The sequence below is a fragment of the Convolutriloba macropyga genome, chromosome 14 (genome assembly GCF_964194025.1).
Source record: "Convolutriloba macropyga chromosome 14, txConMacr16.3, whole genome shotgun sequence".
In the NCBI taxonomy this organism is placed as follows: domain Eukaryota; kingdom Metazoa; phylum Xenacoelomorpha; order Acoela; family Convolutidae; genus Convolutriloba; species Convolutriloba macropyga.
Genome location: NC_134481.1, coordinates 39,072,923 through 39,187,649, shown reverse-complemented (window position 1 = coordinate 39,187,649; position 114,727 = coordinate 39,072,923). Strand labels below are relative to the sequence as shown.

Sequence of the window (114,727 nt, the reverse complement as noted above, 5' to 3'; positions counted from 1 at the left end):
CGACAAAACTGAATAAAAAGAATTGTTACATTTTTGAAAATTTGATCATAGGTTGCTTTGTAGCTGAACAATTTTTTTTGGTCATTCAATTGTATCTTTATATTTCAGCAGGAAAAGGTGTCAAAATTGTTGTGCATTCAGTTGCGTCCTAAGATTTTAACGTGATAGATCGGCAATTACCTACTATAATTAATCCTGAGGCCCAAAATCATTCAGGTCAGATGTGACTGCGCTATTGTTAAAAATGTCGCATCTGTATATCAAACTAATGCAAAAAGTTCATCGATTTAGGAACAAGATGTTATCCTTCAACTATTAATACGGATGTATTAAAAAGAATCAAGTTTCCACTTAATATTAAAAATTGAACAAAAAATTGTTTTCAAACGACTTAATTGTTTAAATTTTTGTTGGTTTTTGGTTTTCATTTCATCAAATTATATCACGGTCTAAATACAACAATATAAATCCTTAGAATAATACAACAAATCTGTTAGTAAATTAAAAGAGGGGTTGCTTTTTTCCACTTTTCTGTAAAATTTATTGCAAATTCCAAGGAAATTTTGATTTTAAAGACGAGTTGACAAGATTTTATCTTTTGACCGTTATATTATACTTATTTTTTAGATTTTTTATTGGAAATTTCAACAAAATTTACATAGCTGTATACAAATGATAGCATTTCGTTCAAACTAGCACAAATTTAGGATGGGTAAGTTGGGTATCCGTCAGCGAATTCTAGCCGAATGGGTGTTTAATAGAATGAGCAAGTATGAAATTTCTAGCCGAATGCATTTATTTCATTGGCCACAGAATGCGATTGGTTAAATAAAAGTACACTGAATGAAAGAAATGACAAACTAAATTAGCAGTCGTGGCCTTATTATCTGTGATGTGCGGTCGGGTTCACTCGGCCTCTCCAAGGTCGCATTTACTGGGGTTTCGAAGGGGTTTCTACCATAGAGGGATATTTGTTACGCTATGTTATTACAAAAAATCTTTGCTAAGAGTGCTGAGAAATTTGGTATAATAGAACGTTTTAAAAACTGACGAATGAGAATTGGAATTCTTCTGGTTTTTCGTCATTTTTTTCATTCTGCTAGATACCCATTAAACTAGATAACTGTCAGATAACTTTGCATTGTCGTCCTTGCTCTGCTTGAAGTATTTTAAATTTGTAAATGTTTGCAGGAAACTTTTCGCGCGAAAATCTAGGCAGTGGAAAAATTGTAAGTTAAGATGCGTACTGGATAATTAAGAGTTGGTATTGATTATCAAGGGAGTGTTTCAAATTGACGACGTTTCAAAAGGACGACACCAAAATTTTATATCAAATGGACGACATGGATATATGATATGATACAAAAGCTCAATATGCGCTGATAATTTAGTCCTAGTTGACGGACTAGATGTGATGGATTGGGGCGCTCTTCAACGTTCGGTTGTGATAGATTCATATCAAGTCCCACGGGACACTGAGGCGTGGCCATGGCCCGCGAGGAATGGCCAAATGCGGTAAAACATATTCTCCTTCCTTCTTATATATGGATGGTTGTAAGTACATTAAGGTCAAATTGTCCATATTTAGCAATGATTAACAATGAGAATTCATGCATTCGTGGTCCAGTTAAAAAAAAACTCAGTGTCTTCCAGATGATCCACCCGCAATAATCAAGACTTATTAAATTTAATACCTAATGAAGATCAGATATTTTTCTCCAAATGAGGAATATGTAAACTTGATCGTAGAAACCAGAATTCTGTTCCACAGTTGTAGAGTAAAAATTATGAGGGAATTATGAGATGTTGTATTGGATTGTTGGATACAGTCATCACTATCTAATATAGCTCATAATTCTATGTACTAATAATGTGAAGAAATAAGCTAAGCATTAGCGCTTAATGCTCGAGCTATACAGCTAAGCAATTAGCCATCGCGCTCAGCTGAGCTTGTTGTTGTTCGCGGCTGTTCCTCTGCTGCTGGGCTTGAATCGCCAGCCAGTGAATTGTATGCTCGCATAGTTGGAAAAATTACTCCTACTACAAATTAACAGCTTGGCATCAGATAGATTGCATCAGATAGCATTAGTAATGATTGAGTTCTGAATTGCATGTAGCACTGCTACAACTCATCCCACTTTTTAAAAAACTCAACGTTTTTTCAGTTTGTGAATAGGACTTCTTCTCTGATTGATCCAGATTGCCTTATCTTGTTGCATCCATTTGTGGCGTTTTCAATAATAAACGAATATATCTGAGTGATAAATTGAACGTCGCAGTCCGAAGTCAGAATAAAAACTATTGATAGCAACAAAAACAATGCAAGAAAAAAAAAGTCGTAACAGTTAACGAAAGGAAGTTAGTTTCACAATATTAAGGTCGTGAGCAATGCTACAATAAAGACCTAACTCTGGCATTGATCATGAGATAGTTTTTAAACAAAACAGTTTCAATCGTTTGTGCATAAAAAAACAAATGTTATCGATTTCGTTAGGAAGGACGAAAAAAATAACAAAAAATGCAATATGTTTCCAATCTAGGAATAATAGTTCAAATGAGTTAGAAATTGGTGACCAATTTCAAAAGAAATTTAATTTCTATGTTTAAAAATGTTTGCATATTCTGAAGACTCTGTTGGTTTTAAAAATTTTAATGCTGATTCATCTTTTGAGAAAATGTTTGTGAGATAACTCATGGCGTTGCAATAATTTTGCCTGCATGTTTACATTCGATCTGGGATAAATTTGTCCCAATATTTGTTGCAATTTATTGCAATAAATTATATAATGTATTGCAATAAATAGATATAACACAGGGAAATATCTAATATGGGGAATTAACATGAGGACAATCTCATACCCATAAAAATCTAAGCAACCCGGGCCGAGGATTTTCCCCGAGAGTATCGGGGAAAAGAGTGTATAGAGTGTAAAAATAAAAAAAAATACATCCCTATTTCTCCACTTAGCTAACGGTCGAAGAGTGTAATTACAAGAAAAGTTATTTTAAAAATAAAGGTCGAAGGAGGTAGTGAGGATCGATCACCCAAACTTCCCTATGTACAACATGTTTCTTTTGATGTTTGCATTCCCCATTGTGCCAACTGCTACAATAATTAAACGTTTCAATTTGGTTATAATGGTAATTCTACAAGAGTGTAAATTTTTATCAGTCCACCCTAAATTACACTCTTTGCATAGAGTGTAAACAGAGTGGAGAAAAGAGTGTAAATACAGTTTTTTTAAAAAAAATTAAACTTCTACATTCTTTTGCCTGATAAATAGGAGTCGAATTTGCATTACACTCTAATCCCCGCTGATTAGGGGTGGTTTAAGGGTGACAACTCGGCCCGGGAACTGAGGTTTAAAAAAGAAGACAAATGTGGTCTTTAGAAAATTTTTTAAAAGTCAACAAACCTTTTTTGAACTGTGAACGAATCGTATAGTTGTTGACACGTGAAATTAGTATTGAAAGTTCCATAGTCATCCAGATCAGTAGTTTGCTCATCAGCCATTTTCAGCTTCAAATTGCTTTTGTTTATGTAAGGGGCAGGTTGAACATAATACATTTGCAAATTTGAACTATACTGCAAAGACCTGAACTAATTTTTGTAAAATTTAATCTCAGGAAATTTTTCCCTTGCGCCAGGCTGCAAAAATATCTTACCTAATGATTGTAAAAGATTTTTTTTGACGCGAGTAAATTGTAAATTTGAATGAGGCTGGTTATGTTAGTTAACATTATTAACGATTATTATGCTATTATAATAACTATTCCATCGTACTAGATAGTTATCTTTGAATATCTTACAAGAACTTGTAAAAAAATCATGTAAAAAAACTATGTAAAAAAATTGAAAGAAAAATATCTAGCAAAAAGGATTAGTGAAAATCTAAGCTAAATACTAATTATGAGAGAACCCTTATCCTTTTACAATGATTGTTTTGTCTGTTTGATGGTACTGGGCGAGAGATGATGCTGACCTTTGCTTTAATGTTAGTTGACAACAAATTTTGAACAGCTTTTTTTGGTAGAATAAATTTATCTGTTTAGCGTTGATTTTGCCAAAGCAGCACTAATCCATCTTCAAAATTCGTTGAAGTTTCGAGCCAAATCAGATAATTGAATTTCCTTTAGTTGCTAACCACTATCAAACATTTTGAAGTAACAGTGATCAAGTAAAAAATTTTTTCAGGCAATTTTGAAACGAGTTAGCTCTCTTTGAAAAACGTTCTAACTCCCATTGCTCTAAGCTGACATTCCGAAAGTATGTTTACCGGTTACATCCAAACAAATTGCTATAATTTAATCAGACTTGCTTTTGTTTATGTAAGGGGCAGGTTGAACATAATACATTTGCAAATTTGAACTATACTGCAAAGACCTGAACTAATTTTTGTAAAATTTAATCTCAGGAAATTTTTCCCTTGCGCCAGGCTGCAAAAATATTTTACCTAATGATTGTAAAAGATTTTTTTCGACGCGAGTAAATTGTAAATTTGAATGAGGCTGGTTATGTTAGTTAACATTATTAACGATTATTATGCTATTATAATAACTATTCCATCGTACTAGATAGATATCCTGCAATATCTTAAAAGAACTTGTAAAGAAAAAGCATGTAAAAAACTATGTAAAAAAATTGAAAGAAAAATATCTAGCAAAAAGGATTAGTGAAAATCTAAGCTAAATACTAATTATGAGAGAACCCTAATCCTTTTACAATGATTGTTTTGTGTGTTTGATGGTACTGGGCGAGAGATGATGCTGAGCTTTGCTTTAATGTTAGTTGACAACAAATTTTGAAAAGCTATTTTTGGTAGAATAAATTTATCTGTTTAGCGTTGATTTTGCCAAAGCAGCACTAATCCATCTTCAAAATTCGTTGAAGTTTCGAGCCAAATCAGATAATTGAATTTCTTTTAGTTGCTAACCACTATCAAACATTTTGAAGTAACAGTGATCAAGTAAAAAATTTTTTCAGGCAATTTTGAAACGAGTTATCTCTCTTTGAAAAACGTTCTAACTCCCATTGCTCTAAGCTGACATTCCGAAAGTATGTTTGCCGGTTACATCCAAACAAATTGCTATATTTAATCAGACTTATTAAATTTAATACCTAATGAAGATCAGGTGTTTTTCTCCAAATGAGGAATATGTAAACTTGATCGTAGAAACCAGAATTCTGTTCCATAGTTGTAGAGTAAAAATTATGAGGGAATGATGAGATGTTGTATTGGATTGTTGGATACAGTCATCACTATCTAATATAGCTCATAATTCTATGTACTAATAATGTGAAGAAATAAGCTAAGAATTAGCGCTTAATGCTCGAGCTATACAGCTAAGCAATTAGCCATCGCGCTCAGCTGAGCTTGTTGTTGTTCGCGGCTATTCCTCTGCTGCTGGGCTTGAATCGCCAGCCAGTGAATTGTATGCTCGCGTAGTTGGAAAATGTACTCCTACTACAAATTCACAGCTTTGCATCAGATAGATTGCATCAGATAGCATTAGTAATGATTAAGTTTTGAATTGCATGTAGCACTGCTACAACTCATCCCAATTTTTAAAAAACTCAACATTTTTTCAGTTTGTGAATAGGACTTTTTCTCTGATTGATCCAGATTGCCTTGTCTTGTTGCATCCATTTGTGGCGTTTTCAATAATAAACGAATATATCTGAGTAATAAATTAAACGTCGCAGTCCGAAGTCAGAATAAAAAATTATTGATAGCAACAAAAACAATTCAAGAAAAAAAATAGTCGTAACAGTTAACGAAAGGAAGTGAGTTTCATAATCTTAAGGTCGTGAGCAATGCTACCATAAAGACCTAACTCTGGCATTGATCATGAGATAGTTTTTAAACAAAACAGTTTCACTCGTTTGTACATAAAAAACAAATGTTATCGATTTCGTTAGGAAGGAGGAAAAAAATAACAAAAAATGCAATATGTTTCCAATCTAGGAACAATAGTTCAAATGAATTAGAAATTGGTGACCATTTTCAAAAGAAATTTAGTTTTTATGTTTAAAAATGTTTGCATATTCTGAAGACTCTGTTGGTTTTAAAAATTCCAATGCTGATTCATCTTTTGAGAAAATGTTTGTGAGATAACTCATGGCGTTGCAATAATTTTGCCTGCATGGTTACGTTCGATCTGGGATAAATTTGTCCCAATATTTGTTGCGATTTATTGCAATAAATTATATAATGTATTGCAATAAATAGATATAACACGGGGAAATATCTAACATGGGGAAATAACATGAGGACAATCTCATACCCATAAAAATCTAAGCAACCCGGGCCGAGGATTTTCCCCAAAAGTATCGGGGAAAAGAGTGTATAGAGTGTAAAAATAAAAAAAATACATCCCTATTTCTCCACTTAGCTAACGTCGAAGAGTGTAATTACAAGAAATATTATTTTAAAGATAAAGGTCGAAGGAGGTAGTGAGGATCGATCCCCCAAACTCCCTGACATTCCGAAAGTATCTTTACCGGTTACATCCAAACAAATTGCTATAATTTAATCAGAAAAAATAATGGAAACATTGCTTTGTTTTTGAATCAAATAATTATTAATACAATTATAATTATAATATAGTTTTCTGATTTGCAATTTTTTTTGTAATTTTTTGTTTATTTTCAAACTATTGTTTTTCTTTTTTTAGCTCAAAGAAATTACTGAATACCTATATTGACTCTCTGCATAAACGTGCTTGACATGTTAGACAAATTTTCCGAGATTCTCTCGTCTTATTTTTCCAAAAAAAATTATATTTTTCAGTGTCGTAAAAGGTGTGCTTTTCCCATTCTTCTGCAATGATCTTAACACGTACTCAACCATAAAAAACTTTTGTGATCACGAAGTGTTGACTTTAGGCTAAAATTAAAAAAATTTGGTTGGGTATTGACCTCCAGTTGCAATGTGAAGCATTATTTTCTTCGGAACGTTTGAAGAAAGTGGCTATTTGGATATGAGTATTTTTAGTTTTTTTTGTTGTTTTAGTGTGACATTAATTATGTGAAATCGTACCAAGTTAGTATGAAGAAATGTTATCTTGTAAAAGGTTGCAAGTTTCGTAATAATGAGAGCCAATATTTGCTTAATCTTGTAGGTCTAATTACAAGAGTATTAGGGAATGTGAAACCGTACTAAGTTACTACAAGAAATTGTTATCTTGTAAGAACTTGTAAGTTTTGTACTTAAGAGAGCTAATATTTGCGTAATCTTGTAAGTTCTATTATGAGCGTACTAGGGAACTTTATATCGTTCTAAGTTAGTTCGGGACATTGTTATCTTGTAAGATATTGCAAGATTCTTACTAATGAGAGACAAAATTTGCGTAATCTTGTAATTTCTACTGATGAGCAGCGTATTTGGGAATGCGAAAACGTACCACGTTAGTAAGAGAAATTGTTATCTTGTAATGACTTGCAACTTTCTTACTAAAGGAAGTAGGATACTACAATTTCTTGTAAGTTTTGGCAAGAGTCGTACTAAGAACACTTATATTGCAAGTTCATGCAAGAGGCATAATTAGCATGTAGGTTTTGTTTAAGAAACTTGAAAAATTTGTACTAAGGACTCAAAAATCTGCACGTTGACTTGGTAGAATTAGTACAAATTTTGCGATTTAAATATTCCTGAGTGACTGGGTAAACCCGAAAGTGCTGAAAGCTAAAAAATTAGTTTTAAAATCCCATTAGAAAATTTTCTAATATTCCTCACAGTGGATCATGTAACTGGACCCATATTTACAGCCCCCAATTGAAAAATGCGATGAGCAATCGTATCACAGCCCAATGCATTACAAAAGCAAGATTGAATTAACAAAACTTACATGAAAATGTTGCTGTGTAATACAAGACCATGATTCGATATTAGATTGTTAAATATGAGTGCAAAAGGCTTACAGAGAATTTTTTGTTATTTTTGTGACTGAAGAGCACGGGCCACTGAATGTCTCATCCGAAATAAAAGTTATTTTTAAAATTTCACACCAAAAACTTGCGTAGAATAAAAGATAATTTCTAAGTTGAGATATTTTCTGGCTTCCACTTGATAATACACTCAACTGATTTCTCAGAAATTGAACATTTTTAATCAAAAGTAGCAAAAAGTGAATAGTTTTTATATTTTTACATATTTATTTATTGTAGAGACAAAATATATAATTAGATAGAAACAATATGAAAAATCATATTTGATGGGAGAAATAATGAAGATTAAAAAATTTTAAAGAATGAAACCTAATTGTTTCAACTTTTCATTATTTCAAATTTATTCTAGTGATACAAAAAAATTATAAGACAAAAAAAGACAGCATCAGATATTAAATGTATATCTAAATACTGCTTTATGTTATTGAGGTTAAATTATGTGAATAGTTTTATGTGAATAATTATGTGAATAATTTTGATAAAAGTAACAAAAACTAAAAAAAACAAACTTTTTTAAAAATTTCTTTGCCTGTGTAATTTGTAACAGCCTTGAGAAATTGTTCCATGAGAAAATTATACATTACATTTCGCATTGGAATGTTGAAGCTCAGATATTTTTTAGATTTTTGTTTCTTTCTTCCTGACCAATGTGACATTTTTTTTCACTGTGGTTTAATATTTCAATTAATTTTTCAAAGAATATTTCTCAAAGGATACAATAAATTGGCAATGAGCCAAAAATTAATCGTGCCCTTTCTGATTTTTGAAATATTTCTTGATGAAAAATTGGTTCGATAGAAAAATTGGCAAAACTATCTTTTTGGATTGTTGCCTTTGCAAAATTTTAATTCAAAAAAGTATATGCTTATTGATATTAACTGCTCCATTTAGACTTTTTGGATTAATTCTTCCTCCCATTTATTATCTCTAATTTATAATCTCAGGTCTGCACAATAGATGATCTTCTGTTGATAACTATAAAAGTAACTTCTAATGTTGCTATTAACAAAATAAGCGCAAACAGTCTGTTGCCATTGCAATGCAAGTTGAATTCAAACCTCGCTTGCATTTTTGCGCTATAATTAAATTCTTACGAATTGTTAAAATTAAAAGAGGGAATTTTTTTTTTGCTAAATTAATGAATACATTGAGCGCATCTTCACTTGGGTCATTACACTCGATATATAATAAATAACTCATGATGATTGGTCATTTGATATTTTGATCATATAAGTATTTAACTTAGCGTTCACGCTTCTAGATATACATGTTTTTTTTCAGAAAAAAATTTCATTTATCTGCAGTATTGATGCATGCAAAAATTGTCGTAACAAGATCAGTAATTATAATTGGAAGGTCTTATAAAATATCTTGATAATCCTAGATATATTATGTAGGATTATCAAGATAAAGAGTTAAAAAGTATGCATGTAATCATTATTTAAGAATGGGCAGGCAATGTCAAGTTTGAGGTCCAAACCAAAAAAACTCTTTTTTTGTTCAAATAGTTTTATAAATGAGCCATAGAAAACATGCCAAACCTGACAAATCGAGCATTCCGAAATTAAGAGACCAAACACCGGCAATTTCTTATGATTGAAAGTCTTTTGATTCAATAGTTTTTTTTTCATTAATGAAGAATTAGACAATTAATCATGTTTGGATATAATATGAAAGTTTTTATGAACATTGACGAACACGCATGAATTTTAATGATTGGGTTTTTGCTGCTATTCTTGTTTTTGCTAGGGAACCTTAATTTCCTTGTAATAAAATGTAACACTGCAAAAATTTCCTTCTCAATTTTGTGGGCTAAAATGCAGTTTCAGAGCTCGCTGGATAATCGAAAATATGGCAATTAAGCATTATACAACTTATTTTTATTATCAAAACTAAAATGAATTGATTGGATACCAACAATTGAAAAAAAAACGGAATCAAAAATTTGTAATAGGTTCAATATTATAACCAAGGAAGCAGACTGGTAGTTGATTTGACACCTAAACAAAACGATTTAGAAAAAGTGTTTCTTAACTCTGAAGTATGGTAAAGGAAACTACAGTACACAAATTTATATTCATTCAGCCACCTTTAAGAAAAATTTTATTCGACCCTAAACCTAGCTTGCACAAAAGTGCATACAATTTTGGGGTTCACTGCAATATCGAAAGATTTTTGTCAATTTTTTAGATATTTGCAAACTATTTGATCTAAAAAACGCTTTTGCTTTCAGAGAACAAATTGTGTCTCCTGTTAGGAGTGTCTCGTGTCTCGTGTCTCGTTTATACACTGTTTCAATGTTGTGCCCGGGTGGTCGTTTAAGAGCCTTTTTTCAACCGTTATTCCGTTATGATTGCGTAAATGTTGGAAAAATGTTTTTAGAAAATTGACCATGTCGTATGACATGCTTAAAAAATTTTAGATTTGAATCAAGTCAAATTTTTCTGCCTTTCTGTTCTCGTCCCCCCAGGCTTAGATCCCGGACCAAAGCTCGATATGTCCAGACCAAATTGAACGCACGAGAGGGCGTCATGCGCTCAAAACAACACGCAAAAATGTCTGGACATGATCAAATGAAAGTCTGGATATGAACGCAGAAATGGTCTGGGCATCACATAAGCGTGCAACAATCTGGAAATGAGCGTACGAAAACTTGTTCTAGCTAGACATATGTATTCTTATGTATGCACATAGGCAACTTGCGCCTGGGGCGGACAGGACATACCGACTTTTAGTCTGGGACCTCAACCTGGGTGGGTCACCCGCGTTTGAATATACTTATTTGTTGTGTTAGTGTTGTGTTAATATACTTATGAGTTGTTGTGAATTGTTGTTAGTGTTGATCGCATGATACTTGGCATTTCTGACAAGAAAATTTGATTTTTGTTTATTTGAATTGATTCCGAATTACTTTTTACTTTGTGTCAATTTTGTAGTAAAAATAACATTTGGCTCTTGTTTTGGTGTTTTTTATTTGCTTTCAGCGTCTTGGAACATTTACATACGGAGGTCTTCAACTCGGGTCTTCAATCAGCCGTGTTCCTCGTCTGTTCCAGCTGGAACTGTCTGTATTTATAGCTGTGCCTTCTACTGCAACACTCTGCTCATCCCCGGACAACTGTCGATCATGGAAAAAGACTTCAAAAGGAGGAGGAATGACGGTGACTACACTGAGGCGTAGCTTAAACTGTGAAACTGTTGATTTACAGAGTTGTCAGAATTTCGATATGTTCCGCAAATTTCAAAAATAAATTGAGATTTTCCTAAATCAAACACATAAGAGCCAATAGCTGTCAGTGAGATATTATATTATTGTATATAGATTATATAGCTTTACTAATATATATATACTAGATTATATATATATATATATATATATATATATATATATATATATATATATATATATATGTATATATATATATATATATATATATATATATATATATATATATATATATAGGATTATTATATAGATATATAGATTAAATATATAATATTAGGTTAAAGCAAACCATTTAGGGAACTCGATCTTTAATTTTGATGCTCGGTCATGAAAACGCAAAAAGGACCTCAAATGTGGGCAAAGCACATTAATTCGATCGGAACTTAAAGAAAAAATTTGTGGATTGCAAGGAAAGCATGAAATTCTCTCTCTGAAAACATAATATATGATAACGTGTTTTCATTTCGGCAAAAAAATGAGTAGTAGTTGAATTTCGATTGGAAACTTTTCTGGTCTGTAATAATCAGAAAAAAAACAAAAAATTGCAAAATTAGTTTTTAAAACAGACAGTGGAATTATTATGTTTTGGATTGTCAAAAGCCACGAAGAAACCAAACCTTGTCGAAGAGAACAAACCTATTTGGATAATGCGAAGTGTTCAACTATATTGGTAACCAAAATAGATACTTTGGCAACAAAATGTCAAAATAACAAAATTGAGAGATTCGTTTTGCATAATGAAGTTAGCAGAAAACCGTTGAAATGTTTTTTAACCGAAGACTCTTAAGAGATAAGGAAGTAGAACCAGCCTTCTTTTTATTCGTTTCAAACGTCTGTCAGCAGTTTGAGGTATGTTCCTCCAAGAAATTTTAAAAAAAGTGAGCCGAAGAAGCTAGAATTGTTGGATCAAATGAGTCAGCAACCCTCCTCAGGGTTTTTAGGCAAAACAAATAGCACTATTGTTAACAACATTTTCAAATTTAGCAAAATTAACAAAAAATTAAGCAAAAGTTTTTTGAAATGTGATCAAAGACAATGGAGATCATTCCATATTCACGAATATTTGAACCTCGATAACTGCCTTTAAAACGTTTTCTATGTTAACCGAAGCTAGATCCACCTTGGTCTAAAACGTATAAGCACATGGAAAATACTGCAAGGATATTGAAAATTTGTATGGCAAGAAAAAACATTGATGTGTAAAAGACTGCACGATCTTTACATGGACATCAAGAAAAAAAGCTGTCAGCAAAATCATCAAGACACAGTAACAATGACAATGCACAAAGATAAGTTTTTGAAAAAAATAGTGTTTTACAAAAGAAAAAAGATTTTATTTACGGAAAATAGGTGAAAAAGTTCCTCCATTCACATACGCCTGGAAAACGAACTTCAACTTGTTAATGAAATAGTGACAACGAATTGAATATATAAAAACGCAATGGAAACAATCTGTTGCAATTGTAATGCAATTTGAATTCAAACATTGCTAGCATTTTTGTGCTATGATTGAAAGTTAAATTTAAAGCAGGGAATGTTTTAAGATAAAATAATGAATGCATTGAGAGTAGCTTCAGAAGTTGGATCATTATACTGGATATAATTTAAATAGCTCCTGATGATTGGTCATTTGATATTTTGAACATATAATCACTTATCCTAACAGTCTTGCTTCTGAAAAACATGCTAATTTTTTAAACATATCTGATCTGCAGTTTTGATGCATACAAAAAGCGTGGTTACAAGCCCAGCTGTTTTTATTATGGTAGGTCATAAAAAAGTCTTGACAGTCCAAAGAGCGGGGAGTAGAACTAACTGAAGATTAAAGTACAATACAACGGAGGTAAATCGAAAAAAGATAGATAACACTCCGACCTGAACTAATGCTTAGGAGACAAGTCAACCGTATGTAAGTTCAAAATACAACATCAATTGACCGTCTCAAAAGTCAATAAACTATTTAAAGAACTCTAAGGGCCACCAAACGAATTGTTTCTTGTTGCTTTTCATCTTGGTGACCAAAATTGATAACCCAGCTGATTTAAATTGAATTAATACTTTAAATTTCCATTTTGAGCTGCAGACCAACAAAAATTATTTGCTCAAATTGTTGTACAATTGAGCTATAGACGAAATTTGAACAATTTTCCATTTGTTTCAATAAAATTGTCTTCAACACGTTTGTTTTAAACTAATGCGATAGGAAAATTCTCCTAATACTTGCTAAGTTCTGAACAAAAATGGAACTTTGAACAGAAGAAATGACAACTTCCGAATCTAAGAAAAAAAACAAACGGAATCTAAAAGACCAAACATACCGACAATTTCTTCGATTGAAAATCTTTTGAGTAAATAGTTTGTATCATTAATGAGGGATTTGAAGTTTAATTAATTGCGGAAATAAACAGGAAAACTAAACCTTAACGAACACGCATAGATTTTCGAGCTAGAGTAGATTTGTTGCTATTTTTTGTGAAAATTATAATTGTGAAAAAAACCTAAAAATCTTGATTTCCTTGTATTAAATTGCAACATAAAAAGAATTTTTTAATTGATTTTTTGGCGAAGAAGTGCACTTTCAAAGCTATTTAGATAAACCAAGACATGGCAGTTGAGAATTATAAAACTAATTATTATTAAAATTAAAATGAGTTAGTTGGATACCAACATTTGAAGAAATGGAAGCCATAATTTCACAATAATTTCATTACTGCAACCAAAGGATCAAGAGCTGATAGCTGAGTTAACAACTAGGCGAAATGATAGTTGTTAAAACAATTACAGTGCACATATTTTTACAACTTCGACCACATTTAAAAAATTTTATCCAACCCTAAATCTAACTTGCTCAAAACATTTAAACAATTTTGTGGTTCAGGGCAACATTGTTGTCACATTTTTGGATAATTTCAACGTATATGATATAAAGAATGCTTTCTCTTTCAGAGGAAAAATATGCTTCCTGATAACAAAGTTTTGTGTCACAATTATTTAGGGAAAGCCTCATATACGGTTTCAATATTGGAAAATTCAAAAAGCGAAAAAACATTTTCAGATCTTCTGAAAAATCTAAATCTGACCGCCTTTCTTATTCGTAATATTTAAAATTTTACAAACTGCATTGCCCTGCGAAGATGTCCTAACCCAATTGAATTTGGCGTAGAAGTTTGTCCTATCTGATTTAGCAATATTTGGCCAAATAGCGTTGCGTTTGTTTTTGCACTCTGTAATGAAACATATATTCTAAAGTTGTTTCATTGCCCTGATTTGGTTGAGACTTTTGTCAGATTTTTTATGGGAAAGAGTGTAACTCTTTGGTTTTTTGGTGGTATTTTAATCATCGGCAGATCTCATGTTTTCACTTTCTTCTTGAATTCTCAAAGTCATTGGAAACATGCTCCCAGAAGGAGGGCAGGGGTTCAAAATCAGCTTCATTGACGTTTGATCCCATATCTTTGAATCTACATACTTGAAAATTAAAATACTGTAATGGTAGTAACATCAAAGGGGGAGTTGAGGTAGCTCATGATGCCTAAGGCTGGACCAAAAAATGACTAAAAAACTACGGAGAAAAAAACCGTGCGAGGCCGGCGAACGGACGACGAACAAGCCGTTAGCCGTTTTTGCCATGGCAACTCGTACTTCACGGTCTCGTCCAAAGGAAGTTTTCAGGACCCTTCCAAGGGGCCAAAATCCTCTCGGCGCCAAGTCTTTGAGTACCCACACAACATCTCCGATTTTCAAGGGCGACTGGTTGTTGTCTGTCCATTTACGCCTCTTGATTAAAATCGGCAGTTACTCCTTTATCAGAGCTGCCACACGTGGTTCATCAAGAACTGAACGTGCTTCCAGTTCTTGAAACCAGCCGGGTGTTGATCTCCAAAGTTTCCGTATAGGAGGGAAATGTACGGGCGTTGAATGAGGAAATGGTTAGGAGTGAGCGGTTCTTGGTTGTCAGGCTGATCGGCAAATTTGGTCAAGGGTTTGGAGTTCGGGATTACTTCAACTTTACTCATTATTGTCTCAAAGATGTCGAAGGAGAGACGCTTAGATCCTAGAATGATCAATAGTGTCCTCATGGAGCTCCAACATGAGACCCATACAGTGGGTCAAACATCCATGTGGCTTTGACTGCAGCTAGGGCTTTGATTTCTTAGTATCGCTGTACAAAAAACTAGGTCGGCATAATCGGCAGGTGAACCGTCGATATGCAATTAGGAAGTTGTGTGTAGTCCAGTCTAGACATGTTTCGAAATGGACTGCTCGCGTAGTGAGGCATATAAAAATAAGTTCATAGTGTTTCTCAATTTCGCTTTGTATGTCTTCAATATATAAAGGTCCAAGAAAGTCCAGGATATGTGTTAGCGAACGGAAATTTGGTCTCTTCTGTGGGAAAGCGGAATGCGGGAAGAGGGGCCATTATTTTTTGTATATTGTGAGGTTCAAAACGACGACACCAAAACATCAGTATTTTATTATTAGGAGTGCTTTCCGCAGTCCGATGACCTAGTAACATTTTTGTACAAAAGCTTTCACCGGTTTTGTTAATTGATCAGCACAAATTCTGTGAGCATGTTCAAGGTATAGTCCTGAGAATTTTTCTTTTGCGTCTAAGATAATTGGAAATTTTTTGATCTGCAATTCTGTTGGAGCAAATTTGTGACGGCCACTAGATCGTAGTAGTCCATTCTGTTCAATTTTTGGATTCAAGTTTCTCAATCTGCTCTTGGCGTCAAACTTTTTGTCTTCTTTTCAGTGCGTTGATTGTTGAAGAGAAAACATTATTTTGATACAATTTCAGCAGAACATTTTGAGATAAAGAACCATCATCTTTAGTGTATTCACACTTGTTGAAAAGAATCTTCTTAGCTATGTAAATTAGGCTCATGGCAGTTGCAAGGGTTAAAAGTAGCTTAATCCATGCCATGTTGAAAAGCATTCGGGTCTAAAACCGGCTTGATTGATGCTTTTTTATTTCTGATTATGGCACCCACTGTTGAATTCTGTCAGCCATTTCGGGATGATTGCTGATGGCTCAAGGCCACGAGTTCTCTGTTCGGCTGGATTTATATTATTTGGACATAGTTCCACTCATCAGTTTTAGTTTTTTCCAGTCGAGCGGTTTCAGTCTAAAACAACACGACTCTCGCTACAGTTGTAGATCTTTTCAAATTTTTAGGTAATTTTGCTTTGCATCAAGGTGCGGAGGCGTGTATCTAAAACAGCAGCTTGGAGTTCTTATTTTGGTTTAATTGGTGCGAATTTGCAATTTCCATGAAGGAAAGAGGTTTGAAAGCTTTTGTTTTGTTTCTGGGTTTGAATGTAAGCAACTGCTGTCAAGGTAACAGTTGAGGCATCATTAGGACATAAAGCGATTATTTTCTTAACTCGTTGAGGTGTTCGACCCTCTAGGGGTTTCAACATCAGGCGTTGCAATGTAATTATTCAGCACTTTTTGCAAGTTAGAATGTAATTCCGTGGCAAGTGGTTCGTCGCATTTTTTGCCTAGCTTCCCGACTTGTTGCAAAAGCATTTTGATTCTCATTGTTGGCTGTGACACTATTCAGAGGGGATCAAAGATGGTTGACACTAGGCTGAACATTTTCCTTTGTGTATAGTCTCTCGCATTTCGGGGAGATTTTTGTAATGTGTTGCTTAGAAAACAATCAATTTTGGTATTCTTCTTTGACCGAGAATTCTGTTGATCTCTTTCATTTCATCCCGATCTTCTTGCTCAATGAATTGTAGTGCTTAATGTTTGTTTGATACGTGGAGCTTTGTCGTGATACGTGGTACACGTACGGTAATCTGGTGAACTGCTATTTTTTAGCAATCTCTCCATTGGTCCAGAGAAAGCGCAATGCAGGTTGCTCCTCATGCCTTTTTGCTATCTGCACGAGCATGCCTTAATTATCAGAGAGAATGGCAGCTGGGTTTTCACGAAACCTCAGAAGGATTCCTACTAAGTTGTTCGACAAAATTGGTCCTGTGATCAAATTGATGTTGAAAGGCTGGCCTCTAAGCTTGACCGCAACATTCGCTACCCTGCGCACTTTTCCTTGCTTGTTTGGATTCACAACCGGATAATGCGGCGAATACCAAATATTCGCGGTTTATGGCTGCTGCCATTCAACTGGCTTGACATATGTTTTTTTAAGATCTGTTTTGAGAGTTAGTTCATGCAACTCTTTCATTTGGATATCATTACTGAGACGCTTATGAAAAATTTTCAGCTGGCTGACAGCTGCAAAATAATGTTTTTATTTCTCAATGGTTTTTTCCATGGCAGTCCAATTTCGATCCACTCACCATTGAAGATATTTGTATTGTTAAGCATGACAAGGGCTTACATGTCAACGGGATTTGTAGATTTGCTCTCGGGTTGAGTTCCTTCGGCTTCATTTTTCCAGAACTGTTCGAGCAGCATATCGAAGCGCTGATCGTTGGAGCTTTGTCGTGATACGTGGTACACGTACGGTTTCTGCTGGTGTAATAGCTGTTTAGGTTGCTTTTGTATTCTTTCGTACTCTACAGCTGGGGTTTATATATGCTTTGTCTTGACGCGGATTCGCTGATTTTTGGTTAATGGGATGAATTCAATCGGAAGTTTGAAAGCAAAAGTGTTTATTTCCAAAAGCGCACCGATTTGGCCTTTCGCTATTTCTGGAAAGTGAATGTGTGAATATTTAAATGAATCGCAAAGCTGGTTGAGTTCAAACGTTTTAGCGGATGCTACATTTAATCAGGGAGTGCTAAAATTATTTGTTATTTGAAATTTTTAATCCAAATTTTCATAGAGTGCAACTGTCATTGTTTTGAGAAATTGTGACAGTGGCATATCGTGCTCTGTGTTAAGATAATGAAGAGTAGTGGCTTCTTGATCTGCGCAAGGAATAGCAAGGAACTCTGTTGTTTTGCCAAGTATCAAAGTAAATTGGCTTCCTGGATAGCTTAGCGCGTACGTATCGAAAGCTCTCTTACCCTTTAAAAACGATACTGGGATTTTGTTGAAACTGTTTTAAGCATTCTTTTGGTGTAGACTGTATAAGGTTCACGCCAAAATTTTGGTTGACACTGTTTAAATTAGCGCGCTGAATTTGATTCTGATTTTTGTTTGCAAAATACTGTCCATAGCGGCTCTTTTTTTATTTGGAGATGACGCCTGGGTTGCTGCTACTTCTTCGTTCAGATTGCTGTTTGACTGGCTGAAATTTCTGGTTTGCAACAATTGTACTCGTGGAATTGCTGCTCACAAAGGCAGCTGGCGGACGATTCATGATTTTACCAGGGTCTTTCAGCGTTGTGTGGCAGTATCCGCTTGCGTTTTTTTCTTGAGTTTATTTTGCTTCCTGAGTTTATTGATCAAACAATTCGAGCGAAGATTGCTTTTGCTAACAATGTCAAACAGATGGCTTGTGCTGCAGTTTTGATAATGGGACAGGTCGCTAGTATATGCTTTCCTCGACAATTCTCACAAGAACGCTTTGATTGGTTTGCCTTTTTTAGAGGTGGAAGTGGTGAAGCGTTAGTGGGTTTCACAGTACCTTTACTGCTTAATGTCGTTGATTAATTTCGCTTGGTCGGCTGTGCTGAAAAACTTCAACTTTGTATATCTAAGTTTTTAGCGTGATTATCGTTTTTGTTCATGTTCACGGAATTATTAGATAGGTTTCTACGAAGGTTATTTTGCTGGAACTTTTCCCGTTGTATCACATCGTACACATGTGCATGGATTTCTAACCATTTCAGAAACTCAACTAAACTAGCTGGTGTCTCGATTGATGTTACGGTGTGCTCTGTCGATTTGAGGAGGTTGTTATGCGGGAGTTTGTCTATAGTTTTTTTTTTATAAGTGTTAAGGTCTGCAGGTCCGCTGTGTATCCCAGGTATTAGAAAACTTGCATTCAGCCTTCCAAAAACGAAGCTAATGCTACTGAGGTTTTCTTTTTAGAGTCATTAGTTGATTTCCGGATTTCCAAATGGTTTATGAAGGCGTTCACCACTATTGTTTATAGGATAACAAAACTATGCCATGGGTCCGCTTAAAGCTGTGCTGTAATAAAAAGAATAACACGAATTTGCATAAATGACATCTTTTGTTTTGCCAGTAACTGCATTTTGCAAGAAGGTGATACGATGTGTGTCTGTATTACAAGTGTGCTTATGTACGAGGCAAAAGAGTTTATTGATTCATTCGTGGTACTTCAATGGGTTGCCATTAAAGTATTGAATTGTAGGAGAGAGGTGGCAACTTGATTGAGTGTTTACTTAGGGGCTTCGGGCAATATCAAGTTGTGTTTGAGCTCCACGTTAAAGAGTTGATTTCAATTGAAGGGTTATTGAAATTTTCAGTGGCTATTGGATGTAATACGGTGGATATTTGATGTGGCTGTGGAAAATGTGGCTCGGGTTTTTGCTCTACTGAAAGCGGTGGTTCCCATGGAAACATTGAGATTAAAGGAGCAATGGGAACACCATCAGTTATTGTTTTTGAGCAGGCGGTTTGTTGGTCATTGAATGAGTTGAGAGGCTCAATACTAACGGTTATGACCTGTGACTGCGACTGGAATTGAGTAGAGGTTCCAGGTAAAAAAAATTCTCTGTGTTTTTCATTTCTGTCCATTATGCAATTGTACTATGCAAAAGCTGGATTGAGTCATTGTCTTTAGGCAGCTGGTGTTTGGCTGTAATATGATCCACAGCAAAGAACGTTGTATCGCTTCGGCTTCATTTTTCCAGAATTGTTCGAGCAGCATATGGAAGCGCTGATCGTTGGAGCTTTGTCGTGATGCGTGGTACACGTACGGTTTCTGCTGGTGTAATAGCTGTTTAGGTTGCTTTTGTATTCTTTCGTACTCTACAGCTGGGGTTTATATATGCTTTGTCTTGACGCGGATTCGCTGGTTTTTGGTTAATGGGATGAATTCAATCGGAAGTCTGAAAGCAAAAGTGTTTATTTCCAAAAGCGCACCGATTTGGCCTTTCGCTATTTCTGGAAAGTGAATATGTGAATATTTAAATGAATCGCAAAGCTGGTTGAGTTCAAACGTTTTAGCGGATGCTACATTTAATCAGGGAGTGCTAAAATTATTTGTTATTTGAACTTTTTAATCCAAATTTTCATAGAGTGCAACTGTCATTGTTTTGAGAAATTGTGACAGTGGCATATCGTGCTCTGTGTTAAGATAATGAAGAGTAGTGGCTTCTTGATCTGCGCAAGGAAGAGCAAGGAACTCTGTTGTTTTGCCAAGTATGAAAGTAAATTGGCTTCCTGGATAGCTTAGAGCGTACGTATCGAAAGCTCTCTTACCCTTTAAAAACGATACTGGGATTTTGTTGAAACTGTTTTAAGCATTCTTTTGGTGTAGACTGTATAAGGTTCACGCCAAAATTTTGGTTGACACTGTTTAAATTAGCGCGCTGAATTTGATTCTGATTTTTGTTTGCAAAATACTGTCCATAGCGGCTCTTTTTTTATTTGGAGATGACGCCTGGGTTGCTGCTACTTCTTCGTTCAGATTGCTGTTTGACTGGCTGAAATTTCTGGTTTGCAACAATTGTACTCGTGGAATTGCTGCTGACAAAGGCAGCTGGCGGACGCTTCATGATTTTACCAGGGTCTTTCAGCGTTGTGTGGTAGTATCCGCTTGCGTTTGTTTCTTGAGTTTATTTTGCTTCCTGAGTTTATTGATCAAACAATTCGAGCGAAGATTGCTTTTGCTAACAATGTCAAATCGATGGCTTACGCTGCAGTTTTGATAAGGGACAGTTCGCTAGTATTTAATTTCCTCGACGTTTCTCACAAGAACGCTTTGATTGGTTTGCATTTTTTAGAGGTGGAAGTGGTGAATCGTCAGTTGGTTTCACAGTACCTTTACTGCTTAATGTCGTTGATTGATTTCGCTTAGTCGGCTGCGCCGAAAAACTTCAAATTTGTATACCTAAGTTTTTAGCGTGATTATCGTTTTTGTTCATGTTCACGGAATTATTAGATAGGTTTCTATGAAGGTTATTTTGCTGGAACTTTTCCCGGTGTATCACATCGTACACATGTGCATGGATTTCTAACCATTTAAGAAACTCAACTAAAGTAGCTGGTGTCTCGATTGATGTTACGGTGCGCTCTGTCCATTTGAGGAGGTTGTTATGCGGGATTTTTTCTTTAGCTTTTTTCATAAGTGATAAGGTCTGCAGGTCCGCTGTGTATCCCAGGTATTAGAAAACTTGTATTCAGCCTTCCAAAAACGAAGCAACTGCTACTGAGGTTTTCTTTTTAGAGTCATTAGTTGATTTCCGGATTTTCAAAGGGTTTATGAAAGCGTTCACCACTATTGCTTATAGGATCTTAAAACTATGCCATGGGTTCGCTTAAAGCAGTGCTGTAATAAGCAGGATCACAAGAATTTGCATAAATGACATCTTTTCTTTTGCCAGTAACTGCATTTTGCAAGAAGGTGATACGATGTGTGTCTGTATTACAAGTGTGAGGCAAAAGAGTTTATTGATTCATTAGTGGTACTTCAATGGGTTGCCATTAAAGTATTGAATCGTAGGAGAGAGGTGGCAACCTGATTGAGTGTTTACTTGTGGGCTTCGGGCAATATCAAGCGGTGTTTGAGCTCCACGTTAAAGAGTTGATTTCAAATGAAGGGTTATTGAATTTTTCATTGGCTATTGGATGTAATACGGTGGATATTTGATGTGACTGTGGAAAATGTGGCTCGGGTTTTTGCTCTACTGAAAGCGGTGGTTCCTATGGAAACATTGAGATTAAAGGAGCAATGGGAACACCATCAGTTATTGTTTTTGAGCAGGCGGTTTGTTGTTTTCACTGAATGAGTTGAGAGGCTCAATACCAACGGTTATGACTTGTGACTGCGGCTGGAATTGAGTAGAGGTTCCAGGTAAAAAAATTTCTCTGTGTTTTTTTTATTTCTGTCCATTATGCAATTGTACTATACAAAGGCTGGATTGAGTCATTGTCTTTAGGCAGCTGGTGTTTGACTGTAATATGATCCACAGCAAAGAACGTTGTATTGCAGAGTGCAAAACAATCGAGAGTTTTTTCGACGGTCTTGTCAGGTTTCAAAAATTCTTTGTCCAAGATTTTTCTTCTATTTTTTAATTGGCTGTGTTTTTAACGTTAATTGGTCTGAATAAACTTGCTGTGCTCATTCCAATAGTCAGGAAATTCTTGTTGTTGCAATCTAGAAACATTGACAACATTGGTTCAGTTCTGCGGCATTCAGACAAAAACAGGGGTGGTCTCTCCGGTCTCGGTGAGAGGTGTCGTTTTGTTTGAGAATGATGAACTTTCTGGATTTCTCGCCTCCGGAATCTCGTTCAAAGATGATGAGCATCTCCGTGAGATTGAAAACCTGGCAGTTGTATGAGTTTCTGCCCTGACATAGTGGCATCATCATCCTAGTTGAAGATTGGCCGAGAAGTTCATCGTCATCTAAGCGGTCAATTTCGTGTTAGAATTTCTCTAGGCGTGACGTTAAAATATCCCTCCGAAAAAATGCTGGAGTTCAGGTTTCCTTCTAACACGGCACCAAATGTTGTTTTCAGATCGTCAATGGTGGGTTTTGCTTTATTGATGGGCAAGGTGATTGATTTGAAACTCTTTTGCTGATCAAATGGAGATTGCAGGAAGTCCATCTTGCTTTTCAAACTCAGCGCTGCGAATCCGGATTTGTTTAAAGTGTACTGACAAGTCTGACTGTTTTTGCCTTGTCATCCCGCTCTTGTTAATTTTTTTATGCACTAATAGGTAAAAAACTGCTTTGAAAAAGAAGCGACGCAAATTTCAAAATTGAAAAACAATGTTTATTGCCCTTTGAGGCTAATCAGCCTCAGTTTTTTGATGTTGAAAACTACGATGCAATTTTTTTGCTAAATCTGGCTAACTTTCTATGTTTAGAAAAGAGAAGAGTAACTATTTGCGGGGGTTTGTTTCCTTATTTCAATCAAAACGACCAAACAATTGCTAAGCTTGAGAAAATCAAAATGTTCTCCTCAGTAGATTAAATATACGGCCTTTGAATTGTTTTTGTTACAAAATTCTATAAGGAAACACTACTTTTTTAGAGTAAGGAAAAATGCTTACAGATTGCTACTGCTTAAACCTAGTGTTGAAAAAAAAACAAATAGGTTTTTATAATGCTGTGCGAATAGACAACCTGAATTACAGATAATCAGATAATCAGACAAAACAAATGGTTTTGTGATGAAGCTCATTTGAAATTCTTTCCTTTTAAGTTGAACTGCTTGTTTCTTATTTTCTTTCAAATGTTTTTGAAATCTTCAATTTGACATTTCTTTCCCCTCTAGAAACTGCTGATATTAAATGTTGAAGTTCACCTACAAGGCTAATTACTGACACCAAAATGCTCTCTTCTTCCATCTGGTGACTTCCATCTGGTGACTTCCAAAATGCTCTCTTCTTCCAAAAATGGGCAAAAGGTTTTCTTTCGGCAACTCCTAAGTTCGCGGACAAAAAAAGAGAAACTTGAGTTTTCCAACTTAGAGGAATTATTTGAATGAGCAAATTTAAGTGGGGAATTAGTTCCGAGGTTATTTTTGAGAAAGAGAGAGTTTTAATCCTTCCTTTCTTATTTTTCCTAAGAAATTGTTTTCAGTAAATATTTACCAATTAGCTATTTGCGCGACTACTAAGTTGCATAAATAAAAAATAAAATAGGTGTGATTGTCTAGTTTTTCTTAAAGAAAACTTACTACCCCATTAACTAGGCTCGCGGCTAGTAGTATGCAACTGAGATAAAGGAAAACACAAACCCTTTGAACGTGTTTTTTCGCAGTATTGTTTCAGGAACTTTTCTGTCCGTTCTTCACGGTTTTTCAGAATGAATAAACTAATTGTTTCAAATTTTTTTGTAATGTACCGAGGAGGCTAATTCAATAGGTCTTTTTAAAACTCGATTGATAATTTTAATAAGAAACTAGAAAAATGTGTTTTGATCTCTGTAAATCAGAGATACAATTTTGCCACTTTTCGGTTGCTTCATTGCAGTTTTTTTAAAGGGATTGAAAAATTTATCAGCTTGCTTTCAGACAAACTGAGAGCTTTTTTCAAATTTTTTTTGTTAGCTACTAAAAATTTCCAATATAACGTTAGAAAGATGTTTTTTTTAAAAAATTTTTTGAGTCAAAGAAGCAAGTTTGCAAAATGCAAAATTTAAGTTGCCTCTTTACAAATTTGCAAAATCAAGCAAATGTTTTACAAACTTGTTTTCTTACTAAATGAGTTAGTGCATTCAGTAGTTTTCTGGTTTCTATTGAATGATTTGACAAAACGTTAGGAGAACGTTTTTTTTGAAATTTTTGAGTCAAAGAAGAAAATTTGCCAATAATGAATTGCCTCTTTACTGAAATACCATAATCGATAAATTAGCTATGAAACTTTTTTTAACAAAAAGAGGGCGCCCAATTTCTAGGTTCTATTGGATCTATTAAACGTTTTAAACAAAACGTTAGGAAAACTTTTTTTTTCAAATTTTCTTAGTCAGAGAAGCAATTTTGCCACTTTGAAGTTGCCTCTTTACTAAATTTCAAAGTCGATAAACTAACTCTGATGCTTGCTCTTGAAAAATATGATGCGGTCCAATCAATTGGTTTTCTTGCATCTACTAAATGTTTTAACCAAAACGTTAGGAAAACGTACTTTGAATTTTTTTAGTCAAAGAAGCAACTTTGCCAATATTGAGTTTCTTCTTTACAAAAAACAAAGTCGATAAACTAACTATTTAGCTTGTTTCTAAACAAAATAAGAGGGCCAAATCAATGTGTATTCATGGATCTACTATTTGTTTTAACGAAAACAATCGGAAAACATTTTTTGAATTATTTGTTTCAAAGAAGCAATTTTGCCGATATTGAGTTGACTCTTTACAAAAATGCAAAGCCGATAAACTAACTATGAAGCTTGTTTTCTAAAAAACTGAGGGGCCCAATCAATCGATTTTATAGGATCTAATTTTTGTCTTAATCAAAGCGTTAGAAAAACATTTTTTGAGGCAAAGAAGCAAATTTTCCAACCTTGAGTTGCCTTTTTTACTAAAATGCAAAACCGATAAATTAATTATGAAGCTTTTTTTTTAACAAACAGAGGTCGCCCAATTACTAAGTTTTCTTGGATCTATTAAAAAAGATTGTTTCAGGAAATTTTCAGTCCGTTCTTCACGGTTTTTCAGAACGGATAAAATAATTTTTTCAAATTGTTTTGTAATGTACCGAGGAGGCTAATTCAATAGCTCTTATTAACACTCGATTGATAATTTTATAAAACAAACTAGAAAAATGTGTTTTGATTTCTTTAAGTCAGAGAAGCCATTTTGCCATTTTTCTGTTGCTTCTTTGCAGTTTTGTAATGTGGATGAATAAGTTTTCAGCTTGCTTTCCAACAAACTGAATGCTTTTTTCAAAGCTTTTTCTGTTATCTACTTCATCTTTTTTTGTCATCTTTTTTACAAAAAACAAATAAACTAACTATATTGCTTGTTTCTAAAACAACGGAGTCGGCCAAATCAATGAGTTTTGTTGGATCTACTATTTACTTTAACGAAAACGATAGGAAAAACTTTTTTGAAATTTTGTTTCAAAGAAGCAATTTTGCCAATGTTGACTTTCCCCTCTACAAAAAAATGAACTTGTGATAAATTAGGAATGAAACTTTATTTCCAACCAACTGAGTAAGCCAAGTCAATAGAATTTTTTTTGCATCTACTAAATGTGTTAACCAAAACGTTAGGAAAATATTCTTTGAATTTTTTTATTCAAAGAAGCAAATTTTTCAACATTGATTTGCCTCTTCACGAAAAAGCATATTCGATAAACTAACTATGTAGCTTGTTTCTAAACAAACTAAGAGGGCCATATCAATGTGTATTCTTGGATCTACTATTTGTTTTAACGAGAACAATAGGAAAACATTTTTTGAATTATTTGTTTCAAAGAAGCAAATTTGCCAATAATGAGTTGGCTCTTTACAAAAATGCAACGCCAATAAACTAATTATGATGCTTGTTTTCTAAAAAAAAACTGAGGAAGCCCAATCAATAGAGTTTCGTGCGTCTACCAAATGTTTTAACCAAAACGTTAGAAAAACGTTTTTTGAATTTTTTGAGTCGAAGAAGAAATTTTGCGAATATTGACTTTCCTCTTTACGAAAAGGCAAATTCGATAAACTAACTATGTAGGTTGTTTCTAAACAAACTAAGAGGGCCAAATCAATGTGTATTCTTAGATCTACTATTTGTTTTAACGAAAACAATCGGAAAACATTTTATGAGTTATTTGTTTCAAAGAAGCAATTTTGCCGATATTGAGTTGACTCTTTACAAAAATGCAAAGCCGATAAACTAACTATGAAGCTTGTTTTCTAAAAAACTGAGGAAGCCCAATCAATAGAATTTAGTGCGTCTACCAAATGTTTTAACCGAAACGTTAGAAAAACTTTTTTTTTGAATTTTTTGAGTCGAAGAAGCAAATTTGCCAATATTACCTTCCTCTTTATGAAAAGGCAAATTCGATAAAAATAACTATGTAGCTTGTTTCTAAACAAACTAAGAGGGCCAAATCAATGTGTATTCTTGGATCTACTATTTGTTTTAACGAAAACAATCGGAAAATATGTTTTGAATTATTTGTTTCAAAGAAGCAATTTTGCCGATATTGAGTTGACTCTTTACAAAAATGCAAAGCCGATAAACTAACTATGAAGCTTGTTTTCTAAAAAACTGCGGGGCCCAATCGTTTGACTTTATTGGATCTGCTTTTTGTCTGAACCAAAGCGTTAGGAAAAGATTTTTCGAGTCAAAGAAGAAACTTTTTTAATATTGAATTGCCTCTTTACTAAAATGCAAAGTCGATAAACTAATTATAAAGCTTGTTTTCAAGCAAACTGGAGAAACTCAATCAATGGTTTTTCTTGGATCTACTAATTGGTTTAGCCAAATCGTTAAGAAAACATTTTTTGAGTTTTTTTAGTCAAAGAAGCAATTTTTCCGATATTGAGTTTGCTCTTTACGAAAATGCAAAGCTGATGCCGATAAACTAACTATGAAGCTTGTTTTCTAAAAAAAACTGAGGAAGCCCAATCAATAGAATTTTGTGCGTCTACCAAATGTTTTAACCAAAACGTTAGAAAAGCGTTTTTTAATTTTTTGAGTCGAAGAAGCAAATTTTCCAATATTGACTTTCCTCTTTATGAAAAGGCAAAATCGATAAAAATAACTATGTAGCTTGTTTCTAAACAAACTAAGAGGGCCAAATCAATGTGTGTTCTTGGATCTACTATTTGTTTTAACGAAAACAATCGGAAAACATTTTTTGAATTATTTGTTTCAAAGAAGCAATTTTGCCGATATTGAGTTGACTCTTTACAAAAATGCAAAGCCGATAAACTAACTATGAAGCTTGTTTTCTAAAAAACTGAGGAACCCAATCAATTGACTTTATTGGATCTGCTTTTTGTCTTAACCAAAGCGTTAGGAAAAGATTTTTCGAGTCAAAGAAGCAACTTTTTCAATATTGAATTGCCTCTTTACTAAAATGCAAAGTCGATAAACTAACTATAAAGCTTGTTGTCCAGCAAACTGGAGAAACTCAATCAATGGTTTTACTTGGATCTACGAATTTGGTTTAGCCAAATCGTTAAGAAAACATTTTTTGAGTTTTTTATTCAAAGAAGCAATTTTTCCGATATTGAGTTTGCTCTTTAGTAAAAATGCAAAGCCGATAAACTATCTATGAAGCTTGTTTCCTAACAAACTGAGGGGCCCAGTCAATACGTTTTTTTTTGGATCTACCAATTATTTCAACCAAAAGTTAGCAAAACAGTTTTTGATTTTTTTAAGTCAAAGAAGCAATTTTGCCAATTTTGTGTTGCTTCCTTTTTAAAACGCAAAGTCTATAAATATCTATGAAGATTGTTTTCTGACAAACTGAGTCTTTTTTTAGATTTATTGAAACATTTGAACGTTTTTTGTTTTTTGTCACTTAAAAAAGCACTTTTTCGTTTTTTTAACAAAAATTTTACATGAAGAGTTCAACCAAAAAAAGTCAACCAAAAAAAGTAATTTCGTGTCAATTTTTTTGCAACAAATTCAGAATTATTTTTTCGTGGAGTTTGTGTTTTTTTTTGTTAATTGCTGACCAAAAGTTTCTCACATCTGTTTCATTCATGAACCATCAACAAAAGCTCGTGGAGGGACATTTCTTACGTTTTAAAGATTTTTTATTGCAACAAATTATTCATGTCTCTTGGATACGTCTAACCGGCGAAATGACTTATGAGGTGATGTCTGGAACCAAAAAAATCGGGCCATCTTTCTCGGGTGACGTCAGAAACCCTTGAAAGAATCTACTTGTCTTTAGTGATGTCTGAGACCAAATAAATTGTCTTGGGGGTTTTTCTTGCTGACCCGATCTCCAGCAAGTCCTTCCTGTTCTGTTTCCTCCTTCTTCACTCTGACACTCACTTTCTGACGCCTGAACCCTTTTTGTGAGAGGGAAGCTAAGACTGGCTTGTAGAGGTACTGCACCAGCTCTGGAGATGACCCACAGTGTTGCACTGACTGTCCTGATTGGGGAGGAAGAGGGGTTAACTTGGCACTGTTTTCCTTGTCTTTTGGGGAAGGAGGATGTCGCTCTCTTTGTTTAAAAAAAAATCCGTCTCACAAATTAGAAAATGTTTTCCTAATCATTGACCTGTATCTCCAAAAGTTTGTAAAGAACCATATTTTTTAGACTTGTTTGGTAGCTTTTTTCGAATGCGACTTTTGTCAGATTTTGTATTGACATGTGTGTAACTTTGGTTTTTTGACGGTAGTTTAATCTTTGGCTAATTTCATCTTTTCAATTTCTTTCTTGAATACCTAAGGTTATTGAGAACACACTCCTTTGGAGCGTAATATATTTTTACTCATTTGTCAAGGTTTTTGTCGATTTGAAGTTAACATTTTTTTGGTACTCTAATAATTGGAGATACAACAAGTGTCTTTAATTTTTGAGTTTAGTAGTTTTTTTCATTGTTCCTACTGTAGAAAACTGTGTTGACAGATACTCTTAAATCATGTGTTGATGTGCAGTCAGATACATCTTTCATTCCATATTGCAAACTTTTAACAAAAATTGCGTTTGGTATCCTACTAGCTTTATGCGCAGCTATGGAGTATATTGTGCTTTTTTAAGTGCGAAGGGCTAATTTTATGAAAAAAATATATGAATTGGTACGCAACTTTGTCAATTAAATTGGTTTTCTGAAGTTAAGGACATGATATCCACTCAGCACTAACTTATCACTCACTTCAGACAGGTCGTCAATAAGCTTCAAAACAGCCTAGTCTTGAGATGCCTTGAAGCAGTTTAAACGTACTTGGCCAGAATTTCTCCAAATTAAACAAATTTCCTCTGTTTGACAAAAAAAGGGAATCAAAAACCAACAAAAAACCTAAAGATATAAAGGTCAGTCAAATTTTGAAAGTATTTCAGCCTCGCCTTGGATGTAACATTGAATACACATAGAGATCAAATGTTTCAGCTGGTTTCTGTTCATCGATTTATACTTTTTACGATGTTGGGATCGTTCTTCATCCAAATGTTGAGTAATTTCCCTACCTTTACGACAATGATTTTAGAACTACAGCCCGTTGCGTTATCAGATGGTTTGATGGATCATGACGTGTACTTCTCGATATCTTCTCAAGTTCAACACAAGTTATTATTGATTTAATCTCCTCCAATGGAACTTCATTTTTCAAAACAATGACTAAAAAATTGAAGGTTTCTTTCAAATATTGCTCCCTTACCAATGCAATCTGATTGCGCTCTCTCACAGCACGAATTGAATTGCGTTTTCTCAATCCGCATATAATTCTAACCAAATTATTCATTCTAGCCAAACTCTATCCAAATTATTCATTCTTTACCGTGCCCTACAAAACCTCAGCATATTGAAGAGTCGGTTGTACATACACCTTATAGTAAATCAAAAATTGTGAAAAATTCAGCAGATTTTTCAAGTGATAAACTGAACTTATGAAAATGTTCAACTTTTCAATTAAGTCTTTATCAATAAAAACTCAAAACTCCAAGGAATTCTACCTAAAGTTTTTTAACAGTTTTTGTCATGGATTTAATGTTCAACTAGCCGAAAACGTCGTGTTCGCATTGCTGATAATGTAGGCTTCCGTTCATTTTGAGCGGCATAAGAACTGTGTTATCGGCAAATAGTATAATGACAAGACAATTTGAAAATTGAGTGTTATCAATTATATTCAAAGTGAAAAATGAAATGAAATGAACTGATCCCTGTGGCACCCCAACTCCCACAGTTTTCCGGGATGATAGTTGATTACCTTTTCTAACTCTCTGACTTCTGTTTGATTGAAAGGAAAACAACAGTTCTTGTTCCAGCCCTGTGAAACCCAGATCAGAAGTACTTTGAGCAGGTGTTCACGGTTCACAGTATCAAAAACGTTTCGTAAATCCAAAAATGTAGCTCTTATTGCTGGATTATTCATTTTCCAAGACTTCTGCATTTCAGACGTTAGCATGACTAGAGCGTTGATAGTTGAAATTTTTCTTCTGCAGACGGATTGTTTTTGAGAGAGAACATCTTTTTTGTCAAGAAATCTACCTATTTGAGCAAACTATTTTTTTCAAAAATTTTGGTCATTGCAAGTAGAATTGTTGGATCATTAAATTTTCCCGATTTATGAAGAGGAATAACTGTAGCTTGTTTTCAACCATTCTGGGAACACGCGTTTCCTGATGCAGTCAATAAATAGTACTGTGAGTACCGGAACAAGCGAAAATTCTAATTTTTTAGAACAAAATGATTAACACAATAATGTTCTTGTGAAAACTTGTTCGGAAATTTCCAAATTGTTTTTGACAAACTTGGTTGATTTACAAAGCTTAATACCATTGAGCGTTTTTTTCTATTTGATCTCATTATTTTGTTTTGTTTGTGGAAGTAGGTGTTAACTCTGGTCCAACTGCAGAGAAAAAATTATTGAACAACTCGACAGCGCTCTTGTCGATACCTTAGGTGGATCCGAGGTTCCTTCAACTTCACAAATTGCCTTAAAGAAGCTTTCAGTACTTATTTGCGTTGAAATTATTTCTTTTTTGATAAAAATTGCGTTTTTTCAACTATTTTTTTCAACTTGTTTTTTCTCCGATTGTACTTTAATTTAGTTGATTCAGATTTGCCACGTAGGAAAACTTGTTATAGTCTTTTTCAGTGAAGCTAAGTTTTTAAGTTCGTTATCCACCCAATTTTGTTTGCAGTTGGTTTGTTTGAATACTTTAGTTGGAATAAACTGATTTATTATATATAAAAACAATATAAGCGAGCCCATAAAACATTATAAAATCTGCATTTAAATCGTCATCACCGTTGCGTTCTTGCAGAAATTTGCCTAAAAGCTGATTTAGTTTAAAAACCATATTTGTCAACATTGACGTTTCATTAAGCAGTGTGTTCTAGAGCCTGAGGTCTCCAAGACCTTTTTTGCAAGTCCCAAATTGGTTCACTTTCATAATTCCAATTTATCTTCCACGCTTGAGCTAGAATCATAGCTCGCCCGTCCCCCCATCTAGTCTTCTTTGCGCTGAGTTTTAGTAATGTATACATGGCTCTACGGGCACATCGGAGGGGCGAATTAAAAAATAAAGAAAAAGAAATTTACACTAATTAAGTGACCTTCAAAGACTATAAAAACCTCTAAAAATCACCTACAACACAAACTTTAAATTGATCCTGATTCATTTGATGCTTGGAGTGATCATAGTGAGAGTTTAAAGTTACTATCGCATGGACTACGGACACGCAGTAGAGAAAACTAACTGGCATATGGCATGTGACATCATATCTGTTGCCAAACTTCTGATTTGGGATGTTTATGAGATTTTCAAAAACTCTGGCCCGATTATGGAAACTCAAAGCTTCAAGAAATTTCCATATTTCAGAAACTATTTTTTCTTCAATCTTTTTGAAAGCAGTTTTTATTCCTTTAGAGCCTTTTTCCAATTTATGGTTAGTTTGAAAAACAGAAATATGTGATAATGTTTGAGTAAGAGTTACAAGCTGTTTTTTCTGTTCACATTTTTCATTTTCATTACAAAGAAAAATTAGATTAGGATTAGCTATTATAACTACACCAACCTGAGCACTTGAGAAGTCGGAACTTCCAGGTGAAAACCAGTCTACAGTTTGAGGTTTATGTTGAATCCATGGTTCCATTGTTTCCATGGTTTCTTACATGGTTGATTCAATGTTTTCTTGGAATCTCGCCAAGCTTGCACAGGGCCCTTGGAAATTTTAGTTTCAATTTTTCGCTGATCTGATTCAACTAAAGTTCAAGTTAGGCTCCAGTCGAAGATTGGGAAATTTTCGGTGGACGACTTATGTTCATTTTGAAGGTTGGTGTTCGATTCCGTTAAAGTTTGTAACGCGTTTTATTACAATTGTTCGTAGAGATCTGTCTGTTTTATGTAGAACGAGTAGTTTCAGCGCAGTGGATTTTGGAATTTTATTAAATAAACAAGTGTTTGATAAGCAAATGATATCGTAGTTCGTAAATAATAACGATTTTGCAAACGGGATTTTACAAATGGTTTAAGGTATTAAGTATTTTGGCAGCTCGGCACTGCTTAGTTATTCAACTTTTTTTTTCTGCTGAAAAATCACTTCAATTTTTTCATATTTCTGGTCCTTTTTTTACCTTATTCAATTTTGAGATTTCAACTTTTGTTTTTTAATCATCTATAAATAATTTGTCGAGAGAATTTCTTCTAATTCTTAAGCATCCTTTTTGTTGGTGTTGTCAAGTGTAAATTGTGGACAGAGAAGAAAGTTTTCTAACTCCTCAAACGGAAAGTTGGTTTCAGAACCCAATCTTTGCTCATTGGTTTTACAAAAATGACAACAGTCTATTATTATTTTTTCATCTTTCATCAAGCTGATATAGACTCTTTACGTTCCAAGAGAGTATTTGTTGGTCCTCAATAAAAGTTTTCCGCTACAATTTAAGCGTTTTTAGGAAAAAATATGTGACAGATTTTCTTTAGAAAATGTAACATTTAGGTTAAGAATAAAAGGGGCCAATTGTGTTCCTTTTTGTGAAATAGAGCTAGTTAAAGCTTTAGTTTGATTTCGCTATCATTATTTTTGTCTTGTGTTCTCTGTTTATGCAAATTGCCCCATAGCAACTTAGAGAAGTATCGCCAATTAAAATTTCAGGATCCAAACAGCTTTGGTATTCTAGAACAAGGGCTTCTAAAAACTTTTTAAAATTCACTTTTGGCAAAACTGCTGTTTTTTCAGTTTAACAATTTGATCAAGTTTTTCAAACAAATTGTAAGGTTTCAGTAACAACCAATGAGGCTTAAAGAGGCTCTGAGGTCCTACAGAAAAGACAGTTCCTTCATTCGTTCCCAAAATTATGTAATTTTTTTTAACAGCAACTCTGCACTTTGGTTTCAGAAGAATTTCTCGAATTGCATTATCATTTTCTGTTTAGAAGAAAGCAATCACAAGGGCAATACCAGGAAACAATAGGTTTGTTAGAATAAGAAAACCTTGTGATGCACGCGCTTGAAGCAACTTGATTCTCTTCCAGTTAAAACTGAGCTCAGCTATTAAACGAATCAATTAAAGACCACGTCAGTAATTGAAGTTACTTTAGCGTGACAAACAGATTTTGCTGGCACAATCTATTGAAGCCAAATTGATTTGTTCAATTGTTTTACATTTGAATTTAGTAACTATTATTCGTTCGTGATTAACATACATTATTTGAAACCCAAGCGTCCACTCGAACTATCTCGATATAAGCAAAACAATTTTATTACAGGCAAAATTTTGCATAAGATTCTTCGCAATTGAAATTCAACAAAAAATTTTATCGTTCCAAATTGATTTATTTTGTGATTCTGATAGAAATAAAAGTTCTTATTTTGTTATTCTGAGAGAAAAACAGTGAGATTAATTTTTGGTTATAATAGAGTATCACTTTTTGCAATAGAAATCTACAGAATAATTTAAAGTAAGCTGGAAAACTTTAAAATTCGGACAGATTTTAAACAGGTGAATTGCGCGATATAAACTTTCCTTGTTTTTTACAGGAGAGCAGCAAAAAAATTTGGTCTGCCGACCTGGTCACTGAACAAATATAATGAAGAAAATGCAAAGGGCAACAAAAAAAGAACACCGAACGAATAAACAGCGAAACGCCAGACGTTTCAAGCGAGACATTTCAAACTTAATCAGCAATTTCTGTTCAATAACTGTACATTAACAGCCAGCTCAATCTTAATACAAGTTGAAGTTTCAAGATTTATTGGAAGAAGTTAACACTAAACGAAGTCTTGACTACAAAATAATTAAAAATTAAGATCAAGCTCACTTCAACAGAGCGTTCACTTTCTAGAGCAACAGCAAGTGGTCAAGAAACGAAAGATGTTTTGGAAACATCTTCCGCGGAATAAAGGTATCAAGAACTATTGAAGATATTACATTCGTTATCCAAACAAAGTAACAACTACAATAGGTCCCGTTTTGAATTGAGAAAGCTAGAGCCGGAAATGCAAAAAAAAGAGATCTTATTTGTTTTCGGCGGATACACAAAGATACATTGAAGACTTGACGGTGGTTCAGTTATAGTCTACCAAGTTGGAAAATCTAACTGCCTGCAATTTAAGAGAGGTCTAATGCTCGAATTTGATTCAGCATTACCTTACTGGGCATGTATCGAACGTATAATTTAGCCTCATGACTTTATTTGCTACAAATCTAAGAGAACAAATCCATTTCGAAAACCTGCACAATTGAAATAGCCAATGAGAGGGGAACATGTTTCTCCAGCCAACTTATGATTTCGAAAAAAAATCACATTTTGCACTTGGATTTCGCTAGCCAAACGGTTGTTAAACTCATCTAGGAAAAATGACGTCAACCTAATGTCTTTTCAAGGATCGAGCTTCATACTTCTCATAACAAAGAAAGTATAACTTAGGTCTTTTCATGGGTCCAACAATGGCTTTTTCATAACCAACAAAAGTCGAGTTGAAGTCTTTTCATCGGTCCATCAATAGTCTTCTCATCAGTCTGTTTTTACCCAGTTCGATTTTCTTCCTACTTTTGCTCATACAGAAGGAGAACCAGAGCAAAGTTAAACAGCTTTGATCCAGAGAAGTCCAGCTTAAAAATCAAATGAAAGACTGCCAAAAGACTTGAAAAGTTTGTCACCTCTTAAGATAAACAGTAATGGCAGCTTAAGTATTTTACCACATCACTTGATTGAATGCAATCAGGTAGCTTAAAGATATTGGTCCTATGCCCATTGGTCATGGCAAAATGGTGGCGTTATTCAGATTGTTTTTCCTCTATAGAAAATTTGAGTTTTTTTTAGACAAAAACCATGCTTATTTTCGAGTCTAACTATAGTCTTTTTTCCAAACAATGATTCTAGTCAAATTTTTAGGTTGAGCCAATTTCTTTTGTAAAATTTTGGGGATGAGTTAGAGTCTTTTGTGAAATTTTTGGGTCCAGCTAAAAACTTTCGTGAAAAATCTGAGTCATGCTAATGTCCAGCATGTTTTAAAGTCCAGCTTAAGTATTTGCAAAATTCAAATGAGTCGAGTATGGTTTGTTCATAGTACATTTTGGTCGAGCATTGTTTTTTCATAAGTCTGTACCTAGTTCTGGGTTGTATTGGGGGAATTTCGATTGCTTTAACAACACGCTATGATTGAGGTGTTCGTCTATGGAGGCTGTTGTTAACAATGGTTTGCTATGATTTTAAAGGACATTTTTGACTTGCATATGGTGTTCATCCTTTGATTTTTTCAGCTTCTAATCATTTAATAATATCTGCTTGACTTTTTTACAGTCCGTTCTAATGAGCCCAAACATAACGAACTACATCAGTTCACCCCTTCAAGCCATCATTAAAGCCTTCAGTGCTATTATTGCTGCCCGTGTCATAGAGCGATTGAAAAACATGAATGATTGTTGCCCTTTTTTGAACCGAAAACACTTTACCTGCAAACTCTTGAGGGGAATTTTGAGGATATCGCAGAACAAACTGTAAAATGTAAAATAATGAATAATTTTAATTGCTCCTAGACAAGTTTGCTGACAGCTATTTGGGTTCCATTTGCCTCTTCTCATGTGACTTTCTGCTTGTTAGTTTATTGGTTTCAACAAATACCTTGTTGTTTAGGCTACGCTTCGCGCTAAACAAATCAATTCAAGATCAAACTAAACAGTAATGTTAGAATAGCATGAGAAACGAAATAAAGTGCTACCTGCACTCGGAGCCATATTAATTTGCTAACTTTTGTCATCATTTATATTAGGCATAAGTCATAAATACGTGGTTATTATACACGAAGTGAAACTACCTAAATAACATCAAGTCTTCATCGACACCGTCTCTTAAATTACCAAATCGAATCTGTTGTTAAGAAATTTTGAGCGCAAATGGAGATACCAAAATTGGTATGCATGTTTCGATGACTTTTGAGATTTTTCATACCAATTCAGAGAGCTCGGGATTCCTTTTGCGGTATTTCGAATCCCGAATTTTGAGTATGTTCCAAGAATCTTACGAAATAGTTATCTCTATTTGATCAACAGTTCAGAAGTGACACGTCCAGCAGTATAAATAGCTTGAAAACCATCAAAATGAGCTGGATATTAACAGTTGAAAATCGTTAAATTTGTCTTTCTGAACTTACGTACAGTGAGTATTGAAACACTTTTATTGAGCGTAGAGCAGCCGTCTAAATTGGTCCGCTGACCCGTGCTGTGGAAGGCAAACTGCTGATGAAGAGAGTGCCAAAGGCGCCCATCAAAGAAAACTAAACAAATCATCAACACAAGGCAATTCAAACACAGAATCAGCATCAAATCAGCAGTGAACAGCTTCAGTTGAAAACTCAGCAATACGACAAGGAACTTCAAGACGTAGCGGAAGAAGTTAACTCTAAACGAAGTCTTGGCTACAAATTACTTGGAGATTTGGACCAACCCAACAAACTAAAGGTCCTCTACCAACATTCTGTTCACTTGTTAGAGGACGAAATACCCAAAGAACTGCAGCCTCAACGATTTGCTTGTCACCTACACAAGAGATTTTGTTTAGGAACATCTGAAAGAAATAAGGGAGCACAAAGCGAGTTCGGACTATTATTGTCTTGAATATATAAGCAACAACACGCAAACAAAGAAGAACGCAGAGCAAAGCAACGCAACTCAAGCAAAATAGATTTTGAAAGCAAGTTGTGACTCGAACGGGCACAATTAGAACAGAGGAAGCCAAAGCTGGAGATGCAAATGAAGGCGCTGGAAACAAAACGTAAACTACTGCAAGAAAAGCGTGAGCTAGAGCACAAAGTGAAGAGAACAGCATCAGAGAAAAGTGTCGTCCGTTCCACTCAACCAGCGCTCGAGACCAATAATCCTTCAATTAGTCCCCAGCTTCGGTGTTCTAAAACAAGGGCTTCTAAAGACTATTTAAAATTCACTTTTAGCAACACTGCTGTTTTTTCAATTTAACGCATTCAGTTCTTTTTTCAAACTGCAGAGATGTTTTTTCCGAGTTTTTCAAACACTTTGTAAGTTTTCAGTAACAACCAATGAGGCTTAAAGAGGCTTTAACGTCCTTCAGAGAAGACAGTTCCTTCAATCGTTCCCAAAATTATGTAATTTTTTATTTGACAGCAACTCTGCACTTTGGTTTCAGAAGAATTTCTTGAATTGCATTATCATTTTCTGTTTAGACGAAAGCAATTACAAGCGAAATAACAGGAAACAATAGGTTTGTTAGAATAAGAAAACCTTGTGATGCACGCGCTTGAAGCAACTTGATTCTCTTCCAGTTAAAACTGCGCTTAACTATTAAACGAATCAATTAAAGGCCAAGTCAGTAATTGAAGTTACTTTAGCGTGACAAACAGATTTTGCTGGCACAATCTATTGAAGCCAAATTGATTTGTTCAATTAGTTTTACATTTAATTTTAGTAACTTTTATTCGTTCGTTATTAACATACATTTTTTGAAACCCAAGCTTCCACTCGAACTATCTTGACATAAGCAAAACAATTTTATCACAGCAAAATTTTGCATAAGATTCTTCGCAATTGAAATTCAACAAAAAGTTTTATCGTTCCAAATTGAATTATTTTGTGATTCTGATAGAAATAAAAAGTTCTTATTTTGTTATTCTGAGAGAAAAACAGTGAGATTAGTTTTTGGTTATAATAGAGTATCATTTTTTGCAATAGAAATCTACAGAATAATTTAAAGTAAGCTGCAAAATTTTAAAATTCGGACAGGTTTTAAACAGGTGAATTGCGCGATATAAACTTTCCTTGTTTTTGACAGGAGAGCAGCAAATACATTTGGTCCGCTGACCTGGTCACTGAACAAATATAATGAAGAAAATGCCAAGGGCAACAAAAAAAGAACACCGAACGAATAAACAGCGAAACGCAAGACGTTTCAAGTGAGACATTTCAAACTTATTCAGCAATTTCTGTACAATAACTGTACATTAACAGCCAGCTCAATTCTAATACAAGATGAAATTTCAAGATTTATTGGAAGAAGTTAACACTAAACGAAGTCTTGACTACAAATTAATTGAAAATTAAGATCAAGCTCACCTCAACAGAGCGTTCACTTTCTAGAGGAAGAAACATCCAAGCAGCTGCAGTGTCTTAGCAAACTTCTATTCTTCACAGGAAAAATTTGATCAAGAGCGTCTAAAACATCAAGTGAGTGTAGAGCAAATTTTGACTACCACTTGCTTGCATATATAAGCCACTAGCAATGAGCTCAACCAGCAATGTATGCAGCGCATAGCAACGCAATTCACGCACCTAATAGAAGCGACATTATCAACAGCTATTCAACAGACAACGCAGTTGCTTAAACGGTACAAAAAGGAGCAACAGCAAGTGGTCAAGAAACGAAAGATGTTTTGGAAACATATTCCGCAGAGTAATGGTATGAAGAACTGTTGAAGATATTAGATTCGTTTTCCAAACAAAGTTACGACTACAATAAGTTCCGCTTTGAATGGAGAAAGCTGTAGCCGGAAATGCAAATAGATGGCATGGGTCGAACGTATTATTTGGCCTTATGACTATATTTTCTACAAATACATTTCAAAAACCTGCACAATTGAAGTAGCCAATGACAGGGGAACATGGTTTGCCAGCCAACCTATGATTGCGGAGAAAATGTCACATATTGCACGTGGGTTCTACTGGCCAAACGGTTGTTAAACTCATCTAGGAAAAATGACGTCGACCTAATGTCTTCTCAAAGATCGAGCTTCATACTTCTCATAACAAAGAAAGTATAACTTTTCATGGGTCCAACAATAGCTTTCTCATAACCAACAAAAGTCGAGTTGAAGTCTTTTCATCGGTCCATCAATAGTCTTCTCATCAGTCTGTTTTTACCGAGTTCGATTTTCTTCCTACTTTTGCTCATACAGAAGGAGAACCAGAGCAAAGTTAAACAGCTTTGATCCAGAGAAGTCCAGCTTAAAAATCAAATGAAAGACTGCCAAAAGACTTGAAAAGTTTGTCACCTCTTAAGATAAACAGTAATGGCAGCTTAAGTATTTTACCACATCACTTGATTGAATGCAATCAGGTAGCTTAAAGATATTGGTCCTATGCCCATTGGTCATGGCAAAATGGTGGCGTTATTCAGATTGTTTTTCCTCTATAGAAAATTTGAGTTTTTTTTAGACAAAAACCATGCTTATTTTCGAGTCTAACTATAGTCTTTTTTCCAAACAATGATTCTAGTCAAATTTTTAGGTTGAGCCAATTTCTTTTGTAAAATTTTGGGGATGAGTTAGAATCTTTTGTGAAATTTTTGTGTCCAGCTAAAATCTTTCGTGAAAAATCTCAATCAAGCTTAAGTCCATTATGTCTTAAATCCAGCTTAAGCATTTGCAAAACCCAAATGAGTCGATTATGGTCTGCTCATAGTACATTTTGGTCGAGCATTGTTTTTTCATAAGTCTGTACCTAGTTCTGGGTTGTATTGGGGGAATTTCGATTGCTTTAACAACACGCTATGATTGAGGTGTTTGTCTAAGGAGGCTGTTGTTGACGACGGTGTGCTATGATTTTAAAGGACCTTTGTGACTTGTATATGGTGTACATCCTTTGATTTTTTCAGCTACTAATCATTTAATACTATCTGCATGATTTTTTTACAGTCCGTTCTAATGAGCCCGAAAAAAAAACGAAAAACATCATTTCACCCCTTCAAGCCATCATTAAAGCCTGCAGTTCTCTTATTGCTGCCCCTGTCATAGAGCGATTGAAAAACATAAATGATTGTGGTCCTTTTTTTGAACCGAAAACAGTTTTCCTGCAACCTCTTGAGAAGAATTTTGAGGATATCACAGAAATTGTAAACTTTAAAATAATGAATATTTTTAATTGCTGCTAGACAAGTTTACTGACAGCTATTCGGGTTCCATTTGCCTCTTCTCATGTGACATTCTGCTTGATAGTTTTTTGGTTTCAACAAATACCTTGTTGTTGAAGCTACGCTTTGTTCTAATCAAATCAATTCAAGATCAAACTAAACAGTAATGATAGAATAGCATAAAAACGAAATAAAATGCTACCTGCACTCGGAGCCATATTGATTTGCTAACTTTTGTCATCATTTATCTTATGCTTATGTTATAAATACGTGGTTATTATACATGAAGTGAAACTCAAACTACCTAAATAACATCAAATCTTCATCGACACCTGCTCTTAAGTTACCAAATCGAATCTGTTATTAAGACATTTTGAGCCCAAATGGAGTAAGAGATAACAAAATTGTTGTGCAAATTTCGATGAATTTTGCGATTTTGCATACCAATTCAGAGAGCTCGGGATTCCTTTTGCGGTATTCCGAATCCCAAAATTTGTGTATGTTCCAAAAATCTTACGAAATAGTTATCTCTATTTAATCAACAGTTCAGAAGTGACATGTCCAGCAGTATAAATAGCTTGAAAACTATCAAAATGAGCTGGATGTTAACAGTTGAAAATCGTTAAATTTTTCTTTTTGAACTTACGTACAGTGAGTATTGAAACACTTTTATTGAGCGTAGAGCAGCCGTCCAATTTGGTCCGCTGACCCGTGCTGCGGAAGGCAAACTGCTGATGAAGAGAGTGCCAAAGGCGCCCATCAAAGAAAACTAAACAAATCATCAACACAAGGCAATTCAAACACAGAATCGACATCAAATCAGCAGTGAACAGCTTCAGTTAAAAACTCAGCAATACGACAGGGAACTTCAAGACGTAGCGGGAGAAGTTAACTCTAAACAAAGGCTTGGCTACAAATTACTTGGAGATTTGGACCAACCCAACAAACTAAAGGTCCTCTACCAACATTCTGTTCACTTGTTAGAGGACGAAATACCCAAAAAACTGCAGCTTCAAAGAACTGCAGCCTCAAGGAACTGCTTGTCCCCTACAAAAGAGACTTTGTTAAGGAACATCTTAAAGAAGTAAATTAGCAAGAAGCGAGTTCGGAATATTATTGGCTTTAATATATAAGCAACAACCCGCAACCAAAAAAGAACGCAGAGCAACGCAACGCAACTCAAGCAAAATAGATTTTGAAAGCAAGTTGCTACCTGAACGGGCACAATTAGAACAGAGGAAGCTAGAGTTGGAGATGCAAATGAAGGCGCTGGAAACAAAACGTCAACTACTGAAAGAAAAGCGTGAGCTAGAGCACAAAGTGAAGAGAACAGCATCAGAGAAAAGTTTCGTCCGTTCCCACTCAACCAGCGCTCGAGACCAATAATTCTTCAATTAGACTCCATAGATGGGAAATGCTTAGAGTTGACCGTTAGAATCGACACCTTAACGCCAGATCAAACAGCGGCTCGTTTGGAAGCAACTCACGGAGTAAACAGGCATAGTCACTTCTCACAATGTCGCAGGCCACGCGACCGTTTATCCAATATTGATGACCAAGAAAATTTCCCCAGAGCCAGTCTACGATACAGGAGTTGTTATTCAGGTAGAAGTAACCTACCACAGCCGATGATGAATATCTTTGACAGAAATCTTTTCAAATGGCCGGCGTAATCTAGTATTTTTATTGCTACAGTGAATAAACGCCCAAAAACATACTAAGAGAAGAATGAGTAATCCGAAGACGCTACTGACAGGTAAAGCAAAGTCAGCAATCTCAGGAATAAGATATTTTGGACAGGTGTGTGGTGCTGCATGGATCATTTGCGAGAGAAAATTCGGAAGGCCTCATTTGATCATTGATGCACAGCTGGAGAGTCTTTGCAAGACTAGTCACGTGAAACCTACCAATTCAACACACCTGATCAGTATCTCAGTTTTTGTTTCAAAATTTGTGAATGTGCTCGAAGAGTGGAAGCCGATTGGTGATCTGCAATCAAGCTCGACGCACTGAGCGGAAGTAGACAACTTACCTGATGTTCTCAAAGAAAAGTGTTGATTCTATGTTGAGGATAAAGATGAGGACTGACCTGATCTGATTATTCTTGATAAATGGATATCTAAAATGTCATTCCTGCATGGAGGGTTTTCAGTTTTCAAGAAGGAGCAAAAAGAAGGAGATCGGAGAAGCAGAAATAGAGAAAAATGGCTGTCGAAAATATCAAACTTGAGTGCTAGTTCGAAGGTGAATGAAACGAAGCAGATTCAAACTGTCCGTCAGCAGATGGCACTCACTAAATTTCTGGCTGTCCATTTTTTGGGAACATGAGCATGAATGATCGTTACGCACCACTGAGGAAGCAACGTTTATGAAATGGATGCATATGCAAAAGACATGCAATCAAGGGTTGTAAAATCAATGCGTCTAATATCAATGGATGCATCAAGAAGCACAACTCATTGCCACACTCAGAAAAACAATTGGACGAGGGCGATCACGCAGTCAAAAAAGCACAGTAACAATCAACCAGAGTTACGAAGTTCCAAGCCTTCCTCCATGCTGAACACATAAGTTTTCCTCGAGAGTGGATCAACGTTTTCATCCATCAATCAAAGTGTGCAGGAGAGTTTACATACCCAAAATACCAATGTTACTCTAAAAATAGCTGGCATACACGCAACAAAAGACCTGGCGACAGAAAAAGTTACTCTCAAATGAAGATACATCATTCAAAGTTGAATTCGTTGGAAGCATTTGCACATTAGTCAATCTCAATAGGATACTCAAACTATAGCTGCAACCAGCTGGTACAACGTTTTAATCACTTGAGTGTTTTCTACCCAACAAAAGCTTGATCTCGATGAAATCACTCTTGAAAACGATAGTTACGGGCTACAACGCCCCTTGGTCTACAAGATAGGATGACAAAGTTAACCCTTAACAGTTCTAAGAGAGCTAGAATGGGTAGTCAGTGGATCCATGATGGGCAAAATAAGGGACAATTATGGTTATTTTGGTATCACAGAAGATGTGATAGTGGCTGAGAATATCCAAACTTGGTCGGACAAAGATATCTAAGCTTCCGAAATCAACGTCCTCAAATAGTTAAAGAACAAACTGCGGGCACAAAAGATGATTGAGAGTACTTCGAATTTTTCAGACCAGCCGTAGGGAGTGGTATTGCCTTGGAGTGCATCAGAATCAAACCTACCAAACAACTACAGCTCAGCCTTGGGTCACATTTACCAAATGTAGCAAAATTTACAAAAAGCCCAAACCAGGACTGATTACATCAACAGTCAGTAGATACAGATTTAGAGATAGAAATCGATTCGTAGAGATATTGGTCGAGTCTCAAATGGAAATGTGAGAAATTTTTCAGTACCAGGATCCGAATTACAGTGACAGTCATGGGCATGTTTTTGGCATGGTTTGTGGTGCAGTTAGGGCATGTTTTGTGGTGCTTGCACCAACAACATGCCTTCTCATGATGCTAAAATCAAAAATAAGGCTAGCTGATGAGTAGCATGGCTTCAAAAAAATTAAGTTTAACGTCAGAAATGATGTCGAAAACGCAACTTCTGACAGTGCACGAAGGGCACTACCAGATAACAAACTAATCAGATATCACCAAAAATAAAATCAAGGTTTCAACATTAAAGGACAGAACGTCCCATCAGAGGCAAACACCTGATGTTGGAGTTGGCTAATTTGTCTTTTATTTGTGAAGATTGAGCGAAGGAACTGGAAACGATGGCGTTGCCTGTTCACATATCTAACTATGAGAACGGTGAGAATAGAAAAGGTACCCAACTTGAAAACAAATAATTGTCTCAGTGCAATTATGCCATTTATTGCGCGTAGAAGCAAACCAAAGACAATCATTATAAAACACGGGACAGACTTTTTTGGAGCTAAAAGAGAGTTTGCAGAGTACAATGTGGCGTGGAACTATGAAGGGATTGAGGAACGTCTAGCTCAATGAGGAAGCTGATAGAAGTTCAGCCCACCCGCAGCATCCTACTTTAAACGACTATTGTAACTTTTGGTCAGAAGTTATAAGAAAGCGATGTATGCATTGTCGGAGAACAGATCAGTCATTGTATGGCAAGAGACAACTTACTTGATGTTCTCAAAAACAAGTGTTGATTCTATGTTGAGGATAAAGATGAGGACTGGCCTGATCTGAGTATTCTTTATAATGGGGCATGGAGGGTTTTCAGTTTTCAAGAAAAAGCAAAAGCAAGGAGACGGGAGAAGCAGAAATAGAGACAGACGGTTCTCAAAAATATCGAACTTGGGTGCTAGTTTGAAAGTGAACAGAACAAAGCAGATTCAAACTGATTACTGTCCGTCAGCTGAAGGCACTCTCTAAATTTGTAGCTGATCATTATTCAGAAACAAGAGTATGAATGATCGCTACTGCACCACTGAGGAAGCAACGTTTATGAAATGGATGCTTATGCAAAGGACATGCAATCAAAGATTTTAAAATCAATGCGTGTAATTCCAATGAATGCATCAAGAAGCACAACTTATCGTCACACTCAGAAAACCAAATGGACGAGGGCAATCAAGCAGTCAAAAAAGCGCTGTAACAAATAACCAGAGCCACGAAGCTCCAAGCCTTCTTCCATGCTGAACACATAAGTCTTTCTCGATGGTGGATCAGCGGTCTGATTGATCGATCAAAGTGTGCAAGAGAAGTTACAAACCCAAAATTTTCAGACGAGCCGTAGGGAGTGTCGTGGAGTGCATCAGAACCAAACCTACCAAACAACTACAGCTCATTCTTGGGTCACATTTAATAACAGACGACAAAATTACAAACATCCGAAACCTGAAAAGATTGAATCAACAGTCAATTGATACAGGTTTAGATATAGAAATAGATTCGTAAAGATATTGGACGCGTCTCTAGTGAAAACATGAAAAATTTCTCAAAACCAGGATCTGAATTACAAGTGACAGTTATGGGCATGTTTTTGGCATGGTTTGTGGTGCAGCTAGGGCATGTTTTTTGGTGCTTGCACGCACAACATGCCTTCGCATGATGCTAAAATCAAAAATAAGGCTAGCTGATGAGTAGCATGGCTTCAAAGAAATTAAGTTTGACGTTAGAAGTGATGTCGAAAAATTGCAACTTCTGACAGTGCCCGAAGGTCACTACCAGATAACAAACTAATCAGACATCACCAAAATTACGATCAAGGTTCCAACATTAAAGCACAGAAGGTCCGATCAGAGGCAAACACCTGACGTTCGAGTTGGCTACTTTGTCTTTTAACTGTGATGATTGAGCGAAGGAACTGGAAACGATGGCGTTGCTTGTTCACATATCAAACTATGAGAACTGTGCAAATAGAAAAGGTACCCAACTTGAAAACCTATAGTTGTCTCAGTGCAACTATGCGATTTATTGCGCGTAGAAGCAAACCAAAGACAATCATTATAAAACACGGGACAGACTTTTTTGGAGCTAAAAGAGAGTTTGCAGAGTACAATGCGGCGTGGAACTATGAAGGGATTGATAAACGTCTAGCTTAATGAGGAATCAGATGGAAGTTCAGCCCACCCGCAGTATCCTACTTTAAACGAGTATGGTAACCTTTGGTCAGAAGTCTCAAGAATGCATTGTATGCTTTGTCGGGGAACGGATCAGTCACCGAGGAGGTTTTTTCAACAATGATGTGTAATTTGGAGCAGAGATTGACTTCCATACCGTTGACTCCCGTCAGTTCAAACGTCATTGACTTCACAGCGTTGACCCCCTATCACTTTCTGCTTGTCAACAAAAACGTTTGCCTACACCATCTATCACGCGAAGACGAATTTTTTGATCATCGAGACTTCTTTCGAAAAACTCAGGCCTATACAAAGCTCATATAGGACAGATTTCTTAAAGATTATCTGCCAACGTTAAGTAACCGGCAAAAATGGCAATCTATGGCGAACAAAACCATTAAAGAAGGCAATCTCCTTTGTTTGATCGAGGACAGCAATAAGCAAGGATCTTACAACTTAACTGTTTCACTTATTGTATTACGGAGATCATCGGTGTGACTGACGGTGTGATGCGATCAGCGATAGTTTGAACAAGCTTGGAGTTTTCAAGAGACCAAGAGACCATTAATGAACCTCGCCTCTGTACTAACAAAAAGGTATGTTTTCGCGATGGAAAAGAAGGTTGGTGTTGTTGACGACAAGTTTCAAGTTAGAATAACAAGACAAGCATAAATTTTTGCATCTTGCTATCAAAGTCATATTGATTTGTTTGTCATCATTTATATTAAGCATCCGTTCTTAGTACGTGATTATCATAAATGAATGAAACTCAAATTAGCCGAATAAAAGCAAATTAACATCGATCCCCGCAGGTGATTTACGAATTGAATCTGTCACTACAACAGTTTGAGCTCAAGTGGTGCACGGGATACTGAATTTGTTATGCCAGAGTCGACGAATTTTGCGATTTCTCATACCAATTCAGAAAACACGGGGCGCTTTATGCTGTATCCCGAGACCCGAAATTTGTGTATTCAGAGGATCTCACGACAAAGTTATCTCTATCCAAACAACAATTCAGAATGGAAATGTACAGTAGTATAGAAAGTTTGAAAACAATGAAAATTAGTTGGATGTTAACAGTTGAGACACGTTAAAATTGTTGTAATGAACTGATGAACAGTGCGTATTGAAGAAAAACTCTTCAGCTCTAAATTAGTTGATATGATCTAAGTGATTGTGCCGCTTAACTTATTTTTGTCTTGTTGAAAACAGAACAAATATTGAACTTTTTTTCTGAGAAGCAAATTTTCCCAAGTTATAGAAAGTTTTGAAAAAAATAAAGTCTGTTTTCTTACAGATTCAACAATGCCTAGCACAGATTGATATTGGTGTAACTTGAAGCCAAAAGAGAGTTTTGCTATCATCGAAGTTAGAAAAGCAATACTGATTTTTGGTTACATTTTCAGTAATTTATCCATTTTAACAACCTTTTTCTAATTGTAGCAGGCTAAAAACTTGCATAGTGATATCTAAAATATAGGGCTACACTTTGTAGGATCGGAAAATCTCATTTTCCATTTCCAAGTTGAATTTTTAACAAAAATTCAAGAAAATACGGATTGATTCAGTTTGAATTTTGTGTTATTCTAAATAAAACAAATTTTTGAACAGCAAAACTGAGCATTTAGCCATTTGAATTATTTCAATCAACAGGTTATGCAAGTGTAATCTATAGTATAGCGGAATACACCGCTCACAAAAGTGAATTGCAAAAACATAATATACGACAGATTTGAAACTGCTTAAACAAATTGTGTGGTTTAAAGTTTTCCTTGTCTTTGATAGGAGAACAGCCGTTACACTTTTCGCCCTCGGTAACGAGATGAATTGTTGTAGCCTACAGGCATTAAAATGATATGCAGTGACTCCAGCCCTCTATTGTTGTTTAAGTCAGCAGTTTGCTCAATAGGCTAATGACTCAAAAAACTGCTCTGAAGGACAATTTAAATGTCACAAAAAACAGCAGCATGTGACTGCACCCTCAATTCACTCAATTCAGTTTAAGCCAGCTAAAGATAGTTCAACACTTAAGGAAAAAAGTTAATGTTAAGCGGTTACGAGTGAGAATTCTCTGCAAAAAGAATATATTCCTTATGTAAAAATGAGTGTATTGAATTGTGCAAAACATTAATATCGAAAACCACTAATATTGTAACTCTTTTACTATTAAGATAAACTGAAATTTCTGTTATACGTACAACAGCTCAAACTAACTTATAAGATTTTTCTTTCCTTAAAGTTTAACAACCTGGATAAAATAGCGTGAAACAAATTTTTATATGCAGTTCTTTGTAGAAGCAGTGCCCGTTTATATTCAAAATATGATAAAAAAGATATCTGTAGCAGATTTCGATCACAGTATTAAAAGAGCTGATTTATTGGAACACTGAATATTTTTAATAGTTGCAGCCACTTTTGTTTAAAAAATCAAAATTCAGTCTTAATTGGCAACTGAAGTCACGATAATAGGAATAATCTTTAAAACCTCAACAGTTTTATTTGCAGATAAAATTTAATGTATTTTGACAAAAACAAATTTTTGAGTTGACACAGTCTGACAGAAAACTTACATCAAATTACGGAACCAAAGTTTTTGTCAGATCCTTCAAACTGAACTTGGAACTGAGCAATTTGTCAACAAAATGTTGTCTTTCATCATCTATAAGAAAACGTGAAACAGTGGGCAACATTTCCATCTATTTATCTGATGTTTGGGTAAATTATGGAAAAGTTTTGTAGTGAAAAATTTGACGGAGAAGACTCGGTGCAAGTTTGATTATTCTGATTGGGCCAGAGATCTCTAACTGTTCAGTTTATTCATTGTTTTTGAAAATGAAATCTAGTAAAAGCGTAAAATTACTTAAAAAATATTGTAAACTTAACCAAAAAAGTCATATTATCCACTTTTGATTAAATATTGCGGGATATAATGGACTTCCTGCTGATTTTTTTCGAAAAACAACTACTTGTTAAATGAGTCAGGTTTTCATGAAAGGGGGGAAGCAGTGAACTGGAGGGAAAGGAAAAATCAGTGGGTTTTGTCACTATTAAGCAATTTCAAAAAAATTTCACCGACTCTAAATTGATGCTTTTTAATTAGTAAGTATATAATAGCAATCCATGCTGTTCCTATTTATGTTCCTATCCACCTTTTTAAAGTTCGAGCAGGTTTTTTTTTCATTTATTCGGGAAACCTGTTGTTGCTATTGTAGTCTTTGCTATTTTTTGCAGCCAAATTTTTAAGAAGAACTCTTTTCCACAATTGCCTCGATATCAATAATGTTTCTTTCGATAGGGCTTGCGTATTTTACAGGTGTGTGTTATTTACTGTACGTCTTGTGTTTGGATCTGTTTCTGTCAGAAAGTAAGCAATTTTAAAATTACTTAAATTAATTGCTCTCCAAAGATGCTTTCAATTTTGTGATCTCTTCTCTCTCTCTCAGATTCACTTTGCTCTTTTGACCAATAAAAAGCACTGGAGCGTTTCTTAAAGACGCAAAAATGAAACGCTGTTGTAGTTTTAACGCAAAAACGTCATTCTCTATATTCTATAAATTCTTTTCTTACCAAGGTGTAGCGTGTAATTAATAAATAAAATCTTTTTGCTCGACCGTTCCGAGTGAAAAAGTATCTTTCAAAAAAAACTCCCATCGTATAAATTATTCAACATCAAAATTTTGCTCATGCTTACATTTCGTTGCTTTGAATTATGTTAGAAATGTTCCTATTCTGTCAAAGTTATGATTTATACATTTTTGCAAAAATATTTTGTTATATGCGGCGGTATTTGAGCTGTATAAGTTTAGGTATGAATACAGCAGTGGTAGATTTATTACGGGGACAGAATGAATAGAAAGAAAACAAATATTGGAGAAGATTTCCGTGGATTAGATCAATATTGAATAATTTGTGGATTTCCGCTCGGAGAGGGAATATTTATGGATTACAGCAAACGGATCATTTTCAATCCAGCCCTGAATAAATTAATAGGACTATCCGCCGTCTTTTATCGTTATTGTCTTACCGGTCGGTTATAACTGTCCATTGAGGGCTTATTATTGAGTGAATTATTAATAAGGCTAACTAATATGGTAACGTTTGTCAGTTTACCGCGGGCGGATTTTGTCTGAAGTTTGTTTCTATTGGTCGAAAATTGAACTGACAAACCCAACGAAACAAGGAAAATCCGAAGAATATATTGACATAGATATCGCAAATTTCATCTGTTGATTTTTGTCGAGGATTTCGTTACTGGCACGCTTTGTTCCTTATAACAAATTCTAACCTTAAAAAACAAGAAATTACAATCGTTATATCTGAAAATTTAGAAGTCAACACTTAAAAAATTAATTTTGCTATTTGGTCACGAAAAAGTTTGCAATTTATTTGTTTTTGCGTGTCTTTCTCATTCGAAGATGTGTTGTTTTGAAATACTATTCTTAAAATAGTTTTAGTTACCGTATTAACCTGACGGCTGTTTCTTTGATAATAAATTTTAAGCTTAAATTTACACATCATTTGAAGTGAGTGATATAACATGTTCTAAACATCACAACACTTATAACGGCGTTATTCTAATGGTGAGACATAGAAAAGGAGCGGATATTAGCCATAACCTGTTTTCATCTAGTTAGTAGAACAAGGCTATTATAACTAGCATTTTAACTATTTCTAATAACTACCAATCACATTCGCATATATCCATCCATCCTATCCCCGCTTTCTGCTGGAATTTATCCTTTTATTTAACTGCTTTATCTTCCACTTTCCCCTTTCCAGTTATTCCCCTTTTGCTCGGCCGCTTTGTTCACGCCGAAACAGCCAAGCAGTTGAGTAGCCAGAAGAATAAAAAAGACAGAGCGAAAGGGAGGAAAAAGATGGAAAATAACTAAAAAGGGACTAAATTAAGAATTGGAAAAAATCAGCGAGCAATAATAGCAAAATTTGATATTACAAAAAATAGAAGTTATAACTTATTCATTGGAAACAACGAGAACATCTACTTCAGAATCCTTTCAGTCCAAAAAGAGGAAAATTGTCCCGGGACAAAAGGGGGATTGGGAAAACAAAAAGAATACTTCCACTTTTTCTTAAGGATTTCTTTTCCTGACACGCACTTCATTTTTCCACATTTTCCACGTTTACCTGTGATCAGCTTATTAAACATACTCATAACTACCGATATCTATTCATAACTAGTTATAAATACTGTTCATAACTAGCAGCTTGATTACCTAAAATCACTTTGTTCATGTTCCAAGTTATCTAAAAATGTAAATGGGTTTCTAAGTTGAGTTTACGCTTAAACCTGCTATGTTTGGTTGTATTAAACTAGGTCAGATTTTGTCATTTATTTGTTACTTTTCTTTTATATAGTCGCATAAATTTCGCCCGTAGACTTTCGGTACAAAAAGGCCGCCCCGCTTTCACTCACTATTATTCAATATTATTTTCTGGTGCTTTGAATTTAATAGTTACTGGCATTTTTGGTCAAGCTTTTGGATAAATAAACACTCCAACTTAAAACTTTCCCTCAAACTCTGGTTCAAACTTTACCCGATTTGCAAGAATTCGATCAAAACGGAGCAGATTTTACTTCCTGTAATTCTCAGGACAAATTTTTGAAATTGTGTTCTTGAGGGACGAATTATTAAAGCCGGACATTGGAAAATTGTATATTGGAATTTTGTTCATATCGCGCAAAGCGAAGTTCAAAATAAACCCAAATAGTTACAAAAACAAAGACCGGCTCTTGTTTTGAATTCTGCAAAGTTTTCACAATAAACAAAATTTGCGACCTTAAACTCGATTCAAAATATTTATACTTTCCTTTCTGCGCGCGTAACTTATTAGCGAAACAATAAGTGTACAATTAAAAATTCACAGCAATGTATTCGCTTTAGTCTGTTTTGTTCCTTTAGCTTTCGGAAACCCATTTTTTCAGCTGCGTTTGTAGCTTTAGTACAAATTAGTTTTCGAGTTGAACAAATTCCATTACATTTAGTCTTTCATTAAAACATTCTTAGCAACCTAGATTTTGGAAACCATTGTTATAATAAGGCTTCAATTAAAAACAGTGTTTTGTAGACTATAACGTTGGAATTATGAAATCTTGTTACATTTTTGTGGTTCTTGTTACTGTCCTGGGCTTACTTCGGGTGTCGGAGAGTACTTTTGGATCTGAGCCGAGAGATGTCGAACAAGAAGAATTGTGTCACGCCTTCTGCCAACTCAAATGCATGCGGGTATGTTTTTTCTTACAATTTTGTTGATTAGTTTATTCGAAACCTTATACCCCTCCCTCCCCCTCCCCCACCAGCAATATCAATACAGTCCTAAAATCTTTAAATCCCTGCTCAGTTGCTCACATTGACAGCGTAGTGGGGTGCTATATTCTCCGGGGCGGGGCCGATTATTTTTTGAAAGTTTAAACTAAATGCTAATTTAATTGGACGAATGCATTCTTATAATTAATTTTAAAAATTTTTCAACTGAGCAGTTTTGGGTTTTATGTCGGGAGACGCGATTGTGTTGTTGCTGATTTCATGAATTAAATTAATTAAAGAACTTCAGGTTGTCAATAATTTGAATAAAAATTTGACTTAAAATTTGAATAAGTTAGTCTGAAGTTAAGTTGATATTCAAGTTCATAGCGTCCGAACTTAAAATATGGCCTAGGTTGAAGAACCTCTTAAAACAATGAAGAGATTTATTAAGTATCCTACTTTTCATCTTTCGATGGATATTGTTTCAATTTTTACAGAAGAAACTTGAAAGAAAAAAGTTCAGATATCGTATCGAAAAGGTGTTAAAATTAGGAACTTGAAACAGGTCTATTTGCGTATGAGTGAATTTTAATTGAGTTTTTTTTCAAATATAATGGTTTTTCGTCTTTCTGTCCTGTTTGCGCTCTCTTCTTTAATCGTGCCAGTCAACTTCATAAGTTTTGTTGATCATAAGCTTTACATTATCGAGAAATTGCAGCTGTCTTGTTATTGTTTTGATTAAATTGCATCTTTGACTACCAATCATTAATGTTCACTTTGTTTTTGTTTTTTTTTGTCATTTTCACCCAGATATCATAATTAGCAAAAAAACTTCCGCCTGGTATCTAAATCTAAGGGTTTACAGCATGCGCAACTACTTTGAAAGACACAGGCTCTCTAATTTGCATTTGCAAGTCTGGTGTGCAAACCATTGTACGAAATGATTCTAAGTTCTCAGACTTAGAGTTTCTTATAGCCTATTCTCTTGTTCTTTCTTGTTCCGGAAGGCTTCAACTCTGATCAAGTTATCGTTGAACAAGCAGGTCTACTTATCAAGTTATGTCATTGTTACGCACAATTTAAATTGGGTTGTTCTCTCTCAATGTGAAACAAACCAGAATCGTTTTAATGATGAATTATGTGAACTTTAACTTCTTTTCTCAATTTTTTGAGGTACTTTGCAGTCGTACTTTTCGTACTTCGTTGTACTCTGTTGCAATCAGTGATTCCCTTTCAACGGAAAATATTACTTTGACTTTGGTAATAGGTTACAAAGAGCTGCTTTTCAATAGATCTGACATTCGCTATATTTTTTTTGTTTTTTTTTGCTTTGTTTCGGTTTTTATTATTCTGACTGTTCTTTCTGACTGTAGTGTTTCTCTGGAATGTTGGATTGTTTTCTCTCATTTTTTTCACAATACAAGATATATGTGATGATAGTGCCTCTTTTTGTAATAAAAAAGATAAATTTTTCTTGAAAAAAATTTTAGTAGTTGTCTTTGTCTGACCGATTTCACTTTTCGCCAAGAAAGAGGTGATAAGTTCATCACAACGACATTGATTCCCGGTGCCGTTCTGTCAGAGATTTTCAATTCTAATTGTAGGGTTTACAGAAACTATAGAGGAATCATTTGCACTTTTTGAACCCGCCCCCTTAAGGCAAGGAAGTTAGAACTAACTTAGCCGAAGCTAGCTAAGAAAAGTCCAAACCAGCGGCTCAAAAAAACTGTTCGCCGTTTTAGGTGATTTTGTTATAATATTGGGTCTGAAAAGAAATTCAAAAAAATTTTTTCTAACATGGATCTTAATTTTTGATGAGTTTTGAAAAAAAAAAATTTTGATGGTGATACTGATTTCAATAGTAGCACTCGTATAACTTTAAGTTAAAATCGGTCTGACTTTGTCATGAATTACCCAAGATACCTAATGTTGGTGACGTCTTTTCGTTTATTTATTGTCAAGCACTTCTTAAATCACTCGTAGACTAGTTTGGTTGTTTTTTTTCTCAGCTGCAAAGATTTAATTTGTCTTTCAATAAAATATTTGATCCAGTAATCTTTTTTCCTTGATTTATATAATGGGATCGGATCATAGAGTTGCATAATGGGAGAAATTCATGGTCTTTCTTTGGCTAGTAAAAAAATTTTTCATTGAAACTCCTGATTTGAAACTAATGAACTTTGTTTACAATTTTTCAACAAACTGCTTGTAGCTTTCAGTTTCTTTTTCCCTGAACAAGTTTATGATTTTTCAATGAACTGAAAAAAACTGTTTTAATTCTCCTAAGTAAACTATGAAATGCTATAAACAAATTGTAACTCATAAACACAGGTCTTTCTAATTTGTCAAGTGCTCTCCGATTTTCGGTTGTCGAGACATGAACATACAAGGACCCACTAAATTTTGAATTGACTGTGATGGTATCAAATTATCTTTTGGATTATTTAACGAACTTTGTTTTCAAACTTGACAAGTTCTACAATATTCTTCAATATTTTTTGCGAAGTGTATTTTCATTGATGCTATTTGATTTTTCGATTAGTTTTGAGAATTAAAAAATGATCCAATAAAGAATACTCTCAAAAACATGTAAATTGATAGTTGAAATTATATAACTGAGATTTTGAACGCCAAAGATATGCAAACAAATGTTAAACAAAAATTATATGAGAACTTTAATCATTCGTCTTTTAGTTGAAACTGCAACTGATAAATTCAACTAAAAATATTTTGGATTTTCTCGCAGATTTTCGTTCTCGTTTTTACAAGGAATGGTTTCACCTCGAATATAGTTGTTAATTTTTCTATACGTCCAAATTTTACCTCTCAATTCTACAGTGTTTCATATTATAATTTAGATAGTTCTAATTTCAAGTAGCCGTTCAAACTTGTGAGCATTTTGCGCTAGCATTTAGATTCAATAAAACTTCCAGTCAGGGTAGAATTCAAGTGCTCTTGATTTTTATTGACACATGTTGGTTAATAACTTCATTAACCAAACCCTGTTTATAGATACCTGTAAACTGAATCAGCAATTATGTGGCGTGTGTTCAAAGCTTTTCCCAGTTATAGACAGTTCTAAGACTACGTTTTACCTTAGTAGGCTGACCCATATTCAGAGACAATGAGGCTTTCAATACCCTTTAAAGTTGTCGGAATTCTGGGTATACATTTTACAGGTCTTTTTCCGATAAAAAAAATAAGTAGGTCGAAAATGAATACACTTTATATCGCCTGTTTTTGTGCAAATTTATGTGTCACTTTCATAGGGCTTTTTCCGATAAACTTTTAAAAGGCTTTTGTGTTGTATCCCCGAGCATAGAGTGATTGAATTTTACCAATTAAATTAAATTAGCACCTTTCTATTGTTTACACGTCTCAACAAATCACTGCCGCTATGCATCACTTAATTGGAAACTCCTCAAGGAAAAATTATTTAATCAACTTCGAAAATTCAAAGCACACGTGTCCATTTATTTTGTTCACTCTCAGTTGAGTTTCAAGTCAAATTTTTCACTGATTTATGTCAAGATATTGTTCATGTTTCGTTCATTTTTTCACGACTAAAATGTGTTCGTTTTTCGCGTTTCTAATTTTGTTCAGTTTTTCTGCATTTATTATTTTGTTAGTCGGAATATTGTCTTTTTGTATTTTGCGCTAAATTTCAGATTTATGTCCAGAATTTTTGAACGAGAAACATGCGTATAAATTTGTTCTGCATGTAAAATTTTTACATTTGAGATGTTTCCACAATTGCCATGTAAAATTTATTAATTTTCTGACCTGTAAAAAGTATCTTACTTGTCTTATTTTAGTTTTATTCGCTCGTTTTTCTGCGATGTCTGAGTAGATTTATCATTAAGCAATTATTGACACCGTAATTAGAGCAAAAGTTCATTGATTCAATTTATGAAATGCGGTCGCAAGTATAGGTTGGGCTAAATGTTGTCAGGGTCATGATGCTACAAAACATGACAATTTCTAATTAAAATTTTCCTATTTTCTCAAATGAACAATATGCGATTTCTCTTAACGAGCCTTAAGGGTCCTCAAAATTTATGAAAATGTGATACCAAATCCCATCCAGCCAAAGGGCTCAAAATATCATGGAAGGGCGGTGACTATTTCCCCAGAATTCGGGCTAAATTAGCATAACACAACTCTTTTGTTTTCATTATTATTCCCACAATAGTCTAGTGTCAGGCTAGTTACGCATAGCAAAACGCATCGCTAAATCTGATATGAAAAATACGATAAGAGACAAAATGTGTTTTGCTCTGTCGAGGTGTTAACAGGTACTTTTAACAGGTACCTGTTTTTCCATTCACACTTTGTCTAATTTATTCACGCCTCTCTGCTTCTGAGAGTTTGAACAGATAATCCCTCGTCTGTTTAAAATTCCCGCTATATTCGGGTTAATGTAATAATAAAAAATATTATTTTCGTGGTCTTTGCTAGTTGTAAAACGGGTTAATGGGCCTTAGCTGTGCATTTTTAATTATTTTTACGGGTCTTTAGGGGAAGGAACTTGACTTGTAATGAATCTGTAATTACACCTCTACTCTGTTCCCATAATATATATATTCCTCAATGGAGAAATTTGGGAGAAATCCTTTGATGTAGTATACTAAGGTCTTGTAAACTTGAGAACAACTAAAGAGATGAAAGAAATAAAATAACCTTGATGGAGCAATACTCCTGGTTTTGGCATTAATTTTGGGAAAACAAAATTAATGGGAAGTTGTTAGGAAATGAAATCAGTAACATTAGGGAAGTATGTGAATTTTTTGTAGGCAATATGAATTCCGATTTTCTCAATCGTTTTTCGGACATTTCGATGAATAGGAAATTATTTTTTTTTAAAAAAATTTAAAAATACTTTGTTATTAGTCATACATTTAAAGATGATTTTGAACTTCACTGTCTTCGACACAAGATTACTGTTAATTAATCGCTATGTCTAAAAATGGTTCTCGACTGAATCTGATCATAAGCTTTTCTATCTCTCCCTTTTCCCTCTCCCGTTCTGTTGTTCCGTCTTTTCCTTTAGTTCAGTGCCCCCAGCCAATTTGAGCTCTGTTCTGGACAATAAGCGGGGATTGAGAAATTGATTAACTTTATTTATTGCCTAGCGTACGCTGTAATATCATCCCCACCACCAAATTTCTTCCCCCATAGTAAATTTACATCCCCTCCATCCTAAAACGCACGTGAACGAAATTGCGGTTATCACTATAGTGGTCTTCTATTTTAACCCTGTTTCATAACGAAGCTCCACCTTCATCTAAGCCCTTTGAACCCTTTGCGTCGCTGGGTTATTTGAGCTAGGACGGGTTTAAAGTGTGACTACACCATAATATTAACCAAAGCGAAACCCTAATAAACAGAGCTAACCATAATGTAATATACCCTTCTCTGGGAATAGAATTAATTGAGTTCTTTTTTAAGATTGCTTTTGTCATTTTTATAGTTAAGTTGGGAACATAGTTATTATTTTACTCAATAAAAGTTTTGGGTAAAATAAGTTGACTAACTTAATGAGATTTATCCTGAAAAATTGTAATCGAGCTGCGCAATTGAATAGCAGTTCTTTTCCCTGGTAATTCCAAATTTTTGTAATTTTGTTCAATCTGCAGCAAAATCTTTAGGGAATTTAAAATTTTCCTTGGAGATTTCAAGTTCCCTTTTATCTTATGAGTAACTGATGTATTAAGCATTGTGTTTGTCATAAATGTATTATTGTGTGTCGGAATTAACAAGTCTTATATCGCAAAATCTACAATAGAACTAAGCTTTTGAAAATGGTCCTTCAAAAAGAAAATAAAGCTGTATCAAATCATGACAAATTCTATTGGGAAAAGATTTAATCCAGATTTGGGTGGACAGGAATCCGAGTGGATTTTGAATCTAACGCCCTGTTGATTGTGGGATAATTCAAACAATCCCTTATCATATTCCCGGCTCCTGATAGATAAGTTGCTCTGCACCAAAACAATATGCCAATTATTTTGATTTTGCTAAACTCAAAAGTCAAAGTTATCTGGAGAATAAAGAATGAGCTATGATATTGCATCGAGTTAAAATTTGTCGTTTCTTATGAGAAAAAAATGTGATCAAGCTTTCAACTTTAAACTATTTTTTACAAAACTTTGGGCAATTCTGACACTTATACTATTAAAATTGACTATTGTGGCCTGTTATGTAGATCAAAATTTTTCTAAAATTGAAATACTATAACTTGCTCTTTCACAAAAAAGTTCTCTAGTTTTTTAAAGCTTATCAGTGCAGTTTTTTAAAGCTTATCTAGTTTTTTAAAGCTTATCAGTACCACGTGCATTTTGCCTATTTGTTATAATTCGCCCGGAAAACTTGAGACGCGATGCCTGTTGATGACTTTCGTCATTTAGAGGCATGTTCTTTCTACAAAAAATAGCATATTTCACAATTTTCAACAAAGAAGCAAAAACTGAATTTGCACAGCAATGAGTATATCGAACAAGACAGGGAAGCTAAATGATTGCACTCAGATATCGAACATTTTTGCTTTGATCATCCAATGAATTGAGGAAAGCAGGTAGTAGCGTCAGGAAAACAGAACTTCGGACCATAAAAATTTGGATGCCCTACGAAAAATTCCAAATTTTGTAGCCACTGGCTTCCAAAACGCTTCATCAAGCTCGAAAACTTTTTGAATCACCTTGAGGGCTTACAATGTGAGTTTAGAGTTCATCGATGATGTCTTGTTATCGTGAAGATTGTGTAATTTTGCACTGCAATACTTGATCTAACCAAACTCTGTCATATCAACTAACTCTTGTAGGCAGGAACGTGTACCATAAAGGCCAAACGGCTTGCAATTTAGACGAGCAATTGACCAGGAGGCATTTCATGGCTCTGTATACCTGTTTTGAAATGTTTTGGTTGAGCTAACAGCTGTGTAAAAACACAGAAAATATTGCGTTCAATGAAGCAGAAATTAACTGTTAACGCGGTAAAAATAAAACAAGATTGAAAAAGACATTGCCCGGGTCGCCCATCATACAAATTTCTTTGATTTCATACAGGGTCATATATGATTCCCGGTAATTGTTCAAGGTTGTCTATGATTTGTATGATTTCGTGGTAATCATACAAGTTTCATTAAAAATATAGCTCTAAACAATTGATTTCATACAAGAATCATAAATGATTTTCTTGATTTCATACACTTTCGGCTGGTAAAATAACGCCCAATAGTGTCCTATTCCCGTTAATTGACACAAGGATCATATATGACTTCCTAGGTTCCATGCACAGATCGTACTAGAAAATACGTAATGATTTGTATGACATCATATATTATCCTTGTATGAAACCAAGGAAGCGGCAAACCCCGGTGGTTATACTGCTTTTAATAGTTTAGTTAAAAATTAAGCGTTAAAAATGGAGAAGTCTCGTTTGCTTTTCCGTTAATTACCTCAAGTAGGTTTTCTGCATCGGCCATTCGAACTCTTTTGGTCCTCATCGTCTGCAGATATTTTTAGAACGGCCTTTCTTTGTGCAGCATAGTTTGCCAAACTGGAACACTGGGTAATTTTATTGACGACGTTTTAGCGTGTCATAGCCGAGGCGACAAAATCGTGTAATAGGTTTGCTCTTTATCGGTTTGCTCTGTCTAGAGTTTTCACGGTCTGGACTCTTTTTGTCATGTTGTTTTGCAGTACAACGGAGTTAAACGTAGCTATAGGTTCCTCTGCTGTTCATCTTTGTTTGATAATAATAATAATAATAATAATAATGAGTTTTTCCAAATTCATATCAAGTAATTCACTTAATGATTACACAATTAATTTACAATCAAGAAGTTATATGTATTTGGGGAGAACATCAAATAGGTCAATGGACCTGTCAGAGTGATGTCTCCTCAGGAAAAATTTGAGCTTTATCAGTTTTTGTTCTATCATCGACAACTTCACCATAAAAATGGCTTTTTGTTTAAAATGTGTAGTGAAACGCATGATTAGGAGAAAGAATAATTAAAAAATATTTGGGGTAATATCACACAATAGGCCTTCTTCTCTCGCCCTCAGTCTATTGCAGTCTATTGAAAGCTCCTGAGATTTTGTTCGAAAGACTTTAAAATTTACAGTGCGTGTCACTGATAACAGAAGTTTTCAACCAACTGGTTTTCCAGTAGCGTACAGTTGGTTGAATAAAAAAAATCTCTGTTATACTAATTCAAGGGTCAACCAAATTGGTGATTGCAAGAATTCCTTGTTATGTAATCAGAATTGTTATTGAAAATTTGAGACCTAATTTTGGGGGCCAATAGAGTCTCGATCAGATTAGATCTTCAACTCAACCGATGATAGTTGAGTTTTGCTCAGAGGAAAGCTGACACAAGAGGAGAATTTTTCCCAAGCAATATAAATTTATGTCCCACACAAAGAGTGGAGCTACCAACTTCATTGCGATTCATTAGCTCAAGGAATGCGTTAATTGGTGCAATAAAATAGTTATTGCAACATTTTACAGAAAGTGTTAGTGAGACACAAAATAACTGAAGCTGGTTGTACAATTTTCATTTTACGCCAAATTATGAGCCCTGACTCGTCTCTTGTAATTGTTCAAATGTTCATGCAAATATTACCCAGAGTCTCAATAAATTTAAAGTTCATCGAGGAGGCTTGTGCAATCTATTTGTTTGTTTTACTTGACAAAATATTTTTTTCGCTAATGGTAAAAACGAGTGCCAATCAATTATTTTCTGTCAATCGGTTGACAACCTTTTGATTTCTCACGCCGTGATGGTATATATTTTTCGTTTTTACTTGTTTTAAGTATTTTAATATAAGTTAATACCTCTTTTACCAAAAAGATCTGTTATGAGAGCATAGCTAATGATTGAACAACCTTTAAAAGAGCACCCCTAGTTAAGTAATCCATCTTAAACCCAGCAGGATTTCAACTTTTACTTAGTACAAACAGCGTGACATTTGGTAAGTGCATTGTTCTTTTTCAAGACAAGTTATAGCCTGAAGAAACGTCGGAATTGTTTCTTTTGTTTTCACCTTTTGTCATTCTGCTTTTGTTCTTTTTCAAAGCAATTCGATCTATCTCTGAGACATACAATTAAACTGCTTAAAACACGAAAAACATTTTCAGTGGTTCGAACTATAAACAACAGAATTTTTCATAAGTTATAGTACTAATTAGGCCAGAGTTAATTGGTGCGAAAGATCTCCAAAGTTTATTCTTTGCAGTTCGTTGGTGCAAAATCTAAATGGAAGCTTAACTTATTATTTTAAACAGATTAATTCAATTATAAATTTTCCCAAAGGTAAATAATGCTAATTAAAACCGTCTGTTTTTGCAGCTGTTCACCATTTAAGTATTTTTCACCATTTAATTCACAGTTAAGCGTGTTCTAAGTCGGTAAACTTTGTATTCACACATACGTGAAAAATTGATTGATCATGCTCATTTAGTGAAGCGTATAATTAATTGAAAATTATCATAAAACATTCGTGGCCACAATTGTGATCAAAAATATTCACTTTTAATTAGTTTCATGCGACCACAGACTTTAATGAGTCAATATTTTTCACGCAAATTTTGGTGAACGTTCAGAATTTTCCAAATTTTGAGTTTTTAAAAGTCTGAAAGAGAAATCTTCATATAACTTTTTTGACTATTATTTTGTAAGAATTCAGAAAAAGCTGGGGTTAGTTTAGTGATCTGAGCTAAGAAAAAGTCAACGACCGAAAGCAAAATCTGTTGACTATATTGACTTCAAGTTTGATCTTAATACTTTTCCTGATAAAACGGTCAGTTGAGTTAATCTGCGTGTAACTTATTTGAAATTTTGTGGATTATTTCAGATCCGCAAAATATTGAGAACACAATTTTAAGATTTAAACTTTAAAGATAGATATTTTGTTCTCTCGTGTCCAAGTTCAAAGAATTAACTTTGGTAATATTTTGCTGTGTGAGGCCTTTTCTTTCAATAAATGTCTAAATAAAGTTATTAAAGTATTTGCGTGTAGTTATTAAAAGATCGCAGTATGGATTAAACGTGAGCGTAGTTTTCTGATATTATTATACTAGAATTATCTGGTGGCAAAATATGCTCCTCTGAATTCATCTGTGTCGGCAAGATTTCAGTCATTTTTTGGATTTTAGAACAATCGTTCCGCTCATTTCTTTATTTTTTTTACCAAACTCTTCTAATCGCTTAAACCAGTCAGCTAATTCAACTAAATATATCCGGCTTTGTGAATGTCATTAACCTATTTAACCCATTCCTCTTTTTTACAATGAATCATAGGATTAAAATGTGTAACAATGGAAACAGTTACAATCTGTTTTTGAAATCTAATCTGTTGAAAATTGAAGAAATGCTGACCCTTAAGACCGCCCTATCAATGCGGATCGATAATTTTCAACGCGCTAGTGATAAAACTCAATAACACTTGGGGCGGCGAGTTGACGCATCGCTAATGCGTTCGATCTCTTCAGATTAGCTAGATTGATTAATTCTAATATTGTAGATTGTATATATAAGAGCTGTTGATATTGTGTGTAATGTATAAAACGTTGAGGCGATTAAACTTGACAGGCCTTAAATTTTTGGTCTTTTACTAGAGTTATAATAATGGCGTGCAAGATGCTGGTCACTTAATTCAAATGATAGTTCTGCAAAAAATATTATATAACACTTTTTTTGTAGAGAAGATGAATTAATTGATCTTCAATTTTGTGCACTTTTTTTTTCAATTTTGTGCACTTTTTTAAATGAGATATTGTAAAATCAAGATGAGGCCAATAATATGGCAGCTTGACTATTTTTCACTTTTTCTCAAACAAGAATCATTTTTGAAATGTTTGAAGATCTTGTTTGAATTTCGCTAGTTCAATATTCTTTGACTTATTAGAAGTTGACGTACATGGCAAATATGCTTTGCGATATTTTGTTCCGTTCCAGCGACATCGATGTCAAGTTTTGGCTTTTTATCATCATTAGACAGGATTTTGGACAGGAATGGAACGAATGAGTTTTCAACTCTGGACCTGTTTTCCGCTTGTATTGTTTTTATAAGTATAAAATTATTTTAAATGCAAAATCATTTTAAAAAATGGCCAAATGAGGCAGCTAAAGTGGAACTGAGCTTGGCTGACTTTGTATTTTAGGCAAAATTTATCTTTGATTACTAAATATTTGCCATTTTTACATGGATTCAAAAATTATTAATATACGCAATGCAAAATTGACGAAAAGCTTTTTACTAACCGGTTTGTTAGAAAAAAACCTTACTTCACAATTTTTGAAACAGTGGAATATTTTTGGTTTCTATTTCAAATTAAATTTTAGTGGGAAGTAAAATTTCGACTTCAACTGTGTGACGTTGACCTACGAGTTAAAATTTTGTTTGCTCTCTCACGTCTCCATTCATAACCAGAGCTAGTAATAAGTAGTAATTAGATTAGAACGAGCCTGATTGTATTGGACTGTGCGTTCATCTGTTCGTGTCATTGGTGGGCGTGGTGAAAATTCACATGTGCAAAGTAACCGCTTTATGTAAAGAGCCCCCCCCCCCCCTCTCCAACCCACCCCCTTCGGATGTTGTCTCTGTTTTATCCGGGGCGTGGCTTCCTCAATTTGGAACACATTTGTTATTCCTTAATTCCATTTTGTCAGAAAGCAGTGCTGATGTAAATACATTGTAAGCCGGACTGCTACACCCTTTAAAACTGATCAACAATCTTACAGTACAAGATAAGATTAGACGGACAATTTTCCTTAGCCTGGATAGAATCATACCGGATAGAATCTCGAATTGAATGAGTCATGAAAATTTCGATCGACCAAGATCGTTAAATTAAAATATTTCAAAAATAACTCAGACTAAGTGTTTCTACTCAAAGTGACCTAAAAATGAGGGCTTGATTGTTCATAGCAGATAGTCAATGAGCTGAGAAAAAAGTGCTTAAAGTCACTAAATTTAACAGACGGGATTAGGAAATTATAATTTTCATTTTTGACCTGAATTACAAATTAAAAGTCTGATCAAGACAATTACTACCGCAAAATTGTCTTCATTTTTTCTAAAATGTGAATGAAGTTTCTCAATTTTGCGCTTTTAGCTTTCTTTTATGTCGGAGCTCTCTATATTATGTGGTATTGTTTTAAGAAGAATAAAAGAAAGGATAATTTATACCGGGAGGGGGGTAGCTAAGTGCATTATATAGAGATAGGATGAGCTAGATTTGAAAAGGTGAAATTTTGAAGGAAAGAGGGAAGATAACAAAATGTGCTTTTGACAGCTCAAAAGTTATCCCTGGGCTAAATTCACTTCAACTAGGGGTACATTTGTCCCTTTCTGCTCCGACTAGCATCTTCAACTTTCCCCCTCCTCTGTCATCCCCCCGGGATTTTCCTTGTTTTCTATTCAATTCCCTGTTTTCCTTTCAATTAGTCAAGACGCCACGTCTAAAAAGACACCAAATCTGTGCTTATGGTTATATGTGAAATTGTGTCCAAAGCTAAAGACATACTCAAAAAATTTTCCAATTTTAAAACCGGATTCGCGCCTTGAAATTATGGATCAATTTTGCATTAATCCCACTGAAATTTTTCCTACCGCCTGGTCAAGTTTTTCAATTTTGCAGGAATTTTCTTATTTTTTATGAACCTCCCAGAAACAGGTGCGCTGATTAAGAACAATCGTTGTCAATTTAAAATTCGTCTAGAACATGGCTTGAATTTGATCGATAAAAACCGTCAACTTGAAAAAATTTGTTGTTTCATTGTTGTTCAATTTAAGCATTCTTTTAATGTTTAAATACAAGAGAGTTTTAAATTTGTTCAGTAAAGCTGTTCGCTTGTTCAACAAGCTTTTACTCTCACCTTTTGATTAGGCGAATATTGCTTCAAAAACCAATCGACCTGTTTGCGACGTGAATTAAAAAAGTCGATCACGGCGGTTTAATTAGAAAGAACAAAGAAACACAAGCGGGGGAGAAAACAGGAAAAAGTAATTTCGTTCATAACCGGAGCGAACAATTGAATAAATAATTCACAACATATTTGATATTATTGTTTTGTGTTTTCAACACTGTTGCTATTATCCCCATGTTTTCTATCAAGCATAGCGTGCTGGGTTTTTAATCATGGCGCTCACGAGGTCACCCCGGGTATAAATAAAACTCAAGATTACTATATCGATATTGATATGGCTCAACTGAAATTTGATTACATTTTCACTGTTTAGAACGCAACTCAATACAGTATACACGCGTGATTGCTTTGGGAATAAGCTAACAGGAGAAATGAACTGGGGTGAATTTTTGCATACAAGTTGGGTGAAAAAGTACCTGCCGGCTAAATTTGATCACAGCCAGGGTTTGTCTGGGCAAAAAAGTCTATTTATGCTTCCTCAAGTTGCACGTGATCTTTATTCCAGTTCACAATTTTTTCCACATTAGTTATAAATAAAGCATGAAATTGATGACTATTTATTGTGTATGTTTATTTGTAATGCGCAATCAAGTATTGAGTTTAATCGAAACTCAATTTTGTGCAAGATGAGAAATACCCAAAGATTCTTATGACGTTTTGACCAAAACATGTTAATAGCGTCACCCCCAAGAACGCAAATATTTTTGGCTATGACAGGAGTAAAATGTTCTGGAAAAGTAACATTTATAAACTATTGATTAGTACACCAAATAAACTGCTGTTGATGAGACTAACTTCTTGAACTGAGAAAAAGGTAAAGTTAGGGTCAAATACTTTGATCCTAGTTGACCTCAAATGGTTATCTTCAAAGATCTCTTAAGATAATGAACTCGTCGCGTTAAATTTTACAAGAGTACTATTTTTGGCAAGAATCATTAAGATATCTATCAAGATAACATTCGGTCTCGACTGAGGATTTGAAACTGAATCAGAATTACTTTCAACGAATGTCGTAACTTTTATTTTTGTCAAGTCAATTTGTTTTGATTGTTTTGAACGGGTTGTGATATTAACTGTTTGTCGTTTGTTTCAGGAAGACTTCAGCCAGTTGCAATGTGTTGTTAAGTGCTACAACCCAACAAACGAGTTCGGAAAATACATAGAAGGCTGTGTAAGTTAAGGTTTTGAAACCTCTTAAGGTCGTTGTATGTGTCTATCGGGGACTGAGACCGAGGTCGTTATAAAACCCGAGTTTTCATTTATTTTTTTTATGTAACGAGCTTGATAAAAATGTATTAATTGTGGGCGATAGTTTTTAATGTTATTTTAACGCAAAATAAAATAAAATATTGGACCTATTACTACGAATTGTTCGTAACCTTGGTTCTAGTTGAGGTTCTACGCCGAAGTGACCTCTGATAAATAAAAGCTAAAGTTAACGCTAGATGCGAAATTTGAAGACAATGCAAAAAAAATACAGAAGATACGAAAAATATAGACGCAACATTTATTATTTGACGATTCTAAACGCGCCGGAATATTATCATAGGCAAAAGAGTCTGGTATAGATTCGCCTGAAAATTTGATCACACGTGACTTCAAATGTACGAAAGACTTAATGTTGACCATGATCATTTCGAGCACATAAAAATTTGATCATAAGATGCATGAAAAAATGGTCTAGTGTGTTGTGATGTGAGTTATAGTCCGTCCCATAAACTTAAAATATGCGAAAATGCGAATACGTAAAAACATGCAATTGAGCATACAGATGATCAATGCGGAATGTGTTTTCTGTAAATTTCGATTATTTCAACTTTATGGGACATGCTGCAGATCATGTGAAATGGTCAAGCATTTGAGTTACCCATTTTGTAACCAATTATGGCTGTTTCAGAAAGAAGAAGAGTGCAAACAAGAATCCTGCGATGACTATCGTAAGTATATCAGTTTAGTTTTTTATGTCAGTATTAGTTCAATTGTTCCTTCAAAACTGATCGTCCCGAAAAGGGGAAAACAAGTTATTTGATCAGAACTAAATGCATTCATTGATAAAATTTTCCTTAATTGGAAAATCAAACGTTTTTAAGCTAAATATTGGCGTTAGATAGTGATTTAACAGCCGTATCACCAATAATTTTCTGAGAAAGCCTCATCTCTAACTGGAAAGTAAATGTTTTTGGAAAGTAAATCTCTAACTGGAAAGTATAATAAACTGTGAAGAAATGTTTTTTTTTTAACAATATTAGCAATTTGTATTTTTTGAAGCTTACTCGGGCGACAGTGCCCCGCCGCCCAGCCAGGTTCAGGCGAAGAAACAGGACATTTCCAAACCGGTGGGGGAGAAAATCCAGTTAGTCTGGAGTGACCAGGGTAGCAATTACCCCTCCTCATCAACAGGTACAGGTGAAAACGAGGTGGTGTACTCGGTGGAATCACGCAAGTGGACCAGCAGCCGGTGGAATTTCGAAGCTCTGGTTAGCATAGATCTATCATATTTTGATTGGTGATTAAAACCCACTCTTAAAATATAACAATTAATTTTTTGATGGTATAAAATTTTATCGAAAAAATGATTTTATTATGCAAGATAATGAAATTTTGTGAAAAAAATAGCGAATCCAAAATATTTGTGTACGTTTAAATTTTTTTAAACTTCAAAATACGAAAAAAACAGGATTTGCTAGTGGTCCAGACCGCACAATTTTCTTGAAAGTGTAATAAAGTCTGCGAGTTTAGTTAGAGATTTAACTTATTGATAATGGACGAGCTCAATTGTTACAAAAGAACATTTATTCTCACCTTTTGTCTATAAAAATGTTAGAACAAAAAATTATCTTAGTTGCCTGAATTACAAGCATAGATAGATCCTTTAAACACTGTGATCAGCCTTGATTGTGCAAGTTTAAAGACTTCAGAGAATCTCCTTTAGCTGGACTTTCCAAGATGACATTTTCTGGTCAGTTCTGGACTCTTTTTCGGAAATCTTCACAGATGACCGGCTGAAATTAGCCGTGCCTGAAATTATACGTAAACTTTTGCAAACTTGATTTCTCAACCGCATCATTAATTTTCGCCTTTTTATTCTCGTCTTTATTTTTTATTACAAGTCTCTTGTAAGTTGTAAAATGAGAAAAGATAGAGCGGGAGAATTTTAGCACTTCACGCCTGGATTATCTTCATGCGGTTTTTTTTCAGGGGGTAATAAAACCCACTTCGCTCTGGCGAATTTTAGAGCCCGTCTCTCTCTTCTCTTTTTATAATCTTCCTGGTCTATTGAAACTTTACGACAGATCTTTGGCTCCCTAGCGGGCCCTTGTCAATTAAATTCTTTCACAAAATGTCTCAACTTTATCAATGAAGGTGTGAAGAAAAATACCCCCTCCTTCTTTCTTTTTAAAGTAACCCTCATAAACCCCCACCCCCAACCTTATGATGGTGTGAAAAACTTTCACCCTCCCTCTCCCCAAACTAACTTATTATCGTATGAGTAATTTTTACTTCTCGCCAACACCCCCCCCCCCCCCCCACCCACCTCCCCGTTCCCCGCCACTCCAGCATTGATGATGAGAGTTTTTCCTCGATAAGACGTCTCAATAAAAGGAAAAGTTAATCTCTCAGGAATATGTGAATGGTAGTAAAAAGTAATGCTTATAATTTAAAATAGTTAGTTCGTCTTCCTAACAATCGAAGCGTAATAACAAGAGTTACCAATTGGCGTGCTAACTTAATAAACCACATTTAAATTGGGCGCTTTTCGGGAAGTCTTTAGGGAGTTGAGTGCTAATTGAAAAAGCGCCATTTTATCACGATCTGCTCAGGTGTTTTTAAATTGAGTTCAACCTAAACAAAAAGACAAACTGTCAACAAACTCTGTGATTAGAAATGCTAATCGTGACCAAAATTACATTGATGCCAACTGACAAAACATTCCTGCTTTATCATCCTACATTCAAAATATGAAATGAGAGATCATAGCCGTTCAACAGTTGGAAATTCCTCTATTATTTTTTTGAAATGATAATTTAGTCATGCTCATATTAGTTTTGAGGTACAAACTGCTATTTTTATAATAATAGTTCACTTAACTTTCCCATTTTTTAAGATTAAAGTAGTAAAACCACATGCGATGAAAAAATGGTAGCTGAATAATTCTAGGGAGTTGTTTTAATGCTAAAAGTGGTGATATAGGTGGATTAGATTGCAGTTCAGTTTTGTGAAAGACTTGTATATGAAGGTGTCGTGTTCGATAAGTTGAGTTTTACATTAAAATTGGCACTGAAATTATAAAAAATTAGCTCGTATTTATAGTAATTATCTAGGCGAAATTATACAGAGACAATTTAGATTAGTTTAAAATGTTTTACCGAACGTGTTTTCCTACTTTACTTATAATTCATGAGAATCATATAGGACCCTGTAACAATCGAGTACAGACTCCCAGAGTGGATTTTGGTTCCGGTCTCGTCATCAATGCCCTTTGCAGGAAAGCTCCAAATGACACGTTCAGATTAAGACTCCGCGTTTGAAGTGCCCGCTTCACTGTCTGGACAGCTCTTTTAGCTAGACCTTTAGCTCTTGGATGATATACGGGTTCTTCCATTTTCATAATTCCCAGTTATTCACACAACTGTTTAAGATCACCATTTGAAAATTCGGGACCATTATCCGATACTAAAGGCTTAGGTATTCCAAATCTTGCAAAGATGTAAAGGTAAAATTTGATTGTTTCGGACGTTCTCTTTCTCACAGGAGAGCTTCTATCCAGCCTGAACCTGCGTCAACAAAAAGTAAGAAGTTACCTTGATCCTTAGCCTAACCCCAGTCCATTTGGAGCCGTTCCCAAACGTCGGGTTCTGTTTTAGTAGAGGCTATTTTCCCCAGGCCAGGCCTGTTCCCTGTTCATTTAGAATTCTTCCTTTTACCAAAAAAGCTTGAAGATTTGATTTAATTCTAGGCCAACATCTCATCATTATGATTGATTTTTCTGATGATTTTCCCCAGGATGCGTGGCGTGTGCTTTTGTAAGAGCCAAATATCTTAATTTTGGTGAAATGAAGGGAACAACACCTCTGAAATTGATTCCAGTTTGTATGATCAATGCAGCTTTTTTGTTGCTCGAATCCATTCTTCGCGTCCCAATAGTGTTTACAAACTCCATATTTGATTTTTTTTTGTTTTCTGGCAAATAATTGGCGTGGGGTATCTGCTTTCCTGGCGTATAATTCAACTCAAAGTCGAAGCCCGTCAGACGTAATTCCCATCTCGTGATTGTCGCTGATGCTGTGTTCGAGCTCTCTTCGTCAGCAAAAGTATAAATAAATGGGTGGTGATCTGTCTGTAGGGTAAGTATTCTAGCATGAAAAAATTGTTTCACTCTTCTGACAACAAGATGCCAGTGCTTCTCGTTATATGTTTGAGTAATTTTGCTCCATTGGAGTCAATTGCCTCGAGACATATATAACTGGATGTCTTTTTTTGCGAAAGAACTACCCAACTGATTTTTCGAGCCGTCAGTAGCAATTGTGGCTTCTTTTTGAAAATTGTAAGGCTGTACAAGAGGGGTTATAGCACATAATTTATTTTTCAAGTCTCCGAAGGCTTTGGCTTTCCGTTGCATTTGCTTCTTGAGAAATCGCTATTTCTAAAATTATTCAGCGTTTATTTTTTTTGAAAAATTGGGAATCATTCTTCTGAAGAAATTTGATAATCCAATGAACGTGTTATTAGTTGGTGTTTTAGCTCTTTAAATTTTTTCAACGTGTTGGGGTCTGGTGCTATTCCGTCCTTAAGAATTGATTATTCCAAAAAATTAACATTATTGACTGATTTTTCGAGTAATATTTTTGTCATTAGTGGATGTTAGAATTAGGGTTCTATGGGTGGGAGAATCTAATTTCTGACATTTGATTGATAGGTGACTAAGATAATGATAGCGCCACGACAAAACTTGAATCAAGTTTTGTTTATTGGCAATTACTTATTGACTTAGCAATAGAGTTCGCCAGGTAAGTTCTTCTTTGTTCTGAAATTCTAATAAAATGTTTTCTAAGTTGCCTGATGTTCTTTCGAAACCATCACAGACGGCTGAGAAACTTTGTCAAAAAATAAATTCAGTTACTAAGACTTGAGTCAATTCGTTTAGTATTGTAGTAATTGGGGTGAACCAATTTATGCGATTAGATTTCTGTCAATAATCTACGTTTGGTTCTGAACAAAGATATGGAGAAGGACAAGGAAAAGAATATTTTCTCTGCCTTTTGTTAATCAATGTTGTAAGTTTTTGCAATAATTTCTAAAATAAATTGTACTCTTTCGCCAAAAAAATAAATTGTTGACTTGATTCAATAGCTACATGTAATCAACATGTTAATCATATTGGTTTATTTGAGTTATCATTTTGTACTGCTCTTAAAATAACCATTGATTTCATAGCTTTGAAAAAACTTATTTTTCGACCAATTAGCGATTATAGTTGAACGGCGTGAATTGAACGGTTTTTAGGTTATAATTGTATCTATTTTTTCATATGAGTGAGAAATTTTTTGATTTAGATCTTTTTTGATTGTTATCAGACAGGGTATCTGCAAATATTTGCCATCTCTCAGTTCAAAAACAATGCTTCATAAATTGAAAAGAAGCAAAAAAGGCACAAAGATAGAATTATCAAGATAAAATCTTCTTTGATTTTCAGCCTTTTCATTTTTCCCTTTTGTCTGATTGTTCGGTTGTCAGTTATGTCCATTTATGCAATTTCCTTTCGAAAATAGCTCTTAGAGCAGTACTTATTAGGAGAGCGTGAAAATGGTCAAATCCTTTTTACACAAAAAAATTGATGGTATTTTAGGGATCAACTTAGAAATAGGTGCACACACCGTTAGGATGCTAATTAGGGACACCACAAGGTTTGTCTCTTTGTTCAAGTTGAACGCTTTTTATCAATTAAATGAAGAAAAAAAGTGCCAAAATTTAAAGTCAATGAACTTTGAGACGAATTTATCAACCTATCTAGTCACATAAAGCCACATATAAAGTAGGGCTGTCATAGTCCTCAACTAACCATAATGCGTTATTTGCTTTCAATTTAGAATTTGACAATTCCCTGGAGCGAAAAACACACCTTGTATTCTGAAAAAGAGGAAAAGGATATTTGAATTATGCTCAATTTATTACTCATTTTGCCTTATCATGTGTGTGCGTAATGATCTTAATAGTCAATAGGCCACTAGATGGTTTTATAGCGCTGTAAAAGAAAGGAGATTATAACAGTCTGTTCTGAATGAGAGCTCTGATGAAATATGTCAAAAATATTGATTTTTGTGCTCCTAAGTCCACCCCTTTTTAATGTGAGCAGAATCAAATAGGCAGTCTGAAATGTATTTTATATTTCGACGGTTCCTGTTGATTTGAAATAAAAAAGTCATATAGGTTATGCAACAAATTAACGGTTCATTACTTATGAAAAAGTTATAAATTCACGTCTTTGATAGGTTTCAGACCAAAACATGTGAAAAGAAGTACTAGGGTTATTTTTACTAAACGTTCTTTAATTTAATGTTACAAAAATGAGCAAGTTTTTGTTAAAACTTCTGCAGTTTTTTTATTGGAAAAAGTTAAAAAGTTACACTATAGACTAGAAAGCATAAAACATCATATTTTAAAAGCAAGTTTTTTTCCTGTATGAATCATGAACCGCGTTGATAATTAGCCAAAATCGAGGGAGAAAATTAAGGAAAATAGTCGTCACGCTCTAGCAGGTTGATGAAGTTGAATAAACGGCTCGTGCGTCGTCTAAATAAACTAAAAACTGAAGAGCTATTTCATGCCTGGTGCTCCCATAAAATCTGTCTTTTCCTCCTCCCTTCCGGACTAGAGTCTGGCATAGATATATGGAGTCGCTGTCTTTTGCCGGCGCGCGTGCCTGTCCCCGTCTTTTGGCTATACAGTATGTATCTATGTATCTATGTCTGTTTGTATGTACTTGTGTGCGTGTATATGTATCTATATGTATCTGAGAAAAGATTGGGAAATGGGTTTTGGGTTCGAGGGTGATCGGGGGCTGAGGGTGAGTGAGTGTGGGGGGTGAGAGGGGGGGGGGGGGTTGGTGATTTTAGGAAATAGAGATAATGAGTTTGTTTTTGAGATAGCTGGCAAAGACAGCTGTTTGGGAGTAGATAATGAGATCAAACTAATTGATGCCATTTTCCGGTCTGTCCCGCTTCACTTTAACACACACTCAGTTATACACATAAATTGAGAAATATTTACAGGAAATTGAGTGAATTCCTCTCGCCTTTTACAAATTTAAAAATATCAGCAATGCTCTCTTGAAGTAGCCCTGCTTGAAAGTTTTGCGGATATTTTCTGAGCTATTGATAAAACAAGAATGCTTACATGAATCTTAAATTAAAGTTAAATCTGCTGCAAATTCTGCTGTTGAATCTTATTTTTGTTTGTTTTTTCGTGACCAAAATTGGAGAAAATTTAGTAAAGTTTTCGCCTACTTTGATCACCAAGAGTGTTTGAATTATTAAACGTTCATTAATAAGTGAACTATTTGTTGACACTGATTTAAAAATGGCGCAAAAATGAAATAAACATAAACAAATAACTTTGTGAATAGAACTAAACTGTTGTAACAATTTTCCTTGATAAAGTCATAGGTGTCAAATTGTTCGATGTACCTTTAGAAATCATCATTCTGTAAAACAGTGTAGAGATTGATTGTAAGGCAACAAAATTTTTTATCCTCTTCACCATTTAACAGTGTTTACTTTGAGAGTTCGTTTTCTGTGTTTACTTTGACAGTTCGTTCTCTGCCTTTTTAGTTTTTAAAAAACGTAAATAAAGAATTTCAAACCCTTTATATTATTTTAAATTGTATTTTCCAATTGCAACACTTGTGCTGGTTTTCTATTATATCAATAATGAAAATGAATTTGGCCAAGCTTGGTTTTCCCAATTTGGTATAACCCGATTTGTGTGGATTAGTTTTACGTTTTTTTTCAGTTCACAAACAAAATCCATCCAGATGGGTATAACTTGTATCTGAGGTTTACTCGTTCTTCTTCGTTGAAAAAAAATGCAATTCACTCTTGAATTTTAATGTGTTGGAGAGAGGGTTGCAGTCGCCGAAGTTTTGCATCAGAAGAATGAATTATTATGCTTAAAAACACGATTGAAGAAGTTGTTTTGAGATTTCATTTAACTGACATGACTCTCAAAAAGGATTTTATCAAATAATCTGGTTCTAGGATCTCTGTATCTATTGTCCCATAAATCTGTAGAACAAATTTGTAATCAACCGTTCAGGATTTTGTTTAATATTTCATTGTCATCAAATACTAGAATGTAGGAAATTGGCAGCATATTCGAATTCCGTAAGCAGGAAATTGAGATAATGAGTTTGTTTATGAGATAGCTGGCAAAGACAGCTGTTTGGGAGTAGATAATGAGATCAAATTAATTGATGCCATTTTCCGGTCTGTCCCGCTTCACTTTAACACACACTCAGTTATACACATAAATTGAGAAATATTTACAGGAAATTGAGTGAATTCCTTTCGCCTTTTACAAATTTAAAAGTATCAGCAACCGCTCTATTGGAGTAGCCATGCTTGAAAGATTTGGGTATATTTTCTGAGCTCTTATTCAAACAAGAATACTTACATGAATCTTAAATTAAATTTAAATCTGCTGTAAATTCTGCTGTTGAATCTTATTGTTGTTTGTTTTTTCGTGACCAAAATTGGAGAAAATTTAGTAAAGTTTTCACCTACTTTGATCACCAAGAGTGTTTGAATTATTAAACGTTCATTAATAAGTGAACTATTTGTTGACACTGATTTAAAAATGGCGCAAAAATGAATTAAACATAAACAAATAACTTTGTGAATAGAACTAAACTGTTGTAACAATTCTCCTTGATAAAGTCATAGGTGTCAAATTGTTCGATGTACCTTTAGAAATCATCATTCTTTAAAGCAGTGTAGAGATTGATTGTAAGGCAACAAAATTTTTTATCCTCTTCACCATTTAACAGTGTTTACTTTGACAGTTCGTTCTCTGCCTTTTTAGTTTTTAAAAAACGTAAATAACGAATTTCAAACCCTTTATATGATTTTAAATTGTATTTTCCAATGGCAACACTTGTGCTGGTTTTCTATTATATCAATAATAAAAATGAATTTGTCCAAGCTTGGTTTTCCCAATTTGGTATAATTTGGAATTATTATGCTTAACAATACGATTGAAGAAGTTGTTTTGAGATTTCATTTAACTGACATGACTCTCAAAAAGGATTTTATCAGATAATCTGGTTCTAGGATATCTGTATCTAATGTCCCATAAATCTGTAGAACAAATTTGTAATCAACCGTTCAGGATTTTGTTTAATATTTCATTGTCATCAAATACTAGAATGTAGGAAATTAGCAGCATATTCAAAGTCTGTAAGCAGGAAATTGAGATAATGAGTTTGTTTATGAGATAGCTGGCAAAGACAGCTGTTTGGGAGTAGATAATGAGATCAAATTAATTGATGCCATTTTCCGGTCTGTCCCGCTTCACTTTAACACACACTCAGTTATACACATAAATTGAGAAATATTTACAGGAAATTGAGTGAATTCTTTTCGCCTTTTACAAATTTAAAAGTATCAGCAACCGCTCTATTGGAGTAACCATGCTTGAAAGTTTTGGGTATATTTTCTGAGCTCTTATTCAAACAAGAATACTTACATGAATCTTAAATTAAATTTAAATCTGCTGTAAATTCTGCTGTTGAATCTTATTTCTGTTTGTTTTTTCGTGACCAAAATTGGAGAAAATTTAGTAAAGTTTTCACCTACTTTGATCACCAAGAGTATTTGAATTATTAAACGTTCATTAATAAGTGAACTGTTTGTTGACACTGATTTAAAAACGGCGCAAAAATGAAATAAACATAAACGAAAGACATTGTGAATAGAACTAAACTGTTGTGACAATTCTCCTTGATAAAGTCATAGGTGTCAAATTGTTCGGTGTACCTTTAGAAATCATTATTCTTTAAAACAGTGTAGAGATTGATTGTAAGGCAACAAAATTTTTTATCCTCTTCACCATTTAACAGTGTTTACTTTGACAGTTCGTTCTCTGCCTTTTTAGTTTTTAAAAAACGTAAATAACGAATTTCAAACCCTTTATATGATTTTAAATTGTATTTTCCAATGGCAACACTTGTGCTGGTTTTCTATTATATCAATAATGAAAATGAATCTGACCAAGCTTGGTTTTCCCAATTTGGTATAATTTGGAATTATTATGCTTAACAATACGATTGAAGAAGTTGTTTTGAGATTTCATTTAACTTACATGACTCTCAAAAAGGATTTTATCAGATAATCTGGTTCTAGTATATCTGTATCTAATGTCCCATTAATCTGTAGAACAAATTTGTAAGCAACCGTTCAGGATTTTGTTTAATATTTCATTGTCATCAAATACTAGAATGTAGGAAATTGGCAGCATATTCGAAGTACGTAAGCAATCAGTGTACCCCTGATCAGTAAAATTTTGAACAACTCTATTTAAGGCATAAGCGTTGTAATTTTTCTATTACCCTCAACGAAATTTTCCCGGAAACCACAAATTTGTCCCGTAGAACAAAATCCAAAAATTTTAACGTTTCAATAAATTTGATTTAACTATCATTATTGTAATGCTATTTATCGACCTGCGTAGATGTGCTATTACTGCGTCAACTTGAAAGTCCGAATAAAAATTTTCCAATATCTTTCAAATTTTTTTTTGGATTTAAAGCGCTTTGTCCTGGTTAAAAGAGCTCGCATTTGACTCCGTACTTTGGTCCAAGACGAAGCGTAATCTGAAATTTTTCGTAATTGTTCAATTTGTTTCCGCTGCTCCACAAAATTGCATTTTTAGCGTTTTGATGCAATTTTTCCCTGTTACATGGAGATCCGACAATTTTTTGCCTTCAGCATAGACAAAACATTTATTTACTTGATCTTTGGACAAATTATATTTAAGAATTTACAAAATAAACCATCAAATATAGAAAATGTTGGCCCACCACTGTGGCTTAGATGGAGCTGTGATTTTGTTGTTGAGACTATCATCGTCTGTTGTCTTTTAGTCAGATAGCATCAAAAAATTTTAAAACGTTCTATCGAAACCGAAACGGCATAATTTATGCAGAATGATATTGTAATTATTTGTGTCACTACTTTTGCATTGTCAAAGTAAACAATTATCGGATGTGTATTTGCCTAACGTGCGTCATACAAGTTATTACAGTAAAATAAAAGCTCTGTTTTTGTCGAGTGATATTTTCAAAAACCGTGCTACTCACTGCATAATTTACTCAGCGGTTTTTACTCAGCGGTATACACTAGTTCTTCGAAAAGAAGAGATACCGCACTCAACATCGCAGTAGCTCAGTTTTTTTGATGTCTATCTTTGTCTGTTTTTTTAAATGAGAATAAACATGGATTTTTTACCATAAAACTAGAAACTTGCATATGTTGATAATAGTGCTGAACAGAAACGAAAGATGACTCTTAATGTATGATTGGGAAGCTTTGAGTAATTTGGGATTTAAGCCGCGGAACGAATGTGAACCGCTTCAATCATTCGCTATATATTCCTCGTTGGTACTTGCGCAGAACTAAATATCATCTTGAAAAGTTTGTGGCTGCAGCAAATCTGGTATTTGTATCTCTGAAATATCTCTATTGAAAGCAGAGGCAAATTGTTTAACGAAACATACTGCAGTTTCCTTGTAGAACCTCATTTGAACTTCTTTCTTCTTGTTTTTGAAAACTTACAAAACGTATTTGTTTTAAGTTTTAAATGAAAACTACCAAGTGCAGAAGTTTATTTTTTTATTTGCAGCGTAGAGACGTAACCTTTATGATATTTGGTTAGATTTCGACCGCTTCTCCGTCACTAACCACAATAATTGAAATATTTGAATGACCATTAAATGATATGTTTTTTAACTGTCTGTAATTTTTTCACAACTGTTCGAAAAGTGGCTAAGAAACAAATGATCAACAACTATTCACTTTCTGAATGATTTGAAGTTTTAAGAAGTAGACATCGGAACTGACTACTGTCACTGCAATTGCTCGTTTTTTTGTTTTTTTTTTGTTTTTCTATTTCTGCATTCTTTAAGATTTCATTGTTGCTCAGTCTATGAGCATTGCTCGTTTTAGAAAGACTCCTTGCATATGGAGTTTTTTTTCGTGACTCGTTGTAGAATCGTTTTCTTCGATGTTCAATAATGAAATCGTTTTTGTCAAGTTAATGATTTGATTGTTTTATTTTAAACTGAAAAACGGCGATTGGCTGAAGAATTTATCAAATGATATACTGTAACATAACACGAATCAGCTCATAATCTCCAGATGTACGTTTTGTTCCAAATATCAATTTTTATGTTTTCTGTGTTTTTTGTACATAAAAATGATCAAAAACACAAATTTATATATTTTTTTCTGCTCAGCAGTTTTTATAACAAGCAAAACACGATTGAAATTTGTTTATTTCTTTTGTGCTCTTTTGCGTAGCCTTCCCCTTTTCCATTAGGGGCGCCTGTCAAAATCAATTGAGGTTCCAAAGACTTTAACAAATTCAATTTTGAATGCTGGAAACATTTTGTGCCGCTTCAAACAGCTAAAGTCCATCAAATGCGCGCACGGTGGTTGTTAGAGACAAAGAAATGAACAGCGAAGGAGAGAAAAGAACCAAAATAAAGAAAACAGGACTAAACCCTAGCATTTCTATGGGCTTTTTTGTTTGTCCTGTTTGGCGAACTCGGCTTTGTTCATTCAGATTTCACTTTGTTCACTTAATTTGCATATCTTTGTTTGTATTTTCCAGTCCTTTCATATCCTAAAACAAACAAAAACAACTCCCATTTTTGTTTTGCTCGCCGCAGCTAATACAACAGACTTGTCGGGGCTGGAGCCATGCAAAAGTGATAAAAGGTAGCTTATCAAAGCCCGTTTATGCCCTGAAGGTTGCTTTTACCCGCAACTTATTCGGGCAAAAGTAACGCGAACCATCTCGCCATGTTATTTACAGGACATTTAACCTTGATGCAATAGAGCCTATAGGGAAATTGGATAAATCTCCGCTCTCTATCGTCTGTGAAATATATTTAGAACGTGAATAGAATACTGATCACGTGAAAAGATTCATGTTTTGAGATAAATTTGAACGGTTATTAGCCTGGAGAACTCGCTTTAGTAGGGAGCTCTTTCCATATAATAGTTCTTAATTCCTTTGATATGGTGTAATGAGGTTCCACGGTGTTCTATTTTTTGGCAGACTGGGCAATTTTCGACCCAGGCTGTTTTGATCAGTCGAATAAGTCTCCTTTACTAGGCAGACACTAAACTTTCTTGGCGGTAGCAACTCAAAATATGACGTACTAAATTAAAAATGGGAAAAAGAAAATGAAACAATAGCGTAATATCAATCGTTCGGAAACCGTGATATCAAAGTTCGTGGGCTAACTTTTTATTAATCGAATCAAATTTTGAGCAAATTAATCTGTTGAAACAGCCAGGGGATTCATTTGTTCATGCCATAGTTTTCTTCAAGACAGTGAATCGAAGTTGAGTGGAGCCCTAATTGAAGGCATAATGCCTTTTTTGTCATCATTTTTTTCTAATTTTCCCATTTTTAGAGCTTGGAGGGCCATTTATTTCGCAGTCAAGGCATAAAGTAGTAGAACCAAAACAAAAAGCAGTTGTAAAAAGCCCTTATTTTCCCGACTTCTCAATAATTTCTCGAAATATCGTATTTTGTCTGAAACTATTGACCTATCGTCCTCAAAAACGGGGGGCCCAAACCGGTAACACCCGGAGGGCATTAAGTTCCCTTAGATTCTTTGATCGTTTAAGCCTACTATACTCTAAGTATGCGATTCAACGAAACTGTTATAAACTGTTTCGGAAACATAAACTCATCATGTGAAGGGCGCTTCCTAGACAGTAGCTAGCTACTGAAGAACCCAACCACTCGCCAGTTGTTCGAGAGAAATTCGCCCGGCGTTAGTTGGTTATGTTTGAAATCGCTAAAAAGCAATCCGTAAGCCCTGCCAACATTTTTTTATTAACAAAATAGCAAAAACAAACAGAGCGGCAGTAGTAAAGTCACCTAACTTTGTTCATGTTCTCTTAATTTCCCCCGTTTATAGGTTATTTATCTCCTAAGACCTCAAATTCTTGATTTTTTCTTCTTTAATTTTTTTTTACTTTGTCCTCAATAGTTGATATCATCTTTAAAGTTTGTACCAGGTTCTTGCTCAAAGCTATCAATCCTTATCATAGCAAATTAATGTCATATTTTTTTTGTCATTTTTCGAAAAATGACTTAAAAACTAGTTAAACTGTCGCTGTTTCCTTGTTAAAAAATAAATGCAGAAATTTTGAAAGTTTTTCCAAAAGTTTTGCTAAAAGGTTTCATATTTTGCGTCTGCTCAAGGCTAATAAGCTTTTCGTTTATCATATCTATATAAATATGGAAGGTGTCCTGTTCATTGTTCAGAAAACAGTTGTACAGTTTTGATTTTATAACCATTCCTTTCTAATGGATATCAAATCTGTGGATTGGTTGGCAATTATTGGAAGTTAATAGGAAAATGATAGGTTGCAAAATTAATTCTCATTCATCACTATCGACCAAATTGAAATTAATTAATTTGAAAAATGATTTTTTGATTTCGTTTTTTTGTTTAAGAAAATAACTCATCGCAGACTTCATTTATCTAAACTACTACCGAAAGTTCTTGTATTGTAACTTAGTTTGATTTAAGATTTTATCTTAAGATTTTATCTAGCATTTTCGGGGCAATCTTCCTGGATCTATCCTGCTATGATTTAGCATGCAGCACTTCCAATTCAGGTCTTATCATATAAATGAAGGATAGTTTTCATTCGTCGCAAAGTTTGTCGACATGATATCAGTTTTACTAACAAGAAAATGTTATATTTTTATAATTGAAAGTTTGTTCTTATTTTTCCCTAATGAAGTTTAACCGACCATAAAACAAACTAAGTGTACACTACAACTCTAAAATCAGACCTAAGTCATTGATGCAGTTATTATTATGATAAGTTTGAGTTATAGCTGACGTGTTATTTATTGTGTTGTTTGTTATTTTTTAGGTGAGCGAGCGATCAATGGAGCTGAATTATGACATCTGTAAATTCTACAGAGTGGCAGCAGTTAATGCCAAGGGCTCAAAGGGATACTCAAAAGCAGGTAATCTCTCCTGTCTCCCCCCCCTTACTGTTCCCTCTTTTCTTACTACCACCCCAGCCCCCCCCCCCCCCCCTACTGTTACCTCTATCCCTGTGCATCTTAACATTCAAGCCAATGACTGGGTTCATAATCGTTGCCCTTGGCTTGTACGAACATCAATCACAAAAATGGACATTCGAAATATTTCACTTTTATGCTAATTTTTTATTACGACCGTAAGCACACGGATTAGCGTCATATGCTGCTTTTCTGAAGTGAAATAAAAGAGAATATATCAGAAAAACTTTCAACATTAAAAATTAAAATGATAAATGGCAAAAATAGATTTGTAGTCGGGGCTTGAGCGTTCTATTGTAGCTTGCATAAAATATTTAACAGAATGTTTGAGCTGGAAGAATTTTTGTTTTTGTTTATTTCTTGTTGTTGCAAATGTCATATTGAATATCACACTGGGAAAATGTTTTCCCAAAAGATTTCAATTTTACTGAAACTTAGATGCTAGTCTTAGATATTAGTAGAGTTTAGATGTTTTAGATGTTAGTTGTTAGAATTTAGTGATGAATTTAGATGTTTGTTTTATCTGAAACATCACATAACCCAATTGAAAATAGAGTAAATAAACATCATGTACTGAACTAATGATATTCTGAACATGAAACTACCATGTTCTATATAGGGGTGCTATATTCCACTATTGAGTTTTTTTAATAAGTGAATTTAGAAAAAAAATTCTAATTGAAACAGTGGCAGTGATTTTTCACCAATTTGTCATGTAATATGAGCAATATTGGTATCTAACCAATTCAATTCTTTTATGGTTAACTCAGTAAGATCAAATGAATCAGATGTTTTTATGGGATAATAAATCATTTCGTTCATGGTAATAATTTTGATTATTTATGATAATGAGTTCATTGAAGAGGAAAAGTAAAAGTGAGCTCAATTTTTAAAATATTGGTTGTATGTTTGCATGTTTCAGGATTTGCAAAAACAACGATTTTTTTATTGCAAAACAATCGATTCACATAGTTCGTGAGTCAGTTAGGTCTTTTTAGAAGAAGTTGAATAAAACTTTGATTTAAGCAGAAAATGTCGAAATTGATCGCATCCGCTGGTGTAAGTGGCAAAGAACTCCTAAGTAAGAGTTAACAATTGAAATGTACTTACAATAGTACAAAAGCATTCATTTTTTCAATTGATTTTTAACTGCTCAAGACTTCTGGAAAACTTTTGTTGAGAAAGTTCAAAGAAAAGTTTTTTTTCATGTACATAGAACGTGACTTATTTGGTCCGACTAACACTTGTCTTATCAATTAGAGAAAGCAGCAGGAATATTTTGTAAGAGGTTATTTAGATTCAAAAACTCAGTAATAAGACTTGATGCCAAAAATAAAACTAAAAAAATAAAAACAATAAAAAAAATAAAAGTAACTCCTAATTCTGAAAACGTCTTAATTCTGTTGATAAAAAAGTGAGAATAAGTCTCAGTAATAAGAATATTACAATAGAATATTATAATAATTAAGTAGCAATTATATTGATTCAAAAAATGCTTAAACAAAAAAGTTCACAATAGTATTTGATGGGAAACTTTTATCGTATCCGTTTTTTTTTCAACTATCTTTGAACAGAATAAGGTTGAATGTTTATTATATGGAGGTTAATGGCTTTTTAGGTCTATGTTGAAAAAATTTTTAACTATCTTTAACACGGTTTGTGCCTTTTTTTAGTAACATTCATCCCCGAACAACCAAATCGTCTGAGCTTCGGCACGCAGTACTTCGACAACGGGTGGATTTTGACCGAAATAACTTGGCAACTTCCTAGCCGAACAGACACTTCGGCACAATCAATCAACTCATTTTCGGCTAATCGAGACCCAAACAACAATTTGGCTTCGTGGGGTAATGATGCTGTGTATGTTATGTTTGTGGAGAGAAGAAGTTGCGATTCGTACCAACTTGGGAAAAGTGAAATGGTTCCTGGATTGAGTGGGGTGAAAATGAAGTCGAATAAGTTTCTGCTCAAGTTGGAAGCTCCTGCTAAACGTGGATGCTTTGAATATACTGTCAAGGTGAACTACATTTATTTTTTTCTGATATTTTTTTTGTTTTTTTTTAATGTTTTTATTGTTATTTTCTGATGATTATTAAACATGGTTCTCAGCTACATGGTATTGTGGGTGATTTTCAAATAGTCCTGATGACCACTCTCAGTATCGAAATGTCGGAGTAAAAAATATTCCTGCTTAAAATAAACTAATTAATAAACTATTTATCTGTGTTTGTGTTTCAGTTGCACGTGCAGTTGGAGTGTGGAGTACAGGGAGACACAGTTAGTGGAAAACTCAGGATCGACAGAGGAAGTGAGTCACCATTCAGTTATTGTCTTTTTTATTTCCAATAACAACCTCCTTATTACCCTCTTGTAACTCGGAATTTTTTTATCTGTCTCTTTCACTTTAGGAAGGTTCGGATCAAACTGTGTCGCCCCCCCCCCCCCCAGTGTTTTTGATGACCCCCAGTTACAAATTAAATGTTGTTATATAGCACGTTACTATGTAAGAAAATGGCACGTGCCCCAGGGGGTTATAAAAGATTTATTCTTTTTAAGCGGGGGGGGGGGGGGAGGGTAGGGGTGGGACGAAATAGAATAGATCCGAATGTTCCTTAATTCATCTGTTTTGAGAATGTTATTTTCTGTTACAGGACCCTGTGCAGCTGTGAGCATCGTGAACAACCCTGACTGCCCATCCAAAGATGGCGATGATCAGAAAATTGCTCTATTTCGTAAGTAATACAATAACTGTGTGTTTTTTACTCGACATGAGTTAATAGTTAATAACAACATATCAGTTTGTTTTTTTTTTCGTTATTTTTTAAGTGTCAGCTTTATTCTCCAAAAGTTTTTTTTTCATTGAAAAGCGCTTTTAGGTATTATTAAGAGCTCTAAGACAAAGTTTGTAGCAATTGTTTATTCATGCTTATCTAAAAAAATCACTGTTCAATTTTTTTAATATGAAATAAATGAAAAAAAAAATATGATAGCAAAAAATACGAAAGTTTGAGGCGTTTGTTATTCCTTAATCTTGATTTGCGTATCATCCAAAGTGCCTTTAATTAAGTTGCAACGAAAGATGATTGAAGCGTAACCAAACGGTTTCGACCGAACTCTCCAAGCCAATCAACAACTGGGCTACCCCTCGGAGTCATTACAGTGCAGAGGTATACCCAAATCGTCACGGGCAGATATGCCCGATGTGTGTATCTCGTGTTCGTTTTTACTATGTTAATACATTGAAAGTGGTACAATATAGCGGAAAATATCTACTTTAGCAGAAACCGGCAAAATGGAAGGGAATATCGTCTCCCGTGTTCGCAAAAGTGTCCTAATTTTAGACGCGGAATACAAGTACAAACTTAATAACCTAATTTTTGCGCGAGTTTTATCACGCATCCGCTCCATTTATGTATTGATTTTTCGCACGCAATGTAGCTCGATTTCACATATAATCCGCAATTAAGCCTAACTTAATTAATACTTATTTAATTAAGCCTAACTTATTACTACTAGTAGTACTTTATTACTACTTTATTACTACTTATAGTACTTTATTACTACTTATTTCTACTAATTAGTACTATTTGTTACTACTTATTAAAATTGGCCAATCCCACATTGATATACAAAGTGTTTGATGTGCGAGGAATTTTTCGGAAAAAAATCAGTTTTTGTGGTAGCATGTATTTAAAGCACTTTAAAGCTTTGAAGGCTTCAATTAAATCTTTATTAAAGTGCTTATTGCATGCTCAAAATGCGCGCGAATAATAATACCTAAATTGAGCGGAAACGTGCTGCAAGATTTGTTACCTAATTTTCGCACCGAATGTTCTTTTATTTCGTAAAATTGGCGGAACCCCTTTTGCGAAAAGTAAGATACAAAGGATGTCACCTAATTTCGTTCATTGTATGTAACTAATTTTCGAGCCAATTTTACTAAGGTGGAAATTTTGGGGTATACCTCTGCATCGTAATGGTTTTTTTTAAATAAAAATTTTCTAAACCAAATTTTTATCCACAGAAAATTTTTTAAATCAATTTTCTTTAATAAACTAAAACTTTATAGCAAGAAAAACTAAAAAAGTAGTTTAAAATAACCAGAAAGCAAGGAGCTCTTTATGATGTCATTTATTGTATTTTCGGTTGAATTATAAAAGAAAAATTAAAGAATTTCATTCTAGAATATAGCTAGATGATATCTGAATATTTGTAAGCACTTGGTTTTTGCCAAGTATCTTGTCAATTTTGAAGTTTTTCTGTGATAATTGACATTATTCAGCTCATTTGATCTTTGCTTTGTTTCTGCAACATTAAGTAGAAATTCATTCGGCGCAGTTTAAAATAAGATCAAAGGCTGTTTCGATTCTCAGTTGACCGAAAATATCATACGAATGGCTACTGTTATTGTTCGAACAAATTGTTTGTTAAATGTGTTTTCGCATCACAAAATATGATTGCATTTCGGAAGAACAACTTGCTCTTTCGTACGGGCTGTTAAAAAATCAGTGGTTATACCTAAACTAAACATTATTATGTCTGATTAAGCAAATTCTTTGAAAATTTCTTTCGAAATAATAGATTACTTGGTAGAGAGCATTTAATCGAATGTAGTTTTTTTAGCAGGTTTTTTGGGCATAATTTTCAAGCCAGCTTTGTGATTCTTTGATATACTCTTAACTCCAGACCAAGTCAATTATTACACGTTTAATTAAGTTCTTTATTATGGCTATATTTGCTGTGGTTTAAAGACGATTGGTGCATGTAATATTTAATCATATGGAATAGGGCGTTTAATGTTTTGTTCAAAGCCGATTTTGTAAACAAATACTTTTGATCACAAATTTGAACACGCTTCTTTCGTTTTTATCAAAACAGAAGAAAACCTCTTTGAAAACCCTAACAGCGCCGTGAAATATGTAATGGGCGCTATATTATAGAACCGATTACTGAATTTGATTTATATCCTGTTTTTAATAATAGTTAATATTACAGGTAGGGTACAATCTGGACGGGCAAGTGGGCTTGCGATTTGTAATAAAATTCTTTAAATTCTGGACAAATTATATCCCCCGGGTTAACTCCCAATTTTCCGGGCTTTTACTCCGGGTGCTGATTTCCTTTATAGATTTTGTGTTGTTTCCCTAAGTGAGTTTATAGTCCAGACCAAACAAAAATTGACAAGTTGAGCAGTTGCTATGTTTTGAATTGTCTTCCAGTTTGAGGTGTAGAAAACGCGAACGCGTTTCAGGGGTTAAGATCTTAATTTGGCCCAAATGACAAGTGAAAACAAAACTTTGTTCACGTGAGTTAGATCTTGTCAAATCATTCCCCCTTTGCGCTGAGATTGAAGTTTTGATGTACTTAAGGACAACCCGGCTCAAACCAATTTTGAAATTATTAGAATATATTGAGTTTCATGCAATAAGTAGGAGAGTACAGAGAATGTCTTTATTGAGAGATTTAAAACTGCTATTAGAAGATTAGATTGTCGGCATCTATGGGTTCTAATAGAAGCTGAAATTTGCTATAAAACAGGAGAAATGTACTTTTAGACAATTATCCAACCGTCCGTTGTTTATGGTGATCTATTCTCTTTCAGGCAAAGTTTCGACGCATTCGATTTATTTCATGGATAATTATTTGATTTAAAGGCTGCCATGATTTTATAGCTTTCAGATATCTGACTGTGAAAAGTTGCAGCATTTCCAAATAGTCGTTTTTTTCTTAAAATTGTGACCAGCGTTAGAGGATGTCAAGGTGCTTATGGTACTCGAAAACTAAACTAATTTTCTGTGGAAATACAAAATTTAAAGATGTAGAAAATAATCTTTCAAAAAAATCAACCGTTTACAGCAGAATTTTTCTATTTATTATTTATAATTATTTTTTGTGGAAAACTTGAGTTTAGTTGTTCCCATGCGAACCAATATCTACAGTATTTGTCAGTAGGTATCAGAGAGGCGTCTTAGAGTATACACTCTAGTAAATAAGTTGTGATCACAAGATGGAGCTTGAAATGAAAGCTCAATATAAGAGAGCATAGTTAGACAATCGCTGTGTGGACCAGTTGGTTCAGTGGAGACCACAGGATTGCAATTATTTAAGAGATTGTGGGGTCTCTACCTGCAATAGTCTAAATTTCACTCTCACTATAATGGTGTAGACATAGAATCTACATAACGAACAAATTGTCTCCCCAATAAAGCGACTTTAGCCTTGTACATTTGTTCTGTTTTTGACTTCAGTTCTAAAATGACGATATTAAAAACTCAATCTACTTATTTTTCACCTGAAAAGATATATAGCTTAGAATTAAGAAACATCAATTTACAGCGTACATTTGTTTTGTTTATTTTCTTTTTATTCATGCTCCCATACATGGTAGTTGAAGAATAAACAAGAAAAAATAGTTTCAATTATCAAAATAATCAGTGACTGATCCAGCTTTCAACTTTGAATGGTCATTATGGCACACTCTTCAAGACTACTCATTTTTCCTTAATATTATCCTCCCGAATCTTGTTTTGTTTTGCGAAGTTACTATACATCTTGTGAGATCTCGCAAAAAATATTTTTTGGAACGCATTTGTGCTAATTAACTGAAAACTTTTTGAGTCTGACCAGCACTTGATAAAAAAGATATGTTCTCATCGTTTACTTAATTTGTAACTGACCCTAAATTTGAATTCATTTTTTTGTATGTCATTGCTTTCCCCCTAGCTAAATTTTGGTGTGAAAAATGACAGCTCAATGGTCCTGGAACAGATGTAGAAAATCCTACCTATGAGAAACATGCTGAATGCTGAATTATATAACCGCAATTTAGGGTGAAGAATCAATATCAAGTTCGATACTTGTTTGTTCTTGGACTGAAAACATGCTCTCAGTTGCTCAGTGTTACTGTCATCAGTTTACAGTTATTATACACACCACCTAATACATGAGCCATAAACTGGCCAGAAAAAGCGTTGTTTGTTATGGCATTGCTAAGATTCTTAAAAAGGAGATAAATATAATGATAAATATAAATGTAATGAAAAAATACTGCTGCACAACTATTTCGTTGATGGTTACTCGAGGAACCCCGAAAACATTCAATCCAACATGCCTTCAAGGAAGATTATTTGATTTTCGATTTTTTAAATTTATTTTCATTTGGTTTATTTTGACATGAACTTGCAATTTACATATTTTAACGCTAGTTTTAATTACCTTGAATTCTTATCATAAAAATGGCTCATTTAATATGGTTTTGTAAGTCAAGGTTTTTTAAGTTGTTCTTGAGAAAGTTTGGTACCAGCAATATTTCCATGTGTAGTGCCTGAATATTAACTGAATATTAAGTGCATTTCTCAAGTTGCACATTTTGTTTGCAGAGAAGAATATTGATGAAAGAGCAGTGTTAAAGGCACGACCTGTTCTATAAGAGCATGGATTTTGAGAAAAATCCTGGGGCTATGTTTAAGGTCAAAAGGTCAGTTACCGTACTGAACTAAAATGAGCAACGGAAATTTTGACAGCTTCTTCAGCAAATGAGAGTATTAAGGAACCTATGTTACAAATTTTTAAGTTAAATTTCATTCTAAGTTTTGCTTGGTTTAATTTACCCGCTACAGATTAGCTATTAGTGTATTAATTACCTGCACGGGTCCTCAAATTGTATCGTTGCTAATGAAATTATAAAAACATGGAAAAATGAAAATTAAGGAAAACGTTGCCTCTACTCGTCCAAAATTGATTTCATTACATAATGTCTCAATTAGAATAAATAGACAGTTATCAATGAAGCAAAAGCAAGCATTACTTTGTCAAAATCAAGCTAATGAAAGCAATAACTTATGATCATAGTGAAAAATGAACAGATCCTTTTAAAAGCCCAAATATTGATTCGTTTCAGCATTCGATCAGAGTGAGAACTATGACATGATATTGGCGAGTGAAGCGAGTGCGTTCTACTCTGCCACAAATAAGTTCGCAATCAGTGTCAGGTGGAAATTTAGCCAATATGTACCTAGTCCCCTGTCCATACCTGTGACTGTATCCTGGCAGAAGTTGATGAGCGGAGGCAGGAACTCAACACCAAGATCAGATGTCATTTCAGTTAGTTGTTCAGTTGTAGAGTTCTTGTTTCATCCGATAAACACCCCCTCCCCGCCTCGCCTTCTTTAATGAACTATCGTTAATAGTCAAGTGGGGGTTTATTTTCTATCTAAAATTATGTGGGGGTTTTTTCTGTGGGTTGTTTTTGTCCGAAACTGGTCCTTCTATGTCGCCGTTAACGTAAATGGTCCAATTTACAAAGTGTTTGAAGGCGTGATAGGAAAGACCATTCCGTAGGTCATATAACCACCGAGTGATGAAGGTCAAAAGGTCGTCTGTGTTGTTTTAGGGGTCATTTGAGCACGCCTTCTCTGTAGATCCAGACGCCACGTATAACGTCAGGGTATGTATTCTTTAAAGTGCGTCCTTAAATTGTTCAGCTAGGGTTTATGTTTTCCCAAGCATAGATCTACCAGGCAACGTTTGTCAAAAAATGCTATCTCTGATACTTGATAATTCGTTGTAAATGTTAACTTTTAGCTGAAACTTCCCCGAAACTTAAACAGTACACAAAAATTGAATTAAAATCTAACAACTTGACGGATATCTTGCATGATTTTTGCAGGAGTTTTGCAAGATCTTGCAAGATATCCGTCAGTAACAGAGTGAGGGGGTCGGGGGTAGGGTTTGTTCTGATTTTTTGGGATTGATTACATGGAAGTGATGGTTATAGTTCTGGTTATTACAAACTGATGGTTAATAGTTCTCATTATTATTATTAGGTATCACAGGGGACAGAGATAGACAGAAACAGTGTCGCTCATTCCATCTATGTCTCTCATCAGCTGGAGGAGGAATACAGGAGATCACGTGAGTATTCCCTTCCACCATTCCGCCAGTTCGTCTATTTCTGCTGAAGCCATTGCAGCATCATTTCTAGCCTACTAGCCCACTAGTTTACAATTTATTGACACTATCTTTAGTTCTGATTCTTTTTTCACCCGTAATAACTGACTGGCTGTAATTGACACCTATGAAATTAACCCGACTTTCAATTGAGGCTAAAGTTAGTGCCAAAAAATACTTGTGATATTCGCAAATATGATATAGTTATAAATAGTCCTAGTTATAAATAGCACAGAAAAAACTGTACTCAAGTCACCTGTGAAGATTTTTCCCACATCTGGAGTGATTTGGAATCATTTCTGTCTGAGATAAAACCTACCGAATAACTTTGGAAGAATGGCCCTTGAAAGACTTGTGGGAGCTCAAATCTATTGCAGCGTGCTTCTCTGCTTTAGTCGGGGGGGGGGGTAGCTAATTTCACTAAGGGGGCTTCAAATGACGTCATCATAGTTACTATATACCACTGTAACCATTAATAAAATTTAAAGTGAATAAATGACACCACTTTTGGTTTAATTTTCTGTTGATTTTTAGTAGTGAATTGCCACCATTTGATTTCAGCTGCTTAAATTTGGGAATGAGAGAGAAATTTAGATCACGCAAAACGAAAATGTCCAGGGGCGCGAAAGTCACTTGAAAAATCAATACGGTCAAGCGAAAAACTTGCATAAAAAGACTCACTCGTTTACAATAATTGCTTCGAACTTTGGTCGAGATCAATTAACAAGTATCGGTTCATATAGGGTTCACAAGAAAACATGTGTCAGTGAAGAATTTTTGTGAAACGGGAAAAATTTCGATTTGATTCTATCTAAATCTTATTTCAGGCAGATTTTTTGTGTCAGGTTAATGGGTCAGCTTATTTATGGTTGCCTGTTTGAAGATGAAGCAAAATAAAAGAACAGAAAGTCAGCGCTGAGACAAAACCTATCTCGAAATACTGAGTTGGTTTTGCTTTTTGGTTATCACCTTAGGATTGCAAACCACAGGCGATGGTTATTATCGTTTCATGTACTGATCCACTTCTAATCTCCTGCTCCTAACTAAATCCACTGAGTAGGGTGTTTTTTGTGCGTGATCTTTGTTTGAATATGAACAATATAAATTTATTTTTTTGTTAGCTTTTCTCCTTTGTGCATGCCACAGAGAAATTCTCTTCATTGAAAAAGTATTTCTTCAGCAATTTTTCTATTCAAGTATCTTAAAAATTTCCTTCTTTTCATTTTTTTCGTTTTTTCAGACTTTCTGGTTCCTATTTTTACCTAAATCAATTTTATGGTAAGACAATTGCAGTTTTTTGCTTTGTGAATAAAATTGATTTTTATAGATTTTGATTTGCAAAGGATATCAAACATAAAACTTGGATATTTGAGCAAATTTTAGAGTTTTAAAAAAGTATCGCGGAAGCCTATAATTCGTATGATAATATCTATGCCCTATTCCTTTGTACTCGGACAGTTTTCTCTTATATCATTTTTTGAGTGCAGACAGTTACACTTTTTTTCTATAAATTATTGAAATAGTCTTGCAAAAATCCTTGGTTGTCCTACATTTGTTGATATTTTGGTTGTTCAATTGCTCGAAGTTTGAAGCAATTAATTTAAATGCGTTTGTCTTTTCTTTATGCAAACTTTTTGCCTTTGACCGTTTCGATGCTTTCCTTCTAGTGTTTTTGTTGATTCTTTGAGAGACTTTTCACGCTTGTGATAAGATCTGCCTTTTTGGTGATCGAAATTGCTCTGTTAGAATTTTGTCACTATTACAAAAGCGATTTTGAACGAAAAAGAAGCTAAGAAATTGTTGTTTAGCGGATAATATGTCAGATCGTTTTGGCTTGCATAAAACATTTCTACCTATACTCCTATAAATCTTATTGCCCCCGCCTATCTTTCGAGAGTAATTCATCCGACGTTAGTCGGTTTATATTTGCATCTTTTTTGTACCTCAAATAGTTGAATCTTTTTGTAAAAAGTTGTTTATTTTCATTTCAGTTCCAACGGAAGGCACCAGTAGAATCAAAAAGGAACAAAATGCCCATCTAGATGTCCAGCTCCTTTCCCTAACACGTAAGTTGAAACTGCTTCATTCATTTCTAAACTAAATATTTTCTCTTCAAAAAGTTTTCTCGCTTCTGAAATGTGTTCTAACCACGTTCTATTGATTTGTAGAATAATACAGCAAATTTTCAGAGATAATACTGATTTACATAACTGTAAATGAATAATTGGAATGTTAAACATAATCTGAGTGCTAGACCATATCTGTCCTGATAGTTGCTTAATTTTCGCTTGATTTATATACATTTGCTGTCATTTCAATTAGGAAGAAATAGTTTTTTCATGATCATTTAACTAGAGGCATAATTCTGTAGTGGCTTGAAAGTACAGAAAAGTAAACTATCTCTGAAATAAAAGTTGAATTGACCAAAAATAAATAGCTGATTATCTAGATCACAATTTAAAAGCGCTCGCTACTGCTTTAGTTTTCTACCCGATTGATGCTCTATATGTTCTGACGAGATTATTATTTTGAATTAATGTGTTGAAAAGAGCTGAAATTGTGCAACAATCGCGTTGAAAATAGTACATTCAACGGATAATTATGCTTTATGCACGAAAATAGATTTATTCGCTGAAAAAATCTTTTTTCTTCAGCGACTGTCAGCGCATTTCGTACATGATTTTTTGGCAAATACAGGGGACGTATTTCTTGGACGATATTTCTAGAATCATATATTTAATTGTCGTAATCTATTTAATGATTGATCTCAAATTGTCTGGAATCAGATAGTATGATGTTATTTGCAACCTGAACAAGTGTTGTTTGTTTATTTATTTACTTGTTTTCCTCTCTGTCATGACCGTGTGATTAACCCTTTTCTTTCAACATAGCATATCAAGGTATAGATTCATTTCTTTCTTCTCTTCTTTCTCACTCACTCAATTGTGCGTCTAAAACAGGTTGAAGGGCTCTGCGTTCATACTTATCCTACTTTTGCTTTAACACTGCAGAACAGAAATGTTAACTCCTCCACCCTCCCCGTCCCCCTCCCCCCCTCCCCCCTCTCCTCAGCTCTTTCCCTCCACTCTAACCCTGCAACCCGACCGACAGTTTTGTTCCCATATCACAAACTGATAGTGATATGATATTGACCAATACAGTTTCTAAAATACGGTGAAATATTTTGACTTCACTAAATACATCATTAAAAGGTCTGAATATTGGTTTTGAGAAATGAATTGTAGTTCTAACAGTATTCGGGGTAAACGTGAGGAGTAACAGGTCTTGTAGTTGTTGTAACCCAATTAAATTGAAGTGAAATCATTTTTTTTGTACTAGAAACCATGACTAAAGAAATCACTTTAGAGGCATATTAACATAACTTTCCAGATTTAAACTAATTAGTTAGATTTATAAACTTACAAAAAAAGTTCACCATTAAACTAACCACCGATAAACATTAGCTACACTTGATCGCTACCAGTTTTAAATACGGTGAAAAAAACGTTAAAGAATTTTCGTCTGATGCTAAATGTGCTGAATTGTTTTGGTGGGGTCAAGACTTTTTAGCAGTCATGTTTTTTAAAGATTAGAAACAGGTAAAACAAAGCCGTAATAACCAGCTGGTTAAATATTTACATCTTCTCAGATAAACTGACGATATTTAAATTCAACAAAATAAAGTCATAACAAATTGAAGAAAAATTTCCGTCATTACTGACTGTTTGTTTTTATCGGCGAAGAAATGGGATGTCAACGATCCTACCCATCTAATTATCTTTTTGTTCTTTTGTTGATTTTACTAAAAAATTATATTAGTTTTTGTTTGATCGTAAGTTGATTTTTGCTACACTGATATCATAGAGTTTTTTTTTCATTTTGAATGTGTTTTGAATGAAAATAAAAAATTTCTTTTCCCATTTTTTAGATTCCGCTCGCGTAGTATCTACTATTAAATGGACCTCTCATTTAGTTGAACTTTTATGCTTATTTGAGATAATAAAGGTTTTCGATGAGAAAATCCGAATAAGCTTTCTTAAACTTTTTTTTTCGGAATGAACTGTTTTGATACAAAAAATTTATAGTTTGACAAGCAGAGCTCAAAATTGTTTGTAGAAAAAGGTGAGATAGCCCAATTGAACAAAATCTAATGACATGACTTTCAAAATTATGTGAACAAGTTATAAAAGCTATTATCATTTCAGTCGGAACTGCGTTTAGTTATCTTTCGATTTTTCATCCTAATTCCTTCTGAATTATCTTATTTTACTTGCTTTCTGGTATTGATCTATAAACGATTTTTTTTAAATTTAGAATTCAATGTTGGCTGTGTCTCTTGCCAGTAATTGATTTCGTTAATCATAAACTTTTAATTTTTTCTCAATTGCAACTTTTATTCTCAATTCTGAATGGAAAATAAATATCATCTTCAAGTTGAATCGCATAGAAGTCACGTTTTATTATTTGTAAAAAATCACTAACGAATAAGAGAAAAATCGTTATCAATGAATGTGTGCCTTGGGGACACCACTGTCTTGTCTTTCCCATCATAGCCCCCAGCTTAGTGGTCAGATAACGTATAGCCCCCCATCATGGTAAATATACCATAATGGGAGTTATAATTTCGGGGGGGGGGGGGGGGGGGGGTGGGCTATAATGGCAAAAATCCCCATTGTCAGCTGAATTTGCATCTTAAAATTTCTCAGCAGCCGATGTCGACTGGAAATTCTTCTTGCCTTTTTGAAACGTATACCATTTTGTACCGAGTTAACGATGCTTACTTGATACAAGAAATTAGCCTCAGCAGTTTTTTTGTTTTGAATGTTTTCTGTGATCACATTTGCGAACCATAGACAGCATCTATTGACAACTCTTTGTTCTAAAAACCATTTTTTTGTTCAATGTATCTTTTATATAGGTACTAATAAATTGACCTCAAAGAAATATCTGTAAAATTTTGCAAATAAAGATTTCCCTGATAATATACGGTAGTTTTTTTAAACTACAGTTTTGTGTCCTTCTGTGATTGCGTGTTACATTCTTATCATGAAAAAGTACGGAAAATGTTTTTTTTTGGGGTACACTTGAAAAGAGAAAATTTCCAACTGCGTTTTTTTCGACTTTGATACCACAAGAATTGACCTGTCCCAGTCCCGTTGTCTAGTTTATCAAATAATTAAATAATTTAGAGATATCTTTTGATGTCTTAAAATTGAAATTGAATTCTCCAAAATTGTGCTCTACCCTTTGTGGAGTCTATAAGACACAATTTTCTTTCAAATATCAGTTTCATTTTGGTGAAGGAAAAAGTTTTGTAAGTGATCAAACGTTTTTCTTTGAAATATTTATCCTTTTTTTCTTTTGGTGGTGGTCAAATTTTGGTTGTGGTTGAATTGAAAAAAAACCAATATCGAGAAAATTTCTCGTCAAACTTATTGGAAAATTTCTCTTCAAACTTATTGTAAAAAAGTAATATCCTGTTTCAGCTTCGATTCTGACCCTGTTGATTGTGATGTCGACATTCATGGTAGTGTTGTTAATTGGACTTCTGTCTTTCGTGGTTAAGAGGAAGTTGATCAGACCTCGGAACTCTGCCAGACACAGACTGATGCACTGTGCAGGCGGAACTCACGGAATAAGAGGACAGGATCCGAACATGTATTATTGGTGGAATGAGGAACAGGCGGCTCTGGCGGCGGCTCAGTCGTAAGTATCTTTGATGGAAATAGGAAACGGTTCCTTCTAGAATTTACGTAATGGTTAAGTGACTGTCCTTGAAGTCACTGAGAACTTCTGGTGTTTATCGAGAACAGCGAAGCTGTTCGAGATATTAAGTCAGAATTTCGAAGTGACTTCTGCAGAGTCAATTAACCATGCTTAAAACACGAAACACGCACGTTAAAATGATGAAAGTCAACGAAATTCAAATTCTGGCTAAGTAGCAACTTCTGGCATTTTGATTTAATTCTGGCACTGCAGACTTTCGGCATTTTAAAATGTGCACATGAGTGTTTAATTAAGTCGAGCAAAAGGGTTTTTTCAAGGCCGAGTTTGGCAATTTTAGCGTAACCAATTCAGCGAGGTCCAAATCAACTGTGTCTCTTTGAAGAATATCTCTGAGGCGATATGAACTTAAAGTGATTAACATAACAAAATATTTTTGAATTTTTTCTATATGGTTAATATTTAATTCATTTGAGTGAGTAATAATAATAACCGGTGTTCGTTTTAAATTCACTTTTTGGTTATTTTCAATTTTATTAACAATAATAATCCTTAAGTGACTTGTTCATTTCTCCATCGAAGGATTTTTCAACATCCGATTCTTCATTTCTAACTTTGCTACAATTTTTAGCACCCCACTCATTGGGTGAGTTGAAGGAAGAGGATCGTCAATAGCTGTGCCCTCTTTTTGTGCTGTAAACATTCAAGAGTCATTTTTCAATGAGGCAAAATTCTGGCAAAATTCTGATATACCCTGGAAAGAATACCCTTCTTATAGGACGCGTCAACCGTAGATTTTATCCATCTGTCTAATCGACTCATTAGGCGGCTAATGCTAGTATGTCTCAAAAAATACCATTGTGGCTTCATGTTCAACCCAGTAGCTATTATTGAAATTTTCATCCGTTCAATTTCTCCATGCATAAGGACAAGAAAACGCTATCCATGCTCTTCAAAAACTAGGAGCATAACTATCTAATCCTTTACTGTTGCCAACAACTAACAATAATCACAGCAAATTAGCTCTCAATTATATCATATAATGGTATACATTTTCGGGGCACAAATTGTTTGGTAATCTAGGACGGGGGTGAGGGATTTTTATCCGACAACTGACGAATCAAACATTTAGCCTTCAATCAGCCCTGAAATGAGAACAACGCTTATTTCAAGGGTGAGAAATATACGCTATATATGACTTTTTTTTTACTTGTATCTACTAGAAGACGTCTATCAATCCGTTGGTTTCTCAATTTTCTGTGTCTAGTAGATCTATGTAGACGGCTGTTATTGCTAGTGCTATTTTATGTTTATTAATTTTTGCATGAATTGGGACACTCAGGCTCTTTGTTAAATAATATAGGACAAGACAGGTGTGTGCAGTCCAACGAATTCCAGTTACCAAATATTCAACACAATCAGTTTCAACTCAGCGAACCAAAACTAAAAAAAATGATAAACTAGTTTTTGAACAGAAAAAATCATGATATGCCCGACGCTGCAAGATATATTTATGTGCCTCAAAATAGAAGGTGTCTTTTCACAATTTTTTGGTGCGATTCATTAGGTTTTATTTCAAATAACAATGCCAAATAAAGAAAAATCAAGATTTCGGAAAATTTGATTTATTGGTAAGCAGTAATAGGTGCTTTGAATTGAAACTGAATTAATTCTCTATTAAAGGCCGCACAGCGATAGCTCTTGGTTTTTACAATTCAATAAATTTGAGTTATATTTAGGCGCTGTCTTTTTTTAAGATCTGTTCACACATTTTCATGAATTCTGAAGTCAAATTGGATCAGTGATTTTGGTCTCGCCAAAACAAGAAGTGGAACGAAAAACCGGATGGTTTTGTGGCGTAAATTTTTTTCGCTCTAGTTTTAAAGTAGATTGAGGAAACGGTGTTTGAACAAAAATTGGTTTTCTCACTACTGGTTTTATGTTCACATGAGGCATTTTGACAATGATTTTCTGTTTTTTAGTTTTTATCTGATTGTTTGGAAATTGTTTTTTCAATTCACTCATAGTCCGTTCTAAGTCTAGTTTTTTGTTTAGTCAATGAAAATTCTTTGAATTGTACTTCAGGACTTCTCCTGCTATATTTTTTATTTCGTCGTCAACATTTTTGTTACAACCATATGACGTCACAACCACTTCAAATCTGCTTTTGTTCATTCGTTCATGCAATTTCAACTGCAGTGTGTGTGACGTCATTTCTCATTCTCAGTGGAGCGAGTTTTTTGTTCATTTGCGTGATTAATTTCTTGCTCACAGGTGACTTATCTCGTTCTCAAAAATGACTTACCTCACTATGAAATTGACGTTTCTTTTCTTTAATTCAAAGAGATAAGGTCAAGGGAATGTGTGTCACTCTATATGAAGGTTAATTGAGAGCAGCTAATGGAGACAGCAATATTTTATACAGATTCATAATCAAAATATAGCATCTCATCTTTCAATGAAAAGTGTTTTTTGGTCTGTCTTTTCTTGCTGTTTTTTGAGACTGTACATATACGAAGCTGTTGCAGCTATATTTTTGAAATCCGCCAGCTATGTTATTTTAAATGAGCATTGATCTCGTCTCAAATCAAGAATTGTGGAAAGAATTGTGGTTACAATCAAATTCAATTTTGCAAAAAACATTAAAATTTTGATTATTTCATGATTTTTAGAGAGTTCATAGTTTCTAAGCGGAAAAATGAACAAAATCCCTGAGAATTTACAAAGTTTATAGTTTCTAAATGCAAAAATGAACAAAATCCCTCAGAATTTACAAAGTTTTTAGTTTCTAAATGCGAAAATGAACAAAACTGAAACTAAAAAAATGGACTTTTCTTTTGTTTCTTTCATGTGTTGTTTATTCGCAGAGGTGCCATGTACGATTCGTGGGAAGTGCAATTGGAGGATGTATTCCTCTATGACGTCATTCTACAAGGCTCTTACGGAGCAGTCTACAAAGTAAGTTTTAAATAGTACACAATTTACGACATAAGTATATAACACGTTTATCTTAACTAAACATCTGCTAGAAAGCGTTCTTTTTTTGTGATTTCTTAAAAAGGAAAATTGTAAATAACAATCTTGTGATAACAATCTTTGGGGCTTTGCATCTTTGTGAATTATCCAGAAATTTTTTGGATAATTCACGAAATTATTGAGAATTTATTGAGAATTTCGAAATTATTGAGCATTTCGACAAAAGGGTTGCTACCTTGCCAGCAGTTTGTGAAGTAAATTTAAATAATGGCGTATAATTTGAACGCAACCAGATGATTTTTAAAAAAATTGTTTGCGAACGATAAATTTGTGATAGTGATTATATTTTTTTAATGAATATGTTATATTTATTTGTTGCTGTGTTGCAGGGTGCAATTCCAGTCCAGTCCAATCTGTCAGTTCCTCCTGGCTACCACCACCCCACCGCACCCGGGTCACCCTCCCACCCTTCGCCTGACAAGACAATCTTACCAGCTGTCATCAAAATGCTGGCAGGTTAGAAACACTTTTATTTCTTACAATGTATGAACAATTTAGGGTATTTTTAGCGATAATAGTTTGAGTGCAGAAATATAATTGAGTTCTAGAAGATGCAATTTGTAATCCATTAGTCTTTGCTTCAGTTTTTGTGGTCAAGAAAAGTAATTTTATAGTAACAAATATTCAAGAAAAGCTTGAAGTCAGATAACTGATTTGTGTTTTTGGGTTTTTGGCAGAAGGTAATGTATTTTGATTGGTCAAGTGGTAACGGGTTGTGATTGGTGAGAGGGTGATGGACGGTTATTGGTCAGACAACATTAGGCTCTGATTGGTCAAATGGCGACGTTCTTTGATTCTGATTGTAAATAGAATTTGTTTCAGAGTCAGTGAGTGAAACAGACAAGTTCCACTTCCGGAAAGAGGTTGAGATCCTGAAGCGGGTCGGTTACCATGACAACCTGTTGAATCTGTTGGCATGTACTACAGTGAGTGAGCCCATGTGTATGGTGTTGGAGGATGGGTGTCAGGGTGATCTTTTGGGCTACCTTAGGATGTTCAAAATGGTTAGTAGAACCCTGATTAAGCCATCTATTAACTTGGTCGGCTTCGGAAAAAACCCCATTGAAAAAGAATCCACTTTTTTTCTGATAGAAAGTAAACCTCCACGGAAACAAATCCTCCACTTAACTATTAAATAGTGGCACATTGGCCATGCCTTAGCGGTCAGTGAATTTGGATATGAAACTATCATAAACAAGCAAATTATCACGACAGAAATTCAATTTAAAAATGGGTGTTTATTTCCGTTGAGGTTTTATTTCCGTGAGGGGTTTATTTCTAGACTCAAATTAGTACACGAGTTGCCCACTTGCAAAAAGTAGTGATGTCATTAGTAGAATATTGGGGTCTTTCCCATTATAGCCCCCCCCCCCCCCCATGAAAATATAGCCCCCCCCCCCCATTATGGTATATTGACACTTTGCATTAGTGGCTTGATTAGTGGTTTGAACCAAATTTTTAATTGTCATTTCCTAGATTTTCAATTCCCTTAGCGGATGGCCAGATTGGTAATAAATTAGAAGTCTTCGATGTTAATTAGGAAATTGAGAGATCTAACTACATTTCATTACTGGTACCAATTTTGGTACCAAGTTTCTGGTCTGAAATGCGGTAACCGGATTTAGCCAGTAAACCTCCTCCCCTACCCCCGGCCAACAAAAACATTTATTAATTTGGGAAATAAAACAACTTAATTGTTTCTAAATTTGCAGGACTCGAGTGGTGAAAACGAATACAGTCTGCACCCCTCCCCCAACTACAGCACCCTGAGGACCCTACCCCGTTCTGCGGGACTTTGGAACAGCAGTAGACAGCAACACAAGAACGGGGATGACCTCATAGCCCCCACTAGTGGCTTGTTAGAATCATTCGCCAAACAAATATGTCTAGCTATGGTTAGTATTTCTAGAGTAGTTTTTTTATTTTGACCAAAAACTCTGAATATGAAATCCTAATGCTCCTGCATTTAGTTATATGTTAATAAAAGTTCAAAATTTCTTGAAATTTTTTCATCCAAAATATCGAAATCAAATTTTCAGCTCCGGCCACAATATAGCCTTCACTTTAAAAGAGATGTCTCGCAAAATACTCTTGAAACTTTCGAAGTGAGACAGCTAAATAAAACGCAATTTAGAATTTATTTTTACCTCTTTAAAAAAAGAATGACCTTTTCCATCTCCCTGCGAACACAATTTGTGATTCCATAAAATGAATGGACAAATTAATCGGACAACAGCCATTATTAGATTAGGGTGCAAAAATACAAATTAGCCGCTGGTTAAAAACGGAAATCTGAAACAAAAAAAAAAACAAGAAAATCACATTTTTATACCCAATTTTATCTTTTTTTACAAGCGACAAATAATTTGGTTGTGAAGTTTTGGTTGTTGTGTTGCAGTGCCACCTTTCGTCCAAGGGTCTGTTCCACCGAGACCTGGCCTGTAGGAACATTCTTCTGACTCAAGACTACAGTGTCAAAGTGGGGGACTATTCCATGGTCAGATTCGCCTACTCACACCCCGAATACCTCTCAAGGTTCCCTCATCAATTATTCTATAATTGAATTCGTTTTAAAATTATTACAATCAACTTCAGAGCCACCTCTTAACGTGCTATTAACCTATTCGGCGTTCTCGCTTGCAGTTTTTGCAGCTCTCTCTTCTCTCTCTCATTATCTAGATTACTGATTAAGAAACATTAATTTATAGGATCTCTGGTATCTTTTCCGTTTGTGCCCCCCCGCAGCTTAGCAAATTTTAACGCAATGATTCACTATGTAATGGCATGAGCTCTGTAACTTGGGGTGCATAACGAACGGGGGGGATGGGAGGGTACAAACGGACAAACGAAAAAGATCCGATGTCTGTTTTTGATCAGTCCGAAAACTCGAAATTTGTTGAGGGAAAAAACGATTTCGGGGAAGTTGCGGTATAGGATTATACTTAAAAATATGTCCCAGATCGATAACAATATCATAACTTTTGAGTTTCCTCGACGTTATAGCAATAAAAAATGGACCTTCGTTATGTTTTTTTACGGGAATTATAAAAATTCAAACTCATTTTAGATTTCACGAAATCTAAATTAGATCACAGACAACAGTACTTGTTTAAATATTGAGCCGGAAAATCTTTTTTGCTTCCGTAAGTCAATCGTTTACTTTAAATTCCAGCTCAATCTGCTATTTATGGCTTTTTTAGCGATAACGATTTATGGTATGTTATTTGACTGTATTAATATTTTCTGTGACAAACTTGCTAATTCTTTTTATTGTCTAGCACAATGTTTGTTCTATAAAAAAGATAACACGTCTATTTTCCGGAGAGGGTTGTTTTCAATTTCACGAAGAACGTTTGTATTGTAACTAACAATCTGTGAGTTGAGCTTCTTCTATTTTCTCTCGGAAGTTTAATTTATCTCAAAATGAATTTCAATTGAATATTTATTGCTGCAAACGCATTTTTCGAAAGCCAAACCAACTTTTCATTGATGTCCATTTTAAGACAAATCCTGAAACAACATAAACTTTTCTTAAGGTAAAAAATACTATTGTTTAATTTACCGGAATTATCAGCTACGAAATATTTCAAAGAGCTTAAGCTTAGTTGAAAAAATTACTTAAATGATTAGCTGCTTTTTGATTAAATAATTAGTAGTGTAAACAAGTTATTTGATCTCAAAATTGCCCTCTCTGATTTGAATCTACTTTTTTGGTTATGATACCATCTGCATATTAAACAATCTTTGAGTACAACATGAATTGTTTTTGTTAGAATATACACTCTAATATGTAAGTTGTGATCACAAGATGGAGCTTGAAATGAGTGCTCAATATGAAAGAGCATAATAAGACTCTCGCAGTGTGGACCGGTTGGCTCAGTGGAGTGCACAGGATTGCAATCTTACGAGATTGCGGGGTTGCAACCCACAAAAGTTCCAGACTTTACACTCGCAATGATGGTGCTGACATAGAATCAACATAACAAACTTGTAGTTGCTTTAATGATTTTTGTGTATGGCAAAGCCCAGCTACCACAGTTAATCTTGGTGCTAAAATAGTTTCGCAGCTTGATTTTTATCAGTAATAATGGATATAGATAGGTTTTTTCATCCCCAAGCTCAGAATCGCGGACAAATTCTCAAGCAGAATTGTGCATTTTTTGAGCTCAAAATTTTTAAAAACTGAAAATTGGTTATGATTTTAATGGACCCTTTATTTAATAACATTCCTAGTTTTAGTTTGGCTTTTTCACGAGACAAAAATTGTCTTTATTGTGTCGTTTAATTAATCCGCACAATTTTGGGGAAAATTTTGTCAATTTTTGACTCGTTTCACTCAAATTTTTCTCTGATTGCTTGCTTAGACTTCCTATTTTTTCACCATTGGCTGTCGCAACTCCCGTTGCCAAATTTTGGCTGTGTTAGTAGTGGTAGAAGTTGCAGAAACGAGAATTCCATAGTTAAGCAAAGTGGCCAATAATTAAATGACGTCGAAATGACTAACCAAATGGTCAATAATGGTCATCTGCAATCACCAAATTGACACAATCAAATATAAACATGATTGAGAGTAGTAAAAAAAACTAGATTTTCATTCCTCGAAAAATAGACCAAGCTCTTGTACAAAACGTTCAAAGAGGTTGAAAAGTTTGAATATGTGTAATCGGATTCCACTTTTACTGGAAGTTGAGACCGTTGGACGACTTCAATTTACAGCTAAAAGGACAAAAATGTAGTTTAATTGGTATTTTTTTTCAACTCAGTGACTAATGATTAATCCATTTGTTAACTGTGAAAATGTTGTTGATTAATTTGATCGTGGCGCATTTTTATCAATTAACATCAATGTGTAATGTTTATGTGTGTATTATATAAACAATAAATTGTTTATGGTTCGATAGAAACACAGAAACATTATAACACGTCGTCTTTTTTTACAAAAATATTCAGACCTCTTTTTGTTCAGGATATTTTGAATTCCTGCACCGACCAAGAGATCTCTGTTAGGTCTAACTGACCTTATAAGTTAAGCAGAGAAATAATTGGCGATCAATGTCAATTATATTTCACATTTTGTATTTCAGGATAACGGGGAAGATGCCCATCAAGTGGATGGCTCTGGAGGTCCTCAGAGACCAGACATTCAACGCCAAAAGTGATGTGTAAGTAGTACATTTAGCCCATTTTGCACCACACGTGTAACCCGTTTTAGGACCAGAGTATTTTCTGGTAGCTACATAATGTATCTGTGCAACAAGTTGGGTGTGTCCATTCGAATTGGATTACAAGTACAGGTGCGATATTATTAGACATAAGACAATTATTGGGGGGGGGGGGGGGGGTGATTGGACGAATAATATTGTTTTGTTTCCGAAATGTAAATTCAAATTTATCAAAATCTGACTTCAGTAATGTATATAGCTTCAGTGGTAGATGGGTAAATTACTAAAAAGAACCATTTTTTGATGTTCTTTGCACTAAAATATCACAGTTTATACACGTCAACAAAAACATCAAAAAATGTGTTTTTTTTGTAGTTTACCCCTCTTCAAATGCGGTGAATGCGGTGAATTTTTGTGAGAAATGCGGTGAATGGGGTAAAAAAAATAATTCACCGCATTTCTTACAAAAATTCACCGCATCGACTTTTAACACTGGCAAAATAATGTAAGAAATGCGGTGAATGCGGTGAATGTGGTGAAAAATATAATTCACCGCATTTCTTACAAAAGTTCACCGCCTCACCTCGACCCGGGTGGGTTTACTTACATGTGAATGTTGAACTTTTGGTCATAGTCGTGAAAATGACATGTTTGAATCTAAAATAAGATTTTTTTTTCTCGGCAGGTGGAGTTTCGGAGTGGTTCTGTATGAATTGTGTACAGTGGGAAGTGTTCCATATGCAAATGTGCCATCTGCTGAATTACTCAAGACACTCCAGACAGGATACAGGATGGAACAGCCCAGCACTTGTTCAGACACACTGTATGTCCATTTCATCATCTTCTTCAAAAAACCCTTCCCTGAATATATTTACAGTTATTTTTTTAAGACAAGATAGCATGCATTTATTGTTGAATATTGTGTGAGATAAATGGTTATGTCCAGTATGCAAAAGCCAGCCACAATTGTTCACACGCACTGTTTATTATAAAACTATTTGTTTTTTTTTTAATTAAGTAAACGTGTTATACAAACAAATAGTTTAAACATACTTGTAAAAAGCAAAAGAGAACATTAATTTTATCTTTTATGAATTATACAAGCAGGTATGTCAATTAATTTCATTGAAATATATGTTCATATTTCAATAAGATTTATCAGGTGTTAACAAAGAACTCGTAATTAATATGGTTGTTGCCCATTTTAATATGGGCAAAGTTGTTAAAAAAGATATAGCCAACAGTAACTTTAAAAAAATACTGTATAGAATGAAATCAAAACTTAGTGTACGATTAATCTTTCGTTTTTCTATTTTAAAAACACAGCACTTGTTCCGTTGCACTGTATTTATATGAAAAACCGCTTGTTTAAAAATATTTGGCAACGTTTAAAAAACATGCAGTCGAGATCATCATAGGCGGACAGGCACAAAGGCGATTGATGTATTTTTAAAAAGGAACAAAAGTGAATTCAATGAAAAGCTGCTGAAAAACATTTAATGTTTTCATCAGATTTTTTAAATTAATTTTTTCAATTAAGAGTTTTTTCAATTTTTTAATTTAGTAAAGAAAAATTGAGGCTCAAAAATTAAACCATCCGATAGATATATTATGAAATTGGTATCTGAAGCTGATAATAAAACGTTCCTTTTAAAAAAAAGCTGGTTCAATATTTCCTCACTGGAAGTTAAGACATTGGCGACTGAAGTGAACATTTTTTTAATGTCGAGTTTTTCATTTAAAATTTTTTTCTATTTGTTTTATTTTTACTTTCAATATTTCAAAATTAATATTTAATGTATATTTTAATATTTAAATTTATTATATAATTTAGTTTTTCTATTTAGTTTTTTTTTCTAATTAAATAACGTTTTTTAAACAGTTTTTATTATTAAACTGCATAACATTTTCGGAAAAAATAGAATAATTCTTTTTCATTGAATTCAATTTTCGTTTACTTATCAACAGTCCGCAAAATGCCAAAGCAGTGATTACATTTTTTAAAAAGACAAGAAACTTTTGATTATTTGAACCAAAGTATCTTTGAACCTGTTGGTTCAATTTAAATAAATTTTCTCAAAACTTTTTTTTTGTATCTTTAGCTCTTTTTTGACTGCCGTGAAGGTTGGGTTTCGAAAAATTTTCTTTTCAATGTTTTTTCTTAAAATTTTTGTCATCAGTCTGAAATCAAAATAATATTTAAAAAGCTGTTGATGCTTACACTAGCAGTAGAATTCACATTTCGGAGGCTCTTTGGAACTGAGTTTACCTAATTGTTTCAAAATTTCCTCTTTTTGCCTATAAAACTTGATTTTTTATTCCCCATATCGCTTGTTCTAGCGACGGGTTCGCATCAAAGCGAGGCTCCGAATAAATAAAGGGAATCTAAATTTTGTCAAGTTTTTACACAAAAATTGAATTTTCTAGTTGAAGGTGCCTTGTCGGAAGAGAATTGCGTAGAGAGGGAGCATTTTGTAAACAAAAGCAGAACGTTTTTCTCTAGCGGTGCGTTTTTATCCAGTTGTCCCGTTTCTTCTCCCTTTAGCTCTTACTTTGAGCTAATTATCAGATGTCTTTAAAAATGTTTTAAATTAAATAATAATGATAATATTTTGTTGGTACTGCCAATACCATTCAATAGTCATACTATAGTCATACATTTTTGCATACATTATACAGATACAATTGATTACACTGTGCGGCACTGCAAGGTCGCCGTTAAGCCTATCTGGTTTGTTTTCAGGAGCCTCGCTGAAGAGTTTTGAGATTTTAGTCGGAAAAAAATTTTAAACAGAAGGTAGATTTGGAATCATTTTTGTCACAATTACAAATTATTGATCAATTGTAGCTTTGTTTTACAGAGAGCGAGACTTGATTTTGATCAAGAAATTTGCATTTTTATTCTTTCAACTGCACAGACAATTTGTTGTCTCTTTAAATCTCAAAACAACAGAATGACAGTTTTGCAAGTTTTTGGAGCGAAGGAAAATTTTAGATTCTTTAAATTGTTTTGAAACTCCAAATTTGGTCAGTTCATTTGTTCTGTAGCAAGACCTTTAACCTTATATTTGTTTCTAGACATTTCTCTCTTGCTAAATTATTTCTAAACACAATTATTTCATGTTTTCAAATTATATTTGTTGTTTATCATTTGTGACACACATCACTGATTCGCGCTCTTCAATTTTTGTCTCTCTTGTCTCAAAAGGTGCTCGACATATTTGCGTTAACAAAAGACTTGCTTGCTCGAGACTAGTTTGATTTATTCGATTCTCAGGTACAACATGATGATTGGATGCTGGCGGGAAAACCCAGAAGAGAGACCTGACTTCCCCTCCCTTCTGACGTCACTCTCCGACTTCGGCACCACCTCCTCGGATGATAGCAGTCCTCACAACTCCTGTCTCATTCAACTCAACACTGACGACAGTAGTTCCTCGGGGGAGCAACATCATTCGGAATTGTGTGCTCCCCCTCCCCCAGTTCCCCCTAAAATGGTACCTTCGGGACCCCTCGGGAACCCGATGACACCTGGGAGGGGGTCGACGTCTGGAGTGCAAATGGGAATGGGGGCATTTAGTGAATCGAACACGCTTTCGAGTAAGTCAGAGTTTTGCTTTTCTGTCGCCATCAACTTTCAGAGTTAAGGCAGAATCCAAGGGTTAGGTCCAGACCCAAATTGAGCTATGGTCAGACCCACTCGAGTGCACACCCGTGTGTTCCCAGACCGAAATTACAGGATCTGGACAGCGGTTCGAGCGCACTATAGTCTGGACAAAGGTCTGGGTTCGGTCTGATCAGAGGACATTTTGGTCTGGAAGGTCTCATCAGAAGTCAATTTGGGTCTGGACCTAAACCCTGGATGGAATCACCATTTTCAGTCTAGGGCAGAATAAGGGCAGCTTGGTTTTCATTATGGTTATGCTGATAACTTGTATGAATTATATTATGATCATTGTAAAATCAGAGAAACTCACCTTTTGCTGCTGAATGTGAACTATGGTCATGGTAATTTTTTACGATAGAAAATAGTCATTGAAGAAAATGCAGTCCTCTAAGTTCCAAGTCTTTAGCAGTTTATGGAGTTAGCTAATACCCCAGTTTGGTTGTTACACCGGCTTAGATCCCAACTTCATTTCGATTGTCTGTTTCAGGTTCAGAAGCTGGATCTATGAAGCGGAAAATGTCATCACCTCCCAGTCAACAGCAGCAAACGCAGCCACAGCAGTTCAATGGTGTACCTCAGGAACACCACAGCGGTGGAAAACCGCGAAAGCCCTCCGCCAACCTTCCACTAATTCCGTCTTCAAGTCCAGCACACTCCCCTCTACAACCTTCAGCCAATCAGATCTCAATTACGTCACTCAACAACAAGTCGTCAACCAATGAGATTCGAGAAAGCAACGCCGAGCTTAGTCAGCCGCAAAACGGTAACAAAAATGGCGAATTCGCCCCTTTTAGACCTGAACAAAGCTCTTTGAAGACATTCGCAACTCGAGCCGGCAACAGCAAAACGAACAATGCAATTCCGAAAGCTTCCGAAAGCCTACCTCGAAAACCTTCCGTAAATGGAAGCGAACAGCAAAACGGTAGCAGTAACCATTCGTCGTCTCGAGGAGACCTCACCATGATTAACTCGCCAACAGGCGCGGGTTCGAAACCCGCTCCGGGCCTGCAATCTTTTGGTGGGCGACAAACTCCAATTTCGTTTCAGAGTAATAGTAACAGTAATAATAATACATTAGTGCATCCTGACAAGACTAATTCGAACGCTTCAAACAATTCGCAATTTGAAAATGTGTCTTCCAAATTTATTTGAATTGTATTTAATTATATTAAAATCAATTACAAGACTGCCCTCCCCACCCTCCCGCCCCATGCATCCATCGACAAAATGTTTTCTTAAGCCTTAAGAGTTGCCCTAAAAATTGAAAAAGTTACAAAATTATAATTTTCTATTGCGACATCTATGAAAAGTAGTAATAGAACTTTAATTATAGGAAATTTCGGAAGTTCGCTTTCCTGAAAGGTCAAGAAATTGTCAAAAACGAATTCATTAATCGTTAAGACACAAAACTGTGTGGAAAATTTTTACTTGATTTAGTTCAAGATAAACTAATGATAAAGACAATGACTTTTGAAATCTAATAGAGGGTTGTACTAACCATTGCAATTAGCAGATAAAGCAGTTTTTAAAATATTCAAACGGGATTGGTTCGGGAGTTGGGGGGGGGGGTAGTTCCAAAATTACTTCATCATAATTAGTTGAGAGGTATGCAGTATAATCATGTTGCACATGTACTTTGCAGTGAATTTTCCCAAATTGGAAATTTTTCCCAAGTTAGTAAATTTGACCTTTGGCTTTCGTCTCTTTTTTTTTCAATTAATTGAACCTTTGCATTTACGTACCTTAGTTTACAAATGACATTTGCTGCCTTGTTTTGTACTATGCTCAAAATTGTAACGACAGTTTTGCTCTTTTCAAATTCAAATTTATTATTCAATTCTTTTCATTCTCGTTCAGGACGGACCCGGATTAGCCCTGATAGTCTTTTTCATGCCTTTTCACAACAGATTGCTCATCTGATATTTTTTCCGGTACCTAACCATTTGGGCTGTTCTCTTAGAGCATAAGCAACCTCTAAGTACAATAATTACCGAAGTTAAGCAATTATTGTATTCCTGGTCCTTTTTCATGTAATTTCTTTCATCTGATTTTTTGTCTTGAGTGACGTTATTCACACAAATTGATAAGGAGGCTTAAACTCAAGATCTCAAGCGCAGTTCGGGGAGTCTTAGACTCCCCCACCATTCCTTTGCCCCTTCATCCTCCGCATACTTAACCCATTTAGGCGTAAATTCACGGTATAATGAGGAACTGTTTAGGTGGAATTGAAACTTTAGGAGCTGCTATAGGATCTGATGCTTTTGTTTTCTCTTGTTTACTCCAACGCAATAAAAAAATTGAAGAACCTCTAGACAATTTAGCATATGTAGACGGTCCTCAATGTGCTCTTGGTATTTTGCGTTTTTGGCTTGGTGCACCCAAAGTGGTGTACTCTTTGCGATGCAATAATTCTTCGGACGAATCAAATAGAGTCCTTCGAAAATTTGATTCGGTCAAAAACTTGCGTGCAACCTTTGGAGGTATTCTTAGAGTTTTGATATCAGACACCTCTTGAGACCAAGCATGCCTTCCAATCAATAAAACCGGTGTAGGAATAAGACGATCAACAGATCAAGTTCACGCTGCATACGTTGGATCTGTTTTTCAATCCTCTGTTCTTGTAAAAAAATTAACAGGCGATAAAACAACTGAAGACATCTCATTTGTTACGGCAATTGAAGAATCGAGTGAAATTGCGACGATATATGCCCCTCAAAGAAAAGTTCGAGAAGAACTTGTTAAGTCAGCCTTGGACAACTTGTTAGGAAAACAAAGTTCCATAGAAGAAAAAGCTCGTTTGCAATCTCTTTCTCTACCGCAGTCTGGTGCCTGGATATCCGCAGCCCCCGTTCCAGCTCTGGGATTACGCCTATCTTCCAATGAGCTCCGTGTTGCTTTCAAATATTGACTGCGTGTAAAATTGTACGAGAACGAGAGAAAATGTCCATTTTGTAAATCTGGGACTCTAGCAGTAATGGGCGACCATGGTGCGTCATGCCATGTTCGGGGTGATATGATCTCTCGTCACAACCGTGTAATGAAGTCGGAATTCAATTCATTAGTCCGGCGTTCGAAACGTTTGGAGGATTTTCAGAGACAGTTCGTAAGACCCCCAAACGAAAAGCTACTGTGGCTGATAACACAAGTTTGCAGCCGACAGGGTTGTCGATAGCCTTCAGTAGGTTATCTCAATCAGTCTGTGTTACAGCCGTTCGGGGGTCTGCAATCATGCTCCTCGCAAGGGATGAGAGATTATAGACACATATGAAACGGGAGTAAATCTCTGAATCCTTGTTCCAGATGTTAAGGGGCGAATCGGCCTTAAGAAGTGTGTCATCCATAAGGAGGGACAATCTCTAGCGATAGGTTTTTGACTCTCCTAATGAGTGGGGAGCTCAAAATTTAAAGCTTTTTCATACGGGTTGTAACTCAAGGGAGGGTGAAATTTGATTGCCCCGAACAAGAACAGGAAATTTTACCTCAAACAATTTTTCCAAGAAGGAAGCGAGTTTGTTGGCATTGGTACTTCGGATTGAACTCGGTGATAGTAACAATAATCGTTTATGAACCAAATTTCCTAATTGTAAATTTTGATCACTTTGAAAAAAAAGAAAGAGCATAAGGTGAATGTGACCTCTCCCATCTCATGTACCCGCTTCTTTTGCCCCACCAGAAATTGCACCCGTCATCATCTAGACAAGCTGATCTGTCTGCTAAAAAGAAAACCTAATACCCCGCTGAGCGTGATATCGACAATACCTAAACTATCTAATCTCACTTACGAAAGCATAGTAAACTACTATTTAGATGAAGACACAGTGATGCCGGAAGAAATACTTCCAGACGACAAATGGCTGAATGGCTACCGCAGTGACATTGAGTTTGAGAACGGAATGTCACGAGCGACGCAAGAGGCCAAGGCAAGAGAAAGGGATGGCAACGATTGCGAATATCGCTTCCTGCGAACAAAGGCCACTCAACCAGTTCCCCTCAAAGAGTGAGCGGTCGATTTAAATCGCGCAAAAAATTCATGGCAAACGACGATCAAAGAAAAACTTCGAAGGATTGTATGAGGTCCTTGCCCTGGTTCTCATATTCTGAAAGGTAGCCCAACGACCTCCACCATCAAAGAGCCGGGGAAACCTGTGGTAACTGTCAGAAATAGCGATATAGCTAAATTCGGGACGCAACTGGAGCGGCAAACTCCATTGAAAGCATACGCGGGACGCAGAGGAGCAAGATCTGGGGCAAAATGGTGGAGGAGTTGATTGAAAGTCATGTCAAATAATTTACGAGAAAACAGAAGGGGGACAAAAAGATGAAGCACCGCAAGCGTGATCCGGGCAGCGGGATCTCCTCATCGAAGTCAAATATTTCACGAGCGATGCGAGGTCGCGTTCCTAAAATACCCGACTTTCTCGCGATGCGAAATCAGCAGCCAGAAGCAAGCACTGTTTCGCATAGCGAACAGCCTACAACTTCTTCCAAAAACACAACGGTCACCAAACAACCACCAAGATCATCGGACAGGACTCGCCGCAGCCCTTCTTATTATGGATTTGAAAGTCCATCACCTGACTCAACAATTGCAGCACCACCTAAACGTCCACGACGAGCGGGTGATATTGAAACCTTCCAGCCCTCATCTAACTCTGTTGTTGAAACAGTGCAAAACATTGCTGAACAACAGCCGACTGAATTCAATGTATCTCCACGAATAGGAGAAGTATCTCCACCCGCTTCAAGAAATCCTTCTCTCTTGGAAATCGACACTCTGACCCTTGTGCGTTCCATGACAGTTTATGAGGCAGAAAATCCTGATGTCAATGAATGAAACAATTAGAAATTGAAATCACATACAGACTGCATTAATTATAAACTCTCTAATCTATTAATATATATTTTTAGCGATGATAACCAGTAATTATATTGTCATTACTTACCTAACCGGGGACCAATTTTTAATTTGTAAATTTTGCTATTACTTATTCATTCGAAAATTTTATTATAACAATTTTCTTTGTCGATGTAAGGGGTATGTGATAACTAAGGATATCATCATTTGTTCGATGCAGTATATTTTGTAAAGTAGTTCAATTTATTTGCCCTTGATAATCCTGTTCATATTCATTCAGTTTGTGTCTTGTGATCTGTTAATGATTTCCTTCATGGGTTCCCGCCTCGTGATCAGACATGTCTGATCACGCATTCACGTTTTCCTACAAGCACTTCATTTCATTTCTTTTCATTCTCTTAATTTTGCAATTCAAATTCAGTTAACAAACTTTCTTGTAAATCCTGCTCCGCAAGTAAGCGCAAAGTACTTTAGTTAAGATCTCGATCCGCATATCACTAGTTAAATAAAATTAGGCGCACGCGCATTGCAAGTAGCTACTCTATTTAAATAGAATGCGACATGGTGGTCTGCCGAATTCTCGACTTTTTGCCAGTTTTTCTTGACCTAGGCGTTTTTGTATTAGATCTATATCTGACTCCTGTTGGTTCAGCCAATTTTTTGTTATTATACGATTGTCATCAAAAAAAAATAAATTGGTCAGGTATGTTATCTGTCTTGGGTTTTCTGAAAGGTAGTAGGCATGTCTTATAGGCCATAAAAGCGGCTCATGATTTGATATCTGCCCATTGAGGTTCCGCGAAGGATATTCAGATTGCTATGTTTTTGTATTTTTGGCTGTAGAGGAATTTGATTGTATGCGTAGTTCAGATGTTACTGAAAAAGAATGTACCTGGGTATTCTTTTTCGTCAAAGATCTTTTTTGCGACTGAATTCTCCAAATTATAGATAGCTTGCAATTGATATTTGTTTGTTTACGATAGCTCGAAACCAAAGCAGTTTTAATGGATTTATTTTGTGTTTTACCGTAATTACTTTTGGGCTAAGCTGCCACCGGGCTGAATGCGTCGTACGTACATTATTTGTTTTGTTTCTAAGGGAGTTTGATTTTGCGGTCGACCTTGTCTTTATGTGTGGGTGGACTCGTCATCCTTTATGTTTTGTGCAATGGATTTCCAGATTTATAGTTGATATAGCTATGTATTTTCTCGATCTGTCTTATTGTGAAAAAAGTAGGAAAATTTCGCGATTATGCGTTTCTGGAAGGAGAGGTCATGATGGATTTGGTCAATGTACTCAGCTTGTTGTTGGGATAGAGTGAAGAACGGTTTAGCTAGGACGTCACGTCCTAAGGGATTGATCGTAGGAGTTGCTACCACCTTGGTTGCTTTTGTCTGCCTCATATCCTGATATGAAATCCAGTCGGATCGATCCAGATATGGGTATCTCCGTATTGTTGAAGATTTTGTTTTTAGGAGTTGGCTTTTCATTCGTTTTTTATTTGAAGTTTATGCATGACTGGAGAAAATGGGCTGCTAAGTTTTCGTTGATCAGACTTTAGGCAA

General features: G+C 34.8%; 2 protein-coding genes across 3 annotated transcripts in view; both read left to right on the top strand.

The window, feature by feature from the left end:
• Nucleotides 1-11,129, top strand: part of LOC142352926 (uncharacterized) — a 28,216-nt gene extending 17,087 nt beyond the window's left edge. The window contains exons 3-4 of the mRNA XM_075405082.1: nt 7,014-7,036; nt 11,027-11,129. Coding sequence (XP_075261197.1) covers nt 7,014-7,036; nt 11,027-11,129 — 126 coding nt within the window. The remainder of the gene's footprint in view (nt 1-7,013; nt 7,037-11,026) is intronic.
• A 38,645-nt stretch (nt 11,130-49,774) lies between these two features.
• Nucleotides 49,775-109,549, top strand: LOC142353383 (uncharacterized). Of its 2 annotated transcripts, XM_075405614.1 has the most exons (23): nt 49,775-52,479; nt 66,531-66,608; nt 67,335-67,374; nt 67,706-67,914; nt 81,616-81,712; nt 83,443-83,786; nt 84,008-84,077; nt 84,421-84,501; nt 89,670-89,872; nt 90,162-90,215; nt 90,595-90,682; nt 92,710-92,784; nt 96,205-96,424; nt 99,310-99,400; nt 99,808-99,934; nt 100,301-100,482; nt 101,191-101,373; nt 101,877-102,013; nt 102,679-102,693; nt 104,563-104,640; nt 105,326-105,463; nt 107,918-108,240; nt 108,795-109,549. In XM_075405614.1, exons 1-23 carry the CDS (start codon nt 52,339-52,341, stop codon nt 109,457-109,459), a joined length of 3,639 nt encoding a protein of 1,212 aa, XP_075261729.1. In that variant the 5' UTR covers nt 49,775-52,338; the 3' UTR covers nt 109,460-109,549. The 2 variants fall into 2 exon arrangements, with proteins under 2 accessions (XP_075261729.1, XP_075261730.1); XM_075405615.1 differs by lacking the exon at nt 102,679-102,693 and having other exon boundaries at nt 49,777-52,479.
• The last annotated feature ends 5,178 nt before the right edge of the window (nt 109,550-114,727 follow it).

Coding starts and splice junctions, on each gene's coding strand:
- LOC142353383 (XM_075405614.1), top strand. CDS start 52,339: ATGAAATCTTGTTACATTTTTGTGGTTCTTGTTACTGTCCTGGGCTTA. Junction 92,785..96,204: donor CCAGCTCCTTTCCCTAACAC/GTAAGTTGAAAC, acceptor ATCCTGTTTCAG/CTTCGATTCTGACCCTGTTG. Junction 105,464..107,917: donor AGCACTTGTTCAGACACACT/GTATGTCCATTT, acceptor TTCGATTCTCAG/GTACAACATGATGATTGGAT.